Source organism: Dasypus novemcinctus, chromosome 7 (genome assembly GCF_030445035.2).
Source record: "Dasypus novemcinctus isolate mDasNov1 chromosome 7, mDasNov1.1.hap2, whole genome shotgun sequence".
Classification (NCBI taxonomy): Eukaryota; Metazoa; Chordata; class Mammalia; order Cingulata; family Dasypodidae; genus Dasypus; species Dasypus novemcinctus.
The window spans coordinates 3,816,596-3,960,046 of NC_080679.1; the positions used below are offsets into that span (position 1 = coordinate 3,816,596).

At 45.7% G+C, this 143,451-nt stretch overlaps 3 protein-coding genes and 2 long non-coding RNA genes across 5 annotated transcripts; all 5 read left to right on the top strand.

The window, feature by feature from the left end:
* Window positions 1-3,252: 3,252 nt before the first annotated feature.
* Window positions 3,253-4,191, top strand: LOC101427266 (olfactory receptor 6B2-like). Its single transcript, XM_004473938.2, has one exon. It carries the CDS (start codon window positions 3,253-3,255, stop codon window positions 4,189-4,191), a length of 939 nt encoding a protein of 312 aa, XP_004473995.2.
* A 15,542-nt stretch (window positions 4,192-19,733) lies between these two features.
* Window positions 19,734-20,681, top strand: LOC101427711 (olfactory receptor 6B2). The gene has a single exon (XM_004473939.3). It carries the CDS (start codon window positions 19,734-19,736, stop codon window positions 20,679-20,681), a length of 948 nt encoding a protein of 315 aa, XP_004473996.3.
* A 16,919-nt stretch (window positions 20,682-37,600) lies between these two features.
* On the top strand, window positions 37,601-111,797 carry NDUFA10 (NADH:ubiquinone oxidoreductase subunit A10). The gene is made up of 10 exons (XM_004473940.4): window positions 37,601-37,856; window positions 46,436-46,604; window positions 47,366-47,581; window positions 50,042-50,128; window positions 51,408-51,529; window positions 53,850-53,929; window positions 56,809-56,863; window positions 62,805-62,890; window positions 66,185-66,293; window positions 108,280-111,797. The coding sequence occupies exons 1-10, from the start codon at window positions 37,788-37,790 to the stop codon at window positions 108,346-108,348; spliced, it is 1,062 nt and encodes a 353-aa protein (XP_004473997.1). The 5' UTR covers window positions 37,601-37,787; the 3' UTR covers window positions 108,349-111,797.
* Window positions 84,629-87,339, top strand: LOC131279093 (uncharacterized). The gene is made up of 2 exons (XR_009186419.2): window positions 84,629-85,430; window positions 86,666-87,339. It is a non-coding gene; the product is annotated as an uncharacterized lncRNA (long non-coding RNA).
* Window positions 96,211-98,678, top strand: LOC131279094 (uncharacterized). Its single transcript, XR_009186420.1, has 2 exons — window positions 96,211-96,484; window positions 97,291-98,678. It is a non-coding gene; the product is annotated as an uncharacterized lncRNA (long non-coding RNA).
* Window positions 111,798-143,451: the final 31,654 nt, after the last annotated feature.

A 143,451-nucleotide genomic window follows, 5' to 3' on the forward strand; every position in this document is an offset into this window, starting at 1 on the left:
GTCATTTGTATATCCTCTTTGGAAAAATGTCTCTTCAAGTATTTTGCCCATTTTTTAAAACTTGTGTTGCTTGTCTTTTTATCATTGAGTTGAGAATCTCTTTATAACATGGAGATGAAACCCTTATCAGATATGTGGTTTCCAGATATTTTCTCCCACTAAGTAGGCTGCAGTTTTACTTTCTTGACAAAGTTTTTTGAAGAACAAAAGTGTTTCATTTTGCGGAGGTCCCATTTACCTAATTTTTCTTTTGTTGGTCGTGTTTTAGATGTGAAGTTTAAGAAATCTACCACAACATCTTAAAGATATTTCCCTATATTTTCTTCTAGGAGCTTTTTGCTTGTAGCTTTTATATTAGGTATTGAGTTAATTCTTGCATAAAATGTGAGGTAGGAATCCTCTCTCTTTTGGATATGGATATCTAGTTCTCCCAGCATCACTTGTTGAATAGAGTATTCCGGCACAGCTGGTTGGTTTGAAAGCCTTGTCAAAAAATCACTTGAATGAGCACAAAGAAGGGACAAAATGGGGGCAAGGGGTTACCTTCGGGTGGGGTTTTCTGGGTTTGAGGGGGGCTGGGGATGGGCAGAGGGGTAATATTGTCCAAGAAATAGGGGGGAGGGAGGGGCAACATACGAACATGGGAGAGTGTCAGATGTTCGTTGAGAACAAAATGTTGAGTAAAACGTATCAAAGTATAAGTAGGAGGGTTACCTGGTTAGGATGCTCAGGGGGTATGGTCTGATGCGGGACGGACTCCGGAGGGAATAGCTGAAGGCTCATTTTGCCAAGGTGGGTTCTACCATTGGGTGGGGTGGACCCATATCCTGGGGAAGACTAATGCCGTCGAATAGAGAGAACTGTATCTCTTGTGAGAAAGGACGGCTCCCAGGGCATTAGATTGGCAGGTGTTGTGGGCCCTAAGGGAAGGGGAAAATGGATGTGGAATGGATGGAACAAAGGTAAATAGGGGGCAAGAGAGGAGTTATGTGAGAGTACACGAGGATGAATATAAAACAGCTAATATTACACCAAAAACATATAGGGGATGACAGACTAATAATGAAAACCATAAGACAAAACATAGGATAACTAAAAAATTTAGAAAACTGTACAACCTAAAGTATGGACCACATAGTAAGCACAGATGTCACCTTGTTTGAAAACTATAGCTTCGGAATCTGTACATCAGTTTCAGGAAATATGATATGAATAAGTTAAAAGATTATTGCTGTGGAAGGGAAAAGGTTTTATGGTGGATCTGGGGAAGTACTGTATATTGTATATATGAATTTCGGTGATCTAAGACTCTTCTGAAGCTGACATTATGTTGGGATTCACTTTATGGGAAGTTTTGGATCACAGAGTGGTTCAACAATGGCAGCGGAGGAATACTGATATGTGATGTTATGGACAGGATATATATGGTTGACAGGGAGTTATACAGGGCATATGCCCGGGGTATATGGTAATGTCTATATATACTCATAGTGGAAACAATTAAAAACAACAGCTGGGGGGGTACTGGGCTCCTGGCGGGGGGGGGGGGGGGTCACTGTTGTGGGCCCTGGGAGTACAGCGGCAATCCTCCAGGTGCAACGGCAAGAACCAGGAAGGAAGGAGGGCCCAACAGTGGGCTCTTGATACTAATGGCTACACTTTTGAGCCTATACACCTGCAATAAGAACAAGGCCTAGAGTAGCATTGTGCCTGGGGGTTTCCTCCTGACAGCCTTCATGTTACTCAAATGTGGCCACTCTCACAGCCAAACTCAGCATGTAGATGCGATGCATTCCCCCCAGCGTGGGACATGACACCCGGGGATGAGCCTCCCTGGCACCGAGGGATCACTACCACATACCAGCTGAAGATGCAACTAGAAAATGATCTTGAATTAAAGGTTCAATGCGGATCAGCAGAATATACCTGTCTACATGTAATAACATGACTTCGGGAAGCTGTTTGACCTAATGTAAGGGGGAAATGGAAAGGAGAAATGAGATTATAAGGCTGTGAGTCTCTAAAAAAGAGTCTGGAGGTTGTCAGAAGGAATACCCCTATGTACAACTGAACAGAGTCTAAGAGACAGATAAGGTAGATACAACCCCAGGTATTGGTTCTTTTGAGGGATAAAGAGACCCACGGGTTCTATGGTCATGGCAGAAGGGGTTCATTGCCAGGACAGATGGCCCTTCTTTGGAGCTGGTGTTTCTGCGTGATGGAATTGGACTCAGAAGGGATCTCTTTTCACAAGACTTGCATGCTACTTTATTGGAATTGTAGTTGGTGCTGGGTTTAAGATATATGTAGGGGATTTGAATCTCTGGACTGATAATATGACACCCAGGCCCAGAGCCTCAACAGACTTCAGCTCCTACACTTTGATTTATTGGACTTACTCCACTCAGCTAACATGGAGTTGAAGAAGGTCAACCACCACAACATGGAGCCTAGAGTGTCTACAACTGGAAGCGGGAGGAGTGCATCCAGTACCCATGTGGAATCTAAGCCCTCACTTGACACAGGTGTGCAATGGACACAACCAATCCAATGTCCACAGAGAAAATGTGGAATGGGTGTGGGAAGGGTAGCCATGGTGGCTGCTGGGTGTGGGGAATGGGAGGAAGAGATGAGATGTGGAGGCGTTTTCGGGACATGGAGTTGTCCTGGATGGTGCTTCACGGACAATTACGGGACATTGTAGATCCCCCCAGGGCCCACTGGATGGAACGTGAGAGAGTCTGGGCTATGATGTGGACCATTGACTATGGGGTGCAGTGATGCTCAGAGATGAACTTACCAGGTGCAATGGATGTGTCATGATGATGGGAGAGAGTGTTGCTGTGGGGGGAGTGAGGGGCGGGGGCGGTGGGGTTGAATGGGACCTCATATTTTTTTAATGTAATTTTTAAATAAATAAATAAATAAATAAATAAATAATAAAATAAAGCTGAAGAATAGAAAAAAAAAAAAAATCACTTGACCATAGATGTGAGGGTCTATTTCTGCATTCTTGATTCAGTTCCACTGGTCAATATGTCTATTTTTATACTAGAAACATACTGTTTTAATCTCTGTAGCTAAGTAATATGCTTTAAAGTCAGGAATTGACATCCTCCAACATAGTTCTGTTTTAAAGACAATTTAGGCTACTTGGTGTGCCTTACTCTTTCAAATAAACTTGAAAATTTTATAGCCTTTTATGCTTACACAGTGATATTTTGCAGACACATGGCTCCCAAGGACCAAACAATGAGAGGAGAGAATGCCACCAAGGTCAGTGTGTTCATCCTGGTGGGCTTCCCCACGACCCCTGGGCTGCAGTACGTGCTCTTCCTTCTCTTCCTGCTCATGTACCTCTTTGTCCTGGTGGAGAACCTGGCCATCATCCTCACCATCTGGAGCAGCAACTCCCTCCATCGGCCCATGTACTACTTTCTGTGTATCATGTCCTCCTTGGAGATCTGGTACGTGTGTGACATCATCCCCAAGATGTTAGACGGGTTCCTCCTGCAACACAAAAGCATCTCTTTCATAGGATGCATGATTCAGCTCTATTTCTTCAGCTCGCTGGTGTGCACTGAGTGTGTGCTCCTGGCTTCCATGGCCTATGACCGCTACGTGGCCATCTGCCACCCACTGCGCTACGCAGTCATCATGTCCACTGGCTTCTGCTTCCAGCTCGTGGGCTTTTCCTTTGCGAGTGGCTTCACCATCTCCATGATCAAGATCTACTTTATCTCCAGTGCCACATTCTGTGGCTCCAATGTCCTGAACCACTTCTTCTGTGACATTTCCCCCATCCTCAAGCTGGCCTGCACAGACTTCTCAACTGCAGAACTGGTCGACTTCATCCTGGCCTTCATCATCTTACTTTTCCCACTCATGGCCACCGTGATGTCCTATGTCCACATCACCCTGGCTGTCCTGCGCATCCCCTCCACCACTGGCCGCTGGAGAGCCTTCTCCACCTGTGCGTCCCACCTCATGGTGGTCACCATCTTCTACACAGCTTTGGTTTTCATGTACGTTCGACCCCATGCCATTGATTCTCGGAGCTCAAACAAACTTATTTCTGTTCTGTACACTGTCCTCACCCCCATCCTGAACCCCTTGATCTACTGCCTGAGGAACAAAGAATTTAAGGATGCCTTGAAGAAGGCTTTGGGCTTAGGTCAAGCTCCACTCTAGTATGCCACGCCTTGGCATTCAACCTTTCTAGAATATCCCTGGGACACACAGCCTGTCTGATGAGGCTACTTAATTTGTAATAATGGAAATTCCTTATGTTATTGTAATATTTCATATTTTGAAAAGTATTTCCTTTCATCAGCCCACAGAGATGAATATCGTTGGTGTTGCAAATGAATTGTTCTCCTCATTTTATATGTGAGCAAAGCGGGACTTTGGCCAAGTTTAACAAATCTCCTCATCTTCAAAACCACCCTGCATATTTTGGGAAAGAGCAAAGCATAGTAGATTTTAATATCCTAAAGAAATGACAGTATTTTATACCAAGGACATACTCTTTGGAAATGAGTTCTGACTATCCGCAAAGCAAAGCATATCGAGGGGTGGTAAACAGAAGACTTCCTTGTGTTCCCTCTAATGGTCCTGGGCTGGGGCCAGCTGCTCCATTTTCAAACCCAAACCCCATCCTCACCCCCGGTCAGCTGTGGGGGGAATAAACAACTGTCTTATTCCCGTGTGGTGAGCCTGGCTGTCCTTGGGCATGGGCAGATGTCCTAGGTGGCAGGGATGGGCCTGCCTCTTCCTTTGTGGACCATCACATCCCAATATACGGTCTGGGGCCCAGAGGATGATCCATAGACATTGGTTGAAATAACACCAAGGGCACAAAAAGAGGGTCCTCCTACCTGCTGGGCAACAATCCTACCGCTTTCAAGACCCCAGCCTCATTTCCCCGGAACTTTGTTCAGGGTCCTGAAAACAGAGCTCCTGTCCTGAGGATAAGGGTTCAGTGGGGAGTGGGCATGCAGCACCCCTCTCCCCAGGTGCTGTTAGACCCTACCCCGGGCCTGTTTGATCAGGACCACAGGAAGAGTGCCCACATGTGTAAGATGTGAGAACCTTAAAGAGTTAACTCTGATAATCTCCGGGAACACCTAATGTCTCAGAAAATGGAGAACAGGTTTTAAGGCCGAGCAGGGGCCTATGTCCCAGGACAGCATCTGGACATGTGGAGGCAGGTGCAGGGGCCTGCTCAGAATGGACAGTTCCTGACTGCCACGCCATGAGTTCCCTGGCTGCCCATGCCTCGGTAGTTGTCCCTGTCTTCTCTACCCGTGGATGCTCCATGCTCCCACCATCCTGGAAGTCCCACACGTGAAAGAAGCACAGCCCTGTGAGCATTTGCTGGTCACTATTTGAGAACATATTATAGAAAGTAATGAAACCAGAGTGTGGCTGTGGCCCCGTCCTCAGCCCTCCACCAGCAGTGGTTTGTGCCTTACAATTTTGAACTCAGATGGCATTGGGGGCTGCTTTGACTCTGGACCCTGGCCCTCCACAGTCGAGTGTTTATTTGCTCATTCATTCACAGTGGTTCATTACTGACTGATTTACTTGCTGGCATGTGAGGCGGCTTGGAGCTTTGTACTCCAGAAAGCCAAGTTCTTTAACTTACTCCATTCCTGTGGAGGTGAAGCCTAAATAGGACCTTTTGACAAGGTTACTTCATTTAAGGGATGGCCCAGTTGAATCAGTATGTGTTTTAATCCTCTTACTGAAGACTTATAAGGAAGGTCACAGAGAGAGAGAAAGAGAGAGAGCGAAAGCCACATGGAGCAGCCAGAGGCTGGAGGTCAACAGACCCTGGAAGAGAAAGAAGCCAGGATGGGCAGCCATGTCCACTGCCATGTGAGAGGAGCCCAGGACCAAGGGTCTCTGGCAGCCAGTCCCAGAAAGCCACTTGGGAATAAGACATTTCCTTCATCATGCCTGGACTTCTCATAACCTCAAACCTGTGATCAAAGAAATGATTCCACCTCTGCTCTGTTTCCAACACTCCCTCCTGACCAGCTGTCGCTAACTTCACCTTGATGGTCTATGGCTCTCCCAGGTCCCTGCGCTGTTGCAAACCCAAGCCAACGCACCAAGTCTCAGCAGCTCCCACCACAGCCTCAGCCACCTCTGAACTGGCCTTGAGAGTTGAGGTCAGTAATTGACTAAATACAGAAAGCTCATCTAGACCAGAACTTGATGATCAGTGGGCTAGGCAAGATCCTGTAGGCCCTCCAGGCAGCTTCTCCTTTGGACAAGCCAGTGTCCATCCCAGTGGCCACGATGCCAGGTCTTCTCCAAGCCTGCTCATAAGGACCACTCTTGACCCCTCAGGGACCACTCCAGCTGGAGCAGCTCTTTGCACAGGAAGGGAGTACAGGTGCATCGATCTGGAGCTTTGGCTACTGCTCTACGTCCCACTGCCAACGATGAATGTCTACAATCCTCCATACTCTCAGCACAGAAAACTCAGCTCCTGTCCTCCGTCCCCTCTGATGGAGATCTTGAACCCGATTCAGGTAAATATCACTCAGTAGTCTGCCTCTTGCCCCACCTCTGAGATGCTTCATGTCCCTGTATGACATGCATCTTGTCTGTCCAGCTCCAGCTCTGAGTCCTTCCCACAGCCCACACACCCTCTGTGGCTCCATGCAGTCAAAGCAGTGTGAGGACTGGCCCTTCAGAAGCTGTGGTGGGATGCCCGCTCCCATCCCCTGGCTGTGTGGGCCCTGGAGTGACAGCCTCGTGTGCAGTGGCTCCTCTGGGTCCCGATGTTCCCACTGGTTCTCGAGGCAGGCTCCTGTCCCTACATTGTTAGAGGGGGCCTGAGGCCAGGTGTGGCCATCCTGGTGTCCACTGCTTGGAGCTCCCAAAGTTCTGAGAGTAGGTTTGTCCCTACCTGGCTGGGTGGGAAAAAATGGTCAGTTTTCCAGAAACCATTCTTTCTCCTCTGTCCACAACCTACTCTGGCTAATTCACTCTTTCTTTCACCCATGCAAGCATTCACGTGCCTACAGTGACTGACCCCAACCAGGCACTGCGCAGAAAGGAACAAAATGGGCAACAAGCACGGCCCTGGGATTGTCCCAGAGGAAAGAGAAAATACACAGAGAAGTAAGTGTATTTACTTCACTGTATTTACATCAATCACCTGCCCCTGCCCTCCTCCCGCCTCACCCCTGTTGCTGGAGATGAGGTGACCTGCAGAAGTGTGGACCCCTTGGCCCTTGCTGATTGCAGCCCCGAGGGCTTGCCCAGGGAGGGGGCCCCGCGGTTGTGGTTGGCGAGCCTGCAGGATGGAACCAGCGAGGGCAACAGGGGACGGGCTCCACACACTCCACCAGGGAGCCCTCAGGCAGGCGGAGGCCGGCCCAGCCCCAGAGGCCCGGGGGACGTGGCTCCGCTAATTGGCAGAGTGGGGCAGACTCATGGAGGGTGGGGTAATTGGACCCTGGAGTCCCCACGCTCTGGTAGAAAAAAGCCACCACTGTTCTCCCCCAGCTCCTCTGTTGGCCATTTCTCAAGGTCACCGTGGCAGTCAAAGATCTGCTGGACACCGAGAGAAGTTGCCCCTGCCCTGGCCGGCAGCTCAGCGGTTCACAGGAGGCTTCCAGACTCACCAGGTAGGACACAAGCCTTTCCCTGCTGCTCCCCAACTCCCACCCTGTAAGTCAGAGCATGTGTCCACAGGCTGTGGAGCACAGGTGGAGCTGCAGATGTGTGTGTGAGGTCGGCACCCCACCATGCCTGCCCACACCCAAACGGGCAGGGGCTGTGGGGACCCTCTGCAGCCCCATAGCTGGTCCAGGACAAGGGCTCCTGGACGCCCGTCAATGGCCCAGCATCTCTGGGTACAATGTGGAGCCCGCATTTCTACCATATTTTCCAGCTCTCCAGGACTTCTGGGTCACCCAGCTGGGGACATCAGCCTCCCAGATCCCAGGCCTGAATCCTAAATTCTTCCAAGACAGAGCTGGGAGCAGAGCTCATGACTGTGAGCAGACAGTGTGAACGGCCAGGCCGGCCCTGCCCTCCCGCAGCCCCTAAAGACCATGCTTTCTGGGGAACAGAAGCCGTCATTGTCCCCTCACGGGTTTCCTTAAAGACCTAACCTGAGCAGGAGCTCCCCATGCAGCATGAGCTTCTCTGGGTAGCGCTTTGGAGACCCTTGCCTTCCAGGAGAGGGGTCCAGGCTCCTTCCCTGACGTCCTCTCCGCCTTTCAGGCTCTGTTCAGGTCCAGGGAGGAAGGAGCGAGTCAGGAGCAGGCCAGCAGGTCAGCGAGCCAGCGGGGACCCCGGTGGTGGGAGGGGGCGGGGCAGCCCAGACTGGAGGCGGTCAGCAGCAGCCTGCAGCGCCAACCTCGCAGCTGGCACCAGTGCACACAGCTGGGTGGGATGTCAGCCTCAGGGAGGCAGCGCACGGGAGGAGGAAATCACCACTGCCTGTGCAACGTTTCTGTGTCTAAAATTCTTCCAAAATGAAAAGCTTATTTAAAAAAACGTATAGCTATTGTCTAATTGCAGATGGATAGAGCTTGCTCTAAAGGCTCCTGAATGTGTAAATAAAGAACATTGGTATTTTTCAATCATTCTTGGACTTAACCAGCATTTAATCAATGACCGCTTTCCACTATCCAATAAGAGCCCAAGTTTATATGTGGGAAGAGGAGAACAGGGATGGAACCCCTAGAAAAGCCCAGCAGGGGAGTGGACGCAGCCCAGTGGTGGAGCACCTGCTTCCCATGGACGAGGTCCTGGGTTCAATCCCCTGTACCTTCTAAAAACACACAAGAAAACAGTAAATGTCCCCCTCTCATCTTCATGCCCTGTCCAGGGGTCCGTGTCCTGCCAGCGGGAGTATCAGCTCCACAGGGAGGGGTTGTCGGTGTCTCCAACCCCCAGCTGTCCCCGTGCCCCAAGTTTTGTTACAGGAAGTGTTTCTCAAGGAAAAGAAGAGTAGACTAGATGGCAGCAGGGTGCCAGCAGCACAGGCCCTCGGAGCCCGCCAGGGGTCCAGCAGCTCTGCCGGGTCAGCGGGGGGAGGGGCGCCTGCGCGAAACAGGACGAGCTGAGGCAGGAGGCCCCGCAGCGCCTGAGAGCTGGGGCTTCCAGGAGGGGAGCTCCTGTTCCCCCCAGCCAGCCCTGTTTGCTGGGCACGTGGGGTTCACCCAACAGCTTTGTTGTGTGTAAATGAAGATGCAGGACCTGGATTATTTTAAGTGTCCACAGGCAGCCACCTTTAGAACATTCTTCACTGAACAAATGAAGTCACCAAGGCTGCCATAAGGGCATAAGGGGTGACCACACACTGGGTGGCTGGAACAACGGAAATTTATCCCCTTCCCCCCTCCCCAGCTGTCAGGCCAGAATCGGAAACCAGATGTGGCAGGCCATGCCCCTCTGTGCTGGGGGTGCCCTCCGGGTCCTCCATGTTCTGGGGCTCCAGGCACCCTTGACTGTGCAGCAGCCCCCACGCTGCCCGTGCTGTCCCGTGGCCTGCCTCACTCCATGTCTCCGTGTCTCTGGCCCCTTCCTCCTCTTCTAGGGAGCCCTGCCAGGGGACTTAGGGCCCTCCCTCACCACTGCGATCTCATCGTGGTGTTCATAGCAAGCACACCTCGAAGACCCTATCTCCAAGTCAGGCCACAGTCTCAGGCTCTGGGGGAACATGAACTTGGAGTGACCATCCACCCCATATCCTTAAGTTCTCCTGTCCTCTTACACCCTCCCTCTCAAGAGCAGGGCAGGTGGGGATTGGTGGAGCATCTCAGGACAGGGTCAAAGCTGCCCGAACATGCCCCTGAGTGCCCTGCTCCCAGCACGCTGCGTGGTGCCATTGCATCCCAGAGGCCACCAATATCAAGGCTAAGACTGCTGAAGGCTCAGATGATGGTTAGCAGTTTTTAGCAAACACTGTTTTTAATTAAGGTATATATATTGTTTTTTTAAATATAAAGACATTGCACACTTAAGAGACCACAGTATAGTGTAAACATAAATTTTAGGTGAACTTGGCAACCAAAAAATTGAAATTCTTCATTTCCTTCTGGTGGTATGGTACTGAACATGAAATATTTCCAGGTATGTCTGTATGCCTATATATGCATACGTTTATCTACATATATTTTATATATATACATAATTTCTACGACTTCAGTGACATACTCTGTTTATTGAAACATCATTCTCTTGGTTTCTTTTAGTTCATTTTCCATGCCTCCTTTAGCTCTTCAAGTTATCTAAGACACTGGATTTACATTCTCTCTAGTCCGCTGTCTACTTTCTGCAGCGAGTGTTTGTTAGTTTCCTCCAAGAATGGGGCATACTTTTCTTGTTTCATTGGATGATTCAAACTTTTGTTGTTGAAAACCAGACCTGTAGTTGTGGTAATGTGGTTGCTGGAAATCAGGTTCTTCCCTCTCAGGACCTGCTTCTGTTGCCTGCCGTGGGCTGTGGCTGTTTGTTTAGTAACTGCATTCGTTTTGGGCGGCCACAACAAAATACCTCAAACTGGGTTGTTAAAACAGAAATGTACTCTTTCACAGTTCTGGAGTTCCTCTTTTCCTGTTACACCATCCCTCTGAAGACGAGCGTAGGTGGGTGGTTGTTGGGCCGACTGATAACACTGTTTGCTGAGCACTGCCCCGTGCCCGCCCTGCTTGCAGCCCTTTGCCAGGTGCTCCCTCTACAGTCCCCTCCAGCGCACCCCAGCCCCAATTTTATCTCAACTCAAGTGACCTCTGTTCACCTCATCCAAAGCCCTTGGCCCCTCCCAGCCCCTGGTGGGCATTCCCTTAACTGAGCCTGAACTTTAGGGTCAGCGCCCCTTCCCCTCCCACTGCACCTGGGACTCTCCGCGCAGTCATTGCCTCCCAGGCTCGCGCCGTCTCAGCTGTGTGCCTTCCTTTGGAGTCGCCGTCGGCCTTCCTCACCTCACTTGCTCCGTGCTCGATGCTGGATCCAGCCACAGCTGATGGTCCTCTCTGGCCAGGAAGGCCGTGCCATCTCCGTTGTGCGTCTGGCGGCAGGCGGGGTGGGGGTGGTGGGCTGCAGGGTCACCCAGAGCCAGAGTCTGAGGACACATGTTCACTTGCGGCAGCTCCTCGCCACCATTCCAGCTCCTTCCTCCTGGGGGGCCGTGGGCCTGGCCCCCGTTTATATGCAGCTTGCCTCTTCTGTGGAGAACTTTCCATGATCGGTGCACCACAGCGTTGGGGGGAAAGTTAAATAAATTAATCCTTTACCATCCTCGAGGTATTGGTGTTGTTTGAGGCGTGCAGGGAGTGGGGGGGATTTCCAAGTCCTGTGTGTGATTTTAAGCAAGTCTCCTGTGCACACGATCAGGCAAGTTCACCGGTCCTGCTTCTTGGCTACCCCTCCTGGGGGGGCCGTACAACAACCTCCCCCGATGGATCCTAAATACGTTCCTTGGTGTGGGCCTTCCTATATATACAGGCAAGCATGCAGAACTTCTGACTTTAAAATCTGTCACGTGAATGTATCATTGCTCTCCGGAGCCAACTGAATGACCCTGGGAAGCAGGGTCAAAACTCAGCTGACTTCCCTGCTCCCCAACATCTACATCTATTTATGTCAATGTCCGTACCTACATGTATCATCTGTATCTGGATCGATAAGCATGCCTCATTTCATCGCTCTTTGCTTTATTGCACTCACAGATTTGGCATTTTTTCAAATGGAAGGTTTTGGGCAACTCTGCTTTGAGCAAGTCTCTCAGCATCGTTCTTCCAAATACATGCAGGCACTTCATACCACTGTGCCACCTTTTCATAATTCTCACAATTTTTCAAACTTTTTCATCATTATTTTATTTATTATGCTGATCTGTGATCAGTGATATATTTTTAAAGCCATTTTTTGAGATACATTCACATACCACACAATCCATTTACGGTGTGCACTCAGTGGCTTCTGGGATGCTTTCCTGCAGCGGTACATTCACCACAGTAATCAATAGTAGAGCATCCTCGTTATTCCAAAAATAAAAACCATTTACCCCTTAGCAGGCACTGCTCAATCCCTCTATCCTTCTCCTGCTATGCATATCTGCTAATCTAATTCCAGCTCTATACATTTATTTGTATTTAAATTTATATAAATGGGGTCAAACAATATGCAGTACTTGGTGTTTGGTTTCTGTCACAGGATAATTATTGCTTTTTTACAGTTGATGAAAAATATTAATATATTACTATTCACTGCCATCCATAGTTTGCTTTAGTGGTATTTTTGCCCAAATACCATCCTATCAGTAACACCTTGTGATATTAACATACATTTGTTCTGATTCATGGAAGAACATTCTTACATTTGTACTATTAACAACACCCAACATCTGCAACAGGGTTCACTGTGCTGTGCGGTCCCACGTTTCATCTTCTAGCTTTCCTTCTAGTGACCTACACAACCCTAAACATTCCCGTTCAACCACAATCATACCCACATATTGTTGTTGCTAATTACATTCACGCTGACATGTTATCATCACCTTTAAACAATTCTAAACATTTACAGTTCACCGTATTACAAATTCTGTAAAAATTAAGCCTCTGCTCCCCCTCTCTATCCCTATTCTGTCTTCTGGTGACCAATCATCTAGCTATCAACTCCAAGTGTAAGCTCATATTTAGCTCATGTTAGTGGCATCATACAATATTTGTCCTTTTGTGACTGGTTTGTTTCACTCAACATAATGTCCTCTAGGTTCAGCCATATTATCATATGCATCAAGACTTCATTTCTTCTTACAGCTATTCCATCATATGTATATACCACATTTTGTTTATCCATTCATCTGTTGATAGACACCTGGATTGTTTCCTTCTTTTGGCAATTGTGAATAATGCCACTTCAATATCAGTGTGCAAATATGTTTGTGTCCCGTTTTCAATTATTCTGAGTATGTACCTATGAATGGGATTGCCAGATCGTATGGTAGGTCTGTATTTTAAATTCTGAGGAAACACCCCTCTTTCACAGCCTCTGCACTAACCTGCACCCCCACCAACACTGAATAAGTTACTGTTTCTCCACATCCTCTCCAAAACTTGTAGTTTTCTGTTTTGTTTTTTTTTTAACAGTGGCCATTCTAATAGGTGTGAAATGATATCTCATTGTAGTTTTTATCTGAATTTCCCTAATAGCTAGTGATGTTGAATATCTTTTTATGTATTTTTTGACCATTTGTATATCCTACTTGGAAAAATGTCTATTCAAGTCTTTTGCCCATTTTTAAAATTGGGTCATTTGGCTTTTTATTGTTTAGTCTCCTTATATCATGGATATTGAACCCTTACAGCATATGTGGTTTCCAAATATTTTCTCCAATTGAGTAAGCTACCTTTTCAAATTCTTGAGAAAGTCCTTTGAAGCACAAAAGTGTTTTATTTTGAGATGGTCCCATTTATCTATTTTTTCTTTTATTGTTCGTGCTTTAGGTATAATGTAGAACCACCTTCAACCATGAGATTTTCAAGATACTTTCCTACATTTTCTTCTAGAAGTTTTATAGTTCTGACTTTTATATTTAGATCGTTGATTCATTTTGAGTTATTTTTTTTGCATGAGGTAAAAGATAGGGGTCTTTCATTCTCTTGGATATGGATGTCCAGTTCTTGCAGCACTGTTAGTTGAAGAGACTATTCTGTCCCAGTTGAGTGGGCTTGGTAGCTTTGTCAAGATCAATTAACTGTAGTTGTGAGGGTCTATTTCTGAGCTTCAAATTTGATTCCATTGTTCAATATGTCTATCTTTATGCCAGTACCATGGTATTTTGACAACTTTAGCTTTGCAATATGCTTTAAGGTCAGGAAATGTGAGTCTACCAACTTTTTCTTTTTAAAGATATTTTTGGCTCTTTGGGGTCTCTTTTCCTCCCAAATAAATTTGATACTTGACTTCTCCACTTCTGCAAAGTAGTCTGTTGGAATTTGGATTGGGATTGCACTGAATCTGTAAATCAATTTGGGTAGAATTGACATCTTAATGATATTTGGTCTTCCAATCCATGAACATGCAGTGTCCTGCCATTTGTTTAAACCTTCTTTAATTTCTTTTAGAGATGCTTTGTAGTTTTCTGAGTAAAGGTCCATTACATCTTTGGTTAAGTTTTTTTCCTAGATATTTGATTCTTTTAGTTGCTACTGTGATTGGAGTTTGTTTCTTGATTTCCTCCTCAGATTGTTCTAGTGTATAGTAACAACACTGATTTTCATGCGTTGGCCATATATCCTGTCTTTTTCCTGATCTTAGAGGGAAAGCTTTCAGGCTTTCACCATTGAGTACAATGTTGGTTGAGGGGTTTTCATATATGTCCTCTATCGTGGTGAGGAAGTTTCCTCCTATTCCTATCTTTTGAAGTGCTTTTATCAAGAAAGATCTTTGGTTTTGGCAACTGCCTTTTCTGTGTCACTAAAAACGATCATGTGAATTTCTCCTTTGATTGGTTAATGTGGTATATTACATTAATTGATTTTCTTGTGCTGAACCACCCTTGCATACCTGGGGTAAAACCCACTTGATCATGGTGTATAATACTTTTATACATGGTGTATAATACATGCTGTATAACACTTTTAATGTGCTGTTGGATTCTATTTCTAAGTATTTTCTTGAGGATTTTTGCATCTATACTCATTAGAGAGATTGGTCTGTACTTTATATATATTTTCTTATAGCATTTTTATATGGCTTTGGCATTAGGGTCATGTTGGTGTAATAGAATGAGTCAGGTAGTGTTCCCTCCTCTTCAATTTTTGGAAGAGTTTGAGCAGGATCAGTATTAATTCTTCTTGAAATGATTGTTAGAATTCCCCAGTGAAGCCATCTGGTCCTGTGCTTTTCTCTGTTGGGAAGATTTTGAAAAACAATTCAATTTTTTTACTTGTGACTGACTTGCTGAGGTCTTCTAGTTCTTCTTAAGTCAATGTTTATATCTTGTGTGTTCCTTTCTATGGAAGCTGTCCATTTCATCTAAGTTGTCTAATTTTTTGGCATACAATTTCTCATAGTATCTTCTTAGAATCTTTCTTATTTCTGTGTATTAATGGCCTTCCTCAAATTTCTGATTTTATTTGCATCTTCTCTCTTTTTTTTTTCTTTGTCAGTCTAGGTAAGGGTTTGGGGATTTTGTTAATCTTGAAGAGCCAAGTTTGATTTCGTTAATTCTCTCTATTGTTTTTTTGTTCTTAATTTCATTTATTTCTTATCTAATCTTTGTTATTCATTTCCCTCCACAGTTTACTTTGGCCTCTTCATCTCTGTGTCCCACTTCACTCCCAGATGATGCATGGCACTCCCCTGACCTGCAGATCCTGAAAGCAGTTGCTTCAGCTTCTTCCTTTCTTCTGCTATTTCGGTAAGAGAGGTGAGCACTCACTACCTATCTCAACTTCCCGGAACTCACTTGCAGCATTTTCATGATGAGTGATCTTTGATGTTACTATCATAATTGTTTTGGGACACCACAAACCATGCCCATATAAGATGGTGAACTTAATTGTTGTATCCCTGTCTCCCTGTCCTTGGCCCTCCTATTCCCTCAGATGCAACAATATTGAAATTAGGTCAATTAATAACCCTACAATGGCCTCTAAGTGTGTAAGTGGAAGAGTCACACATCTCTCACTTTAAATTAAAAGCTAGAAATGATTAAGCTTGAGGAAGCACGTGGAAAGCCAAGACAGACCAAAAGCTAGGCCTCTTGCACCAAATGGTTAGCTAAGTTGTGAATGCAGAGGAAAAGTTCTTGAAGGAAATTGAAATTGCTACTCCAGTGAACACAGAAATGATCAGAAATTGAAATGGCCTTTTTGCTGATATGGAGAAAATATTACAGGTCTGGATAGAAGATCAAACTAGTCACACTATCTCCTTACACCAAAGCCTAATCTAGAGCAAGCAAACAACTTTCTTCAGTTCTATAAAGGCTGAGACAGGTGAGGAAGATGCAGAAGAAAAGTCGAAACAAGCAGAGGTTGATTTATGAGGTGTAAGGAAAGAATCTGTCTCTGTAACGTGAAAGTGCAAGGTGAAGCAGGAAGTGTTGCTTTTGAAACTGCAAGTTATTCAGAAGATGTAAGATAATTTATGAAGTCTTTCATAATATAGATGAACAGCAACTTTCAATATAGATGAAACGGCCTTCTGTTGAAAGAAGATGCCATCTTGGATCTTCCAGCTCGAGAGGAGAATACAGGGCCTGGCTTCTAAGCTTCAAAGGACAGGTTGACTCTCTTGTTAGGGGCTAATGCAGCTGGTGACTTTAAGTTGAAGCCAATGCTCATTTACCATTCAAAAAATCCCAGAGTCCTTAAGAATTATGCTAAATTTACCCTACCTGTGCTCTCTAAATGGAACAACAAAGCCTGGATGACAGCACATCTGTTTACAACATGGTTTACTGAATATTTTAAGCTCACCATTAAGTCCTACTGCTCAGAAATAAAGATTCCTTTGAAAATATTACTGTTCACCCAAGTGTTCTGATGGAGATGAATATTGTTTCCATGACTGCTAACACAATGGCCATTCTGCAGTCCATGGATCAAGGAGTAATCTTGACTTTCAAGCACTGTTATTTAAGAAATACATTTCATTAGGCTATAGCTACCATAGATAGTGAATCCTTTGATAAATATGGGCAAAGTCAACTGAAAACCTTCTGGAAAGGATTCACCATTCGAGATGCCATGAAGAACATTTGCAACTCATGGAAGGAGGTCAAAATATCACCATTAACAGGAGTTTGGAAGAAATGATTTCCAACCCTAATGGGTGATTTTGAGGGGTTCAAGACTTCAGTGGAGGAAGTATCTACAGATGTGGTGGGAACTGGAAGAGAACTAAGATTAGAAGTGGAGCCTGAGGATGTGACTGAAATGCTGCAATCTTATGATTAAACTGATCGAATGAGGACTTGCTTCTTATGGTTTCTTGAGATGGAATCTATTCCTAGTGAAGAGGCTGTGACATTGTTGAAATGACAACAAAAGATTTAGATTACACTTAGTTGATAAAACAGCAGCAGGGATGGAGAGGATTGACTGCAATTTTGGAAAGGTTCTAATATGGGTACAATGTTATTAAAAAGCATTGCATGCTACAGAGAAATCTTTTGTGAAAGTGTCAATTGATGCAGCAAGCTTCACTGTTGTTTTATTTTAAGAAATTGCCACAGCCATTCTAGCCTTGTGCTTCTGTCAGCATGAGGCAAGATGCTCTGCCAGCAAAAAGATTACAGTTTGCTGCAGGTTCAGATGAGGGTTAACTTTTTTTTTTTTATAGCAATAAAGTATTTTTAATTAAGGTATATATATTGTTTTTTAAGACAAAGATATTGCACATTAAATAGGTTATAGTATAAACATCTTTTATATGAACTGGAAAACTAAAAAATTTTGACTCACATTTTGCCTTTTCTTTTGGTGGTTAGGAACTTAACCTGCTTTAACTCTGAGGTGTGCCTGCATACCTCTATATGTATCTATATCTATCTATGTCTATCTCCATATCTATAATGTATATAGATACTTTTCAACATCTTTATTGACATTCTCTGTTGAAACATCATTCCTCTGGTTTCTTTTAGTTTATTTTCCATGGGTTCTTGTAGCTTGTTCAGCACATTTATGACACTTGATTTACAGTCTCTCTAGTAAGTTCAATGTCCGTTTTTCTGCAGTGAGAGTTTCTGTTCATTCCTTCTGTGAATGGGGCATACTTTCTTGTTTCATTGCATGATTCAAAACTTTTGTTGTTGAAAACTAGACCTGTGGTTATGATAATGTGGTAACTGGAAATCAGATTCTTCCTTTCAGGACCTGTTCCTGTTGCTTGCTGTAGGCTGTGGCTGCTTATTTAGTAACTACATTAGTTTTGGGTGGCCTTAGCAAAATACCACAAACTTGGTTGTTAAAAACAGAAATGTACTCTTTCACAGTTCTGGAGGCCGGAAGTCCAAAGTCGAGGTGTCGGTAGGGCCATGCCCACTGCATGGACTCTAGGGAAGACTCCTTCGTTGCCTCTTCCAGCTTCTGGTAGTTTCCATCTTTGGTATTCAATGGCTTGTGGTGGCCTAAGTCCAATATCCACACATGGCCTTCTTCACTGTGTGTCTCCAAACCCCTCTCTTTATAATGACAGCACTGGCTGGATTTAGAGCCCACCCTAATCCACTAAGTCTGCAACTTAACTTCATTTTTTTGCAAAATCCCTATTACCAAATGAGGTCACATTACAGGACAGGGGACAGGACTTGAATATGTCTTTTGGGCAGACACAACTCTAGCCAATACAGGGACTTTCCTTTACTATTTTTTGAAATCTGTATTGTGTGTCATGTTTGGTCTCTGATATTTCTGTTCCTTTATCTTGTGATCAACTAGTGTTTTTTCTTTTGTTTTGTAAAGATTTAGTTTTTATTTCTCTCCCTTTCCCATCCCACTCCCCAAGTTGTCTACTGTGCCCATTCACTGTGAGTTCTTCTGTGTCCACTCGTATTCTTAGCAGCAATGGGAATCTGTGTCTCTTTTTGTTGCGTCATCTTGCCACGTCAGCTCTCTGTGTGTGCAGCGCCACTCCTGGGCAGGCTGTATTTTTTTTCGTGCTGGGCAGCTCACCTTACAGGGCACCCTCCTTGCACGTGGGGCTCCCCTATGCGGGGGACATTCGTGTGGCGCAGGACTCCTTGCGCGCATTAGCACTGTGCATGGGCCAACTCACCACACTGGTCAGGAAGCCCTGGGTTTGAAGCCTGGACCTCCCATGTGGTAGGCAGATGCTCTATCGTTGAGCCAAATCCGCTTCCCTCAACTAGTGTTTTGACAGAGATCTCTTTGGATGCCAGGAATGGAGCAAGTATGTGATGAGACCTCTCCCAACCTTTACACCATAGCTCTATGCTGGGATCCTCTTCAAGGCTTAGCAAGGCCACTTACAACTCTGCCTTTGCCTTTACTTACTGCTTGTGCTCAGTCTAAAGATCAGTCAGAATGAAAGTGCTGGATCCTAGCTCTTTTCTGAGCACGTGTCCTGATCTGTACATCCACTTGGCTTCTTACATGCCCCAATATTTACAGGAAAATTGTGAGTGCCCTTACTTCCCAATGAAACTCTCTCTCCACCTTTTCCTCCAAGGCCTCAGTACTCTATTTGTGCCTCACACATATTATTTTGCCCCAGGCAACTGCAGGTTTTTAGTTGGTTTTATGATGTTTTCAGGGAATGCCCTCCTCTTTAACACCCTGAGTTAATTCCAAATTAGGTAAAACAAAACACAAGTGCCATATGACACTCCATCAGATAGGCTCCAGACCTGTTAGAACATGCAAACACAATTCTTTATGAATAAGCTCTGCTGTGCTCCCTCCAGAACCAGGGTCAGGATCCCACCCTGGGAACAGACTGCTATGTTCAAGACCACTGCAGAGCTGGGGAGGGAGTGGGGCAGTGTGAGGAAAACACACCCAAACTTTCCCTAACGTTATGAAGTTGGCTTTATCCTGATTCAGTGTTGGCTTGGCTGTTGTGATCCTTTGAGGTTTTCCGAAGTTCTGAGAATGTGATTCTTAGAGCTTTTGCTTGATTCTTCAGAGATTCTGTGGAGGGACTAGCCTTGGAGCTACCTGCTCCACCATTTTTGCTTTTACACCATGATGTTTTGCAGACCTGTGTTTCCTAAGGAACAAAGAATGAGGGGAGAAAATGTCACCAAGGTCAGTGCGTTCATCCTGGTGGGCTTCCCCACGGCCCCTGGGCTGCAGTACATGCTCTTCCTTCTCTTCCTGCTCATGTACCTCTTTGTCCTGGTGGAGAACCTGGCCATCATCCTCACCGTCTGGAGCAGCAACTCCCTCCACCGGCCCATGTACTACTTCCTATGCTCCATGTCTTTCCTGGAGATCTGGTACGTGTGTGACATCATCCCCAAGATGCTGGATGGGTTCCTCCTGCAACGCAAACACATCTCTTTCGTAGGATGCATGACTCAGCTTTATTTCTTCAGCTCGCTGGTGTGCACTGAGTGTGTGCTTCTGGCTTCCATGGCCTATGATCGCTATGTGGCCATCTGCCACCCACTGCGCTATGCAGTCATCATGTCCACTGGGCTCTGTGTCCAGCTTGTGGGCTTTTCCTTTGTGAGTGGCTTCACCATCTCCATGATCAAGGTCTACTTTATCTCCAGTGCCAAATTCTGTGGCTCCAATGTCCTGAACCACTTCTTCTGTGACATTTCCCCCATTCTCAAGCTGGCCTGCACAGACTTCTCGACTGCAGAACTGGTAGACTTTATCCTGGCCTTCATCATCTTGGTTTTCCCGCTCATGGCCACTGTGCTATCCTATGCCCACATCACCCTGGCTGTCCTGCACATCCCCTCCACCACTGGCCGCTGGAGAGCCTTCTCCACCTGTGCGTCCCATCTCACAGTGGTCACCATCTTCTACATGGCAATGATCTTCATGTATGTCCGGCCCCAGGCCATCGATTCCCGGAGCTCTAACAAGCTCATCTCTGCTGTTTACACTGTCCTCACCCCCATCATAAACCCCTTGACCTACTGCCTGAGGAACAAAGAATTTAAGGATGCCTTGAAAAAGACTTTGGACTTAGATCAAGCTCCTCAGTACAATAATTGACTGTTCTAGAATCTAGTTTGTGGTGATAAAATAGCATTGTACATGGTAGCTTATGCTTTTTAAGTCAATTTTTTAAACGAAGCTTAACATTAAGAATTGTACACAAGAAGCATGCATCTGTGTAGGTTTTCACAAAGGGACCTCATGTAACCAGCACCCAGATCAAGGACTAGAAGCTCCCCTCAAGCCCCCTCCCAGTCACTATCCCTGCCCCCTGCTAAGCACTTTTTTGAGTCCAACATCAGACTACTATTTTCGATGTTTTTATAAATGGAATCACAATAGTCATGCTTTTATGTGCAGCTTCTTTCATTCAACATCATGCCTGGATAAATTACTGATGTTTTTCTGCTTACGAATAATCCATTCATTCTCATTACTGTATAGTATTCCATTGTATAAATGTATCATAATACAACTGTGCAGCTGTTGATGGACAGTATTATGGATACTGTCAGTTATGGGTAGTGCTTTGGTAAGCGTTCTGGTTCATGTGTTTTGATGAATATATACGTACACAATTTTTTAGTCAATGTACTTATGGATAGCATTCTTGCAAAACGAGATACAGGTATGTCAACTTTAGGGCAAACTGCAAAACTGTTTTACAAAATGGGTATACTGATTTTCACTCCCATTGGCAGTGTATGAGAATTACAGTAGCTCTGTATCCAGTTCAACACCTGGTATTATCAGTATTTTTCAATGTAACCGTTCTACTCAGGTTGTAGAATAATCTCATTATGACTTTAATTTGTATTCCCCTGATGACAAAATGAGGTTGAACATCTTCTTAAAAAGCATTTAGTGTCTTTATTATCTACTTGGAAATCCTCTTTCTGAAATGTCCATTCAAGTTTTTTGTCTGTTTCTATATTGGTTCTTTTTTTCTTTGAGTCCTTATATATTCTGGATACAAGTCCTTTGTTGGTTGTATTTATTGCAAAATTCTTCTCCCAGTCCATGGGCTTAACTTTTCATTCTTTTAGTGTTGTCTTTTGATGAAGGAAGTTCTTTATTTTAATAATATCCAATTTGCCCATATTTTCACTTTATGGTTAGTTCTTAAAATTTTCTATTTAAGACAGGTTTACCTATCCCAAGGTAATGAAAATATTCTCCTTTTGCATTCTAGAAGCTTTTGCTGTTTTACTTTTCATATTTTGGTTTACAATCTATGTGAAATTGATTTTTCTTTATAGAATGTGATATGGGTCAGAATTCATTCTTTTCTATATGATATTAAATTGACTCAGTACCATTTATTGAAAAAAACATGATTTCCCTTCTGCAATGTTACTTTTTTCATAAACCAATCAATGATTTATATATGCACGTCTGTTTTTGGACTCATTCTTTTCCATTTGGCGATTTGTCTATTCCTACACCAATACCACACTGTGTTAATTACTATCGCTTTTTTATGTTTTGATATTCAGTAGTTAGTCCTCACCCTTGTTCTTATTTCATGATAGCTTGTTTATTCTTATCTCTTTGCATTTTCATATATATTTTAACATCAGCTTGTAAATTTAAAAGTGAAAACAAATACTTGCTGAATTTTTACTGTGATGTATTAAATCTATAGATAAATTTGGAGAGAACTGCCATCTTTACAGTTTTTGAGCCTTTAAATCAAGAACAAGGTACATCTCACTATTCATTTATTATTTCTTCAGTTTCTCAGTGCTGTTTTGTAATTTTCAGTGTGGGATCTTTCACATCTTTCTGGGTATCTGAGGTTTTCTTAAAAAATTCTAATACAAAAGTATCTTAATTTTTTTTTTTTTATTATTCTCTGTATCTTTGGTGCTGGTATACAGAATATACTTTTTTAAAAAAAGATTTATTTCTTCCCCCTCCCTCCATTGTCTTCTCTGTCCACTCACTGTGTGTTCTTCTGTGTCTGCTTGTATTCTCATTAGGCAGCTCCGGGAACCAATCCTGGGACCTTCTGGAGTGGGAGGGAGGTGATCATTCTCTTGTGCCACCTCAGCTCCCTGTCCTGCTATGTCTCTTACTGTACTCCTCAGTGTCTCTTTTTGTTGTGTCACCTTGCTGCATCAGCTCTCTGTGTTGGCTGGCACTCCTGCATGAGGCAGCATTCCACATGGGCCAGCTCGCCTTCACCAGGAGGCCCTGGGTATCAAACCCTGGACCTCCTATATGGCAGATGGGACCCCAATTGCTTGAGCCACATCTGCTTCCCTAGAATATAATTTTTAACTTTCTTTTTGAAATAATTTTAGATTTACATGAAGTTGCAAAGACATACACAGGGAAGTTCCAAGCACCCTTCAGTTTCCCCCTATGGTAACACTTTACATAACTATAATATAATACCAACACCAGGAAATTGACATGGGTACAATTCACAGAGCTTATTCAGATTTACTTGCACTCATCTGTTCATTTGTGTGGGTGGGAGTAGGTATATGCAATTTTATCATATGTGGCTTCATGAAGTACCACCATAATCTAGAGCACATTTCATAACTACAAGACTTGCTTGTGATACCCTTTTATAGCCACACCTTCCTGCTATACCCTCTTTTCTACCCTCTAGCAACCATTGGTTCTCCATCTCTGTAATTTTTTTATGTCAAGAATTCTATATAAATGGAATCACATAGTACATAAACTTTAAAGAATTTTTATTTCCTTTCATCCAGCATAACTTCCTTGAGGTTCTTCCAAGTTGTTGTCTTTTGTAATAATAGTTCATTTGTTTTTATTGCTGAGTAGTATTCCATAGTGTGAATTTAACCATTCACCTATTGAAAGACAAATGGGTCACTGTCACCTTTTAGCTACTGGAAATAAAGCTGCTGTGTACATTCACATACAAGTTTTTGTGTGAAACTAAGTTTTCATTTCTCTGAGATAAAAACTCAATAATATAGGCGGCAGACTTGGCCCAGTGGTTAGGGTGTCCGCCTACTACATGGGAGGTCCGCGGTTCAAACCCCGGGCCTCCTCGACCCATGTGGAGCTGGCCCAAGTGCAGTGCTGATGCGTGCAAGGAGTGCCCTGCCACGCAGGGGTGTCCCTGCATAGGGGAGCCCCACGCACAAGGAGTGCGCCCCATAAGGAGAGACACCCAGTGTGAAAGAAAGTGCACCCTGCCCAGGAATGGAGCCGCACACACGGAGAGCTAACAGAAGATGATGCAACCAAAAGAAACACAGATTCCTGTGCTGCTGACAACAACAGAAGCGGACAAAGAAGATGCAGCAAATAGACACAGAGAACAGACAACCAGGGTGGGGGGAGGAAGGGGAGAGAAATAAATAAATAAATCTTTAAAAAAAAAAAAAACCTCAATAATATAATTGCTGGGTTGTATGGTGTTTCAGTTTCCTAGGCAGTTTAAAGCAGATATCATGAAATGGGTTGGCTTAAACAATGGGAATTTATTAGTTTACAGTCTGAGCCCAAGAAAATGTCCAAATCAAGGCATCATCGCTGCAATGCTTTCTTGCCAAAGACCAGCTGCCAGAGATTCATGACTCCTCTGCCTCATGGTAAGGTGCATGGTGGTATCTGCTGGTCTCTCCCTTCTCTTCTGGTTTCATGCTTTCAGCTTCTTGCTTCCATGGCTTTCTCTATCTTGCTTCCATTTATAAAGGCCTCCATTAATAGAATTAAGATCCATCCTGAATGAGGTAGCCACACCTTATAACTTCATTAGAATGTCCTACTAACAATGGGTCCACACCCACAGGAATGGGTTAACTTTAATAACGAGTTTTTCTGGGGGTAAATACAGCTTCAAACCACCACATATGGCAAGTCCATTTTTAGCTTTATAAGAAACTGCCAAACTCTTTTCCAGAGTGACTATCCCATTTTACATTTCTCCCAGCAGTATATGAGCAACCTTGTTTCTCCGCATTCTCACCAGCATTTTGTATTGTCATAGTTTTTCATTTTAGCCTTTCTGGTAAGTGTGTAGCAATATCTCATTAATTTACATTTATCTAATGTCTAGTGATGATGGACATTTTCCCATGTCCTTATTTGCCATCTGTCTAACCTTTTCAGTGATACGCCTGTTAATTTTGCACATTTCAATTTGAGAGTTCTTTATACATTTGAGATATAAGCCAGGTATGTGATTTACAAATAATGTCTGCCAGTCTGCAGCTTATCCTTTTGTTTCTCATAGAGAGAAAGTTTTTTTTATTATAATGAATACAGTATGTAAGATTTCCATTTAGGGGTTGTGCATTTGATGTCAAGTCTAAAGTTTTTGCTTAGTCCTAAGTCCTGAAGGTTTTCTCCTATTTTTTTTTTCCTAAAAGTTTTGTAGTCATGCTTTTTCCATTTAAGTCAGTAATCTATTTTAAGTAGTGTTTTGTATAAGGTGTGAAATTTATGTCAAAGTTAGTTTTTTCCTGTGGATGTCCAGTTGTTCCAGCACCATTTGTTGAAAGGGCTATGCTTGTCTTCCTTCACTGCATTGCATATGAAACTTTGTCAAATACCAGTTGAAAATATGTGCTTTTATTTCTAGATCATTCTTCTGTTCCATTGATCTATGTGTCTATCCCTCTACCAACACCACACTGTCTTGATGAATACACTTATATAATAAGCTTACTATTAGAAAATGGTTCCTTATCTTAGTCTTCTTTTTCAAAATTGTTGTGGCTATTCTAGGGCCTTTAAATTTCCACATAAATTTCATAATAAGTTTGTCTATATCTATAAAAAAAAACTTAGGGGGATTTTGGTAAGAATTATATTAAACTTATGGATAAACTTGGGGAGAAGTGACATCATTACTAGGTTGATTTTTCCAGTCCATTAACACAGTAATTATTGAGGTTTTCTTTGGTTTATTAGTGTTTCATGTTTTCAGCATATAGACCTAAACATGTCTTCGTAGGTTTACTGCATTTTTTTGAAGCAATTGTAAATGGCATTATATTTTTTATTTTGTTTTCCACTTTTAGTTGTTGGTATATAGAAAGGCAGTTGCTTTTCGTGTGTTGACATTGTATCCAGCAACCTTGCTGAATGTACTTATTGATTCTTTCTATAGATTTTTTTATAGATCTCTCTGGTTTTATGTAGATAATAATTGTGTCGCCTGCAAATAGAGACAGTCTTATTTCTTCTTTTGCAATCTGTATATCTTTTATATATTTTTCTTGCCTAATTGCTCTGGTTAGATCTTACAGTACTAATATACTATTGAATAACAGTGGTGAGAACAGACATCCTTGCCTTGTCTCTGGCTGTAGGGGGAAAGCATTCAGCTTTTACCATTATGTTAGCTATAGGATGCCTGTAGATGCTTTCTATCAAGTTAAAGCAGTGGTTTCTGAATATTTTTATTGTGAATGAGTGTTGGATTTTATTAAATACTTCTGCATCAAGTGATATGATCACTGATTTTTTTTTTAGCCTTTTGATTAGGTGGATTACATTGATTTTTGAATATTGATTAGCCTTGGATTCATCAAATAAATCCAGTTTGTATGTGGCACATTACTGATTTTATATGTTCCTGGATTCTATTTGCTCATATTTTGTTGAAGATTTTTGTGTCTAAGTTCATGAGAGATACTGTTCTGTAATTTCCTATTTTTGTACTGTCTTTGGTTTCAGTTTTGGGAAGTGTTTCCCTCTGCTGCCATTTTCTAGAGAATATTGTGTGAACTGGTGTTAAAACTCTTCTTTAAATGTTTTGTAAAATTTTCCAGTGAAACTATCTGGACTTGGAGATTTCTTGGGAGCTTTAAAATTACACACTCAATTTCTTAAATGGTTATGGTACTCTTGAATTTATCAGGTAATTATTGATATTAAAGCATAAGTCTGCTCTTTCACTATTTGCTTTGTATTTGTTTCCACTGTTTCTTTTTTCTTGCTTTTGCATGGGTAGTTTGTACCTTTTCAGGATTCAATTTTGACTTAAAATAATTTTGAGATTTTTTTGGTATAGTTTTCTTAGTGGTGACTTTAGGTGTCATTTTCAGCAAGCTTATATAATTTACTACAGCCTACTAATATCTGTGTTTTACTGCTTCATGGGGAATATTGAAACATTATTTTCATTTAGGTCCTTGTATTAGTCAGTCAAAGGAGATGTTAACAGAAGAAAAGGTGGGTAAATACAATAGTGTTTCTTTGCTTTAGTTTTCTAAATTATGTTTGACATTTGAACCAAAAAGTGATAACATTGTCCAATGTGCTTCTCAATATATGTAAAGGAAATATCTAAGATAATTCTATTATAAATGGGAAAGGGAAAAGGAAAGCAAAGAAAGGTAAGGATTCTACACTTAAACTAATAAACTATCAACACTAGTAAGTAGTGATATTTGCATATAATGTAAAACCTAAATCACTGCAACAATTATACAAAGAGATAAATTCAAAAAGAGATAAAATCAAAATAGATTGCTAAAAAGAGTTCAAGGGAAGAGGGCATGGTTCAACTGATAGAGCATCTGCCTACAATATGGAGAGTCCAGGGTTCGATCCCCAGGGCCTCCTGACCCATGTGGTAAGCCAGCCCATGCGCAGTGCTGCAGCGCATGAGGAGTGCTGTTCAACGCAGGGGTGCCCCTGCATGGGGTAGCCCCGTGCACAAGGAATATGCCCCAGAAGGCACAGCCCATCCAGAAGTGGCACCGCACACACAGAGAGCTGACGTAGCAAGATGATGCAACAACAAAAAAGGAGATGCAGTTTCCCGGTGTCGCCTGACAATGCAAGCAGATGCAGAAGAACACACAGCAAATGGACACAGACAGCAGACAACAGGGGGGAAGGGAGAAAAATAAAATAAAATAAAACAAGTGTTCAAGTAGTGTGGATGAAGGCAGGAAAAAGAGAACAGAGAAACAAAGAAAGAGAAAACAGAAAATAAAAATGAAAGACTTCAGCCCTAACATATAAATCATTACATTAAATGTAAATGACTTTAATAAACCAATTATGAGACAGAGATTGTCAGAGTGGACAAAAACGAAAACAAACATCATGACCTAACTATATGCAATCTACAAAAAAATCACTTCAAATGTGATACAGGTAGTTTAAGCTTAAAAAGACAGAGAAAACAGGTAAATATAAACCAAAAGAAAGCAGAAGTAGCTATATTAATATCAGATAAAGAAACCTTCAGAGCAAAAAAACTACTAGAGACAAATATAGGCATTACCTAATGATAAAAGGATTATTCCCAGAAGACATTACAAACCTAAACGTATATACACTAAACTTGTAAAATATGTGAAGTAAAAATTGATCAAATTGAAAGGAGTAATAGACAAATCCCACAATTATAGTTGAGAGATTCAACATCCTCTCTAAAAAATTAATAGATCAATGAGACATAAAATCATCAAGGACATATAAGAACTCAACAGCATCATCAGTCAATACAAACTAATTGACATTTATATAATCCTCCATCCAACAAGAGCAGAATACACATTCTTTTCAAGTCCTTAGGGAATATATACTAAGATAGACCATATCCTGGGCCAAGAAACAAACCTTAACAAATTTAAAAGATCTGAAATCATGCTGAGTGTGTTTTCTAATCACAATGTAATGAACTGGAAATCAACAACCAAAACATAACAGGAACATCTGCAGACTTGGAAACTAAACAACACACTTCTAAATGATCTAGGTTTAATTATAAATTCTCAAATTCTCAACAGAAGTTTAAAAAATACACTGAACTGAGCAAAAGTAAAAATACAACTTTTCAAGCAGTGCTGAGAGGGAAATTTATAAAAATAAATGCATACTTTGCAAAGAGGAAGGTCTCAAATGAATCATGTAAGCTTCCTCTCAGAATAAGAAAGGCAAAAATAAACCCAAAGCAATCAGAAGGAAGGGAATACTAAAGATAAAAGCAGAAATGAATGAAATTGAAAATAGGAAAAAATAGACACTATCAATGAAACAAGAAGTTGGTTGGTTGAAAATATGAACAAAATTGACAAAACTCTAACATGACTGATGAAGACAGAAAAAAAGAAGATACAAATGACTAATATCATGAATGGCACAGGAGCTCTAACTACAGACCCTGAAGACATCAGAAGGATAATAAGGGGATATAACAAACAACTTGACACATGAATTCAACAACTTAGATGAATGGACCAATTCCTTGGAAAGAACTAATTACCACAACTTACCCAATTTGACATAATATCAATAGCCTGATAAGCACTGAAGAAATTGATTTTGTGATTTCAAAGCTCTCAAAAAAAGAAGTCTTGTCGGCGGACTTGGTCCAGTGGTTAGGGCGTCCATCTACCACATGGGAGGTCCGCAGTTCAAACCCCGGGCCTCATTGACCCGTGTGGAGCTGGCCCATGTGCAGTGCTGATGCGCGCAAGGAGTGCCGTGTCACGCAGGGGTGTCCCCCGCAGAGGGGAGCCCCACACGCAAGGAGTGTGCCCCATAAGGAGAGCCACCTAGCGCAAAAGAAAGTGCAGCCTGCCCAGGAATGGTGCCACACACAGAGAACTGACACAACAAGATGACGCAATAAAAAGAAACAGATTCCCATGCCGCTGACAACAACAGAAGCGGACAAAGAAGATGCAGCAAACAGACACAGAGAACAGACAACCGGGGTGGGGGGGGAGGGGAGAGAAATAAATAAATAATAAATAAATAAATAAATAAATCTTTAAAAAAAAAAAAAAGTCTTCAGGCCCAGATGGTTTCACTGAAGAATTCTACCAAATGTTTAAAGAATTAAAACCAATTCTGCACAATTTCTTCCCAAGAAGTAAAAGATGAAGGAACAATTCCTAGAAATTTTTAGAAGCCCTGATATAAAAACCAGACAAAAAGACAAAAAAAAAAAATCACAAGCCATTATCTCTCATAAATATATATGCAAAAATTCCTAACAAAATATTTTCAAATAGAATTAAGCAGTAAATAAAAATAATTATACAACATAATCAAATGGGATTCATTCCAGGGATGTAAGGCTGGAACATTATTTGAGTATCAATCAATGTAATTAATTCAGCATATTAACAGGTAGAGACCCAGGGTCCAGGGTTTGGGCTGGAGCAAGTGCCAGGCAGCGTAAGAAGGGCCCAGGAGTGAGGCTCCATTGGGTCAGCTCCATCCAAGGAAGCAGCTCCTCTTAAGAGCACAGATAGAGGGTCCTGGGCTCCTGGCACTTGCAGCAGTTCAGACCATTGTGCTGGTGGCCCAGGATCTTGTCCTCATCTCGTCCCTTAGTTGGACATCAGAGGGTCCAGAGGGGCCTCAGGGGAAGCTCCTGCAGAGAGGACTCTCTGTCCTTCCCCCTGTTCCTGAAAGTGGGGAAGAAACTGCCCAGGAGTCTTCTCCTCCAAGGGGCTCTCCTGGCCTGATATCCTCCACTGGCCACAAGAAATAACTCCCCACCAAGTGCTGTCTACACAGCCTGAGAGCAGAGGGGGGGGTCACCTCTGCATTGACCCACCTTCTGACAAGCTAACTTCTGAAGTTATGTTTTTCTAATAAAACAATTTTGATTTTTCTCTTTTTAATTTTATTGCTATTGTTTATTCAATATTTAATGGTGCAAATAGAAATCTGATTACGATTCTTAGCTAATATTGTATGAATGTAGATTACTTGTGACTCATGTAAAGCGATCCCATTTTATTGTATTCATAGGAAATGTAATTAGAGTATCTTTGTTGTTACTAAATCTAAAATTTTCTTCTCTTATTTTTTTTTAATGTTACATTAAAAAAATATGAGGCCCCATATACCTCCCACCCACCTCACCTCACTCCTCCTACATCGAAAACCTCTTTCATCATCATGGCACATTCATTGCATTTAGTGAATACATTTTGGAGCACTGCTGCATGCGGTCACCCTTCGGGCTGAAGTGTGGTTTGCTGGCCTGGCGGGGGAGCGGCCGCGGCAGGCCAAGCCGCTGCCCCCATAATAGGGTGGCTGGTTGGACTCACCGCCACCCCTGAAGGGAGCTCGGCATGGGCGCAGAGTGCCCTCGGGCCTCCCCTTCTCGGCAGCCATGCTTCCGCGGCCGTCCCTCCTCCCGGATGGCGCCACACGATGCCTGTGGGGCGGCACCCTTCTTCTTCTTTCTCCCTGCGCAGGCGCAGGGCGGAAAATTCCAGTCTGCCCTTTTCCCCTCCCCCGACAGCAGCAACAGCCAGGCGTGGGCGGAAAAATCCAGTCTGCCCTTTTCCCTCCCCCCGACAGCAGCAACAGCCAGGCGTGGGCGGGAAACTCAAGTCTGCCCTCTACCCCAGCAACAGCAGCCACCAATCACTAAACCCTGCCCCTTCCTCCAGCAACAGTGACAGCCAATCCCTAATCACCGCCCCTCCCCCGTCCAGTACCGCCCACTGACCTTTCTCCGGCAACCAATCAGAACAGGGCGTGGCTTCGGCCAATCAGCCTTCCCCAGCCCCTATAAAACTATTGCCTCTCCCTCAATAAAGTGGACTTGCGTGTTTACCTTGTCTCCGTGATAGTTCTTCTGCCGTGCGCCCTCCAGTCCTGAGAGCCCCCGACAAGGGCCTGGCCTCCCTTGTCCCCAGTTCGTTGCCTGCTTCTCCGGGCGACCCCTTCGTCGCCTGCTTCTCCGGGCGACCCCTTCGTCGCCGGCTTCGCTGGGCGACCCCGTCAGCCGAACCGCACAACCCCTGTGAGACTGATCCCTCGTCTGCTTCCGGACCGACCCCTCGTCCCAAGTGGGACCGACCCCTCGTCCCAAGTGGGACCGACCCCTCGTCCAGAGCTGGACCGACCCCTCGTCCAGAGCTGGACCGACCCCTCGTCTGCAGCCAGACCCCACCTCTACCGACCGAGCAAACCGTCGCAGCTGGCGCCCAACATGGGGCAGAGCAACCCCACTGCCACCGACTGAGCAAACCGTCGCAGTTGGCGCCCAATGTGGGGCAAAGCAACCCCACCACAGCCTCACTCCATAACCTGGCACCCCAACCCCCCTCTCTTCTCACCGTGGGACTTCTCTCATGCAACACTGCCGCTACCTGAGCCTTGGCTACCTCATATGATCCACGGCGGTCTGGGAGAATCGCTGGATGGCTTTCTACTTCCATGTCGGGGGTTTATACCAACCTGCTATGATTAAGAGGAGCCTTGGATTTCTCGGGAGCGCGCGCTTGCACGTCTGAAGTAACCCTCCCACAGCCCTACGCCCTCCTCTCTTCTCACCCCTATCTTTTCGCTCTGCATTGCTGCTCCTGAACCTTGGTGACCTCATATGATCCACGGCGGTCTGGGAGAATCGCTGGATGGCTTTCTCCTTCCATGTCGGGGGCTTATACCGACCCGCTATGATTAAGAGGCGCCAATAAAACTCTCAAGAGCGCGTGCCTGAGCACCTCCACCCTGCCTTCACCTCTGCCTCCTCCCCTCCGCGCTTGCTCCTCTTTGCCTTGCTCCACTGCTCGTCATTCCGCCCTCCCCTCGTCGGGGCCTTCTCTTGGCCCGCGACCACCGTCGGAGCCCCAACAGCTCCGACCCCTCGTCTCACCACGCACCTCGGCTCCCTTCGCCGCGCTCTCAAGGTAAGGGCCCCTTTTCTTATCGGCTCCAAAAGGCCATTAACAATGGGTAACATCCTATCTGCTAAGCAAGCCACGCAAGTTCGGGCCCTCGCCGGTCTCCTAGACACTCACCAGTGTAAGATCTCTTTGAAACAGCCCCAAGTCTTCTGTAACCGCGGCCCCCCATGCCGCCATCGCTCTCAAGCAGCTCCAGCCCCGCTGAACGGCCCGCGGCCCGCTTTCCCCGGCCCGCGGCCTGCTTTCTAGCATCTAGTAATGTTTCTGCTTTTGCCTCCCCATACTTCTGCGAAGCTTCCTCTTGTCTTGACCTCACTCCTCAGCCATCCAAAGCGTCCTTTCTCGTCCCCCGCCCCCCCTCCCTTTTTTGCTTGAACCCCCATTGCGTTGTAGATTGGGCCACCCCATGTCGGCCCGCCCCGTTAACATTGGCCTCCCTCGCGCCCGTGGAGACTTTGGCCTTCTTGTTGCCCTCGCCTACGTCTCCACCACTCCCAACGCTGCCACCACCACCGCCACTGGTGCCCTGACGCGACTTGTCCTCACAACTGTGATCCTCCGGACCATCACACAGTCTGCCTCTGCCGCTCTTCGCCGCCAAGAAGAGATCAACTACCTGTAACGCACTGTCATTTGGGACTTTTAACAAGCAGATGGACCTTATAGCCACCGAGATCAACGACAATTGGACACTGGCCACCCTTGCTTGCAAAGGCAAGATACCGCCCCCCAAATTGTACATTTATATCCCCGGCAATCTCACCTCCCTCTTCAGCCCCGCTTCCCTCATTGCTTGCTGCCTCTTGGGCCTCGGCTATTTGCTACTGCTGCCATCCTGGCCTTTATTTGAAAAGAAGGGGGAAATGTGGTCACCCCTCGGGCTGAAGTGTGGTTTGCTGGCCTGGCGGGGAAGCGGCCGCGGCAGGCCAAGCCGCTGCCCCCATAATAGGGTGGCTGGTCGGACTCACCGCCATCCCTGAAGGGAGCTCAGCATGGGCGCAGAGTGCCCTCGGGCCTCCCCTTCTCGGCAGCCATGCTTCCGCGGCCGCCCCTCTTCCCGGATGGCGCCACACGATGCCTGTGGGGCAGCACCCTTCTTCTTCTTTCTCCCTGCGCAGGCGCAGAGCGGAAAATTCCAGTCTGCCCTTTTCCCCTCCCCCGACAGCAGCAACAGCCAGGCGTGGGCGGAAAAATCCAGTCTGCCCTTTTCCCTCCCCCCGACAGCAGCAACAGCCAGGCGTGGGCGGGAAACTCAAGTCTGCCCTCTACCCCAGCAACAGCAGCCACCAATCACTAAACCCTGCCCCTTCCCCCAGCAACAGCAATAGCCAATCCCTAATCACCGCCCCTCCCCCGTCCAGTACTGCCCACTGACCTTTCTCCGGCAACCAATCAGAACAGGGTGTGGCTTCGACCAGTCAGCCTTCCCCAGCCCCTATAAAACTGTTGCCTCTCCCTCAATAAAGTGGACTTGCGTGTTTACCTTGTCTCCGCGGTAGTTCTTCTGCCGTGCGCCCTCCAGTCCTGAGAGCCCCCAACAAGGGCCTGGCCTCCCTTGTCCCCAGTTCATCGCCTGCTTCTCCGGGCGACCCCTTCGTCGCCGGCTTCGCCGGGCAGCCCCGTCAGCCGAACTGCGCAACCCCTGTGAGACCGATCCCTCGTCTGCTGCCGGACCGACCCCTCGTCCCAAGCCGGACCGACCCCTCGTCCTAAGCGGGACCGACCCCTCGTCCAGAGCTGGACCGACCCCTCGTCCGCAACCAGACCCCACCTCTACCGACCGAGCAAACCGTCGCAGCTGCACTCCATGGATAATGGTTTACATTGTAGTTTACTCTCCCCCACTCCACCCAGTGGGTTATGGCAGGACATACAATGTCCAACATCTGTCCCTGCAGTACCACCCAGGACCACTCCAAGTCCTGAAATAAAAACAAGAATCTTGTCTTTTGTCTAAGCTAAATTTGATTTTTTTCTCTTTCGATTTTACTGTCATTATTTAAAGGATTATGCAATATAGCAAATAGAAACTTGGTGGGATTATGATATTGAGGATATTGGTTTATAAATGAACAGTATATACACTAAATTGCTTATATTTTACCTGATTTCAGGATAGTGAAAGTATGTTTGTCACTGCAGTTTAGAGTGTCTTTTATTGATCCAGAGACACCACTTTTTCTCTTATAAAATGCTTTTGAATTTCCTCCCATTTGATTTCACTCCTGTAAAGTGTATATATAACTGCTCAAACTGATTATAATTCTTAGGATAGAGATTTATACTTGGAGCTCATTTGGAAATGAATTCCCTGAATTCACTGATTTCCTCTTCCTGTTTCTGGACAGGGTAAGGGCAGGATTTGGGTTGTGGCTGCAGTCAGGGCCTCTTAACAGTAACTGTGGGAAGAGTTTTCCTGAGAACTCTCACAACAAAGAAACCTGGAATGCCATTTATTTCTGGGTACCAAAATAAACTTTTGGTGTTAAAAAAAGGCAATTTGGGAAATATCATATATGAAAAAACATTTCTTCAATATTCCTCATGAATGTTAGGGGGTTAACCACTTTGATGCCACCTGTCCCTGTGGACACTGCCTCTACAGATCTTCAGCCCCAGAGTCCTGCTCTGGACAAGGACACCCAGGGCAGAGAAGAGACAAGAAGTGGAAAGTGCTTTGACAAAGCCAGGCAGGTTGTTTAAGATATATTTAGGGGATTTGAATCTCTGGACTGACAATATGATAGCCAGGCCCTGAGCCTCAACAGACTTCAGCTCCTACACTCTGATTTATTGGACTTACCCCACTCAGCTATCATGGAGTTGAAGGTCAACCACCACACCACGGAGCCTAGAGTGCCTACAACTGAAAGCAGGAGGCTTGCATCCAGTATCCATGTGGAATCTAAGCCCCCACTTGACATAGATGTGCAATGGACACAACCAATCCAATGTCCACAGAGAAAATGTGGCATTGGTGTGGGAAGGGTGGCCATGGTGGCTGCTGGGTGTGGGGAATGGGAGGAAAAGATGAGATGTGGAGGCATTTTGGGACTTGGAGTTGTCCTGGGTGGTGCTTCACGGACAACTACGGGACATTGTAGATCCCCCCAGGGCCCACTGGATGGAACGTGGGAGAGTGTGGGCTATAATGTGGACCATTGACTATGGGGTGCAGCGATGCCCAGAGATGTACTTACCAGGTGCAATGGATGTGTCATGATGATGGGAGCGAGTGTTGCTGTGGGGGGAGTGGGGGGTGGGGGTGGTGGGGTTGAATGGGACTTCATATTTTTTGAATGTAATATTTTTTAAAAAAATGAATAAAAAATAAAAAAAAAAACAAGGGAGAAGGGGCTAAGGAGAGACTGCCCCAAATTCCAAAATGCCAGGGATATTCATGAAACTTTTGGGTAGTGATATCTAACACTTCATTTAATGTTATTTTTTTTCCTACTATAATCTCTCCTGTTTCATTTATGCCATCAGTGAAAGTTGTTAAACATAAGCTTTATTTCATGTCTTGGGACAGGTGATAAAGGACTGTGTTGTTACCTAGGGTAGAGTTGGAAAAAACAACCCTAGCACTGTAGGTAAGATGCAAATGCATGAGTAATTAAGGAAGATGAGGAGACCCCCTCCCTCTACCCACCACTAACAATGAAAAAGGACTCTGGGCTTAGAGGTGTGGAATTGTTTAGATACTAAAGTAGTGATTCCATGGGGCCAGAGGACAGGGGGAAATTTGGTTACACCTGCTTGTTGAAGGTGTGTTCATTCGACTTCCCACAAACATTCGCAGTGCACCTGTGAGGTGCATGCACTGCGCCCAAGGCTGGGGTTTGATAGTGAGGGATACGACTGTGGTCCCTGCTCTGAGGAATTGTAGGGTCTAGAACAGTATTTCTCATTAAATAGATTACAGGGCCCATTCCAGATGGACTAAACTGGATCTGCTGGTCTTGGGGGCCAAAAAGATTTTTGTCAAGCAGTAATTCTCATATACAACTGTTGAAAGGGTCTTAAGTCTTACAACTGCATTACCAGTGTTTTTACAATTCCATAATTCTGGAAGGTTAGAAACTAAATGCAATTTCAATGAAAAAATTTTAACAGGTTAAGGACAGAAATGAAGAACAGAAACACTTTGAGGAAGCCGACCATTCTGAAAATCTTTTGAAATGGTGGGCACAAGAGAAAGGAATCTCACAATAAAGTGTCACCAGAGAGCTAACTGGAAAGCATTGAGGACGGAGATCCAAGAAGGCATGGAATGGTTTTGATACATGGAGTAATAGATTTTGTTTTTAAGATTTTCAAATTTAATGTTAATATTTTTGTCTTTCCCTGAATTTCTTTTTCCAGGACAGGGCACACATAAGCACACATAACATCTACATATTTGTACCTTCCAAAAAAGGTTTGCAGATTCTCTGGCCATTTTAAAAAGACGAGCCTCAATCGAGTGGTCAGAACAAGGGAGGCTGCCCGTATTCCCAAGCACACCTAGTCAGGGCTGCATCTGCAGAGACTTTAGCGCCTGCTGCCCGCTGTTAACAAGCCCAGGTCCGCCCCGCACCATGACACCTGCTGGAACTCAGCCTGTGTGACCCTGAAACAGGACACTGGACTTGGAAAAGGTGACTCTAGGACAGGATATGGGACTGAGGGAGGGGACCTGTATGGATACAGAGCACTCGGGGTGGGGGAGGTGACGCTGAACAGGAAGAGAACTCAGGCAGGGCACCATGGGCCAGGAAAGGGGCTCACGGGGGGGGGGGGGGGGGGGGGAGGGCGGTGATTATGGACCGAAGGGACTCGTGGAGGGGTCCTTGGGCTAGGAGATGGGACTTGGCCAGGCCGAGGATTTGCGTGCACCCTCCGTCAGGAAGGCCCGCCCCCATGCTCCCACTCTGTCGGGCCTCCCGGCCCTCTTCCCGTGTCAGGTACACAAGGTCCCTCCTTTCTCGGGCACTTTTTTCACCCCCACCCCAGTCCCAGGTCATCTTCCCAGCCTCAGAGGGCTTGCAAGCCGTAGAGATGTTTACAAGGCTGTAATGTGGGAAGCTGGCACCTGCAGGCCCGGGGAAACTGGGAGGGTGGGGAGACCACGGACACACATACCAAAGGGAAGCAAAGGCTATAAGCCCCGGAGTGGCGTCAGCATTCCGCGCTGCACGAAAACAGGACCCTCGCGGCGAGCAGGGCTCAGGCGGGGCGCGGGCCGCCCTCACAGAACCCCAAAGGGGTCGGGTGCGCCTTTCCCGCCGCCCGCGGGTTGCCAGGCCCAAGCGGGCCGCCGGGCTCTCCGAGGGCCGGAGCGGGCCACCCGACCACCAGGAGCCTCCTCCACCGAGCGGCACCGAGGCCCGCCCCACTCGCCCACCGCTCCCGGGCGACCCGCACCTCGCGCACACGCTGGCCGGAAGGTCCTGCCAGGCGCCGCGCGGACACCCCGGCCGTGACGTCATGGCGGCGCGCCGGCTTCAGTAGAGGTCCCCGTCGCGACCGCGTCCCCTCAGGTCCTTGAGCGAATGCGGACTGCAGAGCCATGGCCTTGAGGCTGCTGAGACTGGCTTCCGCGACGTCGCGGGGCCTCGCGTCGGGCGTCCAGCGCGTGGTGAGGGGCAGCGGGCAGGGTGCGGGGCCTGGGCGGGTCCTCCTTCGGGCGCGGCCGCTTCCTCATGTTCCCAAGTTTCTGGGCGCCTGCTCCAGGGTTCCTTTCTGGGGACACCGCTGCATCCCGGATGTCCCGAGTGACCTCAGAGTGGCCGGGATCTTCTCCATGCTCTTTTATCTCAGCTCCAGGGAGAGCGTCAGGGCACGGAGGTGAATCGGTCTCCTGCCTGCCCTAATGTGGGAGACCAACTTGAAGATACCGAACCCTAGTCCGGTTGCCATAATAGACGTGCCAGCAGGTGTGGTATGATCCCACAAGAGGCTGGGGGCCATGCGTGCTCATTCATTCAGTAATGTGTAGCAACTCTACCAAACGGCATTTAGGGGCCAGGCCGTGCGAACCGCTGCGGTGCTGGAATGTTGTGTAAATCTGAAGAGAAGTCATTCGGGTTAGATTTGGAAGGATTAGGAGATCCTTCTATGGTAGAGAACAGTGAGATGATATTGCATGAAGAAGGAGCAGGAGGAACAAAAGAACCATGGCAGGGAACATTAAGAACAAGTCCACCAGATTGACTGTGGCTGGAGCATAGCTGCTTTGTTTGCTAGTGGCCAGAGCTGCACTGTTGTCACATTGTAAAGGGACTTGACTTCCACGCTAAGGATTTTGATCGGCAAATGATTCTGAACAGGAGTCATAGTCTTATTAAAACGTCATATACATGTTTTAAGGAAATAACACTGCAAAAGAGGAGACTGAGAGGAAGACGGTTGAGTGTGCGTTAGTGACAGTGAGATTCTATAAGAGGAGAGCGGTAAGAAGCCCCTAGGGGGGTGGGGTATGCCCGCAGGGGTTTGTGATTGTGTGTCAGGAGTAGGGACTCTTGGAGGGGACCCTGGGCCAAAAGATGGGACTCAGGGAAAGTGCCCTGGGCTGGGACAGGGGACTCGGTGAGATTGACAGTGCGCAGGAGGAGGTTGGGAGGGGTCCCTTGGCTGGGAGATGGGACATGGATCATCCCAGCTTCCTCCCCTTGCTTATCTGTAACTTACTACTCTGACAGTGAAACCTGGCTTCTACTGTCTGCCATCCACTTATTTAATTATTCAGCTCCAGTACACATGTACTACAGTGGTGTCAGAACTGTTCACCTGTACCCCTGTGGGAAGCAGTGCGTGCGTGCAGTTCCTTAGTCTCACAGACTCCACTTATGTCCAAAAGTACCTTTACCTGTGGCCGTCAGTGAGGTTGTTTCATACAGTTTTAAGTATTTTGTCACATTTTATATTCCATCCTGGGATCTTCAGACCTCCTAAATGGTTACTTTTAAAATTTGCATGTGTTAAGCTTCACTCTTTGGGTAGAGTTTTACAGGTTTTGACAAATGCGTAATATAGTGCCTTATAGCATAGTTTCCCTACCCTAAAAGTTCCCTGTGCTTTACCTGTTGATCTTTCTTTCTTTCCTCCAGAAACCACTGATCTCTTTATGTTGCTTTAGTTTTGCTTTTTCTAGACTGTCATGTAATTGGAGTCAAAAGTATGTATCTTTGTAGACTGGCTTCTTTCACTTAGCAATATGCATTTAAGATATGGTCATACCTTTTCCTGGCTTGATATCTAATTTCTTTTTATCACTGAATAATATTACATTTTATAGATATACCTTTGAAGGACCTCTTGGATGTTTCTGGATTTTGGCAATTGTGAATAAAGCTGTGCAGGGATTTTGTGTGTGTGTGTGTATATATAAGATTTCATATAGTTTGGGTAATACCTGGAAGTGTGATTGCTGTATTATATGGTAAGATTTTTTTAAAATTAATTTATTGAGGTATATCAGTCAGACATAAACATACATAAACAATAAGTGTGTAATAATAGTTGTGAACTTATAAAACAAACATATGTAACATCAGACAGGACTCATAACTCACCCTACCACCAGTAATCTGCATTATTGTTAAAAATTAAAAACATTGTCAAAATTTTACTGCTAACCAAAGAATTTTCCCCCCAGTCAACCCTATTATTATCTTTATGTCATTTATATATGAACATACATGAACAATTAAGTGTATAGTAAAAGTTGTGAACTTATAAAGCAAACATGCATGACATCATATAGGGGTCCCATACGTCAACCCTCCACCAACACTTTGCATTGTCGTGAGACATTTGTTACAAATTATGAAAGAATATTGTCAAAATCTTACTACTAATTACAGTCCTTATCTTACATTTGGTGCATTTTTCCCCCAAGCCACCCTATTATTATTTTTTAAATGTATTTTTCATGACAGAAGTTGTAAACTTATAAAACAATCATACACATGTGTGGAATTCCCATACAACACCCGTCCTTCAACACACCACACTGTGGTGGAACATTTGTTACAGGTAAGATAATATTATCTGATTGTTACCATGTCCATAGTGTACATTTGGCTCACATTTTCCATACTGTCTCATTACTCAACACAGTACATCTTTTACATAGATGCAAGAATATTATATTATTACTGCTAACAACAGTCCATAGGTCACTCCAGTTGTATTTTTCCCTTCTCCACATTCCCAACACCCTGCATTGTTGCTCTGGATCACAAAGGACACTCATGCATCTGTACCATCACCCACAATTTTCATCCACCTCTTGGTTTATTTTGTTATTCAGTTTCTGGGTTATTCTCTAGCATTCTGTCAGTCAGCATTTACATACCTGGGCTATCATCTTCAACCATATCCCCATTTATATACTAGCTGTTATTCACTGTGTGTTACTATCCACTCTACATTTCCACACTTTTACAGTAAAGTTAATTAAAACTTCTAAATATATTAAACATCAGTAGTCCATCTCAGTCTTCCTCTTATCTCATTTAAGAATCCACCACCTACCACCAGGTCTTGAAGATATTTCCTACAATTTCTTCTAGAAGTTTTTATGGTTCTTGCTTTGATTTTTAGGTTTTTGATCCATTTTGAATTAATTTTTGGATAAGGTGTGAGATCGGGGTCCTCTTTCCTTCTTTCAGCTATAGATAGCCAGTTCTTTCAGCACTATTTGTTGCTTGGACTGTTCTGTCCAAGCTGTGTGCATTTGACGAGATAGTCAAAAATCACTTGACCATACAGGTCTGTTCCTGAACCATCAGTTTGGTTCCATTAGTCTATGTGTCTGTCTTTTGCCAGTACCATGCTGTTTTTACCACTATAGCTAGGTAATATGATTTAAAGTCTGGAGATGAGGGTTTGCTTTTCCTTTTTATAATCTTTCTGGCTATTCAGGACCCCTTACCATTCCAAATAAAGTTGATAACTGTGTTTTCAATTTTTTTTTTTAATGCTGGTGGAATTTTTATCGGGATTGCATTGAATCTGTATATCAATTTGAGTAGAATTGACATCTTAATGATATTTAGACTTCCAATTCATGAGCATGGAATGTTCTTCCAGTTATTTAGGCTTTTTAAAAATTTCTATTAACATCGAATTGCAGTTTTCTGAACAAGTAGTTTACATTGTTGGTTAAGTTTATTCCTGATTATTTGAGTTTTATCTGTCATTTTATTTTCGCCACTCTTTTGACACTTTTATTTACTTTTATTGATATAATCTTCATTTCTAGATTTTGTTCCAGGCTTTTCTCGCCTGTCTTTTCTTTTCGGGCTCTAGCACATCCTTTAGTATTTCCTGAAAATCTGATCTCTTGCTTAGAAATTCTCTCCGTTTCTGTTTATCTGTGAATATTCTAATTTCACACTCATTTTTGAAAGACAGTCTTGTTGGATATAAGATTATTGGCTGGAAGTTTTTCTCTTGTAGTATCTTAAATATATCAGACCACTGTCTTCGTGCCTCCATGGTTTTTGGTGAGAAATCAGCGCTTAATCTTATTGGGTATCCCTTACATGTTATGCATTGCTTTTCTCTTGCTGTTCTCAGAATTCTCTCTTTGTCTTTGGCATTTGACATTCTGATGAGTATGTGTCTTAGAGTTGGTCTATTCAGATTTTTTTCTGAGGGGAGTACATTGTGCTTCTTGGACATGGATATCTATGTCCTTCAATATGGTTGGGAAATTTTATACCATTATTTCTTCAGGTATTTCTTTTGCCCCTTTTCCCTTCCCTTCTCCTTCTGGGACACCCCTGACACAACTGTTTGCATGCCATTTGCTGTCATTTAGTTCCCTGAGACCTTGTTCAATTTTCTCCATTTTTTTCATCATCTGTTCTTTTTTATGTTTGCTTTCAGAGGCCATTTCTTCAAGCTTGCCAATTCTTCTGTCTCCTCAAATCTGCTATTATGTGATTCCAGTGTTTTTAAAATTTCATTTATTGCACCCCTCATTCCCGCAATGTCTGCTGTGTTTCTATGTATGCTTTCAAATTCTTCTTTGTGCTCACCTAGTGTCATCTTTTTTTTTTTTTAGATTTATTTATTTATTTATTTCTCTCCCTTTCCCCCTCCCCACCCCAGTTGTCTGTTCTCTCTATCTATTTGCTGTGTCGTCTTTGTCCACTTCTGTTACCAGCAGCATGGAAATCTGTGTTTCTTTTTTGTTGTTGTTGCGTCATCTTGTTGTGTCAGCTCTCTGTGTGTGCGGCACCATTTCTGGGCAGGCTGCACTTTCTTTCTCTCTGGGCGGCTCTCTTCACGGGGCGCACTCCCCTATGTGGGACTCCCCTATGTGGCTCCCCTATGTGGGAACACCCCTGCGTGGCATGGGCATTCCTTGCACGCATCAGCGCTGCGCATGGGCCAGCTGCACATCGGTCAAGGAGGCCCGGGGTTTGAACCGTGGACCTCCCATGTGGTAGACAGATGCCCTAACCACTGGGCCAAGTCCGCCACCCACCCGGTGTCATCTTAATGTCCTTATTCTCTTCAGCCATCTCATTGAATTTATTTAGGAGATTTGTTTGAACATCTATGATTAGTTGTCTCAACTCCTTTATGTCATCTGGAGGTTTATCTTGTTCCTTTAACTGGGCCATATTTTCCTGTTTCTTGGTATGGATTGTAATTTTTTGTTGGTGTCTCGGCATCTGGCTTACTAGAGTATTTATTCTGGGTGCAGTTTTTCTCTTTGGTTTAGGGCTTCCTGCCCTTTCTCCCTTGCTGTTTATGCAGTAGGAACCAAGGATGTAATTGGTGCTATAAGTTGTGGAGGCTTAAGCTGCCCTCAGTTACCTCAGGGACCAATAAAGCTTCTCCCAACTTTCTCCTTTGCCCACGGTAGGGACAGAGTCAGCTGTGTGGATGCAGGCCTAGACTGTAGTTGCCCAGAGAGACTGATGGGACTTCATGCCCCTTTCTCCCCTGCCTGGAGTGGGGACGGAGCTGCAGGTGTGGGCAGCAGTCTATGCAGTGTGCGTCCAAGATGATTGCACTTCCCCCTGTAGACTTCCTATTTTCAGTTTGTACCAGCCAAAGGTATCTTTGCAGTTACCTGGATAGACTGGTGCAGGGCCTGCTGGCCTCCTCCCTGCCAGAGGCGGGGCTGAAGCCTAGGCTAGGGCTACAGGCTATACTGGGTGAAAGAAACTGGTTCCTGCCATTAGTGATTTTCAGTCAGCCCAGGTTCCCCTCATGCTGTGGGCAGCCACCGGCCTCTTTCCAACTTGGGAAGATTCACACCCTAGCTGTTCCCAGGATTATATCTTAGCCAGGCGAGTCTACCAATCAGTAGCCGAAAGCGGCAGCCAACTCTCTCCTCCTCCCTTGTTTTTGGGAAATGGAGCTTCCAATTCCAGCCACAGAACAGCTCCTGGGGCAGCTCATGCTGCCAGAATGGGATAATCACAGGCCTCAGCGGCTTGGCTGGTTATTTCCTGGAGAGGTGGGCGGAAGTCCCCGTTGCTTCCTCCCTGCTGGAGGTGGTGCTGGGGCCTGGATGGAAAGAAGCCAGTCCCCACCAGCACTGGGATCCTCAGTCCATCCTGCTTTCCCTTGTGCCAGGTGCGGAGTTCAGATGGCGACTACCAGCCTCTTTCTGACTTGGACAGGCGCAAGCTTTAGCTGTTCTCAGGATTATACTTTAGCCCACTGAATTTACTCATCAGTAGCTGAAGTTGGTGGCCAGCCGTCTCTTTCTCCCCCATTTTTGGGAAGTGGAGCTTTCAATTCCAGCCACGGAATAGCTCCCGAGGCAGCTTGTGCCTCCAGTGGAGGATGGGCACCAGCCTTCGTGTCATGGATCCTCTACTTACAAGTCTTCTCTGCAGATGGGCAGCCTCCTTCCATTCCTTCAAGTATGTTGCGATGCTCTTCTGGCCTCCTGAAGCTCCCAATTAGGTGCTTCAGCTAGCTCCGGATAGCTCTGTGTGTTTACTGACTGCCCTGTAGCAGGAACTGACTCTAGGAGCTCCTTACTCTTTCGCCATCTTGCTGGTTGTATGAATGTGGTAAGATTTTGTTTAGCTTTGTATGAAACTATCAAACCAGTTTTCCAAACTTTGCATTCCCATCAGCCATGGATGAGAGTTTCTTTTGCTCTAGGTCCTCGTTAGCATTGGTGTTGTCAGTATTTTGGATTTTAGCCGGATGAGGAGGTGTGTTGTGGTATCTCATTGTTTTGATTTGTAATTCCCTAATGACAAATGATGTTGAGTATCTTTTCATTTGCCATCTGCATATCTTTGCTGAGGTTTGTTCTTATCCTTTGCCTATTTTTTAATTGGATTGTTTGTTTTCTTTTCATTGTTTGTATTCTGTTTGTGTTTGTGCGTATATGTTTATTAACTCATCCTTCAGTTGACACAGAAAAAAACCGTGATCTTTTATATTCTCCTATATTCTTAATAGTGAGTATTTAGTATTCCATAGTATATACAGGTATACCTTAATTTCTTTTTAACTACTATGCTGTTGGACATTAAACATTTCTATTTCTATTTCTATTTTTAGTATTACAAGCCGCATTTCACTGAGCACCCCTATAGGTGAATCTTTGGACAGATCCTGACATGCTCCCTTAGGGTAGATTCTTGATATGGACATGCCCATAATGCTGCTTAGATTTTACATTAGCGTTAGCATTTTATGAGGGACCTCATTGTAGTGACCCAACACTGTACATAATCATTTTAAAAAAATTAGATACTGGAAAAAGTGTTTCTCCTTAGTAGTAGTTTTTGTTGTTTTTGTAACAAGGTTGAACATTTTTTCTAATGGTTAATGGCTCAGAATGCTTTAAAAATAAGCTGAATGGTCCTATATTTCTTGTAGATTTGTCTGATCTTTGTACACATTAAGGCCATTATTCCATCACATACGTTGAAAAGATTTATCTCACTTGTTTGCCTTTCTTTTCTTTCCTTTTTTTATTTTTTGTCATTGTGGGTCCTTATCCCAGAAAAGACATAACTAGACAAGTTTTAGCTTCAGTGTAGAGACTAGCGTGAGGATGCTGAGAAGCATGAACATGTTACAGAATCAGTGCGGTGGGGTACGGAGGTGATGCTGTGCTCCAGAATAACTTAAGAGGAGGATTGGAACTTGGCGTGGTTGTGGAGTTGGAGGAAACAGATGGCTATCAAAGGTGACTCGTGTTTGCTCTGTTTTGTTTGGTGGAGACTGCATAGGAAACATGTGAGGAAGCAGATTTGGGGGTCAGGGTACAAATGTTAAGTTTCAGTTTTAGGTCTGTTAATTTTCAGGCACTGTTATAGTTTCCTAGGCTGCTCCAGCATATATCATGAAATGGGTTGGCTTAAACCATGAGAATTATTTAGCTTACAGTTTGAAGTTGGGAAAATGTCCAAATCAAGGCATTATCAAGGCAGTGTTTTCTTCCGGAAGACGAGCTGCTGGTGGTACTTGGTTCCTTTGCCACATGGCAAGACCCACGGCAGTGTCTGCTGGTTTCTCCCTTCTTTTCTGTGCTTTTTGTTTCAGCTTCTTGCTTCTGTGGCTTTTTTTCTTTCTTTCTTGTATTCATTTATAAAGGAGTCCAGTAATAGTTTTAAGACTCATCCTGAATACGTAATTCACAGCTTAACTTAAGTAGCTTCATCAAAAGGTCCTGCTTGTAATGGGTTTATACCCACAGGGATGGATTAGATTTAAGAACATGTTTTTCTGGGGTACATACAGCCTCAAACCACCACAGGTACCTTTAGGACATCCAGATGGAGATATTTAATAGGCGTAAGATAGCTTGGTGAATTCAGAACAAAAGCCTGCATTAGAGCCATGCTTTTTCTTCTTCTTTCCCACCTTCCTCTCAGCCCCTCTCTCTTGTGCTTCCTTCCTTCATTCCTTCCATCCAACCATCCTTCCATTCTTCCACTTATTTTTTTTTTAAAACAAAAGAAAACATAGTAGACATATTCTGTTTCGGGGCTGCTCCAGATCCTGGGGATCTAGCAATGAATAAAGCAGACAACTAATGTGCCCTTATGGAACTTACAGTGGGCATGGGGAGGTAGGAGCCAGACACATATTGGTAATGTAAATGTATATGCTCTTTTGGCATTTTTATCACCAAGGGTTTTTTTTTTGGTGTTTTTAGCTAAGGGATGCTAACCTCTGCAGTAATGGCATTTTCACCTCATACCTTGTGCTTTTCAGGAAGGAATTCATGGAAGCGCACAACACAAGATGCAGTATGGTCCTCTGTCCTACATACTCGGTGAAAGAACAACTACAAAATTGACAGAAAACAGCAAAGTGATAACTGTAGATGGCAATATATGTTCCGGGAAAGGCAAACTTGCAAAAGAATTAGCAGAGAAACTAGGTATGAACTTATATCATGCATAATGGCAACTTGTTCTCAGATATATGGTTGATTATCTGAGTTTGATTTTATTTTAATGTTGACCAGGAAGAATGGACCTAATGGTGGGCAGTTTAAATTGTTTAAAGCTGTTTTTAATATTACAGATTTGGAAAGTTTTTTAAATAATCCATACTGGTTATCATCTTGAATTGGAATTTGATCTTGACAGTGTCAGCAAAGCACTTTAACCTGAGTGGTCTTATCTGGACTTTATAACAGCCTCTTTATTATTACTGCTATCACTTTACAGGGGGGCAAACTCAGTCAGAGAGGCTGATGTCGCACAGCTGGTAGGTGGTAAAGCTGGGGTGGAGCCCTGGCTTCTGGCTCCTGGCTCCTAGTACGGATCTTTGGTGTTTCCTCCTGCAGTGTTTAACACACTGGTGCCCATCTGTGAGGAAGGGGCCTCCAGAATTATGGGATGCTCCCCTAATCAGGGAGGCGTTCCTGCAAGGACACAGTGGGACAAGATCAAGGTGCGGTGCAGCCCTAAGCCTCTGTGCTCCCTCCTACACATGTGCTAGGCCTTCCAGCTCCCTTTCACAGCTGATGGGCATGGCCATGAGGGCAGCTTTCCCCAGGCCTTTAACCACCCAGCATCAGCGGTGGTGTCCACGTGGAGTTTTGTGTGACTGCCTGGCCCTTCCATGTTTTACTTTGTGCTGCTTGCTGATGAGTGAGCAGGTCATCTCATTTTCTCTAGTTATTTCTCTTCTCAGGTTTAAAGCACTTTCCTGAAGCAGGTATACATTATGCAGATGGTACCACTGGAGATGGGAAACATTTGGACAGAGAGTTTAGCGGCAGCTGCAGTTTGGAGAAATTTTATGATGATCCGAAAAGTAACGATGGAAACAGTTACCGCCTGCAGTCCTGGTTGTACGCCAACCGCCTCTTGCAGTATGCAGATGCCTTGGAGCACTTGCTAAGCACAGGTGTGGTACTGGTGGTGAAGCAGCTGTTGGGGCACCTTCTGCATTTGAAACTGCTCTGGGATTCAGCCATTTTATTTTGCTGCAAGTGGAACTTTTCCTTAAGGGTCTTTGATAGGTGCAAGTTCAGGCTTTCCAGTGAGATCGTAAATTCCCTGTGATCCAAGTTACTCTTGCTTCAGAGTCATATTGTTATGTAATTAAGTGCGGTTTATGGATTATGTGGAGTTTTCGTGCCACTTCAGGAAACAATAAATGAAATGTCAAAACCTTAGAGGAGAGAGAGCATAAAGAAATGCCTGGAAAGAAGTGGATTTATGCTCGGGAAAAGGGGGCTTTGTGTCACAGAGGTGTGAGTGACAACACAGGGTTGTCGAGGGCCCTGAGATAGGCTGAGTTTACCTCAGTGCACAGGATACTACTTAACCCTTGGGAAGATGGCAGAGGTGGGGGGAGGGAGGATAGATGAGGTCGCTGGGCCCATATATAGCAAGAGAGGGTGTATCCCTAGTTGTCTAGTTGTCGTCTGAGGTGGGAGGAAATGGGCGTGGACTGAGTATTTGGATGGGCCAGGTCTGTGTCTGGGGTTCGGTCAGCAGGGGTTAGGAGAGGAGGAGGGAGGGCAGGAGCGTAGGACATGAGTGCACAACGAGGCCAGACTCCAGGTGCTTGCCTCATCCTTTGGGAGCCACAGTGCAATGAATCTCTACTTTCCCCAAAACTTCCTGGGAGTTGGTCACCAAATACCCTGCCAGTTTTTGGCCAAAGCCAAGCTGTGATCCTGAATTCACGGGTAGAAGCAAAGAGCAGACATGTGTGTGCGGGATTTTACGGGCTTTGTGTCCACTTTCTATGGCAGTGTTGCCAGACGTTGTCCACCAGCAGGACTCCCTGGACAGCGTAGATACACACAAGGTCGGGGCTGCCACCTGGGAGTCTGCCTCCTGGGTCTGAGCTGTGAGACCGAGCGTGATTTAACCAGGGCCCGGCCCCTGATGGAGCACGTTCATGCCCCAATGTGGGGAGCCCACTGCTGTCTAATTCTAACTACTAACTTAGTTGTTCCTCTAGTGTTAGGCCCCGTCTGTGTAACGAGTGTCCACATAGCTAGTTTTATGAGACACAAGTGATGCTCTTTATCTAAATGGTTAGAGGGTTCTATTGCCTTGCCTTTCTGACATGTTGTTATTAGTGATACTTTGTTCTGATATTAATGTTAGCCCTGATTTTGCTCCTAAGGAAAAATATGGTCTACTTTTTGATCTGTACCAGGCCCAACTCATAGGGCCCAGTTTCCACCAAAAAGAAGCTGAACTCCCTGTAGTAGCTTGGAGTTCACACAGCCATTTGGGCTTACTCCAGATTAATTTAGAAGAGGACCTCAACCCTACCTAACACTTCTCCATTTCTTAAACTTAAAAAGACACACTTATCTACTAAATGGAAACGCCTTTGTTCCCTTTGTACCATGTTGGTTTGCTCACTAGGTATGTGTTAAGCACCTGCTGTGTGCCAGGCTCTGTTCTGGGAGTGTGTTCCGCAGAGGTGTGACGTGGTGCCTTCGTGACTTTCACATTTTAGCGGGGAGAGGAAGGCTGCATGGAAACCAGGTAGATGGTGTGGTGGTGTGTGCAGCAGGTACTGTGACGAGGGAGACGGCTGGGTGGGCTGGAGCTGCAATCTCGGACAGATTGGTGAGGGAAGGCCTCTAGAGAGGGCTGACTGCAAGGAGACTGGCCGGGGGACAGTCGGGGCCTGGTGGCCTGAACAAGTATGAGTGTGCCTTTTGTAGGTCTGTGACCATCTGCAGATCAGCACAGCAAGCGAGGCAGCCCAGGCAGGATGGGAGGGCCTTGCAGGCCATGGCAGGGACTTTGGTTTTCTTCTGAAGGAGACAGGAAGCCATTGGGCAATTGGACCAGAGGAGCAGCATCACCTGACTTGAGTTGTGAAAATGCAGCCCTGCTGTTGGGTGAGAATGGACTGGGCAGGGACAGGGGCAGAAGCCTGCCACGCCAGGCCCTAAGAGGTCAGGGTATGAGTAGTGTGTGGTGGTTGGGTTCAAGGTGCAGCTTGCAGACAGAACTGGTGGGATTTGTTGGTAAGCGGGGTGTGGGACATGAGAGGGGGCTTGAGGGTATCTGAGCTGCCTGATAGATGGTGAAGGAGCAAGGATTTGGGCAGGTATGGCAGAATAGCAAATCTATGGCTTCAGAAGAAATGCTCTCAATTAACTGTGTGCTTTGGCTTTGGCTGGCTGAATGCAATAATGTTATATTGTTAAAAACTAAAAAAAGTATTATTTTTGAAAAGGATTTCCCACTTATAAGTGTATGAGTGTTCTCTTAAATACATTGGTATGATATAGAATTGTTAGCAGCTTTCTAAAATGAAATGGCTAGTTTCCAGTGCTTTAAGTAGTTATGTCTGATTCTTAATTTCTGTTTACCTGTTTTCAAACAGGACAAGGAGTCATACTGGAACGCTCCATCTTTAGTGACTTTGTTTTCCTGGAGGCGATGTACAACCAGGGATTCATCCGAAAGCAGTGTAAGTCAGGGTCCAGATGCGCATTCCTGGGGGTTCTGTGGACCTTGTAAACGTTCTCGTCAGTTCACACTGCCTGGCAGTTAGTGTGGGCTTTAGGAAATGTCCACTAAATAGATGAATGAATGTTATTACTTACTAAATTTCTGGAGAACAAACTGTTTTAAAGAAATTAATGAGGATTTTTCTGCCTTTTCCCTCCTAAAATCAGTGCTTTCACATCTACCTGTGAGAGCAGAGGTCCTGGATCTTTGAACATACCTGGCTCTCTAGATTTAGTCTTACTAAAGCGTTCAGTTTCTAGCCTATTATTTTTTATGTAATCAGGATGTCTTTTCTGGCCCCTGCACCTGCATCACTGCCAGCATTGTTGAACTCCTTTCCTTCTTTGTAACCCAAGTTGCTATACTAATGTTTTCAGGGCAGTAGCATTGTGCTGGGGTGTTGCCAAAAGTCTGGCAAGTGGCAAACAGAAAATCATTACGACTTCTCTGGTTAAAAGCAGACTTACTGTGGGAGGAATGGAAAATAATGTCCAGGTGGAATTGGAGCATCCAGAGCTGGGAACGAGTGAGGGCTCAGTAGTCCCAGTGGGTCTTAGAGGCCCTTCCTCCTGTGGGCTTGGGCAGGTGGAGCAGTGGGACAGTGAAGCCTGTTGGCTGACGAATGGGGAGCCCGAGGCCAGTCAGTGCTGAGGCTGAGGCTGACTGCTCTTTGTGCATGTGTCCTCGTTAGGGGCTGGTCCACCTGTGTGCTTGTGGCCAAAGAGGGTGGCCAGAGCCCTTGTCTCCAACTGAGCAGCAGTTTAAATGTCATCAGCATCTCTGGGGTGCCAGCTGTGTGACAGGCTCTGCCTGAGATGCCAGGGATATGAAGATACATAAGACAAGGCTCCCACAGTGCTGGAGCGGTGGCAGGGGCTGTTTAACAAAGCGGGGTGGTGAGTGACACTCCATGGCTGGCCCTTTAGGTGCTGTTAAGGTCAGGGTTTCCATCTTTGTGTAAGTTGCTTAATTTCTCAGAGCCTGACTTTTGGTCTGCAAAAACGGGCATGAGAAGTACTGCTTTGCAGGGCTGCTGTGGCTGTTAAAGACGCTTGTTGTATAGGAAGTGCCCACAGCACTTGGCATGTAGCCACATGCCAGTGTGCCATCAGTGCTAGCCACTCGTACTCTTGCACGAGCCGCTCATTGGTGCATGGGTCTGAGAGTGGCAGCCACTTTCTACCCTCTCATCGGGGCCTTTGGGGACACTGGATGATCTCTGGCATCTCTGTTGTCAGGTGTGGACCACTACTACGAGGTGAAGAAGGTCACGAGCTGCGAATACTTGCCCCCCCACGTGGTCATCTATGTTGACGTGCCTGTTCCAGAGATCCAGAGTCGGATTCAGAAGAAAGGAGATGTAATTCAGCTCTTAAATCAAAGGCCAATCATGTTTGAATGTGTTCCCTGCTACCTTTCTTAACGTAGATTGGCACTTAGAAGTGCCTTTGCATTAGGGTACTGATTATTGACAGGCAGCGCCAGAATGGGTGCTGCCCAGTGGTGGGTTCTAGCTGAGTGGGAGCCCCCGAAAGCCTGGGTTGGAGAGGATCTGAGGGTCAGCCTAGTGCTGCCCCTAGTTAATGGCCGCTTTGCACGGTGGTGCCTGTTCTCCTGCAGCCCCCCAGCTTGTCCCTGCTCCTGTGATCTGACTCGTTCTTGTGAGGATGGAAAGGTCTTACTGACTTTCCCCTGCCACTTATGTTTTTATTCTCTAATGGGGTTTTTACATCCTATTATCTTCCTACAAATTGAATGCAATTTAATTTTTCCAAGACAAGTTTTAGAAGACTTTATCCAGCTAAAATTACTGCTATGTATAGAAAAAGAGAACTTTAGCATCAAAAAGATATTATATCATCAATAATTGTGTGCTCTCATTTTGACTTTTTTGTTTTTTGAGGTACTAAGGCAGAGAATTAAACCTGGGACCTCATATGTGGGAAGCTGGTGCTCAACCGCTGAGCCATATCGGCTCCCCCGAGTTGATTTTATCATTTGTTTAGTTTGTTATTTGTTTTTGTTTTTTTCAGGAGGCACTGGGAACTGAACCTGGGACCCCCCTCCATGTGGGAGGTGGGCACTCAGCTGCTTGAGCCACATCCGCTTCCCTCATTTTGATTTTTATCTAAGTGTGGTGTATAGTAACTCTCTATTCCTCAGTGGCTCAGCCTTTGGGAATCATTGATGTCATTATTGTGAATATCCAAAGAAATTTTTTCTAAACTTTAAGTAAACAGGCAAAATTACTGATAACTAGTTTATCTAATTTTGTGGGTGAGATTTCTGAGACGGTTGTGTTTTTGTGTTGTACATTGTACGATCATAGTGCATACTATTTTTGATCAGTGTACATTTATTCTCATTTTGTTTGGAGTGCATCTCATGATGGAGATTCATATTCATATCACCCCTTTTGGTCACACTTTTGCTGATTTCATTCCTCATTGAATCTGGATCCCCTGTGCCAGGCATCTTGGAGAATACAAAGATTAGCAGAGATCACCTCTGCCCTTAGGCCAAGCCCCAATTACAGTGTTTTTCCTATAGGAAAATGTGATCTGCTTTTTTTGATGAAATTAGCAGAGTTGCCTGTACATTCCTTTTCCCAGTGCCTGTTCACAATGCTGGGGTTTTTGCAGGCATTTAGTAACTATTTTTTTAATAATTTTTTAATAACTTTATTGAGATATAATTTATATTCTATAAAATTTCCCCTTTTTAAGTATATACTGTGATGATTTTAGTAAATTACCAAGTTGTACAAAATCACCATCCAATTTTAAAATATTTCCATCATCTTTAAGTCAAAACAGTAGATGCAGTCTTTTTCTTTTCTCTCTCCCCACCCTTTCCTCACTCTTTCCCACAGATCTTACTGAGCATACACTCTGGGCCATGTGAGTGAGTGGGGTGGGCAGAGTCCTTGCTCTCGTGAACTTGTGTTCCCAGTGGGGAGGCAGGTCATGGGCAAGGGACTAAATAAGAAATGCATCAAATAGAGGAAATGCCATGAAGAAGGTAAAATGGGTAAAAAGAGAATATAACCCAGCCCTTAGTGTTGCTAAATACTAGAAGGTTTTCAGTATTGAAGTTTGCCACTCATAACTGGAATGCTAAATTTATGAAATTAGCTTAGCAAACTTCCAGGTGGTAAGGGACATAAGAGGTGGAGAAAGTAAAAGGTGATTGGGGAAGAGCCTGGCAGAGGAAGAGGGGGAAAGATGGAGAGAGAAATAGGAGATGAGGTGGGTACAGAGTCGAGCTGGAGGGCAAGACTGGACACCCTCCCTTTTGCCACCTTCACCATCCTTACCTTGACTTGTTCATCCCCTGCATGTAAGCACACACCACAAGCACACACCAAGTAAGGCAGGAAGGACAGATGATGCAGCTTCGTAGAAGGACATGCTTTCTTGCTGTATTCTAAGTTGCTCTTAGATGGAGCCTATGGAAAAAGTCATGCCATGGGCTCACCCTGCACAGTTAGGTGCTAATTACAATTGAAAGAGAACAATTCTAACTGAAACTGAGACCCTTTTCTATAACTCCAAGTCCCTGCAATACCCAGCATGACTGGTTCTAAGAAAACAGTGTTTACTGACTTTCTCATGTTTGTACATATACACAAGTAAAAGGAGTCTTAAGTGTCTCATGGTTACTTTTGTGCTTTTGTTCAGCCACACGAAATGAAGGTCACACCTGCCTATCTCCAGGACATCGAGAACGCCTACAAAAAAACTTTCCTCCCTGAAATGAGGTGAGCCATGTGTCCACTTTATTGACATGAGCACGGCCAGGGCCTGCCTGCTTCGACATAGGTCCCTGGGCCCCAGCAGCCCAGGGGCTTTCTGTTTGTTTCCTGCATGTGCAGGGCTTGGGCTATTTGAATCTGATGTCTGTAAGCAAGTGTGGCAGCAGACATTTGCTTTTGGTTTGTGGTTTTTTGTTTTTTGTGTTGTTTTTGCTTGGCTTATTAGTACTTTTTTGTTGTTGTTGTATTTTTTAAAATGTTGATGCTAGAAGTAAACCCAAGCTAGATTCCTAGGCAGGTTTTGACAGTAGAGAACTTGTATATTTTTACTTCAGGTAGCAAGTGAACATTCATGTTATCTAGAGGAATTGTCTGAAAGTGCTTAGTGTATCCATGGAGAAAGTTATCAAAGATAAACACTATCAATAGATGTGTTTAATTGATATCCTTAAATGTTGTTTGGATTGGATGTAAAAATCATGCCAGATCTTTTTCCTTTCTTTCCTCCCTTTCCTTTCTGTCTCCTCTCCCTCCTTCCTTTCTCCTTCTTTCTTTAATGATTATTAGTGATTGAGGCAGAGCAAATTGACTTGGCAGGATTGATGATTGCCATTAGAGAACATCTGAAGGTCTCCTGTCTTGTCTGCTGATTTCTTCTCTGTGTTAGCACTTCTGTCTAATAAATGGTGACATTACAGCCTTTCTTCATTGTCTTTGTGTATATGGTTTATAAATGCAGAAAGAACATTGCAGCCTTTTGCGAAATACTTACATTGTGAGATTTTAAGAAGTACAGTGAGCAAACTACCATATGAATGTATGTTTTCTGACTTTGTCAGTATTTATGACCAGAATCCTAGGGATGCATGTTATTTACTCTCATCTTGATTATGAAAATATCATAAAGAAGCATGAGTTACGACAAATAGAAACCATAATATAGTTTAACAGATGTTAGCCCATTCATTTATTCAACAGATATTCAGCTCAATAAATACAGCTCTCAGTGTTAGTTGGAGACCCCTTGGTTCATAAGATAGGGCTGGTTGGGTAGCCCTCTCTGAGAAAGAAACTTTCAAGCTGAGATTTCAGAGATACGCAGGGGAGCACTTGGTGAAGATAAGGTGGTTGTATAATAACCTGACCTTCAGTGCTGTTTTCTCAGTATCCATGTGTTAATGTTGTTCTAAGGCAGATGAGGGCTGGGGAGAGGCTCTGAACTTGGATCTCTAGGTGGTTTTCAGCAGAGCAAGCGGAACCTGGAACTCCTTGAGGGCAGGAGCTTTGTGTCTCACTTTGCACATGCTCGGAGCCTGCCACGTGGTGGCGGGGCAATAATGCCTGTCCAGTCGTGCGAGTTGACATCCTTGTCACACATTTTCCTAATCTCCTGTGTCCAGTCTAGGATGCTTTCATCTCTTAGCATCCCCTGAGAAATAATTACTGTCACTTGCCTCTGACATTCTCCGTGAGAATGTCAAATTGTTTGGGACTCTTCCCATTGCTGTATGAGAAAAAGTGACTTTCCATTGTTACCGCCATTCCCTTAATCCACAAGGAGGGTTGAGAACCTTTGTCTCCCATGTACTTTAGTTTAATACTGACTTCCAGAGGAAATTTATCCCCCTTTGCCACTTTATACCTGTTGAGGCAGAGAACATTTTCTTTTTATAGCAATGGATTGCTCTAGGTCACTGAGGAAGACAAAGTAAGGCCTGTAACAATGGCAAATGCAGTAAGTTTATTTTTCTTAGTTTTTGGAGTACTCATTCATTGCTCCTACAGTTTCTCACTATTTATCTTAATAATGATACAAGAAATGCACTAATCTCGTTGCAGTAAGAAACAGTCATTCTTTTGGAAGTCTGTGTTTGAATTAGGTAGGGCTTAAAACTTTTTTCTTTTTCTTACACTTGGGAATTAATATGAACCAGTAGTAGTGACTTAATATAGGTACTTTAACTGCACTAACTCATTTAGTTTCTTGAAAGTGATTAGCAAAGTGTTAAAGCTTGATACCATTGTAGTAGGTCACGTGTGAATTTCAGACTGAGTATAGCTTATAAATTTTGCTAAGAAGACACCTAAACAAGAGAATGTCCCTTGCTTGTGCCACACAGGTGGCCTCTGGAGGGTGTTGTGAGTATGCTTATCTTCCTCTGGGTGATTTGGGGGTGATGGCAGAGACAGCCAGGTCTCTAAATTGCCAGTGTGTGCATGGGGAAGAAGTTGGCAGAAGTGGTGGACAGTGCTGCTGCCCACTTCTTTTGTGAACTATAGTTATAGTTTTTCAATGTCCAAAGTAATGACCAAGGGAACTGAGTTGCTGCCAACATGTTGCATCGATCGGTTGGTTGTTTTGAGGGTTTTGTCGTTCTCTCAGATTCTAAATTCTGGCAGCTTAAGTCATCTGTACATCTGGCCCTGCCCTTCCAGGAGCCCCTTGCTGCTGTGCTGCCAGGTGCCATGGTAGGCCGTGGTTTCCTGGGCATTTGGCTGTGATGATTGCTTCAGGTGGAGGTAATTGTGTGGCATCAGTGGGAGGCGACCTGCCTGGCCTCCCTGTGGACACCGGTAGTCTTGCTCTCTCACACCTTTGCAGTTGGGGAAGCAGTGTAATCAGCAAGAACAGGAAGCTAGGAAACATTGCAAATGTTAATATCGAGCCACCCACACATTTCTGCTTTTTTTTTTTTTTTAACATTTCCTCCTCAATTGGTCAAGCTATAACAAACTGTTATGTACCCATCACAGAGCATCAGTTGAAAGAATGTAAAGTTTTAACATTTATAGCATGAGATGCTTAATGTCTTGTATTCATTTATACATTAACTTAAGTTTGGAGAAGTTTACATTGAATTTCATCTTGATTTTTCTTTTTACAGTGAAAAATGTGAGGTTTTACAGTACAGTGCAAGGGAAGCTCAGGATGCAGAAAAGGTAGGTAATGAGAATGGTTGAAAAGTTTATTATTCTTGAATTTGATTTCACTTAGAAGGCTCTCACAAATCGCACCATCAGTTCAGTTCCCGTGGATATTAGTCAGTCAAAGGGTGCAAAATACTGATGCAAAATACTAGAAATCGGTTGGTTTTTATAAAAGGTATTTATTTGGGGTAGAAGCTTACAGTTACCAGGCCATAATGCGTAAGTTACTTCCCTCACCAAAGTCTATTGCCATGTGTTGGCGCATGATGGCTGCCAGCATCTGCCAGGGTTCAGGCTTCCTGGGTTCCTGTCTTCCCAGGGCTCATTTTTCTCCTGGCTCAGCTGCATTGCTTTCCCCACAAGGCCAGCTGTAGACTATCAGGTGACGAGCTCATCTTTCTTGCTGGGCCTTCTGCTGTATCTGCTTCTCTGTGTGTTTACTTCTCAGGCTCTAGCTCAAAAACTCCAACTCTGTTATCTGTAGTACAGTTTCTCTGTGATTCCCTGCTCACCAAGGGGGCGGGATGTAGCATCCTACTGGCCCAATCAAAGCCTTAATCATAATTTAATCAAGTAAAAGTAAAATCTCTGAATCCAGTATAATCTAATATGCCCAGAGGAAAAGACCAGTTTACAAATATAATCCAATATTTCTTTTTGGAATTCATAAATAATGCCAAACTGCTATGGCAATTTGATATTATTTATGAATTCCAAAAAGAGATATTATGTTTCTAAACTGGTCTCTTCCTCTGGGTGTGATACCCCTTTGATTATATTAGATTCAGAGGTTTCACTTTTACTTTATTAAATCAAGATTAGGACTCTGATTTGGCCACATCATTAGGGCATGCAGGGTTGAGTCCCCGCCCCCTTGATGGGCTATATGAATGGACTCTCAATCAAGAACAGGGAAGTAGCTACACAGAAAAGAACATAGAAGAGAGACAGCTCCACAGACACAGCAGAGGCCCCAGGAAGAGAGACGAGCCTGATAGTTTGCAGCTGAAGAGAACAGAGTAGATGAGAAGCCCTGAGAGACAAGCCTCATGCCAGCCTAGAGCTGAGATCAAAAGAAACTGGGACCATGGAACCTTAAAAGGAAGAAGGAAGGCCAAAACCCCACAGACATTGCCTGCCATCTTGCTCCAACACATGGTAAATGACTTTGGGTGAGAAAGTACCTCTTATGGTACCTTTTTTTTCTTTTTTAATTAATTAATTAATTGATTTTCCTTTTAAATGTTACATTCAAAAAATATGAGGTCCCCATATACCCCCCACCCCACCCACGCCACCCCTCCCACATCAACAAACTCTTCCATCACTGTGGCACATCCACTGCACCCGGCGAATACATTCGGGAGAACCGCTGCAGCACATGGACAGTGGTCCACACTGTAGTCCACACTCTCCCCCAGTCCACCCAGTGGGCCATGACAGGACACACAATGTCCAGCATTTGTCCCTGCAGCACCACCTAGGACAACTCCAAATCCTGAAAATGCCCCCACACCATATCTCTTCTTCCCTCTCCCGACCATCAGCCACTGTGGCCACCCTCTCCACATCACTACTACAGTTTCTTCCCTTACTAATCACAATAGTTCCCCAGCAGAACACCAGTAAGTCCACTCTAATCCATACTCTATTCCTCCATCTTGTGGACCTGGGATGGCTATGTCTAGTCCCCCCCTACATCAAGAGGGGCTTTAGATTCCACATGGATGATGGGTGCAATTCTGCTTGCAGCTGTAGGCACTCTTGGCTCCCTGGTGTGGTGGTTGACCCTCTTCACCTCCCTGTCAGAAACCAGAGGGTAGGAGCCGCAAGTCTGCTGAGGCCCAGGACCTGGCCATCACATGGACAGTTCAGAGATTCAGGTCTCCTGAGTATACACCAACCCAATTGCCAACCACAGGTCTGGTAAAAGTAACAGAAGAGGCATGTGTAGAAAGGTTATATCTGAGTCCAACTCCATCCCACTCAGGAACACAAACTCTAAAGTAGGACCCACTGACATGGCCCTGAACTCCAGAGCCATCTGCCTTGACCCTAGAACCTGTGGGTCGCTGCAGCCCTCAGGAGAACCAGCACCTGGGTTTCCATCTACCTTGGCTGTCTCTGGGACCCTGCTGAGGCGTGCATAAGCATCACCCTCTGATGACCTCTCGACTCATTTTTGAAGATTCTTAGCCATATAAACTCGCTTGTCCTTTCCATTTCCCCCTTTTTATCCAAAGTTAAAAAGCAGTTTTTAACACCTGATATTACATGTAGGCATATTCTGCCGGTCTGAGTTGACCTTTTTGTTCATGGTCTTTTTGTAGTTACATCATCAGCTGGTGCTTGGTAGTAATCCCTTGGTGCCAGGGAGGCTCATCCCCAGGAGTCATGTCCCACGCTGGGGGTGGGGGGGGAGGCAATGCGTCTACATGCTGAGTTTGACTTAAAGAGTGGCCACATTTGAGCGACATGGAGGCTCTCAGGAGGTAACTCTTAGGCACCCCACAGCTATAGGCCTGGTTCGTATTTCAGGCACACAGGCTCATAATTGGAGCCATCAGTATCAAGGGCTCATTGCTGGACCATCCATCTTTATTGGTCTTTGCCATTGCACTTGGGGGATTGTTGTTGTTCCATTGGGGAATGTGATAGAGCTCCCCTGATCTGGAACTCAGCATTCTCTCATCTGTCGTTTCCAACTGAAACCACTATGAAAATATCCAAATCTTTTATGTACCCTGTATATATGCCCTGGAGAACTCCCTCCCAACAATGTGTCCCCCACCAATGACACCCCACACAACTGCTCCTCCCCCGCCATAGTTGAACCTCTCTATAGTCCAGAACTTTTTCAAAAAGGAAGCCCAATATATTGCCATGTTCCATTAAGAGAAAAATGGAATATAGTGATGGGTTTAAAGGTTATCTTATGGTACCTTGAGTTCGACTCTGTAGGGCCTTGGACTGTAAGCTTCTACCCAAAATAAATACCCTTTATAAAAGCCAACAGCATTCTGGCACTTTGCATCAGCACCCCTTTGGATGACTCATACAGAATTTGGTACTGGAGAGTGGGGTGGTGCTTTTGCAATGACCAAAATGCTGGAACAGTTTTATAAATGGGTAAGGGGTATTTTTTGGAGAAATTGTGACACGCATGGTAGAAAAGGCCTAGATTGCTTTGAAGAGACTGTTGGTAAGAATATGAACACTAAAGAGACTTTATGAGGCCTTGGAAGTAAATGATGAAGCTATTTTTGGAAACAGGAGGAAAGACAATCCATTTTTTAAAGTTGCAGAGAACATAGCAAGATTGACTCCTGATGTTTTATGGAAGGCGAGCCTAGACATTTAGCTCAGGAGCTTTCCAAAGTAAATTAGAGACTGTGGCTTGGCTTCTCCTTGCAGCTTATAGTAAAATACTAGATGGAAGAGAGAAACTGAGAATTGAATTGTTGGACACAAAGAAAACAGAAACTGGTTCCAGAAATTCCAAGCCTCTGGAAATCAAGCCTGCCAACACTAGTGCCCCATCTGGAATTATCTAAACTTGGAAATTTTAAGTCAAGATTCAAATGCAGTTACCTAGAAAAGACTTCTTGAAAGTCTTACTGTCTGATGGCGTGGACCCCTGCTGCTTACATGCTAAAGCAACAAGCTTTTTGAGAGAACTGTATGAACAAAATGACTGTCAGCCTAGACTAAAAGGGATGAGGGAAGAGATGGAAGGGAAAATGACTTTAAGAGGAAAACCATGTAAGCTGAGATCTGGAATTAAGACAACTCCTTGGGCCCAGAGAAGAACCTCATCCATGTGTGCAGAGAGAGTGAGTTTGCCCTGACAGTTGAAGAGGGTGGATGTTCCCGCCCAATATTCAGGGAGTTTTGCTGCACCAGCGCACAGAGAGGGTGGAGAACATTCCCTAAGGGGTGGGGAGAGTGAGGTTGACACCCCATAGGTCATATGAGGGAAGACCAGGTTGCCAACTCATTGCTCTGAGAGGGTTGTGCCTATATGCCAGAGATTAGGGAGAATGTTGCCTCTAAGTACTGTACTAAGGGGGTTAAGACTCTATCCCAGACATTGGGTAAAGTGTGGCCATCAGCCCAACATTCTTGGAGGGTGAGGTCTGGAGCTCAGTCACCACCCAGATGCTTGGTAAGGGTGGAACCAAGAAAATGGCCATTGGACAAGTCTGTGAAAAAGGTGGGTCCTCATGAGGCCCAAGGGAGAAGAAACCGTCATCTTGAGAATGACTCTCAGACTTAGAAATCTAATGAAGTATGTCCTACAGGTTCAAAGAACTGTAGGGGACCTGTAACTCATGTCACTTTGGCTGACTAATATACCATAGATCTCATAAATGTCTGTATTTTGTTATCTGAAAGCAGCTCCAAGCCAGCCAGTCTCATCTGCTAAGTAGGCCTGCCTGTGAGGTGTTGGTTTCTTCCAAACAATTCGTTTTCTGTGATCTCAAAATAATAGAGTGGTGATGCTGCAAAAGAACCTCAGGATCTTCTTTTCCCCCATATCTAATGGCAAAATTGAAAATTTGGATTAACTGTTGGGAAAGATTTAGTATTGTAAAGGCATCAGTTTTCTCCATAATCCTCAGAGCATTTTGTGAAATTGCAATCCTGCTCAGTGGAATTTTCAGGGGAACTTAATGAGTAATAGTGAAAAAAATTTTTGAAAAAGAATAATGAAAGAACATGTTCCCTCATAGATTCAAAAATATACTGCAGATATATAGTAATGAAAGAAACATGATGCTGATAGAAGAGTTAAATAGCTTGATGAAACAGTAGGGTCCAGTACCAGGTATGTGCGTGTACATAACAGTCGTGATAGTGGTCAGGGGCGGGATGACTTCAGTTCGGTGAAGTCTGTACTTCAAACGATAACAAAAGAATGAAGTAGAGGAAAATAGATTCTTTTTTTATGGTATTGAGACAATTGACCATCCATTTGATAAAAAAAATAGTTCTCCATATCAAACATAGACTGCAAGGTATTACTAAAACACAAAATAGCATAATTATTAAAATTCCAGAAGAAAATACAGGTTTTGTGACCTGTGGTGAGGTGTGGCTGGTTCTGTCATCATAAAAAAGCATCATGGAATTGACCAGTTTTAAAATTGAGGCTTCAGTTGCCTCGTGCAAGGGGAGATCCAGAGGAGCCTTAGCAGAGGTGGGCGTGGGACTGGGACCTGCTGCCTCCCAGAGGCAGCCCTTAGCAGAGAGCAGAGGCTGCCTGGAGGCACAGACCTGCATGCTAGACCCAACTGCTGCCCCAGCTTTGTTGATTTGTTTTGTTTGCTTTTAGATTTTTATACCTTTTGACAGAATGTTTGGATGGCAGGCATCTTAGAAGAACAATACATTTTATCTAAGACTGTGTTGTTATTTGAATATATTATTGAAGGTACTCAACTTCTCAAAACTTAGTGTCCCCTCAGTTTGGTATATATTTTTGAGAAAGAATGAGTATAAAGAAACTATGAAGATGTAGAAGGCATGCCAGAACAGATGTCAGGCTTTGGGCTGGAAGACCTAGATGGGTTGGGACTTTCAGGAAATGTTTACTGTGTTATTCTTTGTTTCTTTGGGTGTCTAAGTCTTGCCTTCTAGAGAGAATTGGCTTTGAAAGAAAGGAGTAGTCCATCATGGATGCTGGTTTCTCCCCTCTCGTCTTGATTCTTTTTCTTGCCATCCCTTTTGTTCGAGCTGGCGAAATCACTTCAGCCCCACTCCATGACCCCAGGGTACTGAGTAGGAGAGGTGGTTATCATACTGCAGGACAAACACTCATCAGCCGTTTTCTGTGGACTTCCTGGTGTGTTTCTTCCTGCCAAGTAGTCAGTGTCTAATGTATCAGAGCATTACTGCATTTAAATTTCTAAAATGAAACTCTCCCTTTAAGTTGGAATGCTTTCTGTCTTAGGTGGTAGAAGACATCGAATACCTCAAGTATGATAAAGGGCCTTGGCTTACACAAGATGATAGCACGTTCCACAACCTGCGCATGCTGTAAGTTGAGAATGTTGGTGTACTGCTGAGGGGAGAACGAAGACTGTTTGATGGTTTTGAGTATAGCACATTGGGTGTATTCACATGCTGTGGAAACAAATAGTTTTAAAAATAATTATGTTCCAAGTTAGCGCTTAACAGTGCAAAACAATACTTAGGTATTTTTCCTTTTCTAAGTAGGTTCTTGTATTCTATTGTCTGACAGTTGGCTGATTTTAATCGATGTCTTAAAATTATTCCTAATTTTAGTATTTATTTAGCTATGTATTTTACAGCATGAGAGAAGGATCCTGTTATTTCCCCCAAAAGTTTGCAGCATTCAGTTTGTCTTAATTGAGTTTACTATCAATAGTCTTCTCTTTTGCTTCTCCCAGTTTCCTGCTCCTCTGCCCCCCCAAGCATATTTTGTAACAGTAACAATCGTAATTGTATTTATTTTCAGTTGAATTCCATTTCTTAATTTGGGAGACTCAAGTGAAAACTATGGCAATTTTCTAAGATAATTATTTTTTAAATGCCCCTTGCCAGTTATACTTCATTTTGATCGAAACCTGATCAAATTACTGTTTAGGATGTTTTTGTACCATCTCAGTTATGTGTGTGTGTATGATTACGTGTGTATGCTTAAACTGAGGCAGTGATTCATTTTCCAGTCTTGGTAGCCTTTTGCGTTCCTATTCGGGGTCCCCCCACTTGAGTTCGTTCCTGTACTGGTTGCTGACTACCAGTGCTGCTTCCTGGGGCTATGCTCTGTTCGGGGCCTCCCCACACACCCTGGTTTGCCTCCTCACAGAGAACTCTGTTTTGTGGGATGTCTTTTTATGTAAAATTCCTGTACTACAAAAACTGCACCGTTTGGTATCAGGATTAGAATGTTCAAACAGAACTTTGCAATTTAGAAGAAGCTGAAGAATAGGTTTTTGAACATGTTTTAGGAGAAAGTGCAGGCATTCTGTTAATTGGGAAACAGTTGGAGCATATAATGTAGTTGACTTTTATTTTATTCAGTCTTTTCCCTTTCTCACTCTTTTGTTTTAAAACATGGGCCTAGCACCTCTCCTTGTAAGAATGCTTGGAAATGAAACGAATGTTAAGTTTTTAGCTTTCTACTTTGGGGCACTTTGGCTTATGATTTTAAAGGATATATGTGTTCTTAGTTTTTGAAGTCTCCTTAATTCAACTAAGTGCTTTGTGAACAGACTGTTTTCTTTGACCTCTCTTCATTATCTGAGTCAGAAAAGGCTTCCAGTGTCTCCCTTCCTCACTTATCTCCAATCAGATAGTATCTGGCCTTTATTAGAGGGCGAGGCTGCCAGATTTACTGGAGACAGTTACCACAGGCTTCTCCTAACAGTCATCATTTAAGCTCTTTATGATAGATGGAAAGGGCAGTTTAGCTAAGTTTAAATACATAGTGCAATACTGGCAGCAGATTATTTTTTTAATCTTAAAAAAATTTTGAAGCAAATTGGTCCTTTTGGAGGTCATGTGTAGACTGCATTTCTACCAAGTTAGGCATAGATGGCACCATTACTCTGTGAAGTCCACTCACACATTGCCATTCCAAGAAGTTCTTTCAAATTTTCCAGCACTTTCTTAGGTTTTTCATGCTATAGGAAAAAGCAGATCAATCTTACCTCCACCTTAGTATTTGTTCAACCTTTGAAGTATGAACTTACTTTTAATTACTTGTTTATTGTGAGATTGCTTTGAAAAATTAGCCGTATGTTTTACAACAGGTATAGTTCTACTTGTGTTTGAAATAAGATGTGTACTTTATTATTGACAAACACATTGACTATATCTGAAAGAATGCATAAAGAAAGTTGATTATCACTGAAGGGGGTATTCGACAGATATGGAGGGGATATGTTGAAGATTTGCTTACCTACTGTTTGAAAAATTTTAAAACACACATATTACATTATTAACAACAACAAAATGCACTCTTAGAAAATATAAAAATTTTATGCCCTTTAAAAACTTTCTGATTTGCTTGCTTGACTTTGAATAGGCAAGTAAAACCAAGTTAATATGAACACTAAGAAAAAAACCTTATCTTTGCATCTGTATGTTTTAGCCATATAACCATATTGAAGGTCACTTAGGAAAACAAATGTAATTATTCTGGCAGTGTTTCTTGGAATGTTATTTGGGTTGTTACTGGAGACACTGACCACTTGTTTTCAACCTGCCACAGGTCTTTGTTCCCAATGGTCCCTTCAGAGAGGGCCGTGAGCCACATAGGCCCCGAACTCAAATTGTAGGTTTTTGTCTGAGGCAGAGTTGGATGGGGGAGCTGTGGGAAACAGGCTTATTTACTTATTCTTTGCATTGTGGGCCTGGATTCTCTCTCACAAAGTCTGGCTGAGAGCCAGATACATTTAAAGAATTTCAATTTGAGCCATTAAAAACAAGGAACATCTACTGCCTTTATAGCTCATTAATGGGAAAGTGACCATTTAAAAGAATTCTGTTCTTTGTTGAGCTCTCAAGAAAGAAGACTTTATTTTAATGTTTCTTTCTAAAAGCTTAAAAAATACTTTTCCTTTTCAGGTATAGTGATAATATTCAGACTAAGTTTAATATAAAATAAGCAAATTGTAAGAAAGTATAAATATTTCAGCATTCAGCAGAATATGTGGTAAAACAGAGAGAATCCTATGAATTGTATTTTCCAGTGTTAAGAAAAGTGGAAAATTAGGCTTCTGTAAAGCGATGGTCCCACCAACCATCATATGTAGATGTTCCTTCGGGGACTTTGAGTTCCATCGGGGCCTCTCATCTCCTGCTAATGGGCTCTTCACATGACACCAGCAGATTGAGCAGAGGAGCACGATATGGTGCTGTCACCTCTAGGGGACTGTCTACTCACCCCTCTTTTCTTCATTGTTCATTAGTTTGGCCAGTTTTTAGTGAGGACATACTATATATGGCACTGTAATACAGCCATTTCTTTATTGCTTTTTATTCCTGTCATTCCTGTGTTGAAAGCCCACTTCTTCTTTGTGTGTGTGTAATTCCAAAACTATCTGCCCTGAAAAGGTAGTCACTGTGGTCATTGAAGCTTTTAAAAGTCTGAAAGTAACTTCCAAAGGGCCACTCCAAACATTACTGATGGTCTTTGAGGTGCATGTTTTGCTCTTGAGGTGCCTGCCTGCTCAGAATGAGCAGCATTTATTTGAATGTGTGGATTTTTTATATGGATGTTAAAAAATGAAACCAGCCTTATAGTTTATTTGATATTTATTTAGGTCTTTTGGTGTGATCCATATTTTCCTTATTCTTTTTCAGGGTTCAGGATAAATTGGAAGTGCTGAATTACACAGCCATTCCTGTCTATCTCCCAGAAGTCACAATCGGAGCTCACCAGAGTGACCGTGTCTACCGCAAGTTCAGTGAGGTGAGAGCTTGTTTCAAGTGGAGGTAGCTGACCCATCGGCAGGCAGGGAACAGCCCGCCAGGGATCAGTGATCAGGTCAAATCATTGATCATCACTTACCTACTTTTTTCTTTTCGTGAAAAAGCTTCTTTTGCATTGACAGACTCTTCCTTTTCCCTGTTCTCATTACTGTCTCTAAAGCTGGGGCAGGTCCTCAAGTGGCAGGTCCCTGTGCAGCAAGGGCCCCGCCGCACGTTCGCCGCCAGGCACATCACCCTGATGAAAAGCGGCCTCTCTTCTCTAGCTCTTACCCAGATGTCTTCAGTGTCAAGTTCCCTCCTGGCATTGCCTTACTATTACGGTACGCCTCTAAGTAACAATGCTCCTGTTTCTGCAGAACGTCCTGGAAAGAATGAGACACGGGGCAAGGTTGCGCAGGGCTCGGGGTGCCAGGGCGAGCTCTTCATTGCTCCTCTTATTCAATCTCCACACCTTTTACATGAATTCTTTGTTTTCAGGATGGTATGGGGAATAATTTCAGCCAAGATTTCATTAACTCATAGAACATTTGTAAGTTTTATCTTGGAACCTGGCGGGTGAATGGGCTGGTGCCAGTGGAGCAGTCAGAACGTGTTTCCACAGCCAGCTGGGGTTAGTTAATGGCAGTGGCAGGGACCATGTATGAATCAAAGCTCCATGCGATGCCATCATCCGTGAGATAAGCTTACATTTTAATTAAATGTGTTTGCCTTACTGTAATTTTCTGATTGGATACTTGCAAATTGCCTGGCGTACCAATAGGACTTCTGAGTACATCCTATCTCTCTCTTGAGCTAGTTGGCATTTTCTTTTAAGTAAGTTCTTTGTGTTTTTTTGAAAATGATTATATTCAGTGTAGAACTTTTTGATATTCCATAAATCTATAAAGAGAACCCTCCCAGGTCCATGCAGTTAGTATATCTGGATTGTCTCACCACCCTTTTTATGTGCTCTGTGCCCATGCAGCTCTTACTTTCTCTTATCTTGAGGGTCCTGTGGGTCACTGTCTAGGGCCCTGGGTACCTCTCGTCGTGGACATCTACCTCCCTGCTGCTCGTGCCTGGGCCAGAAAACCCAAACTTGCCTCTTGGTCCCTTGCCCACATCCTGTTTAGGCTTTCTTACAAGTAGCTTTATCTTCTTTCTTCTCTTATCACAGCCACTACCTCAGTCTGGGCTGCCTTTGTCTTTTACCTGTTTGTGGACAGCACCTTCTTTGCTGTCTCCTCTGTGTCCAGTCTCTCTCCCTGCAGCCCTTTTTCCTTCATGCAGAAGCTGTCTTGCAGAATGCAAAACTCACCGTGTCAGTCCCGTGCCTGAAACCTTTTCATGGTGGATTGATTTATGTTTTATTAATATATATCAATAAAATGTATTTGCTTGAAAAAAAAAACAACTCTTCCATGGCTCTCATTACCTTCAAACGAATTCAATTCTTTACCATGAGTGTTCTGGCCTCTGGAAGCCTCCATTCTCGTGGCAACCCTGAAGGATATGCGGCCTCACACCATTGGACCCAAAGTGATTTGAGGTGGGGCATGGACAGCAAATTTGAAAATAATAGCTAAGTTGTCTGGTTACACTCCTTAAAATTGATCTTTAATTCTTGTTATGCCAAAATACTGATTTAGTGATAACATCTTTAGCATCGCTGTTACTTTTGATAATCTTTTTAAACCCTTTTAAACAAGGAAATAACAGAAAGCAGGCTCAGAAATTTTGCAGTCACTGATATTTGGGAAGAGTAACATAGCTTTGTTTTTATAGTCTTTTTAAGCCACCAATTCACAATGAGTGTTACTGGTTTTCTACTTGTATTGATGATATGAAGTTTCCCTTTAAAATAAACTCATGAAAAAAAAGGCAGTCCATTTTATTTTTTTAACCCAAGTAATAGTCCATTTGAAATTCAGCTATGAGTGGAGTGGCCGAGGGGGTCCGGCGTGGCTTCGGTTTGGAAACTCATCTCAAGATCTTGAAGACATAGGCTCTTTGATTGTATTCCTTCACTCATTTACCTCATTTGGTCATTAGTTCATTTACTCATTCCAACGTGTTTATTGACTGTTTTCCTTGTGCCAGACTGTTCCAGACCCTGGGGCAGGGCAAGGGGTGAGGTGTCTTGGTGGGAGGAAACAGAAGGTAAAAGGGAGGATTCATTCAATGATGGAGCACCTCGAGTCAGTCAAGGGGCAGGCCAGGGCCGGTAGTGGGATGGGTGCAGAATGGAAAGAGCCCTGGGCATGGGCAAGGGAGGTTCCCTGAGAGCTGCAGCTGAGCAGACCTGAAGGAGGGGACCGCGGGGTGGGAGTCACTGGGGAGATGCCCCGGGCCAGAGACCAGAGGCCAGAAGCACGCTCCTTAAGGCAAGCATTTCTGGCATATTCAGAAGCAGAAGGGAGCCTGCTGTGGAAGCTGAGCGCAGGAGGGTTCGCTGGTAGAAGAGATGCAAACAGTGCCTGCCAGTGGTGCCAGCGGCGGGTGGTGCCAGCCCGCAGCAGCCTGTGCGGGCCACGGGGCGCTGAAAGGCTGGGGCTTCTCAGAGGCAGAAGGGAAGAACCACGTGTTCATGTACTTTCTCCTGAGAGGACTCTGGGTTCTGATTTGAGAATAACCTACTTAGGGGCCAAGGTGGAAGCAGGGGGATTGCAGGTCCTCTTGCTCAAATTAAGGAAGCTCCTGTTATGAGCAGTTTGAGGGGTTCTGTTGTGTGTGGGTAACCCATCAAATGTTTTGTCTGCCACAACTGATTTTTCTCCTTTTTCTGTTAATATAGTGAATTACATTGATGGATTTTCTAATGTTAGACAACCTTTGATTTCCTGGAGTAAATCCCACTTGGTCTGATTCATATGTATTCTGGACATAATTCACATATTTAATTTTGGATTCTTGGGAGATTGGGCAGTAATTTTCTTTTCATATAATATCCTGTCACATTTTATTATCCAGGTCATGCTAGTATGAAAACATACATGGAGACATGACCTTCATTTTTTCTCTGAAAGTTTGTGTAAAATTGGTATGGTTTCTTCAGTCACTGTTTAGAAGAATTGACAGCCGAAGCAGGTGAAGCTTTGCTGGACTATTTTAAATTATGGATTCAATTTCTTTAATAGATGTGTGGTGTTCAGTATTCTTTCTTGAATTAAATTTTGAGAGTTATGTTTTCCAAGGAATTTGTCCATTTAATTTATTGTTTTTAATTTCTTGACTTTATGTGTTTTTTGTGAGAATTGAAGAGAATCTAATATATTAGGCTTGCAATTTTTAATTAAATATTTAGAAATATTGACATTTTCAATTCATATTTAAATGATTGGGGCAATCTAATTTTTTACTTCATAAGCTTTTTTAAAAAAACCTATTTTTTAGAACAGTTTTAGATACACAAAAATGTTGCAAAGATTGTACAGAGTTCCCACGTGGCCTGCGCCCACTTTGCTTGATTGTTAATCTCTCCGGTTAGTGCAGCGCTGCCACAGATGAGCCGGCGCGGGCACCTTAGTATTAACTAAAGGGCGTGGTTCAGTCACAGTGCCTCGGCATCGCGCCCGTTGTCCCAGGACTCCGTCCTGGGTGCAGCATTAGGTTTAATTATCTCGTCTCCTTAGGCACCTCTTGGCTCTGACAGTTTCTCAGGCTTTGTTTTTGATGACCTTGACAGTTTTCAGGAGGACTGGCAGGTACTTTGCAGAATGGCCCTCATAATTACCCTGGGTTTGTTGGGGAGACCAAAGTGGAAAGGTGCCATTTTCATCAGTCCTTTCAAAGCGACACAGTGGTGCTCACTGCTGGCCTGGGCCCCGGCCACCTGGCTGCCGAAGCATTTGTCAGGCTTCACAGCTGTAAAGGCACTTTCCCCCTTCCCAGGAAGTCCCTCTGTGTAGCTTAAGCTTTATAAATCTGTCAGTCGAGGGAGATTTGTGCAGATATATAGAGGACTTTTTTTAAAAAAGGAAATTCAGTTGCTGATTATTAAAAAATGATAAATTAGATTTAAATAGGGTATAAGTAATAACAATAGTTTCGCTTCGTGCACAGAATTCCTTTTGGACATTAAGACATGAGCAACAATTATCACATTTCTCTCTAGAAGCAGTATTTTGGGGGGTATAAACATGAATAAATAGAGCAGCTCTGTTAATTTGATATACAGCTGTATAATATCTGGAAAGATCTGCAGCTTTTCTAAAAAGGTTCCCTCACCAGCTTGCAGAGCTTATTTCTGGAATGCTTATGTGGGCAGGAGGCGAGGCTGGTCCCCTTTCCTTCTGAGCCAGTGCCCCAGCACCTCTGGCCAAGCTTTCTTTGGATCTAAGTGGCCTTATTGCAGCCCTTGGCAGACAAGGACAAGCAGCTGGTCCTTGAATTCCTTGTTTCAGGCCTTGGGTCCCTGTTCTATTTCTCCAGAGATGAAATTCATGTTCCCTTTATGTTCCCTAGGATCAGGAGCTTGGCGAGCAAGGCACAAGTTTGGAAAAAACAGTGGTGTTTTTTCACACGGGGTATTTCATCCTGCATAAACTGACAGGCTGTGTGAGTAGACGTTTTTATCAGATTTTAGGGACAATACAACAACAAAAATCTTTGCTTTAAAACACATTAAAAAGAAACAAAAAACCATCTCTAACTAAAAACCTCATTTTTCCCACTATTCCTCCCCTTAGAAATAACTTAAAAACAAACAAGCAAAAAACTTACAGTGAAATATGAAAGCAAATTTTCATGAGAATGTAATTTGCCCTTAATTTTGCCCCCAACCCACCCTATCATTATTTTATATCATTTATACATGAATATACATAAACAGTAAGTGTATAGTAAAAGTTGTGAACTTACAAAGCAAACAAGCATAACATCATACAGGGCTCCCATTACATCAACCACCACCACCTTGCATTGTTGTGAGACATTTGTTACAAATTATGAAAGAATATTGTCAAAATATTACTACTAATTATAACCATTAACTATGAGGTGCAGCGATACCCAGAGATGTACTTACCAAAAGCAATGGATGTGTCATGATGATGGGAGAGAGTGTTGCTGTGGGGCGAGTGGGGGGTGGGGGCGGTGGGGTTGAATGGGACTTCATATTTTTTGAATGTAATATTTTTTAAAAAATGAATAAAAATTTAAAAAAAAGAGAAAAAAATATTACTACTAATTATAGTCCTTATCTTACATTTGGTATATTTTCCCTTACTCACCCATTATTTTTTAAGTATATTTTTATGATAGAAGTGTAAACTTACAAAACACTCATCATGCACATGTGCAGAATTCCCATACAATACTCCTCAGCATACCACACTGTGGTGAAACATGTTTAAACAGATTATGAGATGATATCAAATTATTACTAGGTCCATAGTGTACATTTGGCACTCTTTTTCCATACTCCCAACACAGTACATCTTTGGCTTAGATGCATGAACATTACATTATTACTGTTAACCACAGTCCATAAGTCACTCCAGTTATACTTTTTGCCTACTCCTCCACATTCCCACCACCCTGCAGTAGTGATGTACATCTGCTCTAGCTCACAAAGGACATTCTTGAATCTGTACCATCAATCACAATTCTCATCCACCTCTGGGTTTACTGTGTTATTCAGTCCCTAGATTATTTTCTAGCTTTCCATCAATTGACATTTACATCCCTAGACTACCCTTTTCAGCAACATTTCCGTTTATAAACGAGCTGTTATTCATTATAATGTGTTACTGTCAACTCCATACCTTTCCATACTTTACAGTAAAGTTAATTAAAACTTATACATACATTAAACATCAGTAGTCCATTTTAGTCCTCATCTCCTTTAAGAATCCAACACCTACCACCAGGTCTTGAAGATGTTTTCTTACATTTTCTTCTAGAAGCTTTATGGTTCTTGTTTTTATATTTAGGTTTTGATCCATTTTGAGTTAATTTTTGTTTAAGTTGTGAGATAGGGGTCCACTTTCCTTCTGTTGGCTATGGATATACATTTCTCCCAGCACCATCTGTTGAATGGTCTCTTCTGCCTGAGCTGGGTGTGTTTAATGGACTTGTCAAAAATCACTTGCCCATAGATGTGAGAGTCTGTTTCTGAACTATCTTCTGTTCCATTGGTCTATGTGTCTGCCTTTATGCCAGGACCATGCTGTTTTTACCACTGTAGCTAGGTAATATGAATCCCAAAAGTGAGGAGTCCTCCAACTTCACTTTTCCTTTTTAAGATATTTCTGGCTTCTCAGGATCCTTTACCCTTCCAAATAAATTTGATAATCACGTTTTCCATTAATTTAAAAAATGCTGGTGGAATTTTTATAGGGATTACATTAAATCTGTATATCAATTTGAGTAGAATTGATAACTTTTTTAAATATATAATTGACATCATAATGATAATTAGTCTTCCAATTCATGAGCATGGAATATTCTTTCAATTATTTAGGTATTTCTTGATTCCTTTTAATGAATTGTAGTTTTCTGAATATAAGTGCTTTGTATTGTTAAGTTTATTCCTGAGTATTTGGGTTTTATCTCTTTTTTTTAACTTTTTTAAATTGAAATATATCACTCATACATAAACGTACATAAACAGTAAATGTATAATAGTTGTGAAATTACAAAACAAACATATAACATCAAACAAACGTATGTAACATCTCACCCTACCACCAATAACTTGCACTGTTTTTAAACCTTTTTAACTAATGATTAAAGAGCATTGTCAAAATATTACTACTAAACAAAGTATTTTCCCCTAACCAATCTGATTATTATCTTTATATCATTTATATATAAACATACATAAACAATTAAGTGTATAGTAAAAGTTGTGAACTCACAAAGCACACATGCATAACATCATAGAGGGGTCCCATTCATTAACCCTCCACCAACACCTTGCATTGTCATGAGACGTTTGTTATAAACTATGAAAAAACACTGTCAAAATCTTACTACTAATTATAGTTCTTATCTTACATTTGGTGTGTTTTTCCTGTCATATTTTATTTTCACCACTCTTGAGACTTTTAGTTACTTTTACTGATATAATCTTCATTTCCAGACTCTCTTCCAAGCCTCACTCTTGGTTTTTTTTCAGACTGTAGCTCACCCTTTAGTATTTCCTGCAAAGATCATCCCTTGGTTACAAACTCTATCAGTTTATGTTTATCTGTGAATATTCTAAACTCGCCCTCATTTTTAAAAGACAATCTTGCCACATGTAAGATTCTTGGCTGGAAGTTTTTCTCTTGCAGTATCTTAAATATGTCATACCTTGTCTTCTTGCCTCCATGGTTTCTGATGAGAAATCAATACGTAATCTTATTGGATATTCCTTATATGTTGTGCATTGCTTTTCTCTTGCTGCTTTCAGAATTCTGTCTTTGTCTTTGGCATTTGACATTCTGATTCATACATGTCTCAGAGTTGATTGTTTGGATTTATTCAAATGGGGGGTCCATTGTGCTTCTTGGACACAGATATCTATGTCCTTCAATAGGGTTGGGAAATTTTCTACCATTATTTCTTCAAATATTCCTTCTGCCCCTTTATCCTTCTCCTTCTGGGACACCCAAGACACGTATGTTTGCTCATCTCTTGCTGTCTTTTAGTTTCCTGAGACCTTGTTCAATTTTTCCCATTCTTTCCTTCATCTATTCTTTTGTATATTTGCTTTCAGAGACCATTTCTTCAAGCTCAGCAATCCTTTCTTCTGCCTCCTCAAATCTGCTATTATAATAATTCCAGGGTATTTTTAATTTCATTGATTGCACCATTCATTCCCATAAGATCTGCTGTTTTTCTAGGTATGCTTTTAAATTCTTCTTTGTGCTCATCCAGTATCTTCTTAATATCCTTAATTTCTTTAACCATCTTATTGAATTTATTAAGAAGATTTGTTTGAACATCGATGATTAGTTGTCTCAGTTCCTTTATGTCATCTGGAGGCTTATCTTGTTCCTTTAACTGGGCCATAGCTTCCTGTTTCTTGGTGTGAATTATAATTTTTTGTTGGTGTCTTGACACCTGGCTTACTATAAGTATTCTGGATGCAGTTTCTCTCTTTAGTTTAGGGCTTTCTTGCCCTTTCTCCCTTGCTGGTTGTGTAGTTGGAGCCAAAGATATAGTTGGTGCTGTAAGCTGTGGAGGTTCCAGTTGCCTGCATTGCCCCAGGGACTGAAGAAGCTTCTCCCAACTTCCTCCTTTGCCAAGGGTAGGGACAGAGTCACAGCTGTATTTAATAATCCAAGTTGTGTGGGCCTGAACTGTAGTTGCCCAGAGAGTATGAAGAGGCTTCATGCCCCTTTCTTCCCTGCCTGGGAAGCTGCAGGTATGGACAGCAATGTGTGCTGTACGGGTCCAAAATGACTGCACTTGCCCCGGTAGACTTCCGATTATTCAGTCTGTGCCAGCCAAATGTACCTGTAGTTACCCAGAAAGGCTGGTTCAGGGCCCTCCAGCTTCCTTACTGCTAGAGGTGGGGCTGAAGCCTAGGCTAGGGCTGCAGGACGATCTGGGTGCAAGAAACCAGTCCCTACCATCTCTGTGATTTTCAGTCAGCCCAGTTTCCCCTCATGCCAAGGATGGAGTCAAAATTGCAGCTACTGGCCTCTTTCCGACTTGGACAGGTTCAAACTTTAGCTGTTCCTAGAGTTATATTTTAGACAGCTTCTGGGGTGGCTTGTGCCACAGGAGTGGGATGATCACCAACCTCGACAGCATGGCCTGTATTTTCCCAGAGAGGCTGGTATAGGTCCCCCCAGTTCCCTCTCAGAGGTGGGGCTGGAGGCTGCAGTCTTACCTAGATGGAAAGAAGCTGGTTCCTATCAGCACTGTGATTTTCAGTCCGTTCCACTCCCCCTCATGCCAGAGGCGGAGTCAAAATGGTGGCTACCAGCCTCTTTCTGATGTGGACAGGTTCAGACTTTAGCTGTTCTTAGGACTGTGCTTTAGCCTGCCGAATTTACTAATCAATTGCTGAAATTGGTGCCCAACCATCTCTTCCTCCCCCATTTTTTGAGAAATGGAGCTTCTAATTCCAGCCGCAGAACAGCTCCCGAGGCAGCTTGTGCCTCCAGTGGAGGATGGGTACCAGCCTCCTGGGCATGGAGTGCTCTACTCATGAATCTTCTCTGCAGATGGGCATTCTCCCCCTTTCATTCTTCCAAGGATGCTGCAGGATGCTCTTCTGGCCTCCTGGAGCCCCCAGACAGGTGCTTTAGATGCTCTGGGTGATTACTAACTGCCCTGTAGCATGAACTGATTCTAGGAGCGCCTTACTCTGAATTCATCTTGCTGATTGTCCTCTGCCCTTAGTAATACTTTTAAAGATTGCATTTCTTTGCATGTCATTCTTGTCTTGTTCAGCTGGAGGTGGAAGGTGTGGCTGAAGCAAGTGGAGCATGGGTAGACTTAGAGAGGAGCTGGGGACAGGAACCTGGACGGGAATCCTGCCCTGGCCCCTGGAAGCCCCAGGCTCCTCCAGGCTGCTGGGCAAGGGCAGGCTGTCCAAGAGGCTCCTAGTCATGTCACAGTATAAGGTTCTGGGGTTTAGAAAATCACTGTGAAAGTGCAATTTAGAATTGCTAGCCAAATTAAATTTGAATTACTGTTTTCTGGAATTACTGTGTTATAATGATAAGAAATGGTAAATAAAGTGGTCTGAAAAGAATAAAGCTTTTTAATAAAGGATTTAGGTTTTGCTATATTACAAATGATGAGTGACTACATGAAATAAAAATCAGCCTTTTGTCAATAGCAAAACTAAATCTGAGGAAAATGAACAAAGACTGTTCATAAATTTGTGGGTGTGGAACCCGTCTGCCATTCCAGCAAGGGTTCAAGGAGAGTACATTTCAGAGTGACTAGAGGAAAGAGGACATCCTCCTCAGTGTGTGAGCGGCAAGCATTTGCCAACGTGGGCGCATGGCGGTGGGGAGGCTTCTCTGATTGGTCTCCAGGTGTATTTGACAGTTGTTGGTTTGCTCCAAGGGTGGCAAGTGAGTAGTTTGGGGACATTTCAGATGAGGAAAGATCGTGCAGTGGTAGACGCAGAGGGTGTTCCTGACCTGTTATTTCCTGGAATGGGGAGTCAGTGGGGTGCTTTTTGATGGTAATGGACCTTAGAAGCTGACTGCCATGGTAGGAAGTTTCTCACTCTCTAGGAAGTTTTTTTCAAATGTTGAAATTTTGTGATTTTGCCCAACTCCACCTTCAAAATGAGTTTATAAAATCCCGATTAATGCAACAAGGGTAATCAAAGGACTGTGAACACACCTCATAATTTCATGTGGAAATTTAAGTATATTTGCATTGAGCCTTTGTTGACAATGAGTCCTCATGAGGAGGTAGGGCTATGCATATTTTAATACATCCATTACATATTATGCATATTTTATAGTTGATACTTTGTGGTTAGGAATTATTTGGCAGCACTTCTGATTCTTGGAAAAAGGACTAGTGATTTTACCTTTTTTGTTTGTTTGTTTTTAAAGATTTATTTTATTTATTTCTCCTCCCTCATTGTTTGAGCTCCCTTTCTGTTCTCTGCCTGTTCACTGTGTACTTGTATTCCTTTTTAAGGCACTGAGATCTGTACCTGGGACCTCCTGTGTGGCAGGGAGGCACCCAGTGGCTTGAGCCACCTTTGCTTCCTGCTTATTGAGTCTCTCATTGTGTTTCCTTATTGGGTCTCTTTGTTATGTCATCTCATTGTGTCATCTTGTTGCGCCAGACCATTGCGTCAGCTTGCTGTCTTGCTTATCTTCTTTACGAGGCACCAGGAACAGAACCTGGAACCTCCCATATGGTGGGCCGGCGCCCAACTGCTTGAGCCCCATTAAAATTAAGTATTATCATTTCCTTTTCTCTTTTTGGATCTTCCTGATCTTTCTTCCTGATATGTTTGGGGTTTTGCGGTTTAAATATGATGGGTCTCTAGATTTGAACTTTTTTCATTTTTTTGCTTTTTTTTTAACTTATGCCAGTGCTTTCTGACTTTCATTGATCTTGTTGCTTGCTTAAACTTTCAGTTGCTGCTGTTTCTTTTAAACATAGTTATTTTTATTGTGTCTGGTAATGTCAGGCTAAAGGGCTGATTCTGCCATTTAGTGTTTTGTCTGATTCTCACTTGCAGTGGCATGTTTCCTTCTGTGCTTTGGAGACTGGGTGCTGAGCTCATGTCTGTGGGGTTTGGTTCTTGGGCATCTGGCGAGGCGAGGCCTCCTGAGTGGGTGGCCAGATCAGATACAGGATGCCCGGTTCAGCTGAATCTGAGATACAGATCCTTTTCTAGTATAAATGGTCCCCACTTTTTCATGTAACTGGGCCTCCTGCATTTTTATTTGCTGACTCTGTAGTCTATCCCCAGAAAGGCCTACTTGCTGCTGCCAGGCCGTCAGGCTCACTGGGAGCAGGGGCAACTTCACGGGACCTTGTGGCCTGCAGGCTGTGTGTGTTTGGACCCCATACCACCTGAGGACAGACTTCTGGGTGTGAATTCTCACGGAAGGTAGTTCCCGCCACCCCGGCTGCCGCTGAGGTGCCCTGTGCCGGCAGGAGGCTCTGTTCCTGTCCTGCTGGCCGCCGAGCGTGCAGCTCTTGAGGAGTTGAGGAGTTCCCGTTGCCTCTCCCCTCCTTGTGGGCATGGGCTCAGTCTTTTGTCTCTAAACAGCTCTGGGAAGTTCCCAGGGCAGCAGAGGCTTCTGCCAACCACTCTGGGTTTCGGCTCACTCCATTTTTAGCCCCTTGTGATTTCTTGCAGAGCTCAGCAATGCATTTAAAAGCATTTCTATAGGTTTTAGAGCAAGAGGTTTTCAGGCTGTCAAAGCTGCTGCTTTGCTGGAAATGGAAGACTTCTCAATTGGCCTTTACAACCTGAAAGCCTCTTCTGGTGCTGACTCTCCGTGTTCTCATTCTTCAGAGGGATTGCATGGGAAGTTCTGTATAGTTCTGTGCTCAGCAGGTGTTGGCCCAATGATCCGTATCCCAGGAGGGAAAACTCATTCAGTCCCCAACCCACGAGGCAGACAAGGGCAGCCTGTCAGATACAAGAATCCTTGTCTTCTGGTGTGATGAGAAAATCCTTTCCAGGAGGTAGTCAGACACCTTGTGTGCTGGAAGCTGGGAGGAATGACAGTTTGCCCCTGCACCTTGAGGCTTGCTGCTCAGCTTGACATCACACACACACACATGCACACCGTTGTCAGCTCAGTATTTCCATTTATTTAATCACTCAGCTTTTTTTTTTTTTTTGTCCTGTGTACTGTTCTAAGCATTGGGGCTACATCAGCAAATAAACAAAGTCCTGTTCCCAAGGAGCTTACATTCTGGGGGGGAGGGAGGGAAGGGATGGGGAGACTGGGGGAGATGCATGGTATATAATAAATAAGTATACAATAGGGCATCTGAGTGCTATGGAAAAAAAATAAGCAGTCTAAGGTGGGAGCTCTTCTGTAGAGAGGTTGTGGAGACCTACGGGAGGGAGTGAGCCTCTCTTTCAGGCAGAGGAAAAGCAAGTGTGGCCATTCTGAGGTGGGGCATACAGACTCCAATGTGGGGGACGAGAATGGATTGTGTAGGGAGGAGGGCATGGCAGGTGGGGCTGGGGTGAACCAAGGGGGTAGAAGAGGCTAGATTAAAGAGGGACTGTAGGCTGTGGTGTGAGGATTTTGGATTGAACCCTCAGTGGGACTGTAAATTTCTAGAGACTTTGGATTGAACTCTCAGGGGAACTGTAAACCTAGAGATTCTGATTTGAACTCTCAGTGGGATTGTAAGCCTCTAGAGACTTTGGTTTGAACTCAGTGGAATTGTAAGCCACTGGAGTATTTTGGATTGAATTCTCAGTGGGATTGTAATCCACTGGAGTGTTTTGCAAGTGATGAAATTGAATTGCATGTTAAAGAATTGCTCCGCTTGCCTGGTTGAATAATGACTATAGGGGGCAAAGGAGGAGGCAGACAAACAATTAGCATGTCCAGAGTCCAGGTGAGAAATGACAGTGACATGGACTGAAGTGGAAGTAGTGGAGGTAGTGAGAAGCTGTAAGATTCCAATATTCCAGGATTTCGGGCCTGAGCAATGGGGTTATCAGTTGATACTGCAAAGAAGGAAGATGGAATAGATTTTAGAGGAAATCAAGGATGAGATCAACTAGGAAGGAAAGGAAAAAAAAAAAGAGGAAAGAGACAAGGCTGAGTTCTAAAGTCTGAGGCAGTTTAGTGCTTGCAGGACAGGGGGGTGAAGTACCTGCACAGGAATCCAAGAAGGAATGACCAGTAATGAAGGCGGAAGGCCAAGGGAGTGGGGTCCCCAGAGACTAGAGGGAGGGAAACTATAGCCCTGCTTAAGGCTGCAAAAAATTCCCCTTAGGTGCTGCTTTTGCGGCATTCCTTTTCATTCAGTTCAAAATACCTTCTGATACCTCTTTTGATTTCTTCTTTGACCCAGGGGTTATTTAGAAGTGTGTTACTTGAGTATTTGTTCTACTAACTATTTGAAGAGGGGTATTGAAATCTCTTTTATTTTGGATCTTTTTCTCCTTGTAGTTCTGTCAGTTTTTGCTTCATATATTTTGAAGCTCTGTTATTGGGTATTCAAATAAATAGTAAGGATCACTGTATCATCTTGATAAACTGACCTTCATTATAAAATGACCTTCCTATCCCTAGTAATATTATTTGATCCGAAATCTGATGCACCTGATATTAATATGCCACGGTAGCTTTCTTTTGATGATTGTCTCCATTCTTTTATTTTTAAACTGTCTCTTTATTTGTAAAGTATGCTTCTTATAGGCAGCATATGGTTAGGGATTGATTTCATATCCATCCCCACAATTTCTGTCTTTTAATTAGAGTGGTTAGACTGTTTATGTTTAATATGGTTATTAATGTGTCTAGATTTAAATCTCTCATCTTGATGTTTGTTTTCTGTTTGTCCCATCAGTTCTTTCTTCCCTTTCCCTTTTTCTGTCTTTTTATTTGATTAATGAAATGATTCAGTTTTGTCCCCTTTAAGGGATATTATCCTACTTCACCTGTAGGGTAAGAACCTTATAACAATAGAATTTCATTTCTCCTCTTCCCTCTCCCCACCTGTTCAGATGTTGTCATACATTTGCTTTCACATACGCTATAAAACCCCATACTATGTTGTTATTTTTGTGGGAACCATCAGTTACTTTTAAAGATATTTACATAATAAAAATTCCATATGTTCACCCTTATAGTTATCCTTCAGCATTCTTCACTTGTGTTGATCTGTTTCTGTCTGATTTCACATTCCTTCTGTGTGAAGGACTTTGTGCAGGTCTGCTGGTGATGAATTCTTTCTGCTTTTGTATGTATGAAAAAAATCCTTATTGTACTTTTGTTTTTTGAAAGAATTTTGCTGATCCTTTGCCCAGAGGCTATAGCATTCCTTCTAAGCATGGCTTTAGCTTGCACCCCACAAACTTTAACGTCATATTTTCTTTTTTTTTCTATTTTTTTTATTGTTTTTTTTTTTGAAGATACATGGGTCACAAAATATGTTACATTAAAAAACATAAGGGGTTCCCATATACCCCACACCCCACCCCTCCACTCCTCCCACATACTAGGGGAGAATGTAAACTACAATGTAAACTATAATCCATGCGGTGCAGCAGTGCTCCAAAATGTATTCACCAAGTGCAATGAATGTGCCACAATGATGAAAGAAGTTGTTGATGTCATATTTTCACTGCTCAATACTTTTTAATTTTCACTCTGATTTATCCTTTGACTCATGGTACACATTTCGGGATGTTCTATTTATTTTATTGATTTCTAGTTTAATTCTACAGTGGTCAAAGAAAATGCAATATGATTTCAAATCATTGAACTTCATTGAGTCTTGCTTTAGCATGTTGTCTCTTTTTAGTGAATGTCCCATGTGTGCTAGAAAAGAATGTGTGTTCTATAGTTGTTAGATACAGTGGTTTATATATGACAGTTATATAATCATGTGGTTCAAATCCTCCTTGAAATTAATGATTGCTCTATCATTTATTGGAATAAGGTTGCAATCTTTTTTAATGATTGTGGTTTTATCTATTTCTCTTTATCTTTTTCAATTTTGCTTTATGTAGATTGAGCAAGTGTTGTTATATATACATTTCGAATTATGAAATTTAATTGTAATGAATATTTTTATTTCTAATAATTATTGTCTTAAAAATCCACCTTTTCTGATTAGTCTGCTTATATATGTTTTCTTTTGGTTGGTATTTGCATAGTATGTGTGTGTTTACCTTTGTACTTTTCAACCTTTCTGTTTTTTTATATATAAGGTTATTCTGTTTTACACAGCATATAGTTGAGTTTTGATTATTTTATTTCCAAGTCTGACAATCTTTGTCTTTTAATTGGTATATAGTCCATTTATATTTATTTAAATAACTAATATATTCATTTAAACCTACCATCTTACTATTGGTTTTCTGTTTTCTGTTCTTTGATCCTTTTTCCTTCCTTGCCTTTTCGATTAATCAAGTAGTTTTTATTCAGTTTTTCCCTCTGTTGGCTTATCATTCTTTTTACTATTCTTTTAGTAGTCTTACATGCATCCTTATTAGAATTCTCACATTAATAATTTTACTACAGATGAAAAAATGCATGCATTTTAGAACACTTGAAGTTCATTTTTCTCTCTCCTCTTTCCAACTTAGTACACTTGCTGTTGGAAGGACACCTCCTGGCACCCCAGTGCAGGTTCTGCTTTGACTCATTCCTGAGAGCTGGAGGCCTGAGGGCCCCAGTGAGCCTGGGGGCAGATGCAGTGGCTGCTTGCCCCCCGCACCCCCCAGGGACCCCAGTGAGCCTGGGAGCAGTTGCAGGGGCTGCCCGCCACCTCTGGCCCCAAGCTCTTCCAGGTGCTGGGATGGTGGAGCCTTGAATTGTCCAGTCTGGGTGCTGGCCAGGCCCGTGGCCTTCCCCAGGAGGACCATTTTAAACATGCAGGAGACGGAGCCCAGCTGAGACCGGAGGCGCTGCAGCCCTCCTCTTCCTGAGGCCTTCATCACTGGGCAGTGTGGCCCTTACCTCATGGCTAAATCTGACCCTGTTCCTTAGCTCTCCACACAAACAAGCTTTTCTTGAAGCCCTAGAGCCTAAGTGGCTCCTCAAGGGGGGGTTGTGGGTAGGAGAGAGAGGAGGTACCATCTGATGGGGGCGGGGTGTGGCTTGTCAGTGCTGCTGGTGTGTGTCTCTTCACTGGGGGGGCTTGTCAGTGCTGCTGGTGTGTGTCTCTTCACTGGGGGGGCTTGTCAGTGCTGCTGGTGTGTGTCTCTTCACTGGGGGGGCTTGTCAGTGCTGCTGGTGTGTGTCTCTTCACTGGGGGGGCCGGAGGGTTGTCCTGTCACTCTTCTTTGACATGGTGCATGTGGATCAGGGAAGAGGCGGTGGAGCAAGTACAGATGACATCCAAGAGCTATTACAAAGAGGTTTAAAGATATGAAGTAGTAGCTGGGGCCCTGTGAGCTCACAGGAGGGTTTTATGATTACTACATTTTGGCAGTGATTTTAATTTGGGGGCCCTGGACACAATTCTGTCTTTTATTAACCCTTATATTTAATTTAATCTAATGATTTACTGAGTGAACCCAGGAAGGGTTACTCAGTAGAGAACTTTCCAGGGAGTACTTTGAACGCCAAGAAAGCTTGTCCAACCTCAGTTTGCGCAATCTTACGGTATCTGCTTAGTGTTTTACATGTTGAAATGAAGCTGTTATTCTAATTTTCATCTTTGCAGAGTTTCATATAATTTAAATTACACTTTTCATTTGCACTCAAATTCTTTCATAGGCAGAAACTTATTTCATTGCTTTCTAAATGCATAGAAACCAGCAGGAAGACAAAATCTTTCCCTAGCTGTATCTTTTACAGGTACCACATCCATGCCTATTTCAACAGATTTTCTTTTAATGATTTACCTTTATCAAATCATTTGAAAGCATTTCAACCTACTTTTAATAGAATTGTAACTCTTTTCAGACTCATTTTAGTCCATTTTCATTAAATTTAATTAGATTCTACAGTTGCAGTTACAATAACAAGTACAACTGGTACAACTGTGCAGGGACAGATACCTACCTCTGTGACCTGGGTGGGAGCAGAAACATTGGCAAGTGTAGGAGAGCGGTGGTCCGTTTCCTGTGCATACCCCAGCACGTGGGCCCTCTGTCCTTATGGTATGTGGGCAGGGGTCACTGCTGAGGGGAGCTTTCTGCGGAGAGGAGAACAGGAGCTGGTGAGAGAGCCAGGAGCCCATCCCGATGACTCAGGGCCCTGGGCCCCGGCAGAGTAGTCAGGTGGCTTCTATTCCAGATGCTGCAGGATGGTCAAGAGGGGTGAAGGATGAGCATGCTCAGGCCATTGGGTTTGATGACTGTGTCATTGGTGCATCTTGAGAGGACACTTTCAGTAGAGTGTTGGGAATTGGCTTTCCCACCTTTTGTAAGCTTCTTATTTAGTTGTTTTCAAAGGCTAAGACAAGCTCAGTGTGTTTATAGGCAAAAGAGAAAGTAAGCACTAGAGAGAAAGTGCAAGAGAGAGCGAAAGGACAGTTGATGGAGCAGGGATTCCAGAGGGCGAGAATGGCTTCTAGATCCCTGAGAGTAGAGTGTCATGCAGTGACCAAGCAGGGCATGGCTCATGTCTGAAAGAGTTAAGAAGGTCCTCCCAGGCCATCCTGGCCAGAAGCAGGAATCCCTGAGGGGAGAGGGCCTTGATGGGAAAGCAGGAACTCATTTAATAAGATCTCAACCTTAGGAAAGTAGAGAAAGAGGTGAAGGGGCAGACCGGGCTCTAAAGATTTTATGCTAGAGAGACACTCCCTGGGATATAGAACCTGCCTGACAGGTGGTTGAGGGGGCTCACTGAGTGGACTCGTGCTGATGGCATGGGGTGACTGCTCAGCACCCATTAGCTGTTGTCATCGAAGCCATCCTGGTCAACGCCCATTGGTGCACTGTGGCAGGGCCAGTCTCATTCAGGCAATTCCAGTTCTTTGCTTGCACTGACAGTTCGTAACATGAGGAAGTGTATGGGTGCACGGATCGGACATTGGGTTGCCGTTGCTGATAAGTCTGGGGCGTAGGTCTTTCCTTCAGGGGCGCTGACCGCCTGTGAGAGGCTCAGCCTCTCAGCTGTTGGACTCTGAAGGAGCATATTTGACGGCACCATGTCTGTCTCTGTTAGTCTGCATCATCTGTGTGAGGACCTGCTACCTTGTCCAGTGCTCTCGGAAGCCTGCTCTTTCCAGTCAGCTACACGCTTGAGTGGAGACTGTATGGTCTGCTCACACTCAAGACACGGTGCTGACTTCCCCCAGCATGGGCAAGGGGTGGTGTGGAAGTGGCCCTGAGGGGGCTGTCTGGATCCCAGGTCCTTTGCTTTCTGAGGGACGGTCAACTTGGAATTAGAGCAGGAATAAGGCAGTGGGAAAACCCTGCGGCCTCCTCACTGTTAGGAGATGACCAGCTGCCCAGTCAAGGCTTCCGTCTGCCTGGTCTTCCCTTATGCGTGTCCTTGTTCCCAGCAGGAGCTCGGGGAGACCACTCTGGGGTGAAGAGTAACCAGCTCTTCCTCAAGGGTGCCAAACCCAGGAAGGACGCCCCAGGTCACAGGGTCCAGCAGCTCATGTGACTTCTTGGAGTTTCCCGGGGTTTCTGTTTATGCTGGCTTGGCCTTGTCTAATTATAAGAGGTGCACAACTCATACCGGGGACACAGCATTCTAAGTGAGTTAGGGCCCTGGAAGTTCCCCGTATCCCAGGGACTGATTTTATTGCAGCTGAGTCTCTTTTCAGTGGAGCCACTGTCGCCTCTTTCAGACTCTGAGCCCAGCGCCTCGCTCCTGGCTTTGCATCGTGAATCCTCGTCTCCAGGGTTGGTGAGAAGGCTTGTGGCCTGGTGGTGGGCCCTGCCTCTTCGTGTGCGCAGCCTCTTCGTGTGCGCACTTCGTCCTTTCTGCACCGAGGATTCCAGGACAAGGCAGGCCAAGCCTTTGCCCCGCGCTGCTCAGTGACACAGGATCTAGTGTAGCTCCAAAGGGCGCTGGGACCGGAGAGAGGCATCTGGTGCGTGGTGCTGGTCAGTGTCTGAGATTTTGGGAGTTTCAGGAATTTTACAGGATGAGGAGAAGTTTGCCAAATTAAAAAAGGACCTTAGAGAGCAAGTGAGGACAAAAGAGCAGCCTTTCCAAAGGCTAGAAGTGTGGAAAGGCCTGGCAGAATTGGGCAGTGGTGGTGGGTTTGGGGAGCGGGTGTACATGGAGAAGGAGAGGAGCTGGAGTGAGGCCATCTGGGGCCCTGGGGCAGGCTGCGGGGTCTGATCGTCAGGCTCAGCCAGGTGGGGTTTAGTAAGCGCACCCTCCATGACACAGGAGAGAGCACTGCACCTGGTCACGGGAGCGAGTTCCCAGCGCCTGGTGAGACAGGGCTTCATCAGTGTTGATGGAGTCACTAAGAAAGGCTCTCCGAGGCTGGAATCTGAGATGGGGGTTAAGATTGCTGAGACGGATGAGCTATGGGCTTTCTTCAGAATAATTCATTTACTACAGCAAACCCTGTGAGGGGAGCTTTATGCCAGGGACACCAGGTTAGGTCCAGGGGAATTCAGTTGTTTGTCCAAGGAATCCCCTGCTAAGTGGAGGAGGCGGCAGTGGAGAAGACATTTTCCTGGCTGGCAAGTGGCTTCTTTGGGGGCATAGTGGGAGATGGGGCCCTGGGGGACAGTTCCTGGGGGGTCATGAAGCCCTGGGGTAGGCAGCAGGAAGTACTTCTGGTTCCATCAGGCAGTCTTGGGCTGCAAGATGGAGGGGAGATGGATGCTGTGGCAGTGCGCTCCACAGGAGGGGAGCTGGCGTGGGTCCAGGTGCCCCTGGCGTGGGAAGGGAGGAGCAGAGTGAGGACACTGCATCTGCTGATGGTCACATTGGTCAGGTGCCAGCTCCTTTGGGCACCTGCTGTGTGCCAAGCACTGTGCTGCTCAGTACAGGCATGCTCAGGACATCCCTGTGGACAAACGAGCACCTCCAGGCAGGCATGGCACCAGGGCACGGGTGTGTGCGGCTGGCCACGCTGAATCCCTCATAAGGCATTGCCTGGCGCCCCTGAGTGTGGGCACTGCCACGGGTGATGGTTTATGTAGTGTGTTTACCGACTAACTCAGTGTTGGTTTGCAGGGGCTCAGATTAGAGAACAGACCTTTCAGGAGAAAGGGTTCCTAGACTTCCATAGGAAGAGGAAGATAGAATGTTTTGGTTTCGTTCTGTTGTTTGACCCTATGGCCACGGGGTTTTCACAGTTCTGCCCCTGGCCTCGCAGGAATCCTGGTGGCTTTCAGATGCTACATGCCCGCCAGTGCTCCCAGTGACAGCTCGTGCAGAGGCTGAGCCACACGGATCCAAGGTCTTTGAGCAGTACTTCCAGAGGCTCACCCTTACCTGGAGTCGGAACAGTGTTTATCAACCGTTTTCATTCACACCCCCACCCCATATCCTGTACTTGGAATTGACCCTGTAAATATTCCGGACAGCACTGAATGTGTGTATAAAAGTCATTTTTCAAACATTGTATAAAGTCACTTCTTATTTCCTCAGAGTAAATGGTAAATTGATTTTCACTTTACCAGTTCAGTCTTGCATAAATGTAAGGAGGCCAGATACTGTTAAATATAAGGCTCCTTGCCTGGAATCTGGTCGTGTCCTGGACAGTTGCTAAGACAACAGCATTTTCTCTTTCCCGCCTCTGTTATTTTTTTTTTCTTTACTACCTCAACTTGTTTTTGTTTTCAGTTATCAAATTCTCCGTTACTGTTTTTAAAAATAGAGATGCTTTATTAGCTTTAATATATTAACACTGTATGTTCTTACCTTTATGAAAATCTCTCTAAGAAATCCAGGCTTGCAATAAACAGGAAGGCACTAGGATCGGTTTACATAAGCAAGATGACGAAAGGCACAGGTCTGATTTTTAAAAAATAAATTTCCTTTTGGGAACGGATATAGTGCAAGTGGTTGTGCTCCTGCTTCCTGTGTATGAGGGCTCAGGTTTGATCCCAGGTACCTCCTGAAAAACAATAAAAAAAACTCAGTTTTCATTGAGGCGCAAGAAGCTCAGTGGTTGAGTGCCTGCTTCCTGTGTACGAGGTCCTGGGTTCAGTCCCTGGTACCTCCTAAAAAAATAAATAAAATAAATTCCCTTTTGACACTCAAGCCTTGGAATTCAGTTTGATATCTCTTCTTTATGCTAACGTAACAGTTCTCAGTTTGGACATTACTGGAGTTTGAGAGGAACGCACAGCACCTTTGGAACACCTGCTGTGCCTTAGGCCCTGGGGCTGCTGCTGCCATACCATAACCTAGATTGCATAGAACACCAGGAAGTTGACCTCTCCAGTTCCAGGGCTGGGTGCCCAAAATCCGGGTGCCCGTGGGGCCGTGCGCCTCCGAAGTCTGTAGGGGAATCTGTTCCCTCCTCTCTCTGAGCTTCTGGCTCTGGCCCTCATATGTAGCCCTTGGCTCGTGCCATAACGCAGCACCTGCAGCCTCTGCCTCCACCATCACGTGGCTTTCTTCTCTGTGTCTCCGCCCCTTCTTATAAGGACACTTGCCACACCGAATTAAAGACACCATACTCCAGAGTGACCTCATGTTAGTTTGCTTAATTCCACCTGTAATTACCCTATTTCAGCCCAGAGGTACTGGGGATTAAGACTTGAATATATCTTGGGGGGAGGGGGGACGATGACAGTTCAACCCCTAACACTCTCTAGTAAGTAGGGCTGGAAAATAAGACCCTACCTCTGCCTCTACCTGCTCCACAGAAAGTTAATGATAATAGTTGAAATTCAGCTTTGAATCTGTGTGTCCCCAGATATTCATATTTCTGTATATGGAAAATTACTAACGTATCACTTTGAGAAGAAAATAGTATAGAAGATGAAGTTTTTATCACTTGCATTGATTTGTTTGTAATTTCTGATCATTGTGAGATATCTGTGGATGTATAGTGTTAAGTGTTGTGATACTTTACATACAGTCTGAAAACCAAGCATATCCTTATTTTGGTGTGTGTTGAATTATTACTTTGATTTATTTTTAGAATTTTTAGAAAGGATACTATTTTTAGATATTTAAACAAACACTTGGAGAAGAAGCATATCTGTTCTATTTTTCACAGCTGGTAAGAGTTACGGGGAATTAAGACATTTAAACTATGATATTTTACCCAACAATGAATATGATAGTTAAATATGGATAAATCTATAATAGACTGTGGTGTTTATTAAAAATAGAAAGCATTTATCTTAAAAATAAAATGTTTGAAAATTGATTTGATAAAATTAAAAGATGTTTTTGAAAATTGGCCCCTTTGGTTGGCTGTATACACGGACAATCAAGAACTCAGAAGAAGAAATTTACAGAAGAATAGAGACCTCCACAGACATGGAAGAGGAATGAACTTTGATGTTGCAGCCCCAGGAAGAGAGATGAGCCGTTCACCTGATAGTTTGCAACTGAAGAGACCAGAGTCCTGAGCAGCTAAGAGGGCCCAGAAAGAAACAAGCCCTCCAACCTGCAGCTGAGATCAGGAGAAGCTGGGCCTACGGAGCCTGAGGGGAGAGAGGAGGGCTGAACCCTCGCAGACATGCCCACCAGTGTGCTTCAACAGCAGTGTGCTTCAAGTTTACTTTGGTGAGAAAAGTAAACTTGAGTTGGACTCTTTAGGACCTTGAAACTAAGCTTTTACCCCAAATAAATACCTGTTATAAAAGCCAACAGATTTCTGGTACTTTGCACTGCTTTGGCTGACTAATACAGCTCCCTTCAGTCTTTTTATTTACTTATTTACAGTACTATAACAGAGTACTTGGTGCCAGTATTAATATATATTTTTAGTCCACCAGGAAAACTCTTTCAATTTAGAAACTATGAGCTCCATTGTAAGCTCCTGATAATATAAAACTTACAGAAAGCATGTGTGTGTGTGTATATACCACATATATAAATACAAACTTACGTCCCAGGACATGCACGTTCTCCAGTGACATGCTGTTGAAGCACATATTAATGGGTATGGGTACAGACTGTAGACAGCTTTAACAGGTCTCCTTAGCATTGATCCTAATGTTTGCTGCCCTGGAAATCTTTAGCCAGAAACCTAAGCTGGTTGACAGATAAATGGGAAATTCAAGGGAATAGATGGAATTCAGTTAAACCAAATAAAGGTAGTATGTGATTGAGAGAAGACAAAACTATTAGAATATTTTCAAAAGCACAGTAAGAATTGCTATTTAATATTAAATAATTAAATCTAACTAATCTAAATTAATATTTAGGTGATTTAGTGGAAAGTTCCAACTAGACTAGGTAATTAAAATGTCTAGGCTCAAAGTTCAGCCTCCCACTTCCTAGCCAAGTGACCTTGGGCAAATCACTTACCATCTCCATTTAAAAATAGAGGCAGTTCCTGTTTGCTTACCTTAAGGCTGTCCGGATCACATGGAGTCACACCAATAAAAGAACTTTGTAGGCTGTGCACTTAATAAATGAGTATACAAATAATTACATTGCTCACCACTTTAAGATGAGTACCAAAAGGAAAATACAAAGGATTGAGGGAGTTCCAAGAAGAAGAATCTAGTTTTTCTTTGTATCAGGAAAGACTTCATGGACAAAGGGACATTGTTTATTCGCAGGATTTCAAGGGAGCATTTTAGGAAGAATCACAAGCATAGGTATTAAGTAGAAAAAAGATATGGCATACAGCAAGTCAGTTGCTATATTTAAAAAAGATCTGTTGGAGACCTTTGAGGATCCCTAGATTGATCTGATGGAGAAATGCTTGTTCAGGAAGTTGGCTTTCTCCTACATGACGTGTTTTCTGAAGGCATTCTTCCATCAAGTTAGTTGCAATCACAAGTTCTTTCCTAACTTGAAGATTATTTTCAAAAAGCACCAATTTTTTAAGAAACTTCTTTCATAAGAGTAATCCTCTATATTATAAGTAACTGCATGGAGTAGTGGCTACAGCTGTAAGAGTTAGAGGCTGCCTTTGCAAAAACTAAATTGCTGGCCCAGGAAGTTCTTCCATAAAAAATGAGTGAATGATTTCTGTTCTTTTTAGACAGTTTTCATAGAGGAGCTTTCTTAGTTAGAGGCTAGATGCTCTCTAGCTGAATGACTTACACTTACCTACCTCACCTTCAGTCCTGTAGCAAGTGAGGTTCAAATTTGTATGTTTTCCCCCTCTTTTCCTGCCTACTTTGGATTAGTTGATTTTCTAAAATTCCATATTGTTTTCTTTATTGACTCCTTAATGGCACTTCTTTATTTCTTTTTTAGTGTTTGCTCTAGAGTTTAACAATAAGTATCTTATCACAGTCTATCCACAAATAATCAAATATACTTCTTCACATGTAATGTAAGTACCTTATAAGAATATACTTCACCTCCTACCGCCTCTGTGCTATTATGTTTTATGTTTTAATTCTACACATTATATAAATCTCACAATATATTGTTATTATTTTGGTTTCAAACAGTTCTCTTTTTAAAGAAATTTTAAAATAATTTCTTTAAATTTTCCATATACCTGTCCCCCCAAACTATCATTTCTTATGTGCCTCATTCATTTATGTAGACCCAGTTTCCACCTGCCATCATTTTTCCTCTGCCTGTAGAAACTCCCTGTGACAGTTCTTACAGTACAGGTCAGATAGCGAGGATTCTGTTAGCTATTGTTTGTCTTTAAAAATATATTTCAACTTAACTTTGAAAAGCATTTAAATTGGATATAGAAGTCTAGGTTGACAGCTTATTCTTTCAGTAAAGATATTCTATTTTCTTTTTTTCTTGCATAGATTCAGGTAAGAAGTCATCAGTTATTCTTGTCTTTGTTCCTTGTACATAAAGGACTTTTTTTTTTACGGCTGCTTTTAAGATTTTCTCTTTATCTTTTAATCCCTAGTTTTCAACAACTTAATTATAATGTGCCTTAGTGCAGTTTTCTTTGGTTTCTCTTGCTCAAGGTTTATTGTGCTTTTGCAAGGTGAGGTTTTATAGTTTTCATCACATTTAGAAAATGTTGGATCATTGTTTCTTTTTTCTGCCTCCCCTTTTTTATTGATTGTGATTATATATATCACACCAAGTTGTAACCATTTTTAAGCATGTGACATTAATTACATTCGCCATGTACTATCATCAATACCATCCATTATGAAGACTTTTCATGACACCAAACAGAAACTCTACCTGTTAGGCAGTAACTCCCCATTCTCACCTCTGCCTGGACCCTGGTTACCTCTAATTATTATCTGTCTCTATTAATTTGCTTATTTTAGGTTTCTATATAAGTAAAATCATACACTATTTGTCCTTTTGTGTCTGGCTTATTTCATGCAACATAATACTTTAAAATTTCATCCAGTTGATAACACACATCAGAACTTTCCTCTGACAGGTGAATTGTCTGTGTATACCACATTTTACTCATCCATTCATCTGCCAGTGGACATTTGGGTTGCTTTCCCCTGTTGGCAAATGTGCATAAAGATGCCATGATCATTGGTGGGGGAGTGTCTGTTCAAGTCCCTGCTTTCAGTGCTTTTGGGCCTATGACTAGATGTGGAGTGGCCACCCACCCCTTTTGGAGACTCTAAGTAAACATATGTTCAGTGACATGGTAATGTCCCACAGGTCACCGAGGCTCTGCCCATTCGTTTTCAGTATTTTTCTCTCTGTGCCTTATGTTGGTTTGTTTCTGTTGCTATGTCTTTAACTTCTCTCATCTTCTCTTCTGTGGCATCTACTGTGCTGTTAATCCAATTGTGATAGTTTGGGTCACCCCAGAAGCCAAATGGGAATAAATGTGGAAGAGATTTCTTGGGGGAGACACCGTGAAGAATAAACGGAGATAGCCAGAAGAGGGGGGAGAGCCTTTAGTCCTTGGGGCATCTCTTGACACCTAGGGCGGGAGTTAGGGAGGAAGGGGGATTAGTGGGAATGAGTCCAAGAAAGATTTGGCCAGTTTGATGGAGTTCCTGGAGCCAGAGTCACTAGTGAGAAGAGTCCCATGTCCTACAGGAATGGGCTGGCCTCAGAGCCTGCGCTGTGGTCAGACCTTGGTTAAGGGCAGCACATGGCAGCAGGTTCCGCTGTGTACATGGCAGTGAATGCAGAGAGGCCAGGAGGGGCTGTCACTTTTTGCTTCCCACACAGCAGGAGATATGAGCAGCACCTACCTCTTCCTGGCCACAGCACCCTCCAGTAGAATTCTTATTTCAGATACTCCTTTTTTCCCCCTCATCTCCAGATGTTCTATTAGATTCTTTTTATATTTTCTAGTTTCTCATTATTTCAATTTTTCTTTCAATTCCTTTAGCATATCAAGGATATTTATAACTATTTTAGTCCTTGCTTCCAAATTCAGCCGATTTGTCATTTCTGAGTCTGACTGGTTTTTCTCCTGGTTACAGGTTTTATTTTCTCCATATTCACATGTCTAGACATTTTTATTGTTTGCCATCCTTTGTGGATTTTACATGTTTGAGTTCTAGATTGTGTTTATGCCTTTAACAAGTGTTAGAATTTGTTTTGGTAAGCAGTTAAGTTACTTAGAATCATTTTAAGCCTTTTAACACGTGGTGTTTAATCCTTTTTTTTTTTCATGGGTTTAGAGCAGGCTTTCTTATAGGAAGGCTAAGCCCTGTGCTGGTGTCTCTGTTGAATGTTCCATGTCTTCAGTAGAGGGCACCCACTCTGGCTGGTGGGAACTCAGCTGATTTCTCAGCCCGTAGTGAGCTCTGAATTGTTTGCTTCAACTCTCCAGGAATAATTCTTGCCCTGGAAGTTGTTCTTTGCCGGCCTTCCAGAGTTTTACCCCTTGTGTGTGCAGCTAAAGACCAAACAGATCCTGTGTGCAGATTCCTGTTCTTTTTCTGTGTAGGTTCCTCCTTTCTGGTACTCTGTCCTACAAATTCTAGTGACCTTGACCTTCCTAGACTCAACTCAGCAAGACCACCAGCCTAGGTTAGTTGGTCTGGTTTTCTAGAAGTGTGTGGCCGGAGGGTCGTTCCAGACCCTGTTACCACTTCCTGGTGGGGATTTGCAGGTGGCCACCTGGCATCGACTCACCTAGCCTGAGCTCTGAGCTGCCTGACGCCCAGTGTGACCTCGGGGCGGGGGAGCTGGCTTTCCATGGCTTGTCTTAAGACCAGGGACTTGGCGCTCTTCCTCCCTCCTCTCTGCTCCCTTGGGGCAGGTCCTGGTTTCCTACCTGCCCACTCCTCCTTCCTTGGGTCTCCTGCTCTGAGCTCCTCCCTCATTCAGACTCGTCCTGTGTGTTCTATGTATTTTATAAGGTCAGCAGAAGACAGGGACACAGGGTCTGCTTTTTTTTTTCCACAGGTATTGGGGATTCGTACATGGGAAGCAGGTACTCAACCATTGAGCCGTACCCGCTCCACTGTCGGGACTGCCTTTTATTCATATTTATCAAAGCAGCTAGTATGTATCACTTCTTATGTAGAAGGAATACAGAGTTTCTTCCTCGGGAATAAGTAAATATATGCTTTGTTCTTGAGCGGTTGCTCCTCCAGCAGCCAGCATTGACTGCACAGATGTAGGTGAGGGAGGCTCCTGTGTGGCACAAATCCTGCCTGGCTTGTAGCATTGAGAGATGGGGTCCCTTTTTCCAAAATCAGACCTTACCCAGAGCTGGAAATAGAGCTGTCAAAACCAACAGCATCACTTTGGATACAATGGATAACATTTTACCTGCCTCTGAAACCTTGCTGGAGCTTTGCAAGTCACTGTTCATGCCATTGCTCCATTACCTAAGCATTGCTTGGTGAGGGGGACATAATTAATAAGTGTTTGCTGGAAGCACTAATGTCCCGTAGTCACTTTCTGCCAGGCCAGGGGCCAGCAAACAGTAAAGAACCAGAGAGTAAATAGTTTAGACTTTGCAGGCCATCTAACCTCTGCCTTAACTATTCCCCTCTCCTGTCATAGCACAAAAGCAGCCACAGAGAACACAGAACGAATAGGTTTACCCACCTACAGAAACAGGTGGGCTAGGGTTAACCAGCAGGCCATCGTTTGCTGACCCTGCACTGGGCCGTGACCGGCCATGAGCCTGGCGGGACGCAAGTCTGTCTGGAGAGGCCGAAGCCTGGAGTCCCCGCGTGGCACGTAGCAGTCTGCACTAGCAACCCCGAGCTGGCTCGGGTGCTGTGTCAGCATCCGTCTCTCTGCTTGCTGCTTATTGTTTTCCCTTAAGCAAGCAGTTCCATTTCTAGGAATATATGCTCAGCACACAAATGTGGGGGGCACATCAGAGTATTCTTTATAACAGGGAAGGCTCGGAGCAGCAGGAGATGGGTATGTAGGCTGCAGCCTCCGGAGGCCCAGCTGGAAAGGCAGGCTCTGGAACAGATGACCTGGGTTTGAATTCTGGCTTGGTGAAGGCACTAGCTGAATAACATGGGGCAAGTTACTTAACCTCTCTGTTAAAAAGAGGAAGTATGTGCGTGTTCTGTAAATTCAGAAGGTGCAGGAGTGTATACAGATAAGAGTAACTCTCTTCCCTTGTCCCCTAGCCATCGGGTTCCCCTCACTAGAAGCAGCCCTTGTTTAAGTTTTCACGTTTCCTTCAGGGGTAGCATGTCAGCCTTCCGTGTGTGTGAGAGAAGCATCGAGAGGCTGCCGCGTGGCTGTGAACCAGGAGGGCAGGGGATAGCACACTGCCCTTTGTTTTGAGTGCTAGTTTAAATTTAGCATGACTGACAGATGCACAACACTACTTATTTGGGGGGAAATAGGAATAGCTTTGCAAACACCACAGTCTTGTGCCTTCTCAAATCTCTTGCATGCAAAGAAGTTCAGAAAGGTGCCAGTGGAAACAGGGCAGGATGCGTCCCGTTGATTTTGCCCAGAGACGCATGCAGATAGATGCACAGACCTCCCTGCACATTTACTGTACTGTCATGGAATAACCTTGGCTGCCAGGGAGGCAGGAGCCCCAGGAGAGGGGCCTGCCCTTGTGCCTCCTCCAGGAGAGTGGCAGCCCCTGAGTGGGCCCAGGGCTGGCTCCTGGTCAGCCAGCCTGGCTGTAAGCAGCACTGGGGACTGGCTCCTGCATGGCTCTAGGGGGCTTCAGCCCATGCTGCCGGGTTCACTGGGCATGGCCTGCCCGGCGCACTGTTCTGAATTCCTTCCTGGGCCCCAAGCACCCGTTACCTTGGCCTGTGAGGCCCTGCAGGTGGTTGTGCTCCCATTATGATTCCAGAGGAAAGGAGCTGGGCAGCTGTCCAGCTCGGGAGGAGACTTCCAAGGCTTGTGCTTTAGTTGACGATTTTTTTAAAAAATCTGCCATATTTTTAGTAAATACAGTTTTTAAATATTTAGTGGGGATTAGAAAAAGTGGGAAAACAACCTCCTCCTGAAAGCATTAAACTTATACCAAAGTACCATGAATTCAATTAGTCTAGAATACCTTGAATTCAGTGATGGGATAAGCTTTAAATTATCCTTCAGTTATATAGTCAAAGTAGAATTTCAAAAGAAATGAGCATTGCAAGGGTTTTTATTCTCTAAGTCAGTTGCTCTCCTCTATTTCATTCCTTAAGAATCTTGGTTTGTGGGCCCTGTCAGCATGTTCTCAAACTTCTAACAAGATTACAGTGTTTTTTCTTTTTTAGAGTGGATGTGTGGTCTACTATTGGGCTATTTAATTGCATAACTTTTCCATTTAAACATTTACAAGCACTCTTAGGAGCATGTGCAGTAATGTATCACCAGAGTCAGCTTGTGATGCCGAAGATCCTGGCTGGGCCCCATGCCCATGCTTCAGGGACATTTCCCTGCTTGGGAGGTCTGCCCAGAGGCTTCAGGGTACACTTCTTGTGTGATAAATGTCACCTGGATTTTGTTGGCCTGAGGTTTATTTTCAATTAGCAGATACAGACATCAGTAATAATGTGAAAGAAGGCTGATTTGCATTCTCTTCCTGTGCAACATGTACCAAGGACAGACCCTCGAGACTGAGAGTCCTCCCTCTGAATATCAAAGGCCAGTTAAATGCCACCCCAAGAAGCTCAGAGAGCAGATTTTGTGAGGCAGTTAATGGATCCAGCAGGTAATGATGTTCCACTAGTTTTAATTCTGTCCTCTGTGGTTTAAAATTCAATTTGCCAAGGTGAACACAGAGTCAAACTGGCACATAGCCACCTGTCCACAGTGGGGGCTGCTGCTAGCAGACCTGGATGGCTGCTCCTGCATTTGGGTAAACCATTAAATGACAACTTTAATTTAAAAACCCTGGGAAGGTTGATAGAAGGGGTCTTATGATAGGTGCCAACTGGCCATTGCATGGGTTGCAGTGGATGTTGTTGAAACTTGAAAACCATTCACATCTATTTCTCTTCCCTCCCACCCCCCACATGCAATCTGGGGATTTGCTTTCATTGAGGAAAACACGCATGCAGTACATGCAGTAACTTGTATAAAATGCTGTGATTGTTAGTGTATAGCTCAATGATTTTTCTTTTCATTTCTAAAAATAAGAGCAGTTGTAGGTTTACGGAAAAATAATGTAATTAATACAGAGTTCCTATATACCCCCATCTCACACAGTTTTCCCTATTATTAGCATTTTGCAGATATATAGTATCTTTGTTACAATTGATTAAACAATATTATTAGGTTCATGCAAAAGTAACTGTGGTTTTGCATTGTTGAAATTTGCTGTTTGATATTGGCATACTTTCTTAAATAAATATGGTCATGTCAAACATCATCTTAATATGCATTTATCGCTTTATGTTTTTTGGCTAATGACTTATTACTTGCTGTTATATTTATTTTAGACTATGGAAATGATGTTAGACAAAAAGCAAATTTGAATGATTTTCTTATTTGTGTTCAAAATGGGTCGTCAAGCAGCAGAGACAACTCACAACATCAACAATGCATTTGGTGCAGGAACAGCTAATGAATGTATGGTGCAATGGTGGTTCAAGAAGTTTTGCAAAGGAGATGAGAGCTTTGAAGATGAGGAGTGTAGTGGCCGGCCATTGGAAGTTGACAACAACCAATTGAGAGCAGTCATTGAATCTGATCCTCTTAAACTACATGAGAAGTTGCCGAAGAACTCAACGTCAACCATTCTATGGCCGTTTGGCATTTGAAGCAAATTAGAAAGGTGAAAAATCTCGGTAAGTGGGCACCTCATGAGCTGACTGAAAATTTAAAAAATCGTCACTCTGAAGTGTCATCATCTCTTATTCTATGCAACGATGAACCATTTCTTGATTGGATTGTGAAGTATGACCTAAAGTGGATTTTATACAACAACCAGCGATGATCAGCTCAGTGGTTGGACTGAGAAGAAGCTCCAAAGCTCTTCCCAAAGCCAAACTTGCACTAAAAAGAGGTCATGGTCACTGTTTGTTGGTTTGCTGCCTCTACAGCTTTCTGAATCCTGGTGAAATCATTACATCTGAGAAGTATGCTCAGCAAATTGATGAGATGCACTGAAAACTGTTAACGCCTGCAGCCGGCGTTGGTCAACAGAGAGAGCCCAGTTCTTCTCCACAACAACGCCCAATGGCAGGTCACAAAACTAACGCTTCAAAGGTCAAACAAATTGGGCTACGAAGTTTTGCCTCATCCGCCTTATTCACCTGACCTCTTGCCAACCGACACCAGTTCTTCAAGCATCTCGACAGCTTTTTGCAGGGAAACCACTTCCACAACGAGCAGGATGCAGAAAATGCTTTCTAAGAGTTCATCGAAACCCAAAGCACAGATTTTTTTTTTTTAAGATTTATTATTTATCTCCACCCCCTTTTACAGCTTGCTTGCTGTCTGCTCTCTGTGTCCATTTGCAGTGAGTTTTTCTGTGTCTGTCTGTCTCCCTTTGTTGCATCATCTTGCCATGCCATCTCTCTGTGCCATCAGCTCTCTGTGGGCACGGACTCTCAGCTCTCCACAGGCACAGGCCACCTTGCCTTCACAAGGAGGCCCTGGGATGTGAACGCAGGGCCTCCCATATGGTAAATGGGAGCCCGTTCGATTGAGCCACAGCTGCTTCCCCTGAAGTATGGATTTATACGCTACAGGAATAAACAAACTTATTTCTCATTGGCAAAAATGTGTTGATTATAATGGTTCCTATTTTGATTAATAAAGATATGTTTGAGCCAGTTATAATGATTTAAAATTCATGATCTGAAACCACAATTCCTTTTGTACCAACCTAATACTATAATTATATTATTAACTATTGTCCATACTGTACATTAAAGTTCACTGTTTGTGTTGTATTGTTATATGGATTTCCTTCTTTTAATTTTTTATTCTGGTAACATAAATACAACCTGAAATTTCCTGTCCACTTCAAATATATAGTTCACCTGTGTTAATTACAGTCACAATGTTGTGACACCATCACCACCATCCATTACCAAAATTTTTCCATCAACCCAAACAGAAACTCTAAACCAATTAAGTATTAACACCCCATTCTCCACTCCCACCCCACCCATGCCCTTGGTAACCTGTATTATAGTTTCTGACTGAATTTGTATATTCTACTAATTTCATGTAAGTGAGCTCATGCAATATTTGTCCTTTTGTGTTCAACTTATTTCATTCAAACATGATGTCTTCAAGGTTTTTGCATCATTGTAGCATACAGCATAACTTCAATCCTTTATATTCCATTGTATGGCTATATCCCATTTTAACCATTTGGCTGTTGATGGACATTTGGGTTGTTTCTGCCTCTTGGCACTGATAAATTGTGCTCCTTTGAAGATAAGAGTATAAATACCTGAATCCCTGCTTTGAATTATTTTGTGTATAATAGCTAGAAGTGGGACAACCAGGTCATATTTAACTTTCCAAATATTTTTTCCCATTACATAGGTTGTCTTTTTAGTTTCTTGATAAAGTCCTTGGATGCACAAAAGTTTTTAGTTTTGATGAGATCCCCTTTATTTTTCCTTTTGTTGCTTGTGCTTTTGGTGAAAAGTCGAAGAAACCATTGTCTAACACAAGGTCCTGAAGATGTTTCCCTTTGTTTTCTGCCAGGAGTTTTATAGTTTCGGTTCTTATATTTATATCTTTAATCCTATTGGAGTTAATTTTTGCATATGGTATGAGGTGAAAGTTTACTATTGTTTTGCATATGGTTATCCAGTTTTCCCAGCACCATTTCTTGAAGAGACTATTCTTTTCCTATTGAGTGGACTTTGCACCCATATGGGGGGTTTATTTCTGAACTCTCATTTCAGTTCCATTGGTCTATATGTCTGTCCTTGTGCCAGTATCATGCTGTTTTGATTCTTCCAGCTTCGCAGTAAGTTTTAAAATTGGGAAGTGTGAGTCCTCCAATTTTGTTCCTCTCTTTCAAGATGTTTTTGACTGTTTGGAACCCCTTACCCTTCCATGTGAATTTGAAGATTACTTGTCCATTTCTGAAAAGAAGACTATTAGAATTTTTACTGGGATTATGTTGAATGAATAAATCAGTATGAGTGGAATTGACATCTTAACAATATTTATGTTAATCCATGAAAACAATGTCCTTTCAATTTTAACTTTAGGTCTTTAATTTCTCTCAATGTTCTGTGGTTTTCCTTGTACATGTAGTTTACATTCTTGGTTAAATTTATTCCCAGATATTTAATTCTTTTAGTTACTATTGTAAATGGAATTTTTTTCTTGATTTCCTCTTTAGATCATTTATTACTAGCATATAGAAACACTACTGATTTTTGTGTGTTGATCTTGTACACTGCTACTTTTTAAAATTTATTCTAGTAGCTTTATGGTGGATTTTTTGGTATTTTTTATATATAGGATCATATCATCTGCAAATAGGGGAAATTTTAATTCTTCCTTTCCGATTTAGATGCCTTTTATTTCTTTTTTCTTACCTAATTGCTCTGGCTAGAACTTCTAGTATAATGTTCGAATTACAGTGGTGACAGTGAGCATCCCTGTCCTGTTCCTAATCTTAGGGAAATCGCTTTCAGTCTTTCACCACTGAGTATGATGTCAGCTGTGGTTGTGTTATATATGCCCTTTATCATGTTTAGGATATTTCCTTCTAGTCCTAGTTTTCTGAGTGTTTTTATCAAGAAGGAGTGCTGGATTTTTTCAAATGCCTTTTCTGTGTCAATTGAAATGATCATGTGGATTTTTTCCCATTTGTTCTATTGATAATAGTATATTAATTAATTTTTGCATTTAAATACCATTGCATTCCTGGGATAAATGCTACTTGATCATGGTGTATAATTCCTTCAGTGTTCTATTGGATTTGGTTTATAGTGTTTTTTGAGGACTTTTGCATTTATATTGATGAGGATATTGGTCTATAATATTCTTTTTTTGTGTGGTACCTCTATCTGGCTTAGGTATTAGGGTGATGTTGGCCTTATAAATAAGTTAAGAAGTGTCCTCTGCTTCTCAGTTTTTTGGATGTATTTCGGCAGAATTGGTGTTAATTCTTCTTGGAATATTTAATTTCCACATATTTGTGACTTTTTCTGTGTTATTGATGTTTAGTTTCATTCAGTTTTGATTAAAGGAGATACATTGTATGATTTCAATCTCTTCAAATTTATTGAAACTTGTTTTGGGTCCTCATATAGTCTATTCTAGGGAATGATCCATGTGCACTCAAGAAGAAAGTGTATTCTGTTTTTGGGTAACAGGCTCTATATATGTCTGTTAGGTCTAGATGATTTATAGTATTGTTCAAGTACAGTATTTCTTTATTGATCTTCTGTCCAGATGTTTTCTCCATTATGAAGTCTCCTATTATTAATGTAAAACTAACCCTTCAAATCTGTCAGTATTTGTTTCATATATTCTAGGGCTCTGCTATTAGGTGCATATAAATTTATAATTATTATATCTTGTTGATTGACCCCTTTATCAGTATACAGTGTCCTTTGTCCCTTGTAACAGTTTTTGAGTTAAGGTTTATTTCTGTCTGATATTAGTATAACTGCTTCAGCTCTCTTTTGTTTACTATTTGCATGGTATATTTTTTCCATCCTTTCACTTTTACCCTACCGTGTCTTTGAATTTAATGTAAGTCTCTTGTGAACAGCATATAATAGGGTCGTTGTTGTTTACCACTCTGCCAGTCTCTGCCTTTTGAGTGAAAGTTTAATATATTTGTATTTAGAGTTGCTGCTGATAATGCAGGAGTTTCTTTTGCCAGTTTGTTCTTTGGTCCTTGTAAGTCTTAGATCCTTTTTTTTTTTTTTTTCTGTAGTCAACCGTTTTGAGTCTCTTATTTTCTTCTGCATATATTTTTCAGGTATTTTCTTTGTGGTTAGCAAGGGCTTAAATTTAACATTCTAAATCTATAACAGTCATGTTTGATTTGATACCAACTTAACATCAATAGCATAATCAAACTATGCTCCTATATCTCTTTGCCCCCCTACCTTTTTGGGGGTGGGGGGTTGGTAATTGTTATAAATCTTTTTACATAGTGTCCAAAACCATAAATCTATCATTGATTGCTTTTATACATTTGCATTTTAGAGCCTATAAAAGGTAAAAGTGGAGTTACATATAAAAAATAATAATATGCTAATAGTACTGGCATTTATAATTACTTTTGTGGCCACCTCTAGGGGTCTTTATTTCTTTATGTTGCATTGAAGTATTGTCTAGTGTCCATTCCTTTCCATCTAAAGAACTCCCTTGGGCGTTGCTTGTTGGGCAGGTCTACATACTGTTTCAATTTTTGTTATTCTGGGAATATATTATTTTTGAAAGATACTTTTGCTGGATTTAAAACTCTTGGTGGCAGTTTTCTTTCACACATTAAATATTTCATCCCAGGACATTCTTGCCTCCATGGTTTCTGATGAGAAATTAGGACTTAATCTTATTGGAGCTCCCCTTGTTCATGACATATTGCTTTTCTCTTTGAGCTTTTCCTCTAGAAATTTTTTTATTTCACTTATTATGGTCTTCAACTCCAGTATTTCCATTCAGTTCCTTTTTATAAATTGTTTATTGAAATCATAATTTTGTATATTTATCATTTTGTTATTTCTGTTTCCCGTTAATACTTTTCATATTGAAGTTTTTTATTTTTAGTTTTTATTTTAAGTCTTTGTTATGTCTAAAGACTGTTTTTCATTGATCGTTTCTGAAGTTTTACCTAAGTTTGTATCCATCTTGTGATATGACAGAGGTTTCCTTGTGTGCCAGTAGCTAACAAAAACAAACAATCCAAGGCAAAGATTTCACCGATTTGCAGATTGGCTCAGTGTTGGCTGGTGCTCTCCTGTGGGGGTTGGCCCTGCTACCAAGAATCTTAGCCCGAGGTGAGAGCACCACGTCCCTCCTACCTTCCTGAGCATGTGATGTGTCCTGGCATAGTCTCATGGCCTTATGGATTCCCCCATTTACAGGGATTGAAATACCCCCTCTTCAGTCTCCTTCTGGGGCCTGCTCCACCACAGGCTCTCAGCTTCGCCTCTTGGACCTCTCGCCAGTCTTCAGCCAGGCCTTCTTTTGTCCATTCGGCCTTGCTGCTCTGCAGATACCTTCTCTTTGCCAGTTGACTGGGGACGAGGTCTTCGAACCCGTGGTCTCCCTTCTTCACTTTCTGGGTGATGGCCTGTCGTCTGTAAATCTCGAGCATGCACCTGTCTTTTGAGCTTCAGGCCCCCAGTCACGAACTGCCCATGGGTCATTTCTACCTGATGACCACAGGCTGTGCCCATTCTGTGCTTCTGTCACCTTCCTGGGGATCACCTCCCCCTCCTCTCCTTTATGTCTCCCAGGGCTGGCTTTGTTTCCTGGCCCTGAGCACCCTTGGAAGCCATCTTCAGGTGCTAATGCTGCTTCCCTAACACAGGATGTCCCTGCAGCTGCTCTGGCCTAGTGACCACCTATGCCTAAACTGTGGTCAGAATCAGGAGACCAGAAGTGTCAGCTCACTGCTGGCCAACAGTGTCTTCCCACTTCACAGCCCCAGCCTCCTGTAGGCTGTGTCACGGTGCTTGAGTCCTCTCCCCAGAGTGTCCCCTGCTGTCTTCTGAGGCTCGCTCTCCACCCCCCACACCTTTGCCAGACAGCTGCAGGTGCTTCCTGCTGGGCCCCCTACAGGCCACACCCTGCATCTCACCAAGTTACTGGGTAGGTAGGGCTCCCTTCCCAGGCTTTTCCTGAGATTGCATACTCCTGGAGGAGCTGGGAATTTTCTTTTGTATTCCCAGAATATTCCCAACACCTAAATGAAACTGTCGTTGACACAGTATCCCAGGCCAGAGAGCGTGGGATAGGTGGCATTTCTCTTGGGACTTTTTTTACCACCGACCTCCTCTGAGTGACCACTGAGTCATCCATTTCTTTCTGTCTCCTGCCGTTTGTAAGTTATGGAGCCTCACGATGAACCCTGTGTACATGGAAACGGAAATGTTGGGAAGGGGAAGTCCAGGGCCTCAGAGAATATCAGCAGAGTTATATCTTTTTCTTTTTTTTTTGAGCTACATCGGGCTTGGAAATGAAGTTGAGACTCCCTCAGTGCTGCTTTGCATCATGCGACTAAGGAGTGGAGAGATAGGCATGTCATTTGTATTTGTGCCAGTACACTGACACCTCTGCTAGGCCAACTAAGAGCACATGTCATGGTTTATGGTAGAGGCTGAGATATTGCCTTATGGTTGGTGCTTGAATGCCTTTTGCTGACGAGAATAAAGGAGAAGGTGAATTTTTCAAAAAATGAGGGATCTCATAAGAGCAGAATTTGGAAGACTTTTTTGGTTATGTATGTAGTATGTGCAAGTCCACTGTTCATATCGATTTGAAATTACACAAAAATGCAATATTTTGTTCCCACTTAACATAGTTTGACAGAACAGTGTGCATAACTATTTCCCTAGTCATACAGCAAAACTTGGGTGGGGTTTCTAAATGTGCGCGGCTCTCCGTGGGGGTTGTTCGCTGCGACGGGTCCTGCCCTTCTGACCTTGTCCCCCAGAGCCAGGCCGCTCATCTTGCTTTCTTTTGGCTGATGGGGACATTTTTGTGGCTGTGTTAAATGTTCGCTTTTTGCCCCTCCTGGTCAGCACCCTGCCCTTTGCCCTGTTCTGTGCCCAGGGACACTGGCCTCTGGCTAGCATCCCTGCCTGCTGGCTTCCAGTAGGTTGAGCTAGTGGGAGGCACTGGCAGGAGATTGGAGGGCGGGAGGAGGGACAGAGGCTCTGATCTTTACCCCCGCGGCCCCATTATTGCCAAGCTGCAGCTCCAGCTCTTTCAGGAGCTATTCCCCCCACCCTTATCTCTCAAGGAAGGGCTCCTGCTGTCCTCAGTCCTGGGTGCTTCGCCCTCCTGCCTGGTTTTCCTTACCTGCCCACACCTGTTCTAAAGATCTCTTTATACTATGTGCTCTAGTACTCCCCTCTTGAGCACGCTGTTTCTTGCCAGGTCCCTGAATCATTTGTCAGTGGGTTTTTTGTGAATTTAATGTTCAGACATGTATAAACAAGGTGGCAGCCTCATGGGATTTGTAGAGTGGGAAAGGGTGTTAGAGGATTTACTATATGTATCATTTGGGGAAAAACAACTTCATCACTATTCATTTGGAAACAAAAGAAATTAAAATTCCATCCTCACAACAGACACAAAAATAAATACCAAATCAACTGAAGGGTTAAACATTAGCCAGAAATGTAGAATAAGCACTGTGCAAGATCCTGAAACCACTAAAAATACCGGTAAGCTTGACTTCCTAAACATAAAAATGCCTCTGTAAGACAACAGTAGGAAAATTAAGTGCCAGGCTCCCATTTCGACAGATGTCTGTATTAGGTATGGGTTGGAAATTTGTTTCTGTAAAAGGTGGAGAAGGTTGCCAAATCCGTCAGTAGGCACTTCAGAGACAGCAGCACCTGCTCCAGGCAGCTGTACTGCAGTGCCCCAAACCTCGCCGGCCGCACCCCATTGTCGATGAGATCGTCCGGGGGTGGAACTCGGCCCGGCCTTCCAAAAGCCCAGCTCCTCTCTCTGGCCAGCCCCGATTAGGTCATGGTGGGCACACTACCCACAGCCTGCCTGGTGCCGAGAGCCGCCCTCCTGGGCCGGGTGCCCGTGGTAGTCTGGGTGGCCCGACCGCGGCATGAATAGGGGAGCCAGGTGGCCCGGGTGCCTCTTGCCGGCTGTGTAGGCTGCATAGGCGAACGAGGTCTAGCACACATTGCCCACCAGGGACGGGAACTAGAGGGTGGCTGTCCCTGCCTCAGCTCACTGCTCCTCCCGCCGGGCGCGGGGCTTCTCCCCTGGAGGAGTAGGTTCTTGCGGTGCGTGTGGCCCAGCCTGGCAGAGTTCCTGCTCGTTGTGCCACAGCCCACTGGGAGCGCCCCAGTGGAGCCAGACAGCGAATCTCAGCCGCGAGCCCCTTCCTCTTACCTGCCCACTTAGACTGGGCCTCTGGAGTTGTTGAGCACCCGCACTCCACTGCCGCATGGTCGCCTCGCTTCTTGCATGATGTCTCAGACACTGCACACCTCCAGCGTGCCAACTGTCGATGGCCGCCTTCCTCCCCAGTCTACTCCTCTGGGTTCTGCTCTGTGATGCTGGGGCTGGACCCTGAAACGGGTCTCCTCTGCCAGCGGGAGCAATGCCAGGCTTGTCCATCCAGGGCCTCGAGGGCCCTGCAAGGCACAACAGGGGCAGGGCCTTCTTTTCTTGGTTCCAGAATGTTCTGCCTCCTACGGCATGCGCCAGCAGCACGCAGGAGCCCCGGCGGCACTCACTCTCGAGCTGCCCGGGCAGCTTCCTGCAGACAGCTCTGGCCCACAGCCAGCACAGCCACCCTCTCCCCTGGTGTTCTGGCCATCTTCTGCTGGTTAGTCCTTCCTTCTCTGAAATTTCCTCTGCTCCAGTTACTGGTGAGGTTTCTGACTCCTTATCAGAGTGTGACTGATAAATCCACTCCTCTTCTGCCTTGCCCTCACCCAGAGCCCCTTCTGGAAGCCTCATTCCTGGAAGGCTTTAGGGAACTTGGGTCTTGCCTGCCCTAGCCCTACCTTAGGCCCTTTGGAGAATGAGCTCCTGGCTTTGGTCGCCTTTGCGGAAGCCTGCCTGGCTTCCTCACCTGCTCAGCTCCTGGCTCCTTGGGGGCAGTACGGGGCAGTGTGGCGCGCCTCACCCTCTCCCTGCCCCCGACTGGGTGGTGCCGGGCACAGGCACGCCTGCCAAGTTCCCATCGCCTTACTTGGAGAACCAGCTCTGCAGCATGTGGTGTAGAGAAGTCCTAGCCACCTCCTCTCTGCGTGAATTTAATCAAATGTAGTAACTTTGTTTTTTAGTTCCAAGTTTCCTAATTTGCAAAATTGGAGATAACTGTACTTCATAGGTTAAAGGATTAAATGAAATTAATGATGGTGGGGAAGGGATTTCACCAAGGTTAATTGGCATGAGCTTTGTGTTTCTCGGGATTCCCGTTGGAGAGCTCAATGCGGGGTCACGGTGACCTGTGTCCTGAGTGACGGTCATCTGCTCTCGGGCGTGGCTGCACGCTGGCTCCAACCTCCAGCGCTGTTGGAGGCACTTCCCCTCTGGCCCTTGCTGCCACCTCTGAGGAGTCAAGGGGATGCTCGGAACCCTGCCCACCCTCAGGGAGAGGCAGGGCTTCTGCTCTGCTCTGCCCTGTGCTTGGGGGCCTTCTGGAAAGAGGCCACCACCAGGTTTCGCGCTGCACTCTCAAGCATCACACATGTCTTGTGTTCCAGGCTGAGAATTCTTACCGTAGCTATTCAGGTGCAGCTAGGATTGTTTGGTTCTTCTGTGACATGACCACAGAATATTCTGTATTCTGCTGCCATAGCGTACCATGGCCTGGGCGGCTTAAAACAGAGCTTTGTTCTCTCAGTTCTAGAGGCTGGAAGTTTGAAATTAAGCTGTCCGCTGGGCTGGGCTCCTGAAGGCTTAGGGAAGCATCCGTTCTCGCCTCTTCCTATATCTGCCTGCTGTCACACGACCTCCCTGGCTGTGTCTGTCTCTCCACTGCCCTTGCCAGGACTCGGTCGCTGGTTTTGGGCCCACTCTTCTCCAGCGTGGCCTCCCCAAACCAGTCACATCTGCAGAGAGCTTCCAAATACTGTCCCCTCTGAGGTCTGGGTGGGCATGGACTTTGCAGACGCTGTGCAGCCACATCCAGGCCCTAACATGTAAGTAGGTGTTGGCTAACATTGGAAGAGTTTTTTTGGTTAATTGATTTGTGAGAATTTGATGAATTAGATACATGAACTCCTGGGACATTTGTAAAAATACGATCACTGTTTTTTCCCTAAGAAATCTCGTGCATCTTATGTCCCACCCAGTCTTTAGCCCCAAGGTGTGTGCTGGAGACCTGGTCTCAGACCCATGGGCAGTGATGCAAGGCAGAGGGCCTTTGCCACTCTGTCCTGTCAGTTGACACGGAGGTGCCGTGCAGCCTGGAAATGGAATGTGTGCTTGGTGTGCCTGTGCGTGATGAGATGTTTACCTGCTTTGCCACCGCCTGGTGACCAAGGGCCAGGGCGACTGCCGCCCGGTGACTGAGGGCTAAGGCGACTGCTGCCTGGTGACCAGGGGTTAGGGTGGTTTTCAGACTATGGTGGTGAAGGCCCAGGAATGGCCCTACTCTTCCCATGGCCCCTCCTGGCATTGGTGAGAAAGCGCTGTCGTCTTTACATTTGTGTCGTCCTCTGCGAGATGGAAACTTCCTGAGGGCAGGGCTGGGTTTTGTCTCTGTCATCCTTGCTCTTAGAGCAGAGGCACTGGTATAGAGCCGGCGCTGAGTAACATTTGCTGAATAAACGCCTGCACGGAGAAGCCAGTGGTGAGCTAAGGGTGGGCGCGTGGGGCGCTGTCAGCAGGACCTAACAGCGGCTTTCCCTCCCACAGCTGCCTGGCCAGAAGTACCAACCTGGCTACAACGCCGACGTGGGGGACAAGTGGATCTGGCTGAAATGAACGGGCTGCACTCCATGGAAGCCATGCCGTGGGCTGAGGATGCTCCCATCTGCCTGGCTCCCTCGTAGTTTCCACGTGGCTCAAAAAATAAATAATCACCTGAAAACCATACAGAAAAAGGCCTCACAGAAACCTGTCTGCACAGTAATGGAGTTAATGGAGTTGGGGGAAATGAACTCCAGTTAAAGGCTTTAGAACTTCCTGGCTTTATTTTGAATGACCTGTAAGTATCCTGGGGAACAAATGTGTCATCTATGAAAGACTCAGTATTACCAGAAGAGTTCATTTCTTCACATGTGTGCTCTGTATCATGGAGATTTTGTATACTGTTTCTCCATAGGTCAAAAAATAAAGCAGCTTCTGTGGGACTTCTCTTCCATCCACACACATCTACATGCACAATCACATGGACATACACATGCGTGTCATCTACACTTACGCACGTGTACTTACCATTTCCTTTCTGGTTTAATTTGGTGTGGTTTGGTTTAGTTCAGACATACATTAGAGTTGAAGAGTTTTTCTCAAGTGTTTATTATAATTATCTTAGCAATTTATCACATTACAACAAAAAAGAAAAATAATGAAGCTAAAATACCAAAAGGAGGAAGAAAATCACCATAGATTTATAGAACAATGAATTAGTTTTAAAAAAGAAATTTTAGAAAAATCTCATGTGATAACCGTCATCAACTGTTCTTAAAATTCCTTCTGGGGAGTAGGTGTGGTTGAGCACCTGCTTCCCATGCATGAGGTCTCAGGTTCAGTCCCTGGTATCTCCTCAATAAAAAACATTCCTTCCTCTAAGGGGAGAGTAGAGCTCTGAACATAGATAAAATGCAAAATATTAATAATAGAATTATGATATTTATTTCCCTAAAAATCAAGTTGTTAAATCAAAAATGGGTAACAAGAAAGAAAATCTCCTTTCTTTATTCACCTCTATTGACACTTACAAAATGAAAGTAAAATGAAAGCTTGCTTGCAAGAAAGTTGTGGAGTTCGGAGTTTCTGTTCAGGAAGTTAGCCGTGGAGCTCTGCTGTGCAATACAAGAGCTCCCAGACATGTGGCTATTTAAATCAGATGCAACTTATCACTCAGGTCCTCAGTTGCACTGGCCACAGTTCAGGTGCTCAGTAGCCACGGCTGGTGATCTCAGTGACGGACAGTACAGCAGAGAACAGCATTGGGCAGCATTGCTATACGGCGTGCTTGACAAGGAGGCACTTTCTTTTCCGAGGTTGTAAGGACTGAAAATTTCTCAGCAGACTTGAGTTGGAGTCCAGATCTAAGTGGCTGAAGCCTTGCATTTCCATAAGGAACTAATCCTTAAATGAGATGCAGCTAGGGCCTGGCCAAAGCCACAGACCCATTAAGGAGAGTAACACAGGGAGAGGACAGATGTCCTTAATGGCCTGGCGGCTCCTGATGGCTTCTGCTGCGTTGGGCCCTGACGATTGCCCACGGGGCCATCAGCAGTCAGGGGAGCCTCCCGTATGCTGTCTTTCAGTGGCATCCCTGTTCGTCTTAGCACTGTGTAGACGTGCTCCTGCATTCATATCCGGGTCTCGGTCTACACGGGGCACTTCCCTCGATGGATTGTGGAACTTGTAATTTGCGGTGCTGAACAAGTTAATCTGCCTATGTTCTGGTGTTTACTTTATGAGTGCTGGTCAGAGAAAGGCCAGGAGACAGTGTTCTCGTCCTGCCTTCCACTGGGAACTCTGAAGAAGGGCTTAGTAGACACCCTGGTCTCTGTTCCACAACTCTACGTGATTTAGTTTCACAGAAAGGCTTCCGATCTTTAAGGGGGAGGGGAAACCCATGATTGAAATAAAACTTCATTTTCAGATAGTCCACATTGGAATTTTAGATGCTTTGAGGATCAGGAGCTAAGAATGGTGTTGCAGCTCCTTGGTTTTCTGTCTGCATTCTTTTCTTGTGTTTATGAGCGTAAGAGTTTATGTTGAAGAGAAACTGCTCATTTCATTTTTTCTGTTAACACTGAGTTACCATTGTATAACCAAATGGGTTTTGGGAACACGTAGTTTCTTAGAGGAAATCATTTACAGTTGCTTACATCCACCTTACCCAGACCTGGCCCGCCATGGGGACAGCCAGCACTTTGCTGCGGCCTGACATTTTCATGCCAGTGTTGACCCCGTCCTGGGCACAGGCTCCTGGTATTGTGCTTGGCACCCGGGTGTGACATGGTAGTCCCCCACCTTCAAACAGAAATACTCAGAAGACTTCGTTATGCTGTTTTAACTTAATTTCAATGTTACTATAATACAACAGAAATGAAAGAAGCCATTGTCTTGCTTGACATGTGTCCTCTTTTTTTTTCAAAAGTCCAGCGGCAACTGGTAAAATTTGGCTGTAACTCTTTCTGCGTCCTGTTTACCAATTTCACGCTGCTGGTTTAGTTGTTCTTAGCAGTGCTCGTGTCAAAACAAAGAAGTAAGCAGGCAGCTGCTTGCTTGTAAGAACACATAGTGCCTGCTCAACTGGGTGCAGATCTGCATGATTTGGGGGTTTGGCAGAGTGGGGGCGGAGAGAAAGCAGCAATTACTGTCATGCATTTGGGCTTTGGAAAGAAAAGCATGTGTAGGCAGCAGCCGCTGTGGCTGGTCGGAATTAGATGAATGGAAGCACGTGCTTAAGGAACTTGGGGTACATGTGGGTATAAATGAAAGCTGGCAAACTGATGGCTTTGGTCTAGGAGAACCACAGGCCTGAAGAGGCGCAGGAGGCAACTCTCAGCAGAGTCAGCATTTGCTGGGGACCAGCTCAGACTTGGCTTTGACAGAGGAACGTGCACGTCAAACAAATGACATGTCCGTGACTTGCACCCACCTGTGGCCACATCCACACCAAGTCTCCTGCACGGGGAGGAGCCTCGGTCGTGGCCGGGTGTCTTGCTGCCGCCTGCTCTGGTGTCAGGTTCTGTTGGTGTTGACAGAGCTAGCTTTTTGGAGAATCATGCTGGGCCCGAAGTCCTGGCCGCAGAGCTCCAGGTATGAAGTCCTCTCAGGAGCAGTGGAGTGCTCAGCCTGGGAACACCTGATGCCCCGTGGTTGCTGGGGCACAGCCAAGTCACCGAATGAGGCCTCCTTTAGGGCTTATCCTAACAGGAAGCCCGGTGGAATATCCTCAAACCTTTATCTTTAAACATGTAAACAGATTTCTTCGTTTGTATGTACAATTGACCTATTAGCATTTGAAATTGCTGAATTGGTGGGGGAAACTGTATTGTTTTAGGAAGAATAACGAAATTTTTAGAAGTGAATGCTTTGCAATTTAAAACTAAGACACTCCCTGGTTAAACCCAATTGTTAGTTGCATTTTGGAAGGCACTCAACTTAGTACTGTATAGCTTCATGGAGCAAACATTTTTTATGAAGCTATGTCTGCTCATTATATTAAAATTTTTGGCTTTTGTTTCTGAGAAGGCGTTTTCCTCTGGCGTGTTTCACGTAGTAATTGATTCTCATACAGTGAATGCCTGGGAGCCTCTGGGTCGCAGGCAGGCTCTTAACACTGGAAGGAGGGCAGTGAAGAGAGGAGAATGGGAGCGGCAGCTCAGGGGACAAGCTCTACTGACCCCCGAGGCTCGGGGTCCCGTGTGGGTGGCCTTTGTGGGTAGAAGCTTTTGGAGGCCCTGAGACTGTGAAATCACCAGGGTGGCGAGGGCAGCGCGGTCAGAGGAGGTCCAGACCTGAGCCTGGGACCCTCCAACCTGGGAGTCAGGTTGATGAGGAAGCCGGAGGAGCTTCCTGAAGGTGGGAGGGAAAGCCGGAAGCAGTGGGGTTTGTGCAGGAAAGGAGGGGGTGACTCCGGCAGGGGCACCAGGCCCCTAGGGAGGGGGAGAAATCAGAAGGTCACTGCCTCCTGGCAACTGTACGTGGTGATGGTCCCTTGGTGGCACGAGCTGTGTAGGTAGAGGAGGGGCACACTTCACTGGGAGTGGGTTCAAGAGAGTGGAAATTAAGCGAAGAACAAAGGCACAGATGATGAGTGGAGTGCTGGAATTAGAATAAATTGAGACTTCTGCTCTTGATCTCCATTATAGAGGCATCCTCCAAGAAAAAGCAGACTAGTATAAACCCTGGATTTTGTTTTTTGCTTTTTCACCCCTGTTCTTAACTGCGCACGATTATGTTGTTGGGGAAGCACAAGTGGAAAGGTGGCTGTGACTGCCCGTAAGCAGAAAAGCAGCCTTTTCACCTCTCCTTTCTCCTGGATGTGAAAAGAAAGGGCTGTCGTTGAGGGTCATTCTTTCCAATTCTCTGAGAAGACTGCTGTGATGGTTTGCAGCTGTGCCCCCCAGAAAAGCACACTCTTACACTTAGTCCATCCCAGTGGGCATGACCCCACACGGGTGAGGAGGTGGCTTCAGATACGGTGTGGCCGCTCCGTCTGCTGGTCTTAACCCTGTACGGAAGCCTGCAGAAGGAGAGTGAAAGGCAGGCGGGGAGAGCCACAGAGCAGCAGGAGCTCGCGTCAGTGGAGCCTGGAGGAGAAGAGAGGCCGGGAGAGGCCACCACGGGCGTCGCCACGTGACGGGAGCCCAGCCCTGGGAGGCCAGTGCTTGGGAAGAAAGCATTGCCTTCATGACATCTGAATTTGGACCTGATTTGGACTTCTTAGCTTCAAAACTGTGAGCCATTAAATTCCCATTGTGTAAGCCAACCCCATCGCGTGGTGTTTGCTTGAGCAGCCAAGGAAATGAACACAAATGCCCAGGCTCTAAATAAAGATCATTTTCCTTTCTCTAATCTGCAGTGTAGAGTGCCCAGCATGAAATCTTTGTAAACGTAGAAATCTGCAGGATTATCTGACTCTTGCTGTACTAGACACTCCTGAGGCATGATGAAGCTGGGGTCCCCAGCCCTCCCCTCGTGTGGAGGGAACGTGCTGCTGCCGAGGCCTTGGGTCTGCCACGGCCTGCAGCAGGAAGGACAGACAGCACGCCCCGGCTCGGCCCTCTTCCTGCTCATGGTGACGCTGCGCCCTGGGTCTCCTCATGGGAGTCACCCCCGAGTGAGTTGTGTGCATCTTGGTATGAGACTGGGGATGTCAGAACCCGCTCTGGGCAGTAGGTGCCGGGGCTCTGTGCTGCAGCCGGCTGTGGACACGACACGGGGAGCAGCGTGCCAGCCGGCGGCTCGAGACGCGGTCCTTCTGCTGGAAGCCAGTAACCGGTGTGCCGAGGACGGCCCTGGCGCGCATTTCCACTGACCCTGATTGGCGGTTTTCTCACGCCTCATCCTGGAAATCTGGACCCTTTCCCTGTTTCTTGCCTTCTTTCCTGGGCCCTTCCCTGGGTGACCGACCTGTCTCCAGCCCTGCCTTCTTGGCTGAAGTGCTCCCTCCATGGAGGACTGACACCCCAGCCCAGGGCAGTGCCTGCCTTTGCGAATTCATCTGCCCGCACATCATTCTGCCGTTAGTCCCACAGACTGGAGTCCCAGTGACAGTGAAAGCCAGAGGCAGGGTCCACTCGGGCCTTCGCCACGGAGCTGCTGGCCACCCACCTGCCCCCGAGCCCTGTCCCGCCCTTGGCAGAGGCATGGCAAGTCCCATAACATTTTGAGGCTTCTTAAATGCTCTTCCCCCCATAACATTTTGAGGCTTCTTAAATGCTCTTCTCGCGGCAGTTTTCACATAAATACTATCTGTAGCATTTGTATGCTTAATATGAAGCCTATTTGGGTAGATAAATGTAATAAATCATTCCTACAGGCAAAAAAATGCAAGAACTTGCTACACACCAGCCAGAGCCCAAATTCAAATGCACTGCTGCTTCTGTGCAGGGGGTATAAATCTTGCTGAGAGAATGGAATTTAGATCCAGAAAGAATTTCAAATGGCTAGAAACCCCCACTGCAAACGCCCAGCCTGGAGTCCCTGAGGCAGGGAAGAGCTTGAGGCGCTGTGCCCAGGACGTAGTCCCCAGAGTGTGTCCCCAGTGTTTTTAATCAATTGATCATTACCTGCCAGCTGGCCTGTAGGCAGTGCAGGTCAGGCTTTGTCCAGCCATTAGCAGTTTTTCATTCATGAGTGCCAAAGAAAAGATTCTCAGGCTAGTTTTAGCCTGATAGAAAGCGCCTTGAAGAACGCCAAACATCCTTTTTTTTTTTTCTAGATACAAAGCCTTTTATTTTTTTTCTCATTTTTTTTTAAATGTTACATTCAAAAAATATAAGAGGTCCCCATATATCCCTACCCCTCTCACCCCACTCCTCCCACATCAACAACCTCTTTCATCATTGTGGCACATTCAGTTGAATTTAGTGAATATATTTTGGAGCACTGCTGTACTACATGAATAGTGGTCTACATTGTAGTTTACACTCTCCCGGTCCACCCAGTGGGCCGTGGCAGGACATATAGTGTCCAGCATCTGTCCCTGCAGTACCACCCAGGACAACTCCAAGTCCTGAAAAGGCCCCACATCACATCCCTTCTTCCCTCTCCCTGCCCTCAGCAGCTACTATGGCCACTTTTTCCATGTCAATGCTACATTTTCCTCCATTACTAATCACAATAGTTCCAGAATAGAATATCAGCAAGTCCACTCTAATTCATACTCTATTCCTTTATCCTGTGGACCCTACAGTGGTTGTGTCCACTCCACCTCTACATCAAGAGGGGGCTTAGATTCCACATGGATGATGGATGCAATTCTGCTTGCAGTTGTAGGCACTCTTGGCTCCCTGGTGTGGTGGTTGACCTTCTTCACCTCCCTGTTAGCTGGCTGGGGTAAGTCCAATAAACCAGAGGGTAGGAGTTGCAAGTCTGCTGAGGCTCAGGGCCTAGCTGTCACATGGACAGTCCAGAGATTCAGGTCTCCTGAGTATACACCAACCCCAGCACCAACCACAGGTCCAGTAAAAGTAACATAAGAGGCACGTGTAGAAAGGTCACATCTGAGTCCAACTCCATCACACTCAGGAACACAAACTCCAGAGGGCCAACTGACATGGCCCTAACTCCAGAGCCATCTGCCATGACCATAGAACCTGTGGGTCTCTGCAGCCCTCAGGAGAACCAGTACCTGGGGTTGTATCTACTTTGGCTGTCTCTGGGACCCTGCCTGAGGCGTGCGTAAGCGTGACCCTGCTGATGACCTCCTGACTGTTTTTTTGGAGACTCATAGCCATATAAATTCATTTGTCCTTTCCATTTCCCCCTTTCATTCAAGGCCAAAAAGCAGTTTTTAACACTTGCTTCTTAATGCACGTAAAGTAGCTCCCCTTCCCCCTGCTCTCATGTTTGCTCACCCAGTGTGGGGAAGCTCGGGTCACGTTGGGTGCTGTTGCCTTCCTTCCTTAAAAGGCAGCCTCCCCCGGGTGTGAGGAGGAGGCCCCCAGGCACATTCCCACAGGGGCCGCGTGTGGAGACCAGAGGAGGGCAGTGGCCTTCGTGCCACGTTCAGCGGAGGTCCCCGCATTGCGATGAGCCGCAGCGCCCTCTGCTCCTGCCCTCCCGGCTGTGCTTGCTGGACGGCAGGTGCACCTGCAGCACTGAAGCCTGCATCTCCTGTGCCCGTGCTGCCCACGTCCCGCCTGAGAGCCTCTCGCTAAGGGTGCTGGTGCCCATCGCCCGAGCACAGAAGGAAGTGGCCAGGGAGGTGGCAGGCTCCAAAGCAGACATCCCTGGAAGGGTGCACAGGCCGACATCCAGGGTGCGGCGAAAGTGGTCCTGGGTTGCCAGGCACTTGTAGGCTCCTGAGGGGCCGTGCCCTGGTGGCCCGGGGGGCTGTGCCCTTGCTGCTGCTCCAGGAGTGCCTGCCGGCGGGGGCGGGCCAAGGTGCGCCTCCGGGAAGCCGTGCCGTCCTCCGGGTGTCCTCCAAGTCGTCCTGTGCTTTCCCTGCAGACTCAGGCAGGGCCCGGGACCACAGTGCCTGCAAGCTGGATCCCGGCGGAGGCCCTAGAAGCCCCTCCGTGCCCCAGGGCTTGTGGGCCACCCTCGCCTGCCCGGCTTCTAAGGCCCCGGGGCACCCAGCGTCCTGACCCCGGAGGCACGTGCACGGGATTGGCGCGTGCGGGACCCCAGGGCTGCTTCTCCGCCTTCCGCACGTCCACCGGCAGCACGCACCTGAATGGAAGTGCGGCCCTTGGGCACAGCGGGCCTGGCCCTGAGGTTCCACGTGACGATGGCAGGCAGGTCTTCCGTCCCCGTGGGCGGCCAGCGGCAGGACAGCGTCCTGGGAGTGTCAGCGCCCTCCCCTTGCTGGTCCATCCTGGTGCCACCCTCTGGGGCTCGCCCTGAGCCAGGCCGGGAGGGTGCCGACAGCAGTGGGCGTCCTGGCTCACCCCACAAGGAGAGTCCGCCTGGTCCTGGCACAGGCCTCCCGGCACTGCTTGCGGCCAGCGTCTGTCCCACCTGCCTTTCAGCCCCCAGGTCCCTGGGGAAGCAGGGCAGCCCGAGCACACCCCTGCTGGACCACAGCCTCTTCCCCGCCTCGGGCGCCGCTGCCTGCCCTCCCCCGCCCTGTGGCTGGCCTTGCTGGCCCCGCAGCTCTGCCCACCTCAGCCCTTCCCACCCCAGGCCTCGATGCAGCTCTTCTCGGGTCATACCAGGTCTTTTTGCCGCCAAACCCCACTGGACAGACCCCGTTCCAGGAACTCCTGGTTGTCTCCCTCACTGCCACCCTGTCTCCTGCGGGATGGTGCCAGGCGGTGAGGCTGGAGCACGGGCTGCGTGGGCGCAAGCCTTGGGGGTCGCACATTCCCTGTCCCTGCGTGCCGCCCCCAGGAGGGTGGCCCGGCCAAAGGGTAGCTGTGTGGCTCTCAGAGCTTCCACTGACCAAGGGCCCTGCTCCCTGGGGACTCCTGGGACTCATCCGGGATTGGTGGGGGGTGAGCTTTCAGGGTGCCCCCAAGTGGGGAGCAGGAAGGTTCTTGAAGCAGTGCTGTCCCAGGGCGGATTCTCCATGCTCCCAGCGTCCTGGCCTTGGGGTGCCTGGCCGCCTGCTGCAGAGAAGAATCCCTAAGAGATGTGAAGGCAGACGCCTTAGATCTCTGAGGATCTGCACCCCAAGGGAGAAGGGGGAGACATGTGCCCCCAGAGCCACTGCTCTGCCCCCCTTCCTTGTTTGCAGACACCCCTTTGCTTTTGTCTCGTGCTATCAGGACTGAGGCCACAACACTGAACAGAGTGGGGCCCCACCCCAGGAGCTCACAGCGCCTGTGGGGCTCACACTCCCCATGCTGGGGCTGCCCCCTCCCGGAGGCTGCAGGCTTCCCTGCACCCCTTCCAGCCCACGAGGCCTTGCTGCGGGGTCGGCCAGGCCCTGGGGCTCTCCCTGGGGTTTGGTACCCCGAGGCCTGTGCTCACGTGCTCCCTGCCCCTTCCTACCTGCAGGAATCCTGCTCCCGACTTTCCCAGAGCTCTGCGGCCAAGGGAACACGGCTCCGAGTGCCCCTACCTCCCCCTTGCAGGTGTCTCTGTCAGACACAGCAGGCCCCGTTCCCTCTGCAGCTGTGGCTGCACGACAGGCAGCGCGGGGGCCACTGCGACATGCAAGGACATGCTCCCCGGCTCTGACGGAGGCCCCGGGGCCTGGGAGCACCCACCTGTCCCTAGGAGCCCCTCCCTCCAGGGGACTTGGCCCGCGCCTGCCTTTCCTGACCCGTTGTCTCATCAAATGCACGTATGGACCTTGGCTGTGCTTAGGATCTGCTGGGGGCTGGAACCGGCACACTGCAGCTCCCGGCCCTGTGAGAGCGGAGGTCAGCACCCGGCTCAGGCCAGCTCAGCTCCAGAAACTGGCTGCAGGGTAAGCCGTCCTCCTGTTTTTGGAAAATGCAGGTAAAAAGTGTTGTCAGCCTGTTGGGAGAGCGGGCAGACGCCCAGCGTGGCAGGCCGCAGTCAGCGAGGGGCTCCTTTGTCCGCTCCCTGAAGTTCCTCTGATGCAGGCAGCTCTCCTGGGACACGAGAGAACGGGTGCCCCCCAGGGGCTAGCGTGGCACGGCCCCTCCCCGCCCCAGGACTGGGCATGGCAGGGAGCAGAGGCCCCGGAGCTGGCAGGGGAGCGAGCAGCAGGTGCTGCTGAGAGAAGAGCAGCGTCCTGGGGCCGGGGCACTGGAGGCCCCTCACTCAGGTGTCCAGAAATGGGAAATTGAGGCAGCCCCCACTGCCCTCCCCCACCCCATGGACAGCGGCAGGTGCGCAGGGCCTCGGGGATTCCTGTCTGTCACACGATTTAGATCAGGGCTCAGGAACCAGGGCCCGGGCCAAATCTGGCCCCACCTGTTTTTGTTAATAAAGTTTTATTGACACCCACCCACCCATCCACATGCTGTGGTTGCTTTCCGTACAGCCTCAAAGTGGAGACAGTGGATTGGAAACAGCATGGCCCACGCAGGTGGACATTTCACTCCTGCCCGCTGGGTGCGGTCATCTCCAAGGCCCTTTAAAGCCAGTGCCCCGTTCGAGGCCGGGGGGCGATTTCAGTTGGAGGGCGTGGGCAGTGGTTTTGTAGCCGGGCCTCTTGGGGCCAGGCCTGGTGAGTGTGTGGCGGGTTTTGAGCAGCCAGGTGGTGGGTCCCTCCAGGACACCCCCCCACCCGCCGTGTTGTTGCCGCCGCAGCCTGTTGACCATTCGAGGTCTGCTCGGCAGCTGTCTCTCCAGAGCCCCTGTGAGTGACTCCCAAAGGTGGGAAGCCGGGCTCACCCCTTTGTGGGGGTCTCAGAAAGAGCTGGACCTGGGACCAAGAGAGGCTGAGGGTCAGGCCCCCTTTGGCCCCCTGCCTCAGGACTCAGTTTCCCCATCCGCGGCATGTGTGCCCCTTCCAGCCCAGGGATGAGTGTGTGAGTGGCGGGCACCTGACGGGCACGCTCCATAGGGCTTCCTGCTCCCATGGCTGGTGACTCGGAGGCCGGCCTGGGGCCTGGTGGCTAGGGTCCCAGGCCTCCCAGGGCCCCCTAGCCTGCCCGGCCCCGACGGGGACCTGTTCCCGTCGGCAGGCTCACAGGCTGGAGCCCCTGGCCACCCCAGCCTGGGTGGGCCCCCGACCTCAGCCCGCACGTGCAGCTGCCTCCCCAGAGCCTCCAAGGGCTCTGAGTTGTTTCCGGTCACCCGCCAACGCCCTTGCTCAGAGAGGGAGGGGGTGTGGGCCTGATCGGCCGGGCGGGCCCCCCAGAAATGGGCAGAGAGCCCCTCGACAGGGCGTAGGCTCTAACCCGACAGGGCGAGCCCTGAGCGTGGGCCGCCCTTTACCGGCTGGCTGGGGTGACCCTTTCCCACTGAAGTGGCTCAGGCCCCGGAGGCCGAGGGGCGCGGGCAGGGGGAGAGCTGGCGGGGAGCCGGCCTGCAGGACGGGCGGCCCCATGCACGGCCACCAGGGGGCGGCCGGGCCATGCGCCTGGGAGCCCGCGCGGCTTCCGCGGCTCCCGCAGCCCTTGTCTGGAGAGCCTGGGAGGGAGTCCGGGGCGGTCTGTTTTGGGTTGCAAGTCACGTTTCTGATCCAGGCTGCCGGGCCTGATGAGGAAAAGCAACAGCCCCACCTCCCCGGCCTGTCTGGGCCCGAGAGGACGTGTCCGTGGCCCCCAGCCTCGCTGACAGCTCTGTGAGGGGAGAGGTAGCCAGGACAGGCGTGACTGGGGTCACCTCGGGCGGCTGCCGGGGGGGTGAGGGGGGAGTGGCAGGCCCCCTGGGGAGCGCACGGTCCTTAGCTGCCCACTCGAAGCACAGAAGGGGCCGGGTGGTCTGGCAGTCCTTTCCGTTCTGCATGGGGACCCTCCAGCAGGTGGGCTGCCCACTCCCAGGAGCCAGGTGCCTGCTGCCCCCTGCCTCCAGCTCTGCATCCTTGGAGGCCCAGCACATCCCACCCAGACAGGACCTCCAAGAGGCTCCGGGAGGCCCCGGAACATGCTGGAAGGAGCAGGAGCCCAGCCCCTGAGGTCCCTGTGCCGGCAGCCGGCAGCCTGGACACTGGTTCCCCAGCTCAGCCTCTGCTTCTTCCACCTGGCACTGGCCGAGGGGGCTGTGCCTCAGTGCCGTGGGCTCTGGACGCCCCTCTGGGCCTCTGCTCCAGGCAGGGCTGGGTGGCACTCACCCCTGGAGTCGGGAGGAGAAAGTGCAGTGGCCACCGGGCAGTGTCCTAGCTCCCAGGTCCACTCGCACACTTTCTGCACTGCTAGTGCCGGCACTGAGGGGGGAGGGGGCAGTGAGCAGGGGGGGTGCAGGCCGTCCAGCTGTCTCATTGGACAGACAGCCAAGATGAGGAAGTACAGGTACGACGTGTGTGATGGGAGGGGACTGAGCTCCTGGGACTGGAAGGGAAGCCGGACAGGAGGCTGGAGCCCGGGCAGGGGCCTGGAGGCCGGGCAGGGGCCTGGAGACTGGACTGGGGAACTGAGGGCCGGGCAGGGGCCTGAGGCCGGGCAGGGGCCTGGAGGCCGGGCAGGGGGACTGGAGCCCGGGCAGGGGTCCCGGCGGCTGGGCAGTGAAACGAGACGGGCTGGCAGCTGGTGGTTTTAATGAAAGGACTCCCCAGCAAGACCTGGGAGGAGCAGGTCCCACGGGGCCCCCTGAAAGAGCCTGAGCGTGGCCTGGACGGGTGAGGGAGAGCCGTGCAGAGGGTGGGGCTGAGGAGATGGCAGCCGCCCAGGCAGGGCCGGCTCGGAAGGGGCTCTGGGCGTTTCCAGCAGGAGGCGCCTGGGTGGGGCTCTGAAGGCCACGGAGGCTGCAGCGTGGAGGGGGGAGCGGTCCAGGGGGGCAGAGGCAGTGGTGGCCGCAGGGGTGCTGAGGGCAGAGGGATGTGAGGCACAGAAGGGCCAGAGGCTGGCCGGGTGAAGGACGGGGAGGCGCTCTGGCTGTTCTTCCAGCCCTGAGGGGGCTGGGGGAAGGGGAGGCGGGGGGCTGCAGCCCCTCACTGCCCACCTCCGCCCCCTCCCCCACGGCATCTCCCTGGCCCCCGCCTAACAAAGGAAGGCGCTCAGGGCTGAGTGGGTCAGGGCAGGTGCCTCGAGGCTGCCCACCCCGTGCCCGCAGAGGCCTCCTGTCTGACGAGCCTCAGAGAGCGACGTGGGGGGGGAAGCTGCCCTGGCAGAGAAGGCCGCAGGAGCTGGCACCCAAGGTTTGTGGTGACAGGGTCCTAGGGCCTGGACCCCGTGGGGACCCCCTGCAGGTCCCGTGGGCCGAGAGGGGGGCCTGGGGTTCATCTGGGGCTCTAGGGAGCCTGGGGAGCAGGACATGCAAACGGCAGTGGCACGATGGGGAGATGGGGAGGCCCGGGGCCGGGAGGGGTCCCAAAGGGGCTGGGGTGAGGCCGGAAGGCAGGACAGGGAGGAAAAGGGTGTGGCGGCCCTCCGAGAGCCCGGGGCAGCCGCGGGGCAGCAGGCCCGGCCCTGTGTCCACCGCCATGCCGGGCCTTGAGGGAGCGGGAGGGGAGGCTGTGGGCACGCTGTCCCACTGGGCCCGGGGCTGGAGCCCGGCCAGGGGGCAGGGCCGTGCCAGGTGTTCACTGCCTGCCTTAGGTCCGACGGTGCCAAGCTGCCTGGCTGCCCCAAAGCCACCGTGGTCGGAGCCCCGAGAGCCCTCGTGGGTGGTTCCCACACGGAGCCTGGGAAGTCATGAACGGAGCCCCGGGAAGCGGGAGAAGGAGCTCGGAGGGCTCCAGGCACGTCCTGGCCCGCGGGAGTAGCCCACCTGGGATGGGGTGCACCTCTCCCCCTGGGAGGTCGAGCCTGGTCCAGAACTTTCCACAGGATTCCAGAAGGAAAAGCAAGGCCAGGGTCTTTTATTTTTTAAAGATTTTATTTATTTATTTCTCTCCCCTTCCCCCCACCCCGGTTGTCTGTTCTCTGTGTCTATTTGCTGCGTCTTCTTTGTCCGCTTCTGTTGTCAGCGGCACGGGAATCTGTGTCTCTTTGTGTTGCGTCATCTTGTGTGTCAGCTCTCCATGTGTGCGGGACCATTTCTGGGCAGGCTGGCCTGGGCCTTTCAAGGAAGCGTCCACACAGCCTCCGCTAAGCCCGTCCCTCCCCACCACCCTCTCAGGTTTCCCAGAAGTTGTCAAGATACAAACTAGCTCAAAAGAAAAAAACCAACAGAACACCTCTGTGCCGGGTGTTGTGGGAAGTGGGTTAAAACTCCGCAGCGCCACGTCGGGTCATCAGGAAGACCTGGCAGCTGCTGCTTAAACCTGAACAAGGTGGAGGGTGCGCGGACATACCACAGGACAGGAATGACCAGATGTGCGTGGAGGAGGCACAGCACACAGAGGATCCGTGACCCAGTCCAGAGAACGTGAACCGAAGGACGGGAGAAAATCCCTTACCCACATCTCACCCGATGTGATGGATACGCTGCTGTGTCAGCTCGGCAGCTAACTGTGCCCAGCTGCTGGTCAGCAAGCCCTGGGCTAACTGTAATACAAGAGCATTTATGGACTTTAGTCACCACTGACTTTACTGCGATGGTAAATCATAGAGCGCTGGTTATCATTATGTCCATCAGGGAGATTGCCATCAGCAACGAGTGACACTTAACCCCATCAGTTGAATCCCTTAAAGGGGAAGTGATTCCAGCATTGAGAATTTTTCAGCTGGTCTTTGGACAGCCAACTCTCCCGGAACTCATCAAGAACCTTCACTGGACTTTCATCGGAGCCCCTGGCTGCAGCCTGCCTGCAGAACCTGGACTTGTGCATCCCCACGGCTGCGTGAGAGACTCGTACAGAACTGCATACTACTGACAGGTCTCTCTTGTTGATTCTGTTTCCCTAGAGAACCCTGACTAATACACCTGAATAGTGTGATAAGAACAATCAATCAATAAAAAGAATAAAGAAGGAAAATAAGATTCCAGTCCTCAGGAAAGACATCAAAGACCAAAACTGTATCAATAAAGATGTAAAAAATTAAATTAGAAGGAGTGGATGTGACTCAAGTGGTTGAGCACCTTCTTCCCCCATTGGAGGTCCCAGGTTCAGTTCCTGGTGCCTCCTAAAAACAAAACAAAACAAAACAACAAGCAAACAAATGAAAAAGCCAACTCGGGAGCTGCTGTGGCTCAGCGGTTGAGCGCTGGCTTCTCCTATTCAATCTCCAGCCCCAGGTACCTCAAAAAACAAACAAACAAACAAACAAACAAAACCCACATAAATAAATAAATAAATTAGAAATAGTAAGGGCCAAAACAGACAAGGCTGAAATCAAATTGTTAACAAAAAGCAGTGGTTCTCAAAATGTGGTCCTGGACCAACAGTGTCAGCATCAGGGAATGTGTTCGAGAATCATCTGGGGCCCCATCCAGACCTACCGAGTCAGAACCTCGGGGGGTGGATCCCAGCATGTGTGATCCCAGCATGTGTGTTCCAACAAGCCATCCAAGCCGTCGACGCTCTAGTGTGAGAACCACTGACCTACAGCAAAGGCTTTAGATAGTCAGAAAATAAGACAAATAAGACACGGAGATTAAAATAATTTGATTTTTATTAAGAACTTACCATTTATAAACTTAGTTTATATAAAAAGTAGGGAATTCAGCATAGGGATAATTGGTGTTTTGGAAGTAGCAATTCCATCAAATGGAATAGAAAACTTAATGTTCAAAGACAAAATACCAAAAAAAGTTCACTGAAATGAAGAGTCACCTGATCGTGCATGTTGGGGAACAACACAGCCACACACACTCATGCACGCTTGAAGGTCCCGACTGCTTAACAAGCAGGCATACCCAGGTTCTGAACTTGAAGGATAAAGGATTTCAGGCATCTAGGCAAAAACGAAAATCACTGACAAGGTTAGACTACTGCCAGACTTTTCCACAACCACCTGGAGAGTCCAAATCCAATGGGGCGACGGCCACAAAGCCTCAAGGAGAGGAGGCCACGAGTCAACGGATCCTCGAGGACATTCCCAGCCGGGCTGGCACTCAAGCCTCGAGGAAACACACGGCCTTTGTGAAACGTGGAGTGACGCAGGCCCCAGTGGAATCCAGCCAATTAAAAGATGAATCACAATTTAAGACGCAGGAATGGGAAGCCCTATAAGAGATATCAAAGAGAGCACTGAGTCCATTTATGCTGAAAGGCTCTAACAGCGACTGGGAATCATGCGTACAGAATAGAAAAGTCAATTTTAGAAACCCAGAAGACACAAAAATAATCAAAACCTGGAAGACTGGGAGAAGGGAGATAAGAGGAAATACGAAATACCTGTAGCTAAAATGACACCAACCTTTCAAGTGTTTTTGAAATCTCTTAATCTTAGAGAAATATTAAGGAGATTCTATTATGGTGCCAAAATATTTCAAGTTTAGAAAATCCATTAATTTTACTTCCATTTACTTTCCTGTTTAAAATTAAACTAGTTAAATATAATTGTAATTGGTATCTATAATCATAGCATCTATAATAAGTTTCCATTTTATAAAAGTGTAACTATATTTCTATTTGTGTACGTGCATAAAAAATATCTGGAATGATGTTTGCTTACATAATTAATAGTTCTGAAGAGAGGAATTTGGAATTTTTTCCTTTTCTTCCTTAAATGTTTTCTTGCTAGTTGTAGGTTGAGATAATTGCAATTCTAGTTCCTAACACATTGTCATAATTGGGTGATGCAAGTCCCTCTCTCTTTGTTAATGTACTTATTTTATCCTCTTTTCCATACTCATTCCCCTTGACACAGGCAAACATTTTCTTGGGCTTAATATATCTTTTGTTTGCATGTATTCTTGCATCTTGCATTTTTGTTCTGTGTTCATGTATTTTTTTATCCCCCCCACCACCACTTACAGCTTTTTTTGTGTGCATTCTGTCTGCTCTCTGTATCCATTCACTGTGCGTTGCTCTGTGTCTGTATTTGTTTTTATATTACCCCCCCCCTTGCAGCTTGTTTTGCTATCTGCTCTCTGTGTCCGTTCACTGTGCGCTCTTCTGTGTTTTTACTTGTCTCTGTTTTTGTCGCGTCACCTTGCTGAGTCGGCTCTCCGCAGCACTTGCGGGCCGGCGGCTCTCCACAGGGTGCAGGCAGGCTTGCCTTCACAAGGAGGCCCCGGGACGCGAACCCAGGGCCTCCCGTATGGTAGATGGGGGCCCAACTGATTGAGCCACAGCCACTTCCCTGTTCATGTATTTTTAGTGTATATACATAAATGGTTCTGAGTGCTATATATCTTTCTTTTTTTAAAAAGATTTACTTACTTTTTTTTTCTTTATTAAACCCAGTCCCCCAGGTGCTCCATCTGTCTGCTCATTGTTTGCTCACCTTTTCTGGAGGCACCGGGAACCAAACCTGGGACCTCCCACATGGGAGGCGGGCAGCGTCTAGGTCATGTTTATGGCAGGGACAGCATTGAGCTTGTTTTTGTGGTGGAGGCGACATCTGGTTTGCTGGGGCGGGGGTGGTATCTGCTTGTCTTCTTTTAAGAGGAACTGGGACCAAACCCAGGACCTCGCGTGTGGTAGGCGGGTGCCCAACTGGTCAAGCTGCATCCGCTTCCCCTCCATATTTTTCTGTTTCTTGTTTTAATTCCTCAATACAATGTTGTTGAGATCCTCTCTTGCTGCCACACATGCCGGGCTGTGGTTCTTTCTAACTGCTTCCTAGTATTTGGCAGCAGTTACATTCCTTAAACCCTTCCTTAAACCCTTCTGCAGTGATGGACACCAAATTACCTGAAACTCTGCAAGAACCTCACGCTTGTAGAAGAAAACGTGTGCCTAAGTGGAAAGCCATGCATTGTGCGCAGGCCGCTCCTTGAGATCTGATTCTAGCCTTGCGTTGCCTTTGAACTATTTGATAACTCTGTAATCCTGAGTAACTAACAAAGTCTTAGAGACATACAAAGTCTGTCCTAGGGTGGAGAAATCCAACTGACACCTTCTTCCCCAGCAGAAAAAACAGTTTGCCTCCAGCGTCTCATTCCCGGGCCAGAGCCAAGCGGAGCCATGGCGAGCGCTCCACGCTCCACGACTGGCCGTGGCTTTGTGGGCGAGCTATGGCCTGCACACCAAGTCTGACCTGCCATCCGTTTCTGTAAATAAAGTTTTATTGACACACACAGCCATGCCCCATTCACCTGCGTGCTGCCTCCAGCTGCTCTTGGGCTACAAAGGCCGAGTTGAGCAGCTGTGGCGCATCGTATGGCCTGCCAAGCTCTGGAAACTCGTGCTGACTCTGCCTGGACGTGGAGCTTCCGTCCCCTGGGCCCGGCACTGTGTGCAGCAGAACCCAGTGTGCCACGCTGGATACGGGCACGAGCAGGAAACATTTTGAGGGCTTTTCTCTCGAGATCTGGGGCTTGACGCCCTAACAGCAGGCCTGGCTCCCTTGGCGGGCACTGACCGTGCCGTGCTCTGCAGACTGGCTCCCGTCCACATCCCGGCCAGTGCCACGAGGGTGCCCTTTGCCCACACCCTCGGACAATTGGGCGCCATCTCGTTGCCTGACTACCGCCGGTTAGGGGTCGAAGGACAGCCGCTGTTTCATTTGCAGTTTCCGTTTATTCCCAACTCTCTTCTTTTCAGCAGGGCTGCCTGTCCCTTCGCTAACGTGGAGGAGTTCCTCTTCTATCCTTTTCTATCCTAGGAATTTCTTGAAATTATCTGCATAGTTCAAATCCATTATAATGGACTTATTTAAGTTTTTACAAAAACAATGGTGGGATTTTTCTTAAAAAATACCAAAGCAAACGTGTGTTGGGAACAGCCACGCTCTAAGTGATGGTGGAAACATTAGACTAAGTGGACAGCCCCCAGGGGCCTGACCCATCCTGAGGCCAGGCTCCCCGGCGACGCCAGGCCGGCCCCTGCTCCTCCCAGCCGCAGAGCCCCACTAGCCTTCTTCCCCCAAAACCCGCAGACATGCCAGCCGTTTCCCTGCCGGGGTCGGTTTGAATAAATCACCAACTTGGTCGATCTCCAGAAGCCCCTGGGCTGGCATGTCAGGCCCAGGTGGGCCGTAGCGCCGTCGAACTGAGACGGCTGCGGCGTTTCCCGCTCACTCGGGAGCCAGCGACGTCCTGTGTTGCCCCCGAAACGCCAGCAGCTGGGATCCTGGCTGCTCCCGGGCCCAGGCATCTAGAGATCAGGGACACCGGCTCACATCTGCCCAGGAGCTCAGCAAAAATCGCCGCCTGCGAGGCAAAAGCTTTCCACTCGGCGTCATTTCTTCCAGCTTGGTGTTGAACGGAGCCGCGCGGTCAGGAGGCTCCCGTGCCCCGTGGTACGGGCATTTTATTGAGCTTCCGTGGACGCTGGCAAGCGCGCTCGCTGTGGTGTCTCCTCCGCGCCCCCCGGCAGGCTCCGCAGGGCCAAGCCCCCTGCCCGGCGTCGGGCTGCAGGCCTGGTCAGCTGGAATCCGGACCTCACCCCAGAGCAGCCTCCACGCAACTTGCCCAAAGTGCTCTAGCAGTGGAAGGCCGCGCTGTCAGCCGCACTGCTGCGTGACAAGCAGCACCGGGGTGGGCTGGAAGGGCCTCGAGGTGAGAGGGGCCTGCCGCGCACAAAGACCGGACCGCGTTCTCCGTCACTCGTGGATCCCCTGTCAGCCGAGTGGCGGCCTCAAGCCCCTCGCCCCGCATGCTGGAGCCAGGTAGGGGCTTGTTCTTGGTTGCGTCTGCGCGGCAGCCCTGCAGATCCAGGCGCCGGCTTCGTCCCACGCGGGTCTGTAACCCCCAAATCCCAACAAGGGCGAAAGTGGGGTGTGCGTGCTGGCCCACCCTGGAAGCCCCCTTCACCCTCCCCCAGCCCAGCGGGGACCTGCTGTCCTTCCCCCGCTCTACAGGTGCGCGACGGGGGCCCGGGGGGCGAAGGAGCTGCCCGCGCTGGGGAGGGGTGCTGGGTTCGCACCCCGGCTCTTGGCTCCGGGCTCTTCACCCCCAGGCCGCCCCACAAGTGCCCGGAAAGGTCTGGCAGGAGGCCTGGGGGTTGCTGGGCCCCGCGTGTGGCGGCTCTGAGCTCCAGAGAGACTGGAAACAGACGGGGTGCGCCGCTGCTCTGCGGGGCTTAAGCTGCAGCTCGGCGGCTCCGTGACCGTGAGGCGTATTGGGGTGCCGTGAGTCAGGCCCGGTTGTGAGGCGTGTCACCAATATTTTGTTGCAATAAAAGCTTGTGGGCTTACAGCAGAATGGCTGCCGTGAAGAACACAGGCGACAGCGCGCGCCGGCCCTCGCGCCCCGCCGTGCGCAGGTGAAGTGGCGCTGCTCTGGAGAACAGTCGGCGCTTTCTCACAACGTTAAATGCGGACTCACCGTGTGGACCACTCCTGCCCGAGAGAAATGAACTCCCGTGACACGCATGCCCGAGAGCGTGTGTGCAGAAGCGTTCTTCGTGACCGTGGGGTGGACACAGCCCAACGTCCGGGCGGACGAATGGCACATGGTGCGTGTGGCCAGCCGGTGCGACAGCAGAGCTCGCTGGCGCGCGAAGGCAGGAGGCGCTCGCTGCCACATACGGCCTGGGCCAGGCCTCGACAGCGCGGCGCTGTGTGGAGAAGCCAGTCACGGGGGACCACGCAGGACAGATTCCACGGGCCTGAAACGCTCAGGACAGGCAGCTGCGTTCTGCCCAAAAGTAGACGGGAGGTTGCTTCAGGCAAACAGGCAAGGGGACTTCTCGGGGCGATGCTCCAAGGTGGCATACAGCGATGGCTGCGCAGCACGGTAGATTTACTACAAGTCACTGAATTGCACACTTAAAACAGGCAAATTGTACGGTATGTAAGGTATGCCTCAATAAGGTTGTTAAAAAGCTGAGTTGCTAAAAAATGAGGAGTTAATGGGCTCAAGTTTGCAAACCACTGCTTTTGCCTTAATTCACCGCCCCCTGGAGACGGGCGCTGCCCTCACCCTCAGCACCCGCCCTGCGGGCGAGCCTCGGTGTCCTCCTCGTGGCCTCTCCTCGTCCTGCTGCGGCTTCAAGCCGGCCCCTGGGGGTCCTGTGCCCTCTGCTGCTGGTTTGTGTCACGGGGCCATGTGACCAGTGCTGGACAAGAAGACGTGCGGGGACGGCCACCAGGGCTGCCCGTTGCTGCCACCCCGCCATGCCCAGCCGCCCCACGTCGTGAGGAAGCCGCAGGGACGGGGCACCTGGTTCTGGGGACTTCCATTCTGCGTGGAGGTTTTCTGTACTTGTGCTCAAGGAGCCTCGGGCGTGTTCTTGGCAGAGAGAAGGGGTCGGGGCTGCTGCCGGCGTTTTAAAATCTCCCCAGCCGGGCTTGGTTCTTAGATAGCAGGTCCCCGGCCGGGCCTGGACTGGTTGCACCTGTCCCCGTGGCTGCGGATGTGCACCTCGTCCCCGCTCGTCACCCTGCCACGGCAGCCCCTGCGAGGCGGGGCTGTGGGCGGTCGCGCCCTGGGTCTCTGCGACCACAGAGAGCAGGTCCCGTTTGCAGCAAAAACAGGCAAAGATCCCAGGCTTTCCAAGGGGCTCGTCAGCCTGGGCGGGCCCCTAGGAAAGGGGTTTAGGTGAGGCCCTGGGGGGGCGTCCGACTCTTACACCTGCCCTCTGCTGCTTCCTCCAGCCCTGACTCCGGTTCTCCACAGGTGGCTGCACCTGCAGGGAGCCCCCCGGCCCCCCGGCCTCGGCTTGCCAGAGCGCTGTCAGCACCTCGGCCGCTTCTCCGCCGTGCGCGGCAGCGGGGAGGTTTCCTCCCCAAGTGGACAGCGTTCGGAGGAGCATCCCCTTGCTCTGCGATGCCCGAGCTGCCCCCTTTGGCCCTCCCCATCGGGGGACGTGCCTCGGGGTCCCGGCCCTGTGGGCGCCGGGCGGGAGGGGCACGGGCGCGACAGAGTCCTATGAGCACGGCTGTCGTAGTTGACACGACCTGGTCGTGACTTTCCGAGCAGGACGGGACCGAGGGGGATGGCAGTTAGGCAGGCCCTTTCGGAGAAGGTCCCGGAAGGTGGCAGCTGCGGGAAAGGTGAAGAAAGAACATTCCAGGGAGGGGCAGGCACCGGTAAGGCTCTGGAGAGCATGTGCGAGGGAGAGCAAGGCGGCGGACGCGCAGGCAAGACGCGCTGGCCGTCACCGTGTCGCTGAACCCACGACTGTTGGGTGCAGGAGCACTTTAACGAGGAGGAAAATCACTGCCAATTTAGTAATTTGGAGAGACGAGAAAACATTGTGTCATCATTCACTTCACACCCCTTGAAAGCGCTCTTTGACTCACCTTTTCCTTTTTCTGCAGGCACAGGAGTGGAGTGTGAGGGCAGAGCTGTCTGAACACGCGGACGACCTCGTTAGCTAAGCTCGTGCCCCACTTCTCCGCCTTCCGAGCCTGGAGCCTGACTTCCCTGAATCACTCGTCGACTCCGACCTGACGTCTGCTTTCCCCGCCTCCGGGAGGGGGTGACGCCTCTCTGCGGGTTTGGGTGCAGATGGCCGCTGTGTTCTGCCTGCTCTTTGGCCATCGTGGCTGCCATGCCTGGGGTCACCTTTTATTTTTATTTTTTTCTCTCCCCCCATCTTGCTGTTTTTGTGCTCACTGTCTGCTCTCTGTGTCCATTCGCTGCATGTTCTTTCTGTGTGGCTTGTCTTTCTTCGTCTTTCTCTTTAGGAGGCACCAGGAACCAATCCCAGGAACTCTGGTGTGGGAGAGAGGCGCTCACCTGCTGGTGCCACCTCATCTCCCTGGTCTGCTGAGTCTCCCATTGTCTCACCTCTGCGCCTCCCTTTGTTGTGTCGCTTTGCTGCACCAGCTGTCTGCGGCACGGGCCATCAGCTCTGGCAGCTTTCCTTCACCAGGAGGCCCCGGGAATCGAACCCTGGACCTCCCATATGGTAGACGGGAGCCCAGTCACTTGAGCCATGTCTGCTTCCCTGGGGTCATCTTTTAAAGAGAAGGGATTGAACCAGAGCACACATGCTTTGATTTTTGTCTTTAGATCGCTGGGTGACTGCGTGGAGACACTGGAGAGAGCCAAGGGTGAGGTGGGCAGAGCTTTCGGGGACCCTTGGCGCTGTCCAGGGCAGCAGTGCTGGAGGCGAGGACGAGGGTGGTGGCAGAGGGGATCAGGGACAAGGTTTTGGTGCTGTGGCGGCAGAATTCGCCGATGCGGCAGAGGCAGCCACGGCCGACTTTGACTTGGGGCCCCAGAAGTGAGGACGCCGGCTCCGTGGCCTGAGACGGCGGCTCCGCAGCCTCCCACAGCGGCTGCTTTTTTTTTTTTTTTAAGATTTATTTATTTACTTATTTCTCTCCCCTTCCCCCCCACCCTGGTTGTCTGTTCTCTGTGTCTATTTGCTGCGTCGTCTTCTTTGTCCGCTTCCGTTGCTGTCAGTGGCACGGGAATCTGTGTTTCTTTTTGTTGCGTCATCTTGCTGTGTCAGCTCTCCGTGTGGGCAGCGCCATTCCTGGGCAGGCTGCACTTTCCTTTGCGCTGGGCAGCTTCCCTTACGGGTGCACTCCTTGCACGTGGGGCTCCCCTCGCGGGGACACCCCTGTGTGGCACGGCACTCCTTGTGTGCATCAGCACTGCGCATGGGCCAGCTGCACACGGGTCAAGGAGGCCCGGGGTTTGAACCGCAGACCTCCCATGTGGTAGGCGGACGCCCTGTCCACTGGCACAGTGGCTGCTTTGAGAGCCCCACAGGTGTCCACAGGTGTCCGCATGTATCCGAGTGGAGACAAAGCCAGCCACTGAGCGCGCTCCTGGCGCTTGGGTCAGGGCAGGGGAGAGAGGTTGGCCCTCGTCGGTGACAGAGCCTCCCCTGGGTTCCTGGACGAGGTCACCTCTAGGAGAGTGGATGAAACGGGGCGCGCTGTGAGCTGGAGACAGCGGTGGAGCCTTAGTCCAGAACATCCAGTGTCACCTCCTCTGCTCTCCCTGCCGTGAAGCTTGCCCTCCTCCCGGATAAAACAGAGCGCTTTGCTGTCCGTGGGATTAGGGCTCGCGCCCCCCTGCACCCCACCTTGTCAGGAGCCTTCAGGAAAGGGGCGTTCCTGGGCTGCAGCTTAGAGCCAGGGGGTGCGGGGCGGGGGGCTGCGGATGCCGACCCCTCTGCCAAGGCCGCAGAGAGCCGCAGCCGTTCCCGCAGGAAGGAGGGTCTGCTGTGCTGGGAGGAGTGCGTCCAGGGTGCCCGGCGTCCAGGGCTGCGGGGCCTCGGGTACTGGTGGGGGATCCTTTCTGGAGACTTCCGGACAGTTGCACCCATCACATCTAGGAATCTTCAGGAAGAGGGGACCAACTACACGAAAGAAGTGATTTCCAGATCCAAGGTGGCTGGGGTTTTCTTTCTATTTGTTTTCTCCTCTTAGGCGGCTCTATTTTTGTCTCATCTCTTACGATCTCACTTTCACGATTCAGAGTTCACGCACTCTTTGATTTCTTTGAAAACATGAAAGAGCTGGGGCATCAATTTTCTTGTCTCGGGAACGCTCCTGCCTTCGGGGTGGAGTCTTCCTGCCTCCTTTCGGTTATATTTGCTCCCTCTGTGGAAGCATAGCCCAGGGCCCCTGCCTGGACCCCGCAGCCTGCGCGAGTGCTCGACGGGGACGTGGTCTTAGGGCCGCTCACTTCCCCAGCACCGTGGCTCGGCCTCGGGCTCCAGTCCCTGCTGACCTGGGCTCTGCTGCTGGTTTGTCTTTAACTCTCCGACTTGAAATGATTGCAAGCTGCAAAATGGTACAGTGAGGTCCCGTGGACCCTGCCCCCAGCTCCCTGCAGAGGCAGCACCTTGGCTAACGCTAGGACAGCATCAAACCAGGAAACCGACGCTATCCTCCTGCGCCTTATGGAGACTCCATCAGTTTTACCTGCACTCCGAGTGTGTGTGAGTCCTGTGCATTTTCACCACCTGTACAGACTCCTGCAGCCGCCATCACCAGACCCAAACTTCCGTCACCACGAAGGATCTGCCTTCGCGCTCCCCTTTCACTGCCACTCCACCATCCCCTCCACAGCCCGTCCCTAACCCTAGCAACCACCAGTTTTTCTTCATCTCTATATTTTTGTCAGTCCCAGAATGTTGTATAAATGGAATTATGCACTGTGTGATCTTTTGAGATTGACTTTTTTCACTTAGCATCATGCCCTTCAGGTAAAATCAGTAGTTTGTTCCTTTTCGTTGCTGAATAGTATTCCATTGTTTGGATATACCACAGTTTGTTAAACCCTTCACACTGAAGGAAAGTTAGATTGTTTCCAAATTTCAGCAGTTATAATAGAGCTGTTGTGAATGATCGCATACATGAATGTTTTGTGTGGACCTAAGTTTTCATTTCTCTGGTATAAAATGTCCAGGAGCATGACTGCTGGTTTGTGCAGTCTTAAGTGTATGCTCGGTCGGTTTATTTATTTATTGTTTAAGAAACCCCCAAAATATTTTCCAGAGAGGCTGTGCCACTTTACACCCCGCCAGCAATGCAGGAGACGTCCTAGTTCCCTGCCCCCTCCCTGGCATTTGGTGTCGTCACTCCTTCTCATTTTATTTACTCTGAAAGGGTGTGGTGCTATCTCATATGGTCTAATCTGCATCTCCCTAGTTACTAAACAGCTTAGACATCGTTTCGCTTGCCCATTGCCATATATCCGCTTTAATGAAATGTCTCTTTATGTCTTTGACCCATTTTCGAATTTGATCATTTGGCTTTTTATCCTGTGGAGAGTTGGGACTTCTTCATATGCTTTAGATACAAGTCCATCGTCAGGTGCCCTCCAGTCTACAGCCCGTCCTTTCATTCCCTTAGTAGGGTCTTTCATAGAACACAGCTTTTAAATTTTCATGAGGTCCAGTTTTTCAACTTTTTTTCCTTTATGGATTGTGCTCCCGTCTAAGAACTCCTTGCCTAACCCTAGATCTTGAAGATTTTATCCTGTTTTTTTCTAAAAGTTTTATAGTTTTGCATTTTATGCTTAAGTGTGTGATTTATTTAGAGTTCATTTTTGTTTCAGATGGGAGACTTAGGTAAAAAAAAATTGTTTCCTATAGATGTCCACTTGCTCCAGCAGTATTTGTTGAAAAGGCTGTGTTTTCTCCACTGAATTTCGTTTCCACCTTTGTCTTATGAATCTATTTCTAGATTCTTTATGCTGTTCTCAATTCTGTCTCTCTTTAGTCTTTATTACTATAACTATCAAGTCTAAAATCAGGTAGAGTGAGCTCACCCATTTTATTCTTTTCAAAAAGTGTTTCAGTTTATTTAGTTCCTTTTCATTTCCATATAAGTTTTAAAATATGATTGTCTAGGGAAGCGGCTGTGGCTCAATCAGTAGGGCTCCCGTCTGTCAGATGGGAGGCCCTGGGTTTGCGTCCGGGGCCTCTTGTGAAGGCAGGTTCGCCTGCGTGCGGCAGAGAGCAGCCCAGCCCGCAAATACTGCAGAGAGTCGACTTAGCAAGGTGATGTAATGGAAAGGGAGACAAGTAAAAACAGAAGAGTGCACAGTGAATGGACACAGAGAGCAGAGAGCAAGCAATGCACAAGAGGGGGCGAGGATAAATAAAAATAAACACAGACACACAGAAGAATGCACAGCGAATGGACACAGAGCAAAACAACAAGCAAGCCATAAAGGGGGGCGGATAAAAAAAGTAAACTTGCTCAACTAGATCAACAGCACCTACAAAAAAAATATATGATTGTCTATATTTACAAAAAATTCTTGCTGGGATTATGTTAAACCTATAGATTAACTTGAGAGAACGGAAGCTCACAATCTATGAACATGGTGTGCCTCTCTCTATTTATTACAATCATCTTTGATTTCTTTTACTGAGTTTTGTAGTTCTCAACATATAAATCCTTCCATGTTTCATTATATTTATTCCTGGACATTTCATTTTGTTTCTGAGTTAATGTAAATGGTACTGCATCTGAATTTCAGTTTCTACATGTTCATTGTTAGTATATAGGAACACAGTTGATTTTTGTGTACAATCTTGTATTCTGTAACCTTGATAAAATCACATATTTGTTCAAGGATTTAAAAAAACATTCTGGGGTGATGTTCTATGTATACCATTGTGTCATCTGCAAATGGGAGACTTTTATCTCTTCCTTTCCAATCTGTATGCCCTTTGTTTTCTTTTCTTGCCTTATTGCTCTGGCTAGGACTTGCAGGACTTTATTGAATAAGAGTAGTGATAGCAGTCATCCTTGCCTTGTTCTCAGTCTTCAGGGGAAAGTAGTCAATCATTCATCATTGAATGTTATGCTGACTGTGATTTCTGTGGGTGCTCTTTATCAAATTGAGGAAGTTCCCTCTATTCTTTGTTGGCTAAGAGATTTTTTGTTTTAACCATGAATGGGTGTTGAATTTTATCAAATACTTTTTATGGATTAATTGATATGATCATGTAAATTTTTCTTAACCTGTTAATAAAGTGCAGTGTATTGATCAATTTTCAAATGGCATACCCACCTTCCATTCCTGTAATAAACCCCTCTTGGTTGTGGAGTATAGTTCTTTTTATATATTGTTTGATTTGGTTTGCTAATATATTGTTAGGGATTTTTGTATCTAAGTTAATAAAGAATGTTGATCTGTATTTTTCTTTTCTTGCACTTTCTTTTTCAGGTTTTTATATTAAAATAGTATTGATCTTATAAAATGAGAAGGGAAATGCTCCCACCTCTTCTATTTCCTGGAAGCCATTGTGTATAATTGGTGCCAATTCTTCTTTGAATATTTGGTAGACATCTCCAGTGAAACCAATTGGACCTGGGATTTCTTCTTCAGTAGTTTTTGAATTACTGATTTAATACCTTTAATATTTATGGGACTGTTCACATGACCTATTTCTTATTGGGTGAGTTGTGGTTTTCAAGTAATCCATCCATTTCCTCTAAGTTGTAAAGTTTAAGTGTGCAGAAGTGTTTGTAATATTTCATTATTCATATAATGGCTGTAGGGTCTGTAGTGATAGCCCATTTTATTCCTGATGTTGGTATTTGTGTCTTTTCTCTGTCTTGTCAGTGCCTTATCAATTTTATTGATCTTTACAAAGAACTATTTTTTTGTTTTCTTAATTTTCTCTATTGTTTTTCTGATTTCAATTCCATTGATTTCTTCACTTTCCTTCATTATTTCTTTTCCTTGTTCTGGGTTAATTTTGATTTTTTTTTTTAATCTTGAGGTAGGAACTTAAATTATTATTGTACTTAGGTTATTGATTTATTGATTTAAGACGTTTCCTCTTTTCTAATGTAAGCCTTTAGTTCTGTAAATGTTCCTCATGGCACTGTTATACCTGCATCCTACAAATTTTGATATATTGCTTTTTTATTTTCCTTTATTTCTCAGAATTATTTTGTTTACTTTTAGGTTTCCTTTCAGACCATTGTATTACTTAGAAATGTAATGACTAATCTTCAAGTGTTTGGAGATTTTTCTGTTGTCTTTTTGTTAATTTCTTCTTTAGTTCCATTATAGTCAGAGAATACACTCTGTATGATTTTAAACTTTGTGCTGTTTGTCTTACAACCCAGGGTGTGCTCTATCATAGTGAATGTTTCAAAGGCATCTGTACAGAATGTGTAGTCTGCCATTGTGGAGTGAGATGCTCCTTAGCTGTCGATTAGATTCTTCTGTTGGTTGGTACTGTTATTCAGTTCTTCTACTGATTTTGTGACTTGTACATGTAGTAATTGAAATGTCGCAAACTATATTTTTGGATTCATCTATTTCTACTTTCAGTTTTTGCATAGTGTATCTGGGACCTCAGTTGTTTGGTACATATGCATTTTGCATTGCTATGTCTCCTGTATACTGATCCTTTCACTATTATGTAATATCCCTCTTTGCTCCTGGTCATTTTCTTTGCTCTCATCTATTTTATCTGATAATTTATATAGCAATGCATGCTTTTCTTTTTAATGTTTGCATAGTACATGTGTGTCCATCCTTCTACTTCCAACTAACCTATATCATTATATTTTTAGTGAGTGTCTTACATATGACAGGTATTTGGGTAGTGTTGGGTTTTTTGTTGTTTGTTTGTTTGTTTGGTTTTATGCAGTTACCAATCCCTTTCTAATAATTGGAATATTTAGCCCAAATTTTCTGTTTTACATGTTTTCTTACTCTACTTCCTTTTCCTTGTTATTTTCCCTTTTCTTGCCTTCTTGATTGTTAATTGAATGTTTTTAAAATTTCATTTTGCTTTATCTATAGTGTTTTATTTTTCCATAGAGTTTTATTTTATTTTTAAAGCAGTTTTATTGAGATATGTTCACATACCATATAATCCATCTAAAGTGTCCATCCAATGGCTTTTCGTATAATCACAGTGTTGTGCATTCATGACCACAAAAAATTTTAGAACAATTCATTAATCCCAAAAGAAAAACTCCACACACCTTAGCAGTCACCTCTCAATCCCGCTATCCTTCCTCAGCACTATATAACCACTAATCTAATTCCATCTTTATAAATTGATTTATATTTACATTTTATATAAATGGGATCATGCAATATACAATACCTTGTGTCTGGTTTCTTTCACTTAGCACAATGGTTTTGTGGGGTTTTGTCCTTTGTTTTTCCTGATATTGACATCTTGTAACATTAACATACATCTGTTCAGTTTCAAAGAAAAACAATCTTATATATGCAATACTACCCAATTCATATTTCATATGAGGTTTTGCTGTGCTATACAGTCTCATGTTACATTTTTAGTCTTCCTTCTAGTAATATACATGACCTTAGACTTTCCCTTTTAACCACTGTCATACCCATATAATAGCACTGCTAGTTACAAACACTATGATGTGCTTTCACTTTTTGTATTCATTTCCAAAAATTAACAAACAACCTTTTTGCCAATTCTGCACAGGTTAACCCTCAGCTTTCCATTCTCTAACTTCATTCTATTTTTTGGTAACCTATATTCTAGCTATTAACTCCATGAGTTACACAATATATTTAGTGCATAATGGTGCAGTCATACAGTATTTGTCCTCTTGTGCCTGGCTTGCTTCACTCAACATAATGTCCTCCAGGTTCATCCATGTTGTCATATGCTTCACGACTTCATTTCTTCTTACCACTGTGTAATATTCCATCATGTGCATACACCACAGTATGTTCATCCATTCGTTGGTTGACAGACATATGGGTTATTTCCATCTTTAGGCGATTCTGAATAACACTGCTATGAACATCAGTGTGCAGAGGTCTGTTTGTGTCACTTCTCTCAGTTCTTCTGGATATATACCCAGAAGTGGTATTGCAGGGTCACATGACAAGTCTATATTCAACTTATTTAGGAACTGCCAAACAGTTCTCCACAATGGCTGTGCCATTTTACATTCCCACCAAGAATGAATAAGCATTCCTGTCTCTCCACGTTCTCCCCAACACTTGAAGTTTTCTATCTTTTTAATAGTGGCCACTCTAATAGGTGTGAAATGATACTTCATTGTAGCTTTGATTTACATTTCCCTAATCACTGGTGATGTTGGCATTTTTTCATGTGTTTTTTCACCATTTGTATTTTTTTTGGACAAATGTCTATTCAAATATTTTGCCCATTTTTCAATCAGTTCGTCTTTTTACTGTTGAGTTATAGCATCTCTTTATATATCATGGATGTTAAACCCTGATCACATATGTGCTTTCCAAGTGTTTTTTTCCATTGAGTTGGCTGCCTTTCCCCCTTTTGACAAAGTTCTTTGCGGTGCAAAAATGTTTAATTTTGAGGAAGTCCCATTTATCTATTTTTTCTTTTGTTGCTTGTGCTTTGGGTGTAAAGGTGCAAGATATCGTTACCTACCATATGATCCTGAAAATGTTTCCCTGCATTTTCTTCCAGTAGTTTTATGGTCCTGGCATTCCTATGTAGGTCTTTGATCCATTTTGAGTTGATTTTGTACAGGGAGTGAGGTAGGGGTCCTCTTTCATTTGGTTATGCATATCTAGTTCTCCCAGCATCATTTGTGGAAGAGACTGTCTTGTCACAGTAACTTGGACTTTGTAGGCTTGTAAAAACCAGTTGGCCATAGAGGTAGGAGTTTATTTCTGGCCTCTCAATTCTGTTCCAGTGATCAATGTGTCTGTCTTTATGCTAATACCATGCTGTTGTGACCATTGTGGTTTTGTAATGTCTCACGGTCAGGCAGTAAAAGTTCTCCCACATCACTCTTCATTTTTGGAATGCTTTAGGCTATGCTGGTGCACGTTCTCTTCTAAATAAATTTGGTAATTGCCTTTTCTATTTCTGTAAAGTAGGCTGTTGAAATTTTGATTGATATTGCATTGAATCTATAAATCATTTTGGGTAGGATTGACATCGTCATGATAAAACCTGGGGCTTCATATTAGGAGGGAGTTAGGCACTTAACAATTATGCTACGTCTGCTTCCTCTTCATGATATCTACTCTTCCAATCCATGAACACGGAGTGTCTTTCCATTTGTTTAGGTCTTCCGTGATTTCTTTTAGCATTGTTTTGCAGTTTTCTGAATGTAGGTCCTGTGCATTTTTGGTTAAATTGATTCCTAGGTATTTGAGTCTTTTTGTTGTTATTGTAAATGGAACTTTTCTCCTGATTCCTTCTTAGAATTGGTCAATATTAGTGTACAGAAGCATTACTGATTTTCATGTGTTGATTGTGTATCCTGCCACTTTGCTGAACTCATTTGTTAGCTCAAGCAGCTTTGTCATAGACATTTCAGATTTCTAAACATAGGATCATGTCATCTGTGAATATTGAGAGTTTTACTTTCTCTTTTTCTATCTGGATAGCTTTTTTTTTTTTTTTTTTTTTTTTTGTCTAATTGTGCTAGCTAGAACTTCTAGCACAATACTGAATAACAGTGGTGACAGTGGGCAAGCTTGTCTTGGCCCTGATCTTAGAAAGTTTTCAACCTTCCCCCCTGAGCATGATGTTGGCTGCGGGTTTTTCATCTATGCCCTTTATCATACTGAGGAATTTTCCTTCCATTCTTATCTTTTGAAGTCTTTTTTTTTTTTAATCAAGAAAGGATGCTGGATTTTGTTGAATGCATTTTCTGCATTGATTGAGATGATCATGTGGGGTTTTTTTTCCTTTCAATTTGTTAATGTGGTGTATTACATTAATTATCTTATGTTGAACCACTTTTTCATACCAAGAATAAATCCCACTTTGTCTTGGTGTATAATTCTTTTGATATGCTGTTGGATTCTATTTGCAAGTCTTTTTTTTTTTTTTTTAAAGATTTATTTATTTATTTATTTAATTCCCCTCCCCTCCCCTGGTTGTCTGTTTTCTGTGTCTTTTTGCTGCGTCTTGTTTCTTTGTCCGCTTCTGTTGTCGTCAGCGGCACGGGAAGTGTGGGCGGCGCCATTCCTCGGCAGGCTGCTCCCTCCTTCGCGCTGGGCGGCTCTCCTTATGGGTGCACTCCTTGCGCGTGGGGCTCCCCTACGCGGGGGATACCCCTGTGTAGCACGGCACTCCTTGCGCGCATCAGCACTGCACATGGGCCAGCTCCACACGGGTCAAGGAGGCCCGGGGCTTGAACCGTGGACCTCCCATGTGGTAGACGGACGCCCTAACCACTGGGCCAAAGTCCGTTTCCCTATTTGCAAGTCTTTTGTTAACAATTTTTGCATCTATATTCATTAGAGAGGTTGATCTAAAGATTGCTTGTAGTATCTTTGACTTTGGTATTAGGGTGATATTGGCTTCATAAAATGTATTGGGTAATTTTCCTTCCTCTTCAATTTTTTGGAAGAGTTTAAGCAGGATTGGTGTTTAGTCTTCTTGAAATGCTTGGTAGCATTCACCTGTCATCTGGTCCTGAATTTTCCTTTGCTGGAAGATTTTTGATGACTGAGTCAATCTCTTTATTTATTTTATTTTATTTTATTTTTTAAAAAAATATTACATTCAAAAAATATGAGGTCCCATTCAACCCCACCGCCCCCACCCCCCACTCCCCCCACAGCAACACTCTCTCCCACCATCATGACACATCCACTGCACCTGGCAAGCACATCTCTGAGCATCACTGCACCCCATAGTCAATGGTCCACATCATAGCCCACACTCTCCCACGCTCCATCCAGTGGGCCCTGGGTTAAATGTGATTTGTTTGTTGAGTTCTTATATTTCTTGTAGAGTCAATGTTGGTTGATTGTGTGTCTCTTATTTACCTTTCTTTTTCTTACTTGCACTTCCTTAGTCATCCAGTAGATGGCAGTCTTCAGCAGACCTCTCAAACCCTGGTCTGAGTGTGTGTGTGCAACACCAACCACAACTGTGTGACAGAGGATCCTGCCTCAAGGCTATTCAGAGCCCCTCAAATCAAGCATTCTCAGAGGCAGTTCTCCAACCTTTGTAGGTAGTCTCCCTTTTCCTGGGTAGGAAATAATTCCACTCCCCTCTGCACCCACAACAACCAGTCCTGGTGAATAAAGAGGGAGATCCAGGGGGTTGGATCTCTTTAGTCCTGTGCCAGCTCCCAGGGCAAACAGTGGTGTGACCTCTCCCACCTGGAAGGGCTTGTGGACACAGCAGACCAAATTTGTGGGTCAAAACCTGAGTCAACCTTAGGCTGCATCTCTCTCTCTCCCATTCCCTGGGGCAGTGGACCCCTCTGGCCCACCCTGTCCATAGCCACCAGCCAGAGGTAAGAGAATTCAAAGCTGTCTGCTCAGAGGGTGGGGGAAAGGCACCCGTGGCTGCAGCTGCAGCTTCTACTCATGGTCTTTCCTTAGAGGTTCTCTTCCTGTGTCCCTCTATCTTCTGGGTGGTGTCCAGCCTTCCCCTGGAAGAACGTTTTTTCTAGGTCATTTCTGCCTGTCCTTTAGCTATTTTAATGGGAGAAGAAGTGATTCCCTTGTCTCTCTAATCCACCATCTTCCTGGAAGGTCTCCAAAGAGATTTTTAGTGGTTATTTTAGATATTAAAATCTAAACATATACCTTATCATAGTCTACTCGTAGACTCCCATCTTGAGCATAAGGTAGAAATTTTATTTCCATTTTTTATCTCCTTACCCTCATGATTTTTAAATATAAGCATCTTAAGCATTTCCTCTACTTACACCAAGCACCATCTTAGATGACATTATAATTTTTACATCAACCATCAAATATAATTTTGAAACCTCATGAATGGAAGTATAGACTATTTTATTTAACTTTATTTTTATCTATCCTGTTGCTCTTGCTTCCTTCTCAAAGTCCTGATCTGCCTTCTGTCATCACTTTCTATTTGGAGAATGTTTTTTAAGAGTAGGTCTGTTGGTGACAGATTCCCTTAGTTTTCCTTCATTTAAGAATTCCTTTATTTCTGCTTCATTCCTAAAGAATATTTTCACTGAATATAGAATTCGGGATTGATAGTTTCTCTTTAGGAAAATGCCAAGCCAATTCTTTCTGGCCTCCACAGTTTCAGATGGGAAATCAGCTATAGTATCAGATATTTTCCCCTCTAGATAACACCTAGTTTCACCAATAGGAGTAATTTAATTTGAGTGTTAAAAAGAGATATTTTACCAAATTGGTGAAAACACACAATTACAAAGGAGGTAATTTACACAGGTTTCTTAGGAGTGATTGATAGTAGAAGATGAGTGTAACTACTCAGTAGTTACACTCGGCATATCGTGGATTTAATATTAGCAATTTACTCTCAAACATTGGGACCCTTAAAATAAAGCATGCATGTAAATGTAGTCTAATATAAACAGTTCCCCTATGGCATGCACAAGCCCCAGTGACAGAGTCTGGAGAACTGCCCCTGCCCCACCCGAGCCCAGGCACAGCCGGTCCCTGGGGGAGTCTGGCCGCAGAGTCCCCTGGGTGCCCCAAGGCTTGGCTCTCGGTTTTGCTGCTCTCCCGAGGTTGGCCGGCACGTCACTGTGGCAAGTTGACAAAGGCCATCAGGCTCCGGGGCCCTTACGCCACCTGGCAATACTGGTTGCTGCTTGGCTTGCAACCTTTAGCAATGACGCTCCCTCCTCCTCGGAGACCCCTCCTCCCCTGGTGGCTCCAGTACAGGCTCGGCCGGCAGGGGTCCCAGCCAGAGGCTCCGGGATGCCTGGGATGGAGGAGCCTGGAGGAAGACTGGGGGGATTTACTGGTAATGGGAAAAAGGTCAAGGGTGCAGCTCGCGGCGTGTGCCCCTTCCCAACCCCACCTCCCCAAGCACGAAGCAGCTCCAAGGATAGCTCTTGGTCCCCCAGATGTGGACGACGGTGCTCCCTGGCG

Excerpts from the sequence above, each read along its gene's own strand:
- LOC101427266 (XM_004473938.2), top strand. The coding sequence starts at position 3,253 with ATGAGAGGAGAGAATGCCACCAAGGTCAGTGTGTTCATCCTGGTGGGC.
- LOC101427711 (XM_004473939.3), top strand. The coding sequence starts at position 19,734 with ATGAGGGGAGAAAATGTCACCAAGGTCAGTGCGTTCATCCTGGTGGGC.
- NDUFA10 (XM_004473940.4), top strand. The coding sequence starts at position 37,788 with ATGGCCTTGAGGCTGCTGAGACTGGCTTCCGCGACGTCGCGGGGCCTC. Across the intron at positions 51,530-53,849 it reads GGATTCAGAAGAAAGGAGAT|CCACACGAAATGAAGGTCAC; the intron begins GTAATTCAGCTC and ends GCTTTTGTTCAG. Across the intron at positions 53,930-56,808 it reads ACTTTCCTCCCTGAAATGAG|TGAAAAATGTGAGGTTTTAC; the intron begins GTGAGCCATGTG and ends TTCTTTTTACAG.